At 40.4% G+C, this 125,199-nt stretch overlaps 5 protein-coding genes, 1 long non-coding RNA gene and 1 other non-coding gene across 12 annotated transcripts; 5 read left to right on the top strand and 2 right to left on the bottom strand.

Annotated features, from left to right (window-relative positions):
- Positions 1-19,574: 19,574 nt before the first annotated feature.
- On the bottom strand, positions 19,575-19,734 carry LOC131254668 (U1 spliceosomal RNA). Its single transcript, XR_009175790.1, has one exon. It is a non-coding gene; the product is annotated as a U1 spliceosomal RNA (small nuclear RNA).
- A 6,906-nt stretch (positions 19,735-26,640) lies between these two features.
- LOC131254119 (putative cyclin-D7-1) lies at positions 26,641-29,992 on the top strand. Its single transcript, XM_058255128.1, has 7 exons — positions 26,641-26,796; positions 26,917-27,003; positions 27,100-27,324; positions 27,379-27,435; positions 28,415-28,619; positions 29,511-29,644; positions 29,735-29,992. The coding sequence occupies exons 1-7, from the start codon at positions 26,641-26,643 to the stop codon at positions 29,990-29,992; spliced, it is 1,122 nt and encodes a 373-aa protein (XP_058111111.1).
- Positions 29,993-34,244: 4,252 nt separating this feature from the next.
- Positions 34,245-44,893, bottom strand: LOC131252825 (uncharacterized). 2 transcript variants are annotated; one of them, XM_058253553.1, is made up of 5 exons: positions 44,753-44,893; positions 39,662-39,907; positions 35,543-35,892; positions 35,365-35,440; positions 34,245-34,465 (listed from the first exon to the last, which is right to left on the bottom strand). In XM_058253553.1, exons 1-5 carry the CDS (start codon positions 44,781-44,783, stop codon positions 34,422-34,424), a joined length of 747 nt encoding a protein of 248 aa, XP_058109536.1. In that variant the 5' UTR covers positions 44,784-44,893; the 3' UTR covers positions 34,245-34,421. The 2 variants fall into 2 exon arrangements, with proteins under 2 accessions (XP_058109536.1, XP_058109535.1); XM_058253552.1 differs by having other exon boundaries at positions 35,365-35,892.
- A 2,272-nt stretch (positions 44,894-47,165) lies between these two features.
- Positions 47,166-61,899, top strand: LOC131252826 (uncharacterized). Of its 2 annotated transcripts, XM_058253555.1 has the most exons (12): positions 47,169-47,378; positions 47,470-47,596; positions 53,190-53,263; positions 56,663-56,709; positions 56,783-56,930; positions 57,440-57,499; positions 57,614-57,815; positions 58,089-58,150; positions 58,263-58,363; positions 58,783-58,837; positions 58,918-58,965; positions 61,542-61,899. In XM_058253555.1, exons 1-12 carry the CDS (start codon positions 47,216-47,218, stop codon positions 61,715-61,717), a joined length of 1,263 nt encoding a protein of 420 aa, XP_058109538.1. In that variant the 5' UTR covers positions 47,169-47,215; the 3' UTR covers positions 61,718-61,899. The 2 variants fall into 2 exon arrangements, with proteins under 2 accessions (XP_058109539.1, XP_058109538.1); XM_058253556.1 differs by lacking the exon at positions 57,440-57,499 and having other exon boundaries at positions 47,166-47,378.
- A 3,681-nt stretch (positions 61,900-65,580) lies between these two features.
- On the top strand, positions 65,581-87,171 carry LOC131252827 (protein TOC75-3, chloroplastic). The gene is made up of 7 exons (XM_058253557.1): positions 65,581-66,746; positions 76,074-76,295; positions 76,732-76,839; positions 80,620-80,811; positions 81,259-81,507; positions 86,017-86,271; positions 86,697-87,171. The coding sequence occupies exons 1-7, from the start codon at positions 65,613-65,615 to the stop codon at positions 86,934-86,936; spliced, it is 2,400 nt and encodes a 799-aa protein (XP_058109540.1). The 5' UTR covers positions 65,581-65,612; the 3' UTR covers positions 86,937-87,171.
- A 7,113-nt stretch (positions 87,172-94,284) lies between these two features.
- On the top strand, positions 94,285-102,402 carry LOC131252828 (protein FAR1-RELATED SEQUENCE 5-like). Of its 4 annotated transcripts, none has more exons than XM_058253559.1 (3): positions 94,285-94,381; positions 99,291-102,073; positions 102,225-102,402. In XM_058253559.1, exon 2 carries the CDS (start codon positions 99,303-99,305, stop codon positions 101,766-101,768), a length of 2,466 nt encoding a protein of 821 aa, XP_058109542.1. In that variant the 5' UTR covers positions 94,285-94,381; positions 99,291-99,302; the 3' UTR covers positions 101,769-102,073; positions 102,225-102,402. The 4 variants fall into 4 exon arrangements, with proteins under 4 accessions (XP_058109542.1, XP_058109541.1, XP_058109543.1 ...); XM_058253558.1 differs by having other exon boundaries at positions 99,291-102,009; XM_058253560.1 differs by having other exon boundaries at positions 99,291-102,006.
- Positions 102,403-102,852: 450 nt separating this feature from the next.
- On the top strand, positions 102,853-104,421 carry LOC131252829 (uncharacterized). Its single transcript, XR_009174697.1, has 2 exons — positions 102,853-103,033; positions 104,067-104,421. It is a non-coding gene; the product is annotated as an uncharacterized LOC131252829 (long non-coding RNA).
- The last annotated feature ends 20,778 nt before the right edge of the window (positions 104,422-125,199 follow it).

Genomic DNA, 125,199 nt, shown 5'->3' on the forward strand with positions numbered 1-125,199 from the left:
AAACATGTATTTAACATCTAATAATAAAAATTAATTAGACCTGAATCCATTGTAGTCAAGTCAAAGATGGTGGACATAATAAAAAGACTTTTAATTGGGTCTAAACCCAAGCTTATTTATAAATGCATTAAAAAATAGACTCAAACCCGTTAAAGTTGGGTCCATGGGTGCACACATGTAACATCCTGAATTTTTGCTAATTTAGATTGCTAAAAATCATTAATTTTTTTTTTATATATAACTAGCCCACGTCGTTACTTACTGACCCTTGATGCTCAAGGCGAGCTTATATGTAGGTGATACTAGCAAATAACCACACAAATTCGATTAACCAACCATATGAAGCTGATTGATCTTCCTAATCACTTATACCTCAAGTCTAGTTTTATAAATTATTCATCTAGGGCCCAAATCTAATGGACCTATCACTGACTAATCAAGACAATTGTAACTAAATTAAAGATCCACCCAAAGTCAAGCCAGCTATGGCCAGGATCTTAACTAATGGAACAAATCAAACCGGTCACTCATTTAGCTTAAAAACTAATGATCTAGAGTGATCATGACCAAATAATCATCTTCGCTAATTTCGAATAGGTCACATTATGAACTTAGTTAATCCAGACCCTAAAAACTGCGCCCAAGAAATATTCTTACCCAATTCATTCAAAAAATGCTTCGATTATCCGAACAAGATCTAGACCGCTCATTAGTGGGCCACTAGTTCCGAAATTATAGAATAATGTTCGTCTCACTGAGCTTGACGTCCATCGCGGACAGTGGGCTCAAACGATGCCTTAAACCGTACAACTTGGACCGTGAAGGTAGAGCTTGAAAGGCGCAACTCTCCAGGACTTGAAACTTGAAACTTAAGTGGGTTGGCCCCACCACTAAAACGATGAAGTTACGACTTTTCAACTGTTAGATTTCATTCAAACTCAGACCACAAATCAGGGATATTTTCTCACTCTTTTCAGCCAAGCAAGAGCCCTGATCGAATGATAATGACCGTTAATCTCAAATCGGGCCACTGTGATCAATGGACTTGTCCGTTTGCCACCCAACATGGAACAACCCTTCATCTGACCATGGGGCACCTGCTCCATGACACAGATGGACCAGGGGGCCACCGGGATAGCCCCAGGGACCAAAAATCCACCAACAAGGATTATATTATAACGCCCTAAAAATCGGGGGTCGCGCATACGCTCAACTCCCGAGTTTTCGAGAGTCACTTTTAACAGAGTTCATTAATATGCATTTAATCCGCTTTAGTTGCGCAGCCTGAAATTTTCTAGAACATGAAACATAATCACACAAGTCTACTGGAGAGAACGAGATTCAACGTATATCTATATACATGTCCAAAAGAATAAAAGGGTCGTACATGACGCTTCCCAACAAAATCACAAAAGAATCATAAGTCCAAAAGAACAGAACTGAGCCCCCCGCTCAGTGATCCAATCCCGCCTCTCAAGCTGGCGGAGAACCCTCCATCATCTAAAAGTAGGACAGCTCGTCCTTCTCCTCGAAGCTCGCCTCGCCAGGCTCCTCTAGCCCTGAGTCACCTGCATCTATGAACGGGTCTGGTTAGTGTTTTAAAACACCATCTTAGAGTGGGAGTGAGCGATCAACTCAGTGGGTGCTATTAATCTTAAGTTATCATAGGCATCAATTATAATATGATCTTAATGAAAAGCAGTTGATCATAAACATCTAACTAACCTTTTTAATGCGCATGCATGCTGGATGATATGATGCATGCCCTCGCCACGACGCTCCCTCAAGTGACACCATCTAACGATCACGCATGACAACACTCCCTCAGAGCTACCTCAACTGTCAGTCGCCACCCTAACTAATGCGATGCAATGCGATCGTGTTAGCCAAGTTATTAATTAAGTTCATTCATCCAGCAGGTTAGGAAAGCTGGTATACCCCACGTATCAATGCCTTAAAATGGTTGCGAGGCCAAGACCCCCCCAATGCGTGAGGCCGAGACCCCGCGGTCCGTGATCCTGTCGGATTCCTCATCCCCGACTTCAAGCACATGAGGAGTGCCGAGAAAAAGGGATCGCTCGCGGTCACTACGGGGAGGCGTGGTACCCCAACATAGGCCGACAGCTTGGACACAGTGTCCCATTCCACCATGCCCGGCTCACGAGACTGTAGACAAGTTTCAAGTGGGTTATTAATGGGCTACAACGGTTATATGGTGGATTAGCTTCCATACATATGTGAGCAAATATGATTAACAAATAAGGTTGGTCAGATAATAAGCTAGACCACACGAGTCAAGCGAGCGTGGGACGAGTGACATCAGGCACAAGGAACTCATGTAGTCGAACTACAGCCACCCGAACACACCCGTCCAAACCCATGGGTCTTGCCATAGTATAGTCCTACCGATGGGACTACCGTCTCTCATCCTATTCCTGACCAACCCAATAGTATGTTAGTGATCCATGACATACTGACAATCCAAGTTATCAACTAGCATTTCATATCATGTTTTCATGCATCTCAATCATACAAATCACATATTTTCAACGAGCAAGCTATCGCTATCATGAATAAGTGCATGTAAATTGTGTGGGCCTATGAGGAAGTTAAGCACTTCCCCCATACTACAAAATCATATGCACAAGCGAAATGACATCATATATACTATGAGGCACAATATATGAAGAAATTAAACAAGGCATAATCACATAATCATACATACACAAAATCATGTGAGAGGCAAGAACGACATCAAGAGAGCCAAACATGCAAATCCATACAATTTCACAAACATATACTTCTTAGGGTTTCTCTAGAATTTCAAATATTGCATCCAAACGATCAAAATAATTAAGCTTATACTAGAATTGGTGCTAGGCCACCTAATAATAATAGTCCGCACCTTCGGATTTGTTAAAGGCGTGGGATCGACCTAGGAGGGTGGATTTCGGGGGGGTTGATCGGCCGGAATCCTTATAATCTATTTGTATGTTAAAATCCAAGCAAATCCCTTCTCAATCTCATGGGTTTCAATGAAAATGGGTGATGGATCTTACTTAGATGATTAACGGAGTGAAAAGGGCGGCCGAGAATGTTGGGTTCTTGTTGGAGAAGACGTAAGGGGGGTTGTGGGGTTGATTTCGTTGGGCCCCACCTTGCTTTAGGGTCCACCTTGTTCTCCTTTCTTTACTCCCTCTCTCTCTCTCTCTCTCTCTCTCTCTCTCTCTCTCTCTCTCTTTATGGTGGTGGGAATTGTGAGATAAGAGAGGTTGGTGGTTGGTGGATGGTTGGAGTTTGTGAGGGGGATTTGTTGTTGGAGAAGGGAGGAGGAGGTGAGGGAGAGGGTTTGATGATTTGGGGAAGGTAGGAAGTTATGAGGGAGAGCTTGGTTGTTGGCAAAAAAAATGGAGGAAGTTATGGAGGAGAGAGCTAGGGTTTATTTCCTAGACTTGGGCCAAGTGGCCTTAAGTTTCCTTAAATCCCCAAAATAGCCTACTAGGACTCACTATTAGTGTTGGGGTAGCCCTAACACTCCTTTGGCCACCAAATTTGGTGGGCAGGTGCCCTATGGCCCAATGAGGGGCCATATAAAATTTAAGAACAAACGGATGAATGGTTGTGGGGTTTGAGTCAACGTTCCCGATCTTTAAATGGCCCTGTGGGGGCCATTCCGGTGATTGGAGCAGTTCTGGTGGCCCCCTGGCCATGAATTCATAGAATAGCTGCTCCATAGCCCGATGAAGGGCCATACGAAATTTGAGAACGATCGAATCTAGGGTTGGTAGTATGGGTCCGATTTGCGACCAACGGTCACCACTCCTCAATCGGGTCCCAGAATTTGGAGACGGGTGTAGAAAAATTCATTAGACCACCACCGTAAATGTAGAAGAGATCCGACAGTTGGATAGCTTAGTATCTCGGTTTCATTAGCAAGTGCCAGATTCTGATCCTGGCATTGGTGGGGTGCATTTAGCCAGTGTCAGATCCCACTTCTGGGTGTCTGATGAGTCTGTGGTCCACGATGGACCACAAGCCCAATGAGATCTATGGTTCCCTAAATTTTTATAATTTTTTGACCCTCTTGTGTCGCGGTATAGCCCATATGGGCTGAAGCTAAGTGTATCCGGCCATCTGGCTTGGTGGCCCGCCCTAGGTCCTATCATGACCTGTCTGGTCCACTCAATTTGGTTAATCCTTGATTAATTTTATTTGTGGTTCCTCACCACGAGTAGTATAATCGAACGGTCCTGCGACAAATCCTACGTGGACGCCTCAGGACACTGAGCTGGTTGGACGGGACGTTACAATCTACCCCCCTTACAAATAAATTTCGTCCCTGAAATTTGTACCTGTTCGTATTGTTGAAGCAGGGTTGGGTAATGCTTGCGGACTTCTGCTTCCGTCTCCCAAGTGGCCTCCTCTTCATCGTAATGGGTTCATAGTACCTTAACTAATGGGATAACCTTGTTGCGTAGGACCTGCTCCTTCCTATCCAGTATTCGAGTGGATCGGAGAATATATGTGGGATTTTTCTTGAATTCCACATGCTCCCACTTAATGATATGTGAAGGATCGGGGACCTACTTCTTCAACATTGATATGTGGAAGACATTATGCACTCCGGCTAGAGACGTGGGTAGGGCCAAGCGATAGGCAACTGCACCAACTCGGTTCAAAATCTGGAATGGCCCAATGAACCGTGGCGCGAGCTTCCCCTTCTTGCCGAAGTGTAAAACGCCCTTCATTGGGGAGATCTTAAGAAATACGTGGTCCCCCGCTTCAAATTCTAAGTCCCTCTGCCTTATGTCGGCATAGCTTTTCTTCCTGCTTTGAGCCGTCAAGAGGCGGCGCCGGATAATCCCAATCTTCTCAGTCGTGATCCGCACCAAATCCGGTCCTAGCAAACTCTTCTCGCCAATTTCTTCCCAACAATGCGGGGCTCGGCATGAACGCCCATACAAAGCCTAGTAAGGCGTCATACCGATGCTAGCCTGGAAGCTATTATTGTAGGCGAACTCGGCATATGAGAGACAATTGTCTCCACTCTCCTGAAAGTCCAGAACACAAGCCCGCAACATGTCTTCCAAAATCTGGTTCACCCGCTCGGTTTGCCCATCCGTTTGCGGGTGGAAGGAGGTGCTAAACTTCAACTTCACTCCCATGGCCTCCTGGATGCGGGTCCAGAAGATCGACGTGAATCTTATGTCCCGGTCCAACACAATTTCCAATGGGACACCATGGAGCAGCACGATTTCCTTGATATATAGCTTGGTCAAATCATCGGCGGACCTAGATGTCTTGATTGGCAGGAAATGGGCTGATTTGGTTAGCCTGTCCATAATCACCCATATTAAGTCATGCCCCTTCCTTGTCTTGGGCAAACCGGCAATGAAGTTCATAGATATGAAGTCCCACTTCCACTCCGCAATGAGCATGGGCTGCAATAGGCCCGGGGGTCGGCGGTGCTCAGCCTTGACTTGTTGACACGTGAGGCATCGGAACACATACTCTTCTATTTCCTTCTTCATGTTATCCCAACAATAATTTCACTTCAGATCCTGGTACATTTTGGTACTACCCGGATGCATCGCTAACCTGAAGTTGTGAGCGGCATTTAGGACTTCTTCTCGTAGTCCCTGAAGATTTGGAACACAGAGGCGGCCTCAATACCGCAATCCCCCATCGGTACCGATCCTTCAATCAAACTTCCTGTCCTTCTTTGCTCTTTCCCTCATCTTCTTCAATAACTCATTGTTTTCCTGGGCTTCAATGATTTTACTGTCAACCAGGGGCTGGGCCTGAATGTGGGATATGACCTCGTACGGCTCCTCCACGGTTAGCTTCGTGTCGAAGTCCCGAACGAATTTCACCATATCCCACTCTCTCACCATTAGCGGGGCCGCAAATTCGATTGTCTTTTTGCGACTCAAGGCGTCCGCCACCAGATTGGCCTTGCCAAGGTGATATGAGACATTGAACTTAAAGTCCTTTAACGTTTCCATCCAGCGACGCTGTCTCATGTTCAGGTCCTTCTGGGTGAAGATGTATTTGAGGCTCTTATTATCAGAAAAGAGCTCAAACTCCTCACCATAAAGATAGTGTCACCATATCTTTAATGCGAAAACTACCGCCGCAAGCTCGAGGTCATGTGTAGGGTAGTTCTCTTCGTGTTTCGTTAACTGCCGAGACGCATACGCAATCGCCCTATCCTTTTGCATGAGCACGTAACCCAAGCCCACACCAGAGGCGTCTGTATAAACAGTGTACTTGACCCCTTGCTCAGGTAGCACAAGCACAGGCACTGACGTCAGTTTGTCCTTCAACTCTTGGAAGGCTGCCTCTGCTTTTTCATTCCAGGCATTTTTGAGGTCCTTCCGAGTTAGCTGGGATAACGGTCGGGCTATCTTCGAGAAGTCTCTAATGAATCTACGGTAATAGCCTGCGAGACCAAGAAAACTTTACACTTCCGTAACCGACTTCGGTTGCTTCCAATCTTGTACCGCCGCCACCTTGGTAGATCCACAGATATCCCTTCCTTGGACACTACATGTCCGAGAAATTTGACCTCCTCCTTCCAGAAGGCACATTTTCTAAATTGTGCAAACAGTTTATTTTTCTCTAGGGTCTCAAAGACTGCCCTTAAATATTCTCCATGCTCTTCACAGCTCTTTAAATAAATCAATATGTTGTTGATGAACACGATGACGAATCTGTATAAGAATGGCCTAAAGATTCTGTTCATGAGGTCCGTGAAGACCGTTGGGGCATTGGTGAGCCCAAACGACATAACCAAGAACTCGTAATGGCCAAAACAGGTCCTGAAGGCCGTTTTCTGTACATCCTCGTCCCTAACTCATAGCTGATGGTACCCTGATTGTAGATCGATCTTTGAGAAATATTGAGCACCCCTCAACTGGTCGAATAAATCGTCGATTCTGGGCAACGGGTACTTGTTCCGAACCGTCACTTAGTTCAATCTCTTGTAATCCACACATAGTCGTAGAGAGCCATCCTTCTTCTTTACGAATAGGACGGGGGCTCCCCATGGCAATACACTGGGTCGGATGAAGCCTGACTCTAGCAAATTGTCGATTTGAGTCCGCAGTTCTTCCATCTCACAAGGGGGTATGCGGTAAGTAAGCAAGGAGATGGGCTTAGCACTGGAACCAAATCGATCGTGAAGTCTATCTCACGTCGAGGTGGAAGTCTAGGTATGGTCTTAAACACGTCCCAAAAATCTTGGACCACGGGTGTGTCCGTTATCGAGGGCCCATGATAACCCTCCTCCAATGAAGCATAACACAAAATTCTTTCTTGGTGGCTGACCTGAAATGGGAACTTGAAGAGAACTCCGTCGCCCTCGTATATTTTCAGTCCTTGTTTCACAATCGATTTTCTCCTTCATCGGTGTCAACCAGTCCATACCCAGGATGACGTCGTAATGGAAAATCTTAGTTGCGATCAAATCGACGAGTACCACCTTGCCCCCCAAGTCTATGGGGCAATCACAACACATCCTCATCGCTTCATAAATAGTTCCAGCGGCGGCAATGATTCTCACCCCTATGATAGGAGTGAGGCGTAGCCCTAAGCGCTTGACGGTTGCATGCGATACGAGGGAAACAGTAGCTCCAGTGTCCACTAGCAGAAATATGGGAGTACCTTGAACATTGGCCGTCACCTCGAAGGCTGTAGGGTTGGGAATAACTGCATCTTGGCCATCGGCCGCTAAAGCATGAACCCGATCCTGCTATGAAAAATTCAGTCGTTACATGGGCCGTTGTGGCGGTCTAAACTGAGGTGGGGGTGGACGGCGAAACTGTTGACTAGGCCCCATTGCCCTTAGGGGCAGAATCTGCAAAGCCTGTTGTAGGGGCCTATTGATGCGTTGTGGCGGCGTGAAGCTGAGTCTCTCATCCTCGTAAAGCAATACGGCTCGGAGTGCCCTGCCCTCTTGCAATAGCTACATGTCTGGGCAGGTCATGCAGAAGGGGGCCGGTGCAGCGGCCAATCGAGGCGGAGAGTTCGGGCGTGGCCTTTTTCCTGTAAAGGAAGAGGACGGTCCCTCCATCCTGTTTCGTGGCCCTAACTGTGAACGGGTCCGTGAGACTCGCTCATCATCCTGCTCTGCCCGAATCGACATCTCGATGAGCTTGGCATATGATCTGATACTGGCACAACACATCTTGGAGCGGATGCCGCTCCTTAACCCCGCCGCGAACCGTCTCATTTTGATCACCTCATTAACGATCATCTCAAAAGCGTAACGGGAGAGTTCCGTAAAGTGGTTCTCATATTAAGCCACACTCATCCCCCCTTGTTGGAGGTGGAGAAATTCATTCTCCCTCTCATGCTGATACGATTGAGGGATATACTTCTCATTAAAGTGGGCCTCGAACGCCGCCCACGTCCAAATGTGGTTCTCAGGAATGGATCGGAAGACACTCTCCCACCATAGGTCCGCCTCCTTCTCAAAGAGATATGAGATGAGCTCGACATTTTCCGCTTCAAAATAATGGAGAGGCCGCAGTAGCTTGATGACCCTGTTAAGCCAGTATTCCACTTCCTCTGGGCGGTGGGTGCAGGCAAAAGTAGGCGGCCTATGCCTCTAGAACCGCTCATATAGGTTGTTCGTGTCGGTCGCGGGCGTGGCTAAGCTGGGTGCTTCAGGTTGTGGCATGCCCAAATTCTGAGCCAAGGCTCCCATAACCGTAGCCATCATCTGTTGTTGTTATTGCATATTTGAGGCCATCATTTGTTGTTGTTACTCCATGAGAAGCAATATATGGCCCATTTGATTCATGGCCTGTTGCGGAGGAGGTACGGGTGTCGGGCTTGCGATGGGGGTGCATTCAGGGCCGCCTCTTGGGTAGTACTACCCATATTTTGGGAACTGCTAGCCCCAAGTGTGCCTTGTTGTTCCTCGGGGAGCTGGTCCCTATCAACCAGGTCATCATGGGGTAGGCGGACATATCGACCCTCCGGTCGTGGAGGCATTTCCTGGAAATAAATTCTTTAGAGCGTTAGTCGCTAGAGCATCGTGTACACTAGACATACAAGGCTTATAGCCTGTTATTCATGACTATAGTCATAACACAAGCAAGGCACACTCTAGCAAAGAGAACTTCAAGACAATCCATACATTAGCATTAATCTCAAAATGCCATTAACATGGCCAGTTACATGCTACAACATGGATTACATAGATTACTAGATATACTAATTGGAAAGAAAATATAAGCTAGATAAGTAAAAGTCTTACGCATCCGTCAGTACATAAGATTAGACCTAAACAACTTAAAACAGACTGTTAATCATCAGTTGAGTGGAGGTGCTACTCGTCTGAGTCGGGCGAAAGCGGGGGTGCCTCTTCCCCTTTGCTGCAACAGATCAGGGCCTTTATGGCTCGATACATCTTCTTGTTCCATTTCTCTTGCTTCGTTTAGTTCTTTGCTTGAGTTTTCTTGATCTTTGTCACCTCTGCCTTGAGCGCATCCAAGCGCTCACGTATGTCTGGGATGGTAAGTAGCTCCCTGCCAGCTTCTCCGATCTTGTCAGCTCCTCCCGCCCCTTCAACTTCTTCCTCATCCTCATCATCCTCGCTTCCGTCGCTATCCTCTTCTTCTTCGACCGGATCCCCATATCAATCGATGTGGGCCTGTCGCTGTTTTGTGCCTATCTTCATATTGTTCAATATATCGTCTCCTAAGATCAGCGTCGGTATATAATTTCCATCCGATCCTCCCACGTCATAATGCTGAGCCAGCCGACAGACTAGACGGCCAAAGGGGAGGCATATGTCCTTCCGGGTCGCCCTTGCGGCCCTCACGATCTGATGGAGCACCACACTGGGGAGGCATACGTCTGTTCCTTGGCCTATCTGGTATAAGAACTCCACCATATAGCGGGAACACTTGGTATGGTTCTTCAACCTCAGATAGACATTGTGGGTGCCAATGCGGTGAAGCACACGGTACTCTGGAGTCAAGTTGAATGCGTTCAAGCCGACTTCTCGCCTCCATTGGACAACCTGTCCGCACACAAAGCATGCCCGCTCGTCGCGGGCTCGACTCGTATCCAAGTTTCCCTCCTCAATCTGCACCTCCCCCAGTGGCACGCCAAGTACGTCTACAATGTCTGCCACCCTGAACGGGAACCTGTTGCTTCCCACCACAATATCAAAACCTAAGGGCTTGAATTGAGGGTTTCTGATCCGCACGTAGAAGGCCCTAACCCGTCCTTCATCCGCCTAGGAATCTCCATAGAATATTTGGCCCCATCCCTTTTTCATGAACAGACCGAGTAGGGCGATATCATCGAACAAGTGCTCCTCTACGGAGGCTTCGAAGGCGACGTTGCGTACGCAAAAATTCCCCAAGTCTTCAATGGGTGGTTGGGACGCTTGAATCGCGAGAGCCCTTGGAGAGTCATTCCTCCACTTGGATCGAACTTCCGCAATTTTCTTCCCCTTCGGATCAGTTTTTTACTTGCTTCGCCTTTCCCGGCTCGGTCCAAGCTCAACGGGAGCCGGCCTCTTCTTACCCATGAGTGATAGGATCACCGGGATGGAGAAGAGAGAGGCAACGGTTGCTAGAAAATCCATTCCCTTTGGCTAGGATGGATTTAGGTGTGGGAGATGTGAGTGGATCGTTGGAGGAATGGTCTTAGGAAAGACTTGAGGATAGACCTAGGAGTGGGTTTAATGTTGGGTTTGAGAATGGGTATAGGAGTGGATTTTGGAAATGATGGGTTGAAAAATCAGATGTGAGAGTTGTTTGGGTTTGTGAAGGGGCTTTGTAAAAGGTGTGCTTTGAGAGATGAGAATGGAAAGGGTTTTGAAGTAAGGGGATTTGGGGGATTGAGTTTGGAGTAGAGGGAATGGGATATATGGGAGAAGGAAATGGAAGTTGAGAATGGGAATGAGTTAAGGAATGGGGTTTGGAGAAGGAAGATGTGAAGGTGAAGAAGATGAGAAGGGAGAAGGGTGAAGGTGGGTTAAAAGTGAAGAAGAAGAGGTGGTAGTTGTTGAAAGAAGGGCCTTTGAAGATAGGTTTATAGAATGATGTTGGAGAATGGTGGGTTGAAAATGGGTTTGAGAGTGAAAAAGGGGAAGAATGAGGGGTTTTGGTCTTTTAGATTGCATTAGAAATGGGCCCCACTCGGATTTTTAATGGCCAAGGGGAAAAATCTCATTTTTGGGGTCTGGGCGGGGCCCACTCCGGTCAGGCGGGGTCCCGTGTGTACGCTGGACATCTGGGCAGGGCCCACGCCGGTCGGGCGAGGTCCCGCGGACGGTCTGGATCATCGGGCGGGGGCCACGCTGAGCGGGCGAGGTCCCGCGTGGTCACTGTGGTTCGGGCAGGGTAGCGCGAGGGCGGGGTGTGCGTGGTTGCAGTAGGTGGGCGGGCGGGGTGCGCGAGCCGGGCGTGCACGTGGGCGGAGTGCGGTCGGCGGGGTCCACTTGCGTCGCCGTTTTCCGAGCACCGATAAGGCCCCCGGGGAAGTTCTATATATGGATTTGGGGTAAGAGGAGCTGATCTATGCAGTGTGCCTATCCGTTTCGAGAAATTCTTCCTGGATAGTGTTTGAAACCCCATTTTTCTCCATTCTCTCTGTTTTCACTAAAATTTCGCTTGCCCCTACCTAATAACCCCCGAGCGGGTCAAAACTAACCTGTTCGGCCTAGTATTTGCTCATTTGGACTTGGATGAGGGCTCCTGCTGCCCAATCGTTCAGTGTATGACTCATCTCTATCAGTATACAGGGAAAGTTCGAAAATAGAGCAAGGACAGGTGAATATCTAAAAAGATATATTGGAAAAAGGGAATTTCAATCCTTGGCCTACTTAGCTAGCGGCATTAAGTTGTACTGATTAGGATTGCAAGGTTAATCCCAACTCAAGGTTGGGACTGCTGTGCCTGAAATGAGTGGGGTGGGATTTCCAAATTTATTTCATCGGCTTGCTAAACAAGCATTGTTTTGAAAAATGTAATATGGGATTTCCAATCCCATGATGGTGAATTTCTAGGTTTAACGAGAGAGGAAGACACAGAACTTTCTAGTTAATCGAATCGAGCCGCACCGTCAAGTTCTCTATTCCTTGTCCGGGAGTAGGGTGGTTCCTAGGATTTCGTAGTTTCTATTGCGTAACCTCTCAGGTCAGCGAATGCGTTAGTGGGTTCATAACCCATGGCCTAATTAATTCCAAACCATGCTCTGAAACCAACTTGTAACGCCCTGAAAATCGGGGATCACGCATACGCTTAACTCTCAAGTTCATTAATATGCATTTAATCCGCTTTAATTGCGTAACCTGGAATTTTCTGGAACATGAAACATAATCACACAAGTCTACTGGAGAGAACGAGATTCAACGTATATCTATATACATGTCCAAAAGAATAAAAGGGTCACACATGACGCTACCTAACAAAATCGCAAAAGAATCATAAGTCCAAAAGAACAGAACTGAGCCCCCTTCTCAGTGATCCAATCCCGCCTCTCAAGCTGGCGGAGAACCCTCCATCATCTGAAAGTATGACAGCTAGTCTCCTCCTCGAAGCTCGCCTCACCAGGCTCCTCTAGCCCTGAGTTACTTACATCTATGAACAGGTCTGGTTGGTGTTTTAAAACACCGTCCCAGAGTGGAAGTGAGTGATCAACTCAGTGGGTGCTATTAATCTTAAGTTATCACAGGCATCAATTATAATATGATCTTAATGAAAAGCAGTCAATTATAAACATCTAACTAATCTTTTTAATGCGCATGCATGCCGGATGATATGATGCATGCCCTCGCTACGACGCTCCCTCGAGCGACTCCATCTAACGATCGCGCATGACAACACTCCCTCAGAGCGACCTCGACTGCTGAGTCGCCACCTTAACTAATGCAATGCAATGCGATTGTGTTAGCCGAGTTATTAATTAGGTTCATTCATCTAGAAGGTTGGGAAAGCTGGTACACCCCACGTATCAATGCCCTAAACTGGTTGCGGGGCCAAGACCCCCCAATGTGTGAGGCCGAGACTTCACGGTCCATGATCCTGTCGGGTTCCTCATCCCTGACTTCAAGCACATGAGGAGTGCTGAGAGAAAGGGATCGCTTACAATCACTACGGGGAGGCGCGGTACCCCAGTATAGGCCGACAGCTCGGATACAGTGTCTCATTCCACCATGCCCGACTCACAAGACTGTGGACTAGTTTTAAGTGGGTTATTGATGAGCTACAACAGTTGTAGGGTGGATCAAGTTCCATACATATGTAAGCAAACTAGGTTAACAAATAAGGTTGGTCAGACAATAGGCTAGACCACGCGAGTCAGGCAAGCGTGGGACGAGTGACATCTGGCACAAGGGACCTTGTAGTCGAACTACAGCCACCCGAACACACCTGCCCAAACCCACGGGTCTTTCCATAGTATAGTCCTACCGATGGGACTACCGTCTCTCATTCTGTTCCTAACCAACCCAATAGTGTGTTGGTGATCCATGACATACTGACAATCCAAGTTATCAAATAGCATTTCACATCATGTTTTCATGCATCTCAATCATACAAATCACATATTCTCAACGAGCAAGATATCGCTATCATGTACAAGTGCATATGAGTTGTGTGGGCCTATGAGGAAGTTAAGAACTTTCCCCATACTACGAAATCATATGCACAAGCGAAATGACATCATATATCTATAAGGCACAATACATGAAGAAATCAAATAAGGCATAATCACGTAATCATACATACACAAAATCATGTGAGAGGTAAGAACGACATCAAGAGAGCCAAACATGCAAATCCATACAATTTCACAAACATATACTTCCTAGGGTTTCTCTAGAATTTCAAATATTACATCCAAACGATCAAAATTGTTAAGCTTATACTAGAATTGGTACTAGGACACCTAAGAATAATAGTCCGCACCTTTGGATTTGTTGAAGGCGTGGGATCGACCTAGGAGGGTGGATTTTGGGGGAGGGGGGGGTTAATCGGCCGGAATCCCTACAACCTATTTGTATGTTAGAATCCAAGAACATCCCTTCTCAATCTCATGGGTTTCAATAAAAATGGGTGATGGATCTTACCTAGAAGATTAACAAAGTGAAAAGGGCGGCCAAGGATGATGGGTTCTTATTGGAGAAGACGTAGGGGAGTTGTGGGGTTGATTTCGTTGGGCCCCACCTTGCTTTAAGGTCCACCTTGTTCTCCTTTCTTTGCTCCCTCTCTCTTTCTCTTTATGGTAGTGGGAATTGTGAGATAAGAGAGGTTGGTGGTTGGTGGATGGTGGGAGTTTGTGAGGGGGATTTGTTGTTGGAGAAGGGAGGAGGAGGTGAGGGAGAGGGTTTGATGATTTAGGAAAGGTAGGAAGTTATGAGGGAGAGCTTGGTTGTTGGGAAAAAAATGGAGGAAGTTATGGAAGAGAGAGCTAGGGTTTATTTCCTAGACTTGGTCCAACTGGTCTTAAGTTTTCTCAAATTCCCAAAATAGCCTACTATGACTCACTATTGGTGTTGGGGTGGCCCTAACACTCTTTTGGCCACTAAATTTGGTGGGCAGGTGCCCTATGGCCCAACGAGGGGCTATATAAAATTTGGAAACAAACGGATGAACGGTCGTGGGGTTTGAGTCAACGGTCTCGATCTTTAAATGGCCCTGTGGGGGCCATTCCAGTGATTGGAGCAGTTTTCGTAGCCCCCTGGCCATGAAATTCATAGAATAGCTGCTCCATGGCCCGATGAAGGGCCATGCAAAATTTGGAGACGATCGAATTGGGGTTTGGTAGTACGGGTTCGATTTGCGAACAACAATCACCACTCCTCGATCGGGTCCCAAAGTTTTGGGACGGGTGTAGGAAAATTCATTAGACCTCCACCGTAAATGTAGAAGAGATCCGACGATTAGATAGCCTGGTATCTCGATTTCATTAGCAAGTGCCAGATTCTGATCTTGGCATAGGTGGGGTGCATTTAGCCAGTGCCAGATCCCACTTCTGGGTGTCTAATGAGTCCGTGGTCAGCAATGGACCACAAGCCCAGTGAAATCTATGGTTCCTTAAATTTTTATAATTTTCCGACCCACCTGCTTTGCGATATAGCCCGTACGGGCTGAAGCTAAATGTATCTGGCCATCTGGCTTGGTGGCCTGCTCTAGGTCCTATCATGACCTGTCTGGTCCACTCAATTTGGCTAATCCTAGATTAATTTTATTTGTGGTTTCTCACTACGAGCAGTATAATCGAACGATCCTGCGGCAAATCCTACGTGGACGCCTCAGGACACTGAGCTGGTTGGACAGGACGTTACATATATACATTAGAACAAGTCTCCATAGGGCTAACTGAACTAATTTCCAGACTATATAAGTCCTTAAATATCTATCCCACACTTCCATATGAATTTCCTACAAGTGGGGGGGGGGGAGAGAGAGAGAGAGAGAGAGAGAGAGTAGAGAGGGAGTGGAGACTAAGGAAGAACTCAAGGAGGATGGAAGTTGAAAATTTTCTTCCCCTACCTCAGTCTCGCGCTGGAGCTTGCAACCCCACCACTGCGGGAGCACCCCGCCAGCAACTGGAAGGTATCCTTCCAACCCTCTTTCAGTTTTTAGTACATTAGGCCCCTTGCATGTATCCTAACATGCAAATCCTATTGGCATAGGGCTCCTACATACAAATTCGTGGGACCAGCACCTTGGAAGTGGCTCCACAGGCTGTCAAACCATTATCCTTGGGTGGCTGTTTATCAAACCTAGGCTGGAATTAGTATTTGTGATTGCAAATTTTACTTTGCATGTCTTTTTTTTTAGGAATATAAAAGTAGATACTATGTTTAACATTGATTAAACTTGTTTAAGGAAGAAGTGTTTAACTCCCAACCATCTTGATGTTTGCCTTGTTGATTTCCTTCTCACTATGAGAAATTTGTGTATAACATATCACCTATTATGAGGTTAAATGAGAAAATTATGTTGTATGTCTCCTATGCATGTAAATTGAGAAGATTAATTGTAAAATTCTTCCATGCATGTCCAAATTCTTTGCAATTAGGAATTGTACATAATCCCCTTCTAGTTTTAAGTAATTTGAAACTTATTTACATACTTGCTTAGATTTTCCTTGCAATTAAAGAAATTCATGATCTTTTATAATGTTAAATGGTTGAATCTTATGTTATGCATATCTAAATTTCTCACAACTAGAACTAGATCGTAATATTTTTTTTTGTTATATTTAGAAATTCAATCCCCTTTGGCCAACAAACACCGAAGCCCATAGCGGCAGCCCCATCAGTAGGGCTGTCCAATGACTAATTTGACCTATTTAGTTTGAGAACGGATAGCCGGCAGTAGTTAGACTACATGAGACTCTCATTCCCAATGTCATGTATTCTTTAACTCGCCTAAACGGGAAAATTTTACTCACTAGCTGACCAACCATGTGTGTTAACCATGTATAGTCGCGCCTGCCTAAATCTGAAACACCTCATACCTTTAAGAGACCTACTAATAACCATTAATGATTCGATCCCGCTAAAACTCATGAGCCGGGCATGGTGGAATGGGACACCGTGTCCGAGTTGTCAGCCTACGCTGGGGTGACGAGCCTCCTCATAGTGAACAGTAAGCAACCAAGTCTCGAAAGCCAGGCATGGTGAAATGGGACACTTTGTCCGTGCTGTCGGCCTATGCTTGGATGATGAGCCTCCCTGTAGTGACCAGCAAGCACAGGAGGTAACAAATTCTTATTCGAACGGCCCCATCAAATTAACCAGTCGATGGTTCCGTGCTAGAGTACCGTTCGAACGACCTGGGTATGAATGGGATTGGGCGACGAGCCCTTCCCTATGGTGAATTTGGTTGGTTACGTGACAAGTCCGCACCTCGAAACTGAGTGGTCATACTCGGTGTTTGGGTGACGACCCATATCGAGTTAATCCTCATACTTTTAGGTATGATGTCTTACCTTTAGATTTATTAATTTGTGAGACAAATGAATGATACTTAAATTTGTATCATGGATCGCAGACTTAGAGCCGCTACAGCCACCTTGGGCCAAGTGATCTGGATAAGGTCATTGATTAAATGAAGGTTTTTCAGCTTCTCCAATCTTCTGGATGAACAGACTTAATTAAATACTCGGCTAACATGAACGTTTATAACATTGCATTAGTTAGGTTTGCGACTCAGCAGTCAAGGTCGCCTTATGAGAGAGTGTTGGGCATTGCGAACATAAGATGGTGTCGCTCAAGAGAGTGTTGGATAGTAAGGGCATGCATCATATCATAATAATATGTATGTGCATTAATAAGAGTAGTTAGGAACTGGGTGTTGGTTGCTTTTCATTAATTGCGCCTATGGAATTGATAACATGTGTAATTTATTGTTAATAGAACCCACTGAGTGGATCACTCACTCCCACTTTGGAACGGTGTTTTAAAACACTAACCAAACACTTTTTGTAAATGCAGATACTATGGAGTCTGATGCGTCGGAGGAGGAGCTCTCATATTTTCAGCTCCTGGGCGGGCCATTATAGGTTACCTTAGGGCCAGCAATGAGACTTTAGGGCCAAGACATTTTATATTTTGGAATCGTATGTATTTTGTTGGGATACGGTCTCGTATACTCGATATATATATATATATATATATATATATATATATATATATATATATATATATATATATATATATATATATATATATATATATATATATATTCTTGCTTATCGTATTTTGAGTTTTAGTTACAATCATTTCAGTGTATGTTACATGATCCATTTTAATTCCTCAAATACTCAAATGCCATATGAAACGAATTATAAAATTCCGCTTCCATAAAACATAAGTGGCACCCAGGATGTTGGGAATGGAGTATCTACTCGGCCCCCGAAATCCGGGGCATTGCAACACACTTTTTAATACTTTTTCATAATGCCAATTCATTGTTTCCCATATAGGCTACTCCCCCCACCAGCTAATGGCTGGTAGTCGGTGCTCTGTGGGCCCCATCACGATGTATGTGTAATGTGTTTCATCCATGTTGTCCATCTATTTTTCTGGATTATTTTAAACTATGAGACAAAAAATGAAGTATATCCCAATCTCAAGTGGACCACATTACAAGAAACAGTGTTTAATGAACACTGACCATTAAAAACATTTTGGGGGCCATAAAAGTTTTGGATCAAGCTAATCTTTTTTTTTCCATTTCATTTAGGTTTGTATGACCTAATCAACTGATTGGATGTCAAATAAATAGTATAGTGGGCCTTAGGAGGATTTTAATGGTGTATATCCAATCAATATTGTTTTCCTGTGGTGTGGTCCACATGAGATTTATATCCCTCTCATTTTTGGGATCAAGCCATAAAATGATCCGTAAAAATGGGCATGGATGAAACACATACATCATGGTGGGCCAGCAGAGCAGAAACCACCAGCCACAGGGCTAGTGGCAGGGGAGTAGCCAATCCGTATCCGTTCATTGCCACACGATCCACAATGCCAAGTACTAATAAGCACGATTGAAATCAAATGAAAAAGATTTAAAAAAATAAAATAAAATGATCTTTCACATCAAAACCATGGATTGTCCACTCAGCCTAGTCGGATGTGACATGGTCAACTCGGATGAGTACCACCGAGTTCGTCACCACAGGTTATTTTTAGAATAGAGGGTGACCCTGGACTCAATCCAACTCACCAACAAAAAAAACAAAAAACAAAACATGAACCTAGGCTATGTCAAGTTGGCACCATTATTGAAGTCTTGTATCAGGTCAGACCTGAGTCAAAAAAGCATGAACCTAAGCTAAGCCAAGTTGGCACTGTGATCCAAGCCATGTATCAAGTCAGACCTCATCAGGAATAGAATAAACTAGTCAGTGATTCAGATTATGTTGGCCGCTAGCATAAAACTTTTTCTAAACATTTCATAATAAATCCTAACCATTGGAATATCTTGACTATTATAGCTGGACCCCAGTTAACAACAGGGACAAGGCTTTAATGTTGATGAGGATGCAGAAATTGATAAATCCTTCAAAGCCCATTCTCTATGGGCCTTAAAAATAGATAAGGGCCTCAAAGACAGATATGGCCCATCTTAGGAGGCCCTTAAAGTCCCAAACAAGGCACATATGTCTGACTAATCGTTGATATGGGATCATGTGGATGACAGATAATTTGTTTTCATCTTTATCTGGGCCCACGTATCCTGTGAACCTACACGGCATTAACATGTGCTAATAAAACCTATACCCAGACAATCCATGACCACCCATCTGGTTGGACCCACTCTTGCTAAGGATTTCTTCCAACTGAACGGATCAAAGTGCTCAAGTCGTGTAATTTGTGGGCCATATAGACATTAGCCTGATAGACAGTCCAGATAAAGATAAGGTTGCTTCAATGCCCAAATGTAACTTGGTGCTTCTGCAACCTTCCATGAAGTTCAACTCACAATATTACAAAGATGATCACATTCGTCTAAATCTCTAGCCCACACAACCAACGGCTCAGAACCATGATATGCTTACTGTTCAGAATAATTTACGATTAAGATTGGCAGGGGCCGCGCGAACGCGTACCCCCTCAACCACAAATTATGACGTGCACTCTCCTACTTGAGGAGATGCTAAACCAACGCCCCTCCAAAGTGCAATGGAGGCCGTTGATCTAGGCCATGGGCCTTCTTGTTCACCCAATAACCCCGCCCAGGTAAGTATGGAGAAATGGTGCGCCGCACCTTTATTTTATAGTCTACTTCTTCATTCAGCTACCGCTCCCTCTTCCGATGTGGGACTAAACATTGCAGATCCCTCTACTGAACGCTTAGGATGAACATAGTTAATGGTATCATTCGGCCAATCTGATGTTAGACATGACTAGAGTTGGTCCCACCATTTGGACGGTTTGATTTCTGTTTCGTGCAAGAGCACTTTTTACAGTTACCTCGAATTTGTGGGTTAGAGTGTGAAATTTACCAAACTACAGCCACTCATCGACGTTGCTGGTTGCATATTCAATCTAGACCGTCCAATCGTGGGTGCCACTATAGATGGAGAATCAGCCTTAAAGCACACTGATTGAACGATGTTAACCGTCTGATTTCGTTGTAGAATTTGTAATAATAACATTATCCTTTTCAGCCGTCCATTTAATGACCGGTAACAGGATGGGTAGGATTACCTAACCACTACGATTTTCCGACCATACTCCATCCGTAAAAGCCTGGCAATTGGATGGTCTGGATTGTGGTAGATGTATGCAATGTATAATGGATCAGTCTCCACCATCTAAACAATCAGGCCGCTAATCACCACTTTCAAAATGGTGGTCCCTGATCTAATGGACACACCGCGTGCATTTGTGGCGATCCAGACCCTCTAAACGGTCAGTTCCATTAGTGATGAAAAAGACCAAGAAAATTGTGTTTGTCTGACCATCTTAACCATCAGATCCTGCCTTTGGATTTGTACGGCTCACCATTGTAATTTTCAACCGTCGATTGACGATTGACCATCTTAAACTCTAGCCGTTGCTTTGTCCTTGGCATCAGGGACGAGTTTCCAAGGTTTGCTAAGCCCAAGCGCCTCGAGGAAGACGCGTCAACATGGCATACATGAGCGAGATCCAATTCGGAGCTTTCATCAGGTAGGCTACTGGTTAGATCTTATGGCTCAGAAAGAGAGCTGTGCAATAATTGAGTCAGCTAGGTTAGTTAGCTCAAATGGAAAAAGCTGATTCAACTCGGTTCAAGTCGAGTCGAATTGGATTTTTGAGCTTGAAAAAATTTCAAGCCAAGTTTAAGCTTGCTCGGGCTCAAATCAACTTGGATCGAGCCAGTTCAGTGACTTGGTTATTTTGACATTGATGTTGCTGAGCATGTGTTTGATGAAATGACTCATCATAGTGTCGATGGGTTGCAAGGTATGGACACGAAACAAATACCCTTATATCTTACCTTTTATGTTAGTACGTGTTTGATGAAATACATGTAAACCGATTTTACTGTTATATTCTATGAGAAATTGAAAGTGTACTTTATATGTTTGTGCTATAGAGGTTTGATCTTAGCTCAAATTATTTAGATGCTGATCAAACCAAGCCGGGCCTAATTCAAGCTAGGGTTAGCTAGTGGCCACGCCAAGTCAAGCTGTGTCAAGCTCGACCCGGTTTGACTGGTGTACACCTCCTCTCAGAAAACAGACCAGTTTTTAGGGGTCAATTTGTTTTATACATGGTGGCCCACCCGAGTAGTGAATGGTTGGATTATCGTGGCCCACCCGATGGAAAGCTCATGTCTCAACATGACTGCCTTGCGTAGATGGTGGTGACTAATTCACCGTACATGTGGAACACACCTACAATCCAGACCATCTAAATTATGGGCCCGATCGTGGATGGAGGATTAGGCGTGATATCATATTGATTGAACAATCTTCGGCATTTGCCTGTTGAATTCTGACCGGTAACCAATTAATATTTAACCCTTCATTTGAAAGCCACCAATCAAATCGGCACCATCCATCATGGGCCTCGTCATTTGAACACGTAGATTTTCAATATGTGTTGATGATCTGGTGGATCCGCTGGTCAGTTGACCCGACCCACTTTGCATGGCCACAAATGTGACCCGATCCACTTTTGGACAGTTTAATCGATCTGAACGGTCCATTTAGTCAGGAGGACTAACATGTGGAAACCAAATTGATCAGAAGATCCATCCCTGATCTGGCTTTTGTTTTTTTTTTAAGCCATCCTTCTTCCTATCTATGACGATGAATGAGATGGCTAAGATTGCCTAATCAAAGGAATCCTTTAAAACCACAGGGAATCCGGTGAGGATGGAATGACCACCATTGAAAACTTCTGAGGTGCACCATGATATTTGTATACCATCCAACCCGTTGACGAGATCGGAAAGACCAAATATACACCTGATCCAAAAATTCGGTGGGCCCCAAGAAATTTCAATGGTAGGTGTCTCCCTTCGAACTTTTCCTCTTCTTGTGGGCCACTTGAGTTTTGGATCGGCCCTATTTTTTGGTTCACCTCCTAATATGAACTGGCATAAATGAGGAACGGAGTGGATGTCACGTGGACATCACGGTGGGCCCCACAGTGATATTTGTTGATGTGGGAATTCCCTTCCATGATGAACGCTCCGAATTAAATGCCGAGATGCCAACCCCATTTAATACCCAAACGGGGAAGATACAAAAAAATCAAGAAACAGTAACGACGTGACGCTGAGTCAGGCGCATATGCACTTTCTCCTTAAAGTAGGCCCCACGCGTAGGATATCACGAACGACCCGCTCGAGTGCATTCTCACAACGAGACAGCCTACATCTACAAGATCAGAGCCGTTGATTGGGAAATCCCCACTGTAGAGACCATGCCCAAAAAATAAGATCCACATCATGGACCATTAGATGATCCACAAATGTAAAAAAATAAATAACCAGATACTAGAAATAGGCCAACGGTCCAAAACCTACGTGCACGTGCTGTCCATCTAATATCAGAAATCGTCACTTTCTTAGACATTGTATTTTCACAACCGAGATCCATGATGAGCGTCTCTGATCTTATACACGTATTCGTTGTGTCCTTGAGTGACGCGAGTACAATTTAAAACTGCACTCGAGCGAATACACATGTATTTGTATAAACCCGCCACGTTACCCGCCCAGTACGCTAAAGTGTCAATCCATCCTTTCCACTAACTCGCTGACCCACGACCTTGTGTCGCCATTTAATACCACACATTGCTAGTGTACGGTACCATATTTATGCATTTGTACCTTAATCACAGCCCTACAACTGATGTGGCTGAATCTGGCGACGGTTCGGTGGATCCCTGACTGTGGAGCCCACCTTGATGTACATGCTTTAAATCCAATCTACGCTGTTCATCCGTATTTACAGATCATTTTAGGACATGATTTAAAATAATAATAATAATAATAATAATTTAAAAAAACAAAAAAAACAAGAAGCAGATCTAAATATCAGGCGGACTACACCGGTGAAATGTGGTGATAGATCATTAAAAATTTACAGTGGGCCACAAAAGTTTTGGATCGAGCTGATATTGGTTTGCTTCCTTCCTCTATGTGTTTATGAGCTTATCAATGGGTTGGATGGCAAATGGAAGATGTTTTTTAATAGTGGGTATTTAATCATTTTTGGAATGGTGGCCTAAAATTAGCGGTCAAAATAGATGGACAGCATAGATATGACCCAAATAATCTAGGTGGACCCCACAGTTAGTGATCCACCCATGGTGGATTGGGGATCCACCAAGCCGCGCCTTGGCTAAATTGCTTTGATTGATCAGTTTTAATAAATAGATGACTAATAAACCTTTTTTCTTACTGATTTTGAACATCTGATTATTTTGTGCTATGTTTATCTCGTTCATTAGGTAGTAACAAAAGTTCTATCCCAAGTCGACCCACTCCAATCTTCTCCTAAATTAATGTCATCTTAGGGACCTCGCTATTGTTTACCGGAACTTGTTCAGAATGGCAAGAACAGGTGCATTTGTTGCTTGTTGAATCATATTTAGGTATTATATTTTTCTTCAAAACATTCAAAGCTCCATAAGGACCCATCATGCAATAAGAGTGAAATGCGCTTTTTCTACCAAACATCTCCTCTCATATCTACCTAACCAAGAATAAATAAATAAAAATCATCTAGTTACTAGGGCCATATAATAGGAAAATTTATTTAAAATCACAGGTAAGCCACTTAAAATAGTGTATGGCCCACCTGAGTTTTCAATAATCATAACATTCGGTATTTTCCTTAATCCTGATGGGAGGAACTTGATTAATTGGTTGGAATCAATATTTAGACAATTTTATAGGCCTTAAGCATGATGTAAGGTGTGTTAATTTTTTCATCCCACGGTTGCTCAGCTTGTAACTCATCCTTGCTAAAAATCAAGCTTCATTTTTTATTTTTAATCACAATTCTAATATAATTGAAAAATCACGATCCAAGTAAGATTGATTGATCTAATGTCATTACACATGGGCAACCAAAGAAAGTGAAAGAGAAAAGGGAATAGAAGGTTGTAGAAGCTTACCAGTATACTACTCTTAAAAGAGACAAGGATAACCCACTTAACTTTAAAAAATAATAATAATAAAACAAATTAATATTGTCCTTAGTATCTTGAGATCCTATCTAAGGTATCTCTGAAAGCAGTCCAAGCTCTAACTTTTTCTACAACGAAATTGCCCTTTGAAGATCACACAATGTTCAACATATAGGCCCAACCCGATTTTTATAAGTCTGGGTCTACAGTTCAGATCCATTCATAAATTACATCAAGCAAGACTGAATTAAAAGTTAGGATAGTTGAGTTTGGATCAAGCCTACCTTCATAAACTCAATTTACTCGTGTGCGTGAGAGAGAGAGAGAGAGAGAGAGAGAAAGTAATGCTCATATACAACTAGTTCTACATCCAATTAGTTGGTGTGTGGGGCCCACTATAGTGTTTGTACCACATCTTGCCTATGTTAAATAAATTGCAATGGACTTCTCAATCTTTTACCAGCATCAAATCTAGGGTATTAAAGTGTTTTGAATGCGGACCTTGATCGGCCATTGTGCTGGCTGTTGAGAACTATGGAGAAGATAGATTGCACGTTAATCTTCCGCTTACTCTATGCTCATGTCTATATGCTCTCCAATGTAAAGAGAAATGTGCGTTAGAATGTATGAAGTTGGAGATCAAATGCACCTTAAATAGATACAGAAGCTATGGTAAGAACCTTTTCATCATAAGATTTTTCTACTTGCTTATGTCTCCTTAATTTCATTCTTGAGAGGCAAATTATCTTTCAATACAACTTTATCCACAATTGTAAATAGTAAGTTATGTCTATAAAACCATGTAAACCCATTAATAGTATAAGTCACACCCTAATGATCATACAATTGATCTAAACTGATTATTACATACCATATGAAATTATGTCATATATGACCCACAATTCTAACAACCTATAATTAAAATTATCTCATTATGAAATAAGATGCTCCAAAAATTAGGTTGATCCAACTACTAGATGAGGTACACCATAAAAAACCAAGAAACATGTAAAACCTTCACATTCACACAGAGTATGCATTTTCATGGTTAGATTGTCCTGATTTTTGGTTTTTGGTGCATCCTATTTTTATAATGGGACAATCTCGCTAGCCTGGACAAGATGTCATACAAACACCATAGTATCCCTCACACATCTACTAATTAGGCGTACAACTAGCTACGTGTGAGCATTTATGTGCTGTGTATAATGAAACTACGTTTCCAATGCCACAAATCTGTAAGAGAGCCCATTTATACACCGCACACGTTTTAAAGGGACACATGTGTGCAACATGATCCATTCATTGACTGATCCCGATTATGTAAGTCGCATTCTTACACCCAGCATGTTCAACCCCTGCTCAGCTCTACATTTAAGGTCGTAAGACCCGATGGGCTTCTACATTTGATTGGATCCGGATCCATATCCTCAACAACCTAAATTGGGCAAGACCCAGGCAAAGTCAAACCCCCGGTACTATGGGACCCGAGCCGAACCCGACCAGTCAACAACCCCATTTTTCTAAATTAAATCTGACCGTAGACTACAGACAACTTTTAATCTCAACCATCCTTCTCCCAGCCACGAAAACAAGTCCTTGCACTGGTCTCATTTTTTGAGTAAGGGAATATCCACAGTGGTCCCCACATTACGGATGGCTAGGATTAATGTTCGTGTCCGTGACCATGATATGGCACTTTCTGACAGCATATGATATTCCTCCAATAATAATCCTCCACCCCCTATCCTCGTGTGCTCACGCAATTGGTTACAGTGGTCAAAATAAAAAAACTGTCACATTTACCTCCTCATGAGTCCCGGCCTCCGTATTTATAACCGATAAATGATATGATACTCACGCCGCCTATGACACTTGATACACTTGCACTTAAAAATGATACATCTGGCATATCTTAAATCAAATAAAATGACTACCAAATCACAGTCCCAAGATCAGATTGGTTGAAAAACTGTAACCTCTCATTTGTGGACACTTTTTTTATGAAATGAACGGTTAGATATATTTCATTTTTAACCGTCTGATAATTGTCTATAAATCTGATAATTGGATAATCCAATAAGCCTAATTTTTGGTTGATGATACATCTACACCCAATACCATAATTTGGACAGTTCAATTTCACTACCTATATGATACATTTAAATTTTTAAACTAATTTCTAAGTGTCTGTCTATCATCCATCACAGTCTGCCAGAGTATCAACTTTTTCTCTTTAAAACTCTAACCTCAACCACACCCCATGGTTAACTCAACCACCCACCATCTTCTCTCCTATAACTACCCTACGCCTCTCTCTCTCTCTCCTCTCTCTCTCTCTCTCTCTCTCGTTGGTACGTACTTCGTGAGAATTTTCATGTCAGACAACTCTCACTTCCTATAATAGAAAGGCCATAGCGCATGGTGCGCTGATGTGTGAAGAGCGCACCTCCATGTCACTAGAAATGGACCACAGCTTGTTATGTGATGAGGAATGGCTTACATGCTATCATACGCCAATGGAGCGTAGTTTAGACATGGATGCTGGTATTGGCTCGTTTTATACCACTAGGGAAGATCGTGACCAGGCTCTTCTGGTCTTCTTGCACAAGGAGGCTAGCTACTTGCCTGGTGATGTGTACGTGGAGCATCTCCAGTCGTTGGATTTGGCCCAGGCAAGATTTAGAGCCGTAGGATGGATCATCAAGGTTGGTGTGGACCAATAACACATATATTGTGTTCTTATAATGTTTTTTCTTTCTCATTGTTTTTTTTTTTTTTTATTGCTTTTGTAGACTCAATGCCGGTTGAATCTCTCGATTGGGTCGGTGTTTGATGCTGTGAATTATCTTGACCGATACATTTCCGTGAACCGATTCATGGTAAAGATTGTTGGGTTATTTTTATTTCTTATACATTTCTTCTTCTTTCTTTTTTTTTCTTCTATATGTTATTAAGATGATTGTATGATTATGCAGAAATGGAAATATTGGATGGTTGAATTACTCTCAGTTGCATGTTTGTCCATTGCTTCCAAATGCAATGAGGTCTCCATCCCTCCACTGCTTCAATTTCAGGTATGTGATTATTACTATATTGCTTTTCTTGCTGGTTGTTACTACAATTCTAGCTTCTATATTTCCTTGATGATTCTCTTCCACTCATCGTTGTTGTTGTCATTATTGTTAAAATTCGAATTTTTATATTTTCCTTAATGCATTTTTTCTCCACAACCTTCTTCTTTTTCTTGCTGCTAGCTTTCTTTGAAGAAGAAAAATGATGCTGTTGCTGCTGTTGTTTTGAATTTCTGTTTTGTATATTTACTTAATATATTCTCTTTCATTTATGTTGGATTTAAACGTTACTGACATATGTAGCCATAACATTCTCCTTTTTCTAACGTTACTAGCTAACTTTGTTTTAAAAAGATTAATGATTTTTTTCCCTTTACGTAACAGAATTTTATTAATGGGCATTCATGTAATTACGAGAATAATCATATAATTAATTATCATGCATACATCCACCTTACATGTGGCATACATGTATGCCAATCCAGAAGATCGAAGTTGTGGCCCACTATGGATAGTCACCGTATCTTAAAAATCAGAACCATCAAATAGATAATTAAAAATAGAAATGATCAATGGTCTAGATCAACATACGTAAATGTCTATTGATAGGATTGTTAGGGTTGACCATGAGATTTCTAGTCAATGGACAGTGGGACCCACGATTTGGAAGGTCTGAGTTTGGCATGGTTTGCATGACAAGATACCGCGGATGTGTGTGGGATACAGCATCATATGATTATTCTTTAATTAGTCACGAGAGTGGTATATGGACCACCTAAAGTTGTGATTCAGAGATCATATTTTAATGATCCAAACCGTTCGTATGATGGGCCTCGTTGGATTGGAAAAGATTAAAAATGAAATCTTTTGGATTAGGATATTTCGACGCTTTGTTCACTTTGCTCTTAATATGGACGGTCGAAACTTTGAATAATCAAATGATTGATAGATTTCAATCTGCAAGGTTTTTTCTTTGGTGTTGTTGCATCTCTCATCCACGGTGAGGCCCACCGTATAAACGGTTTGGATCATCGAAAAGGACCCAATCCAATGGCTAGCACCGTGACATATCCTAGTACACATGGGGATGTATTCTAGGAACATCTTTACGAGATGTTTGATATTTTCATTGATCATTCACGTGGGTATTTTCGTAAATTCAACAAACGAGGTCGCTAACTTGCTTTTGGCGCTAAACCTTTTGTTGCCGTTACTGAAGATGGAAGATCTCGACCATTCGTTCCTGCCGGACGCAATCCAGCGGATGGAAATAACGGTATTGAAGGCGTTGGGCTGGCGCCTCACCTGCGTAACTGCTTATTCCTACGTGGACTTGATGACGTGGCACCTACACTCCCTCCCACGTCATATCCACGTCGCCTTAACAGAACGCATGACCGAGCTTCTTCTCGGAGCTCTTTCAGGTATGCTGCAGCTCCACCACTAACGTGCGCGCATGGGTGCACGCTACCTTTCAATATGTAATATGGAGATGCGGGGATTATCTCATACGTCCGAATATGATTGGGACACAGCATGGTATTCGTGTTGAATCCAAACCGTTCATCAGATACTTCGCTCCATTTTTACTATCACCACAGGAAATTTATATAAAATCATGTTATTAAAAAAATAATAATAATAAAATAAAATTCATGTGATGTGGCCCACTTGAGTTATGATTAATGACTTTTGGTGTATGCCTTCGTGCTGGTGGAAAGCCTCTACTGGCTGGATCGGATGGCATTTAAACAGCACGTTACGCTCTACACTGAATCCAGAAGTTTCTACGGATTTGCTGGCCCCCTCCCATTGCTCAATGTTGTTCTCTATAGTGTGGCCCACCTGAATTTTAGATTAAGAATTTTTTTGGGTTTTGGGAATAGCATACGAGGCAACAGATGGACGGTTTGGATGGCACAGAAACATCACACTGGGCCCCACTCAGGTCGAACTACATGAAATGACTAATAACGTCCATGACTCTGAATAGAAAAATGCAAAATCTCTACTCACGAGCATAGGAACTCCGATCCTGCTCACCCCCACGTGTTGCATTGTGGTTCCAGTATGAGCTCTGGGCCATCCCTCAGGTGGGGCCTGAAAATGGCCCACACGTGTGCAAAAAAATGGACAGTTAAAAAGCAATTGACCAACAGTCCACATTCATGGTGCACGTTGGTCCATCTGCAAGCTGATTTCCGGGCCCACCTGATTAACAGCCTAAATTGCTCACACGCGTGGCAAGCACTTCCCCGCTTATGATACATGAAAATTCTCACAGTAATATACTGATTACAATGAAAACATTTCAGACCCGAAATTCATAGAGTTCAGGCCATCTACAGTGGCCGCATCGGCACTAAGATGTGGATTAGAAGAATTACTACCGTCCAAGTTGGATACTCATCTCTCTGATCTGGCCAGTCTCCTCCCCCATGATCGAACGGTAACGATGATCTCAATCCATCATGACTTCTTCTTGAATTTCAACAGACACCATTTTTCTTGAATTTTTCATGTTTGATGATCTAATTAGGATGAGATGGACAAGTGCCACAAGATAATGGAAGAGCGAGTCGTGGACCCGCAGTACAGTCTACTGACCATGGGTCCCACCTATGGCCTTTCGAGCCCTGTGTCTGTCATGGCACCGGAGAGAATCGACGGGTATGATTACTTCGTTGATTTCACTCTCATCAACGTAACTAATCCTAAGAAGCGGAAGAGAGAAGACATGGCGGGCCTCATGATGGATGATCATAGCCCCATTTTACAATCTCCTGTCCATGAGTGATGGTGCTCGTGAAATCTACGTTGCGCCCTGGCCTCGTGTCGATCATCTATTAATTATAATTTTGGATTTGTTTGTGATTTTAATGTTTATACGTGTCTATTTAATTAGAATTTCATGGAATTGAAAGCATATGTTCATAGCTTGTATTATTTACGTGGAATAAATAAAATCTAAGTATGAAAGTTTAAGCCTTAGGTTGTATTGCTTGTAGTTGATTTTGTTGACTGGGATTAGAGTGTGCTCATAATCTGGTCCGTCCATTTGAACAGCCACCTCTTAGATTGGCCATGTGTTGAAACCAACAGTGATTGGATGTGGTTTTAATATGCAAAGAAGCTATTAATCAATTGGACGGTCGATACAATTTTAACCTTAAAAGAGAATGTAGTAACCAAGGTATTCGAAATCCGTGTTATGTAACGGTGCAACGGCAGCTACGTAATGATAACAATCATAACTGTTATGTGTAAGGGCCCTAATGACCGTTTAAAAAACAATTTAAATTTAAAATTTTAAAAAAAATAAAAAATAAAGACCTTGCCAATTCCATAACGAAATGTAACGGCATGTAATGGACCATAACAACACCGTAATGGTCCCATAACAATTTTATAACAATCTTTTTAAAAAATAAAAAAGACCGTAATAGTCATTATTGACCGTATCATAATGTAATGTAGATCGTGTCACAGATACATTCCTAACATGGTTGGGTCAAAAGAAGGCGGACCATAAATTAACTGTAGCTTTTGATCCAAATATTGTTACGTTGTGCACAACTTATCAATCTTTATTGAAACGGGCCATCCAAGGTGAATCGACCCACTCTGTCTGTTTTGTTAGAAAACGCACCCTTTCAGTTAAAAACGAATTTTTAAGGAAAAATATTATTTCTAGTAATTCCAATTTTTTAAAAAGATATTTTTCTATTTTTAGAGTTTTAGATTTTATTTTTTTTTCTTTTTTCTAGAAATAACTTATAATTATGCTAGGAATCATCTAGCAAAATTTATTTAGAATTTTTATTTTTAAAAATTAGACTTTAAAAGAGTTTTAGTAGAATTGAAATTTTTATTAGAGTTAGAAATTTAATGTTTATGGTAATTACGAATTTTAGTTTTTTTTTTTTTTTATATTAATGATGTAACATGCTCATATACATTAGTCAATTATTAATTAAATTACAAATTTTGATAGAATTTATTCCTATTTTGCTTGTTTTCTTTTCATGAATTCGACCTCATGTCCTTCTGTCATAATGGTAACGGGTGGTAGCTGCCTGATTGATGGACCATCCAATCCGTGACTGAGTAATCATTACCCCAAACTTTATCGCCATCAAATTCATGATGGGGACCGTGATTGGATGTGGGCCACTTAATGGTTGAGTGATAATGGTTGTCCTTGATGTTCGGGGATGAACTGGGACCACTGAAAAAAGAAATCTTTTTAATAGTTTAGATCAAGTTCACAAATGAATGGTCAGGATCAGCTTTAAGTGTGATTATTGGAATACAGTCCATCTACCACAGATCCCATAAGAAGGGGCTCTTCTTATCAACAAAACATCTACTCATGTGGGCCCTATATGGAGACGCATGTGGGTCTGACAGTATCGCAATGCTAGCAAAACGGAATATCAATAGATCTGCGTGGGCCCACCTATGATATGTATATAAAATCCAAACCTTGATCTGGTCCTCACCTAAATTGGACGTACAAGATCATTTCTTCTTATTTTTCCTTCATCCCAGGTTTCAACTGATGAACGGTTAGATGACACATTAACAATACGGTGGACCCCACATTTCACCTGGAGAGCCTTCATTGTTCCCTTTTTGCGGCCTAACTGACAATTGGAGGATGCATTTATTTGACCGGTTGGATGGTAGTCAGACATTATCATGTTCCCCACACAGCTCGAATGTATGTAATTACCATACATTTTAACATATGAGACCGTTTTTTCATATTGTTCCTTCATTTTGGTGGGCCTCAACTAATGAATGGTTCATTTCTTCATATTGTTCCTCCATCCAGGTGGGGCCAACTGATGAACGGTTGGATGACATATTAACAGTACAGTGCACCCCATTTAATCTGGAAGTTTCTATAGGGGAAGCCCCCCTTGTTCTCTTTTTGCGGCCTACCTGAGCTGTGCCTCACTCAAATTTGGAGGATACATTTATATGATGGGTTGGATGGTAATCAAACAGCACCGTGGGCCTCACAATCAGGGATCTAATAGTCGGATGGGCCATATCAAAAGAAATTGGCTAGAAAGTTTGATCCAAATCTAGTATATGCACCATAGTTTCCGAATGCCATGACTTTATGACTAGTTATTTATTTCATGCATATAATATGTTGTTGGCAATCTTATGAATGGCCAAGATTGAAAGAAATTAACTAGAAAATTTAATACAGGATCTAATGCACGCAATAGTTTTTTGTCCGGTTTCTTATTGAACATGTATAATTTGTTAGAGAGCTATAAACAAGATTTATGACTCGCAGCAACCTTCCACACAGTGTGGGGGCTTTACTTTGGGTTTGATCAGGGCTTTGATTCGGCCTTGATTTTAGGCTTAACTATGTGAGTTGACTAGATTGTATGGATTGGATAGGTTAACTGAATAAGTTGATTGAGTGAGTTGACTTATCAAGTTGACTCAAGGATCTAGAGTTTTAGGGTTTTATGATTTAGGATTATATCAATTGGGTTGATTGGATTTGATTAGGGTTGTACACGAGTCAAGCTAGCTCGAAAAGCTCGCTCGACTTAGCTCGGATTGACTCGGCTTGAAAGGCCAACTTAAGGTGAGTCAAGGTTGTTTACTAAAGCTCGAGTTGAGATCAAGCCAAGTTCGACCATGGTGTATTTTAACTCGACTTGACTCGAAGCTCGAGCTCGACTCGGCTCGAGTAATATATTTTAATAATATATATTATATATATTATATTAATATTATATATATATATATATATAATATTTAAGTCACAAAAAAAAGTTAAAACTTAAAAGTTTTTACTAAAAAATTCTAGTCGACCCAATGCGTCCCCATTCCCTCTTTTTCTTTTTCTTACCCTATCAGGGTAAACTCGGTTCGACTCGAACCACTAGCTCGACTCGAACTTGACTCGAAAGCTTTGGCAAACAAGCCAAGCTTTAATGTTGAGCTCGATAGTGAGCTCGAGTTCGAGCTCGAACTCAAGTATAGCATAGACGAGTCAAGCCGAGCTTGGCCCACCTCGACTTTGACTTAGCTCGATGTACAACCCTAGATTTGATTTAGGATTAAGGTTCTAAAGGTTTAGGCTTCTAAGGTCAGGGTTTTGATTGGCCATTCATTAGTTCAAACTCATTTAACTTGGATCCTTACTCTTGCTCAGGTGGTAGACTCTCAAGAGTTTTAACACCAAAGGTTTGAGCATCCATAAGTGGTGAAATCTCACCATGGCGTGAGTGTGTTGGTGTGTGTATGTTAAAAAAATAAAAACTCATTTAACTCATCGGCATAGGGTGGAGTGTCTAGAAGCCCATCAAAATATCCATTGAACCACATCACAAGAAACAGTGGTGATCTGTCATGGATGGTCCTCGATCGGCTACAAGAACCCCACCATAATACATGTGTATTTACCATGTCGTCCATCCATTTCTTCAATTCATTTTATACCATGGCCTAAAAAATGAAATGCATACAAACATCCAATACACCATACCACAAGGATGGTATGGATCAGCAATGTAGGCCCTACCATGATGCATGACTATTATCCATGCCGTCCATCCATTTTACCAGCATATTTTATACCATGGGCCAAACACCGATTCATAGTTGAAATCTCCCTAAGGGCACCGTGATGATAAGGTCCCACAGGCCACAAATATCAGCTTGATCCAAAAATTCAGTAGCCTACATTACGTTTCCGATACTTCAATGGCTCCGGAAATTTTCCAATAAACGCATTCAATTCTTAATTTCCTATTATGCGGTAGACTTGAGCTTTGTCTTCTTTTGGCAGACACTCTACAATGAATTGGCAAAATGGATGAACGGTCAAGATCACATTAACAGTATCAGTGGACCCACCAAAGTTAGCTTCCACGAACGTGCTTGTCGTCAACGGTCAGAAGCTTAAAATCATCAGATTACACAAACCTCGAGAGCATTTTCAACTTTTTACCAAAGATGAGGACCAGTTCCGGCATTGTATTTTAAATACCAGAGGCACTAAAACTTAAATATCTCAAAAGCAAGCACTTCTTTTTGTTGATAGGCCAAAGGGTAGGCGCCCTCACAAGAACATCCCTTAAAAAAATACACAAAAATGTAATAGTAGTTACTGGTACTTAGACAATGTGTACACACTCAAATAATCACTGCAGCACTTTCTCCGGCTCTAGAGAAGGCTTTGAATGCACTCAGTTGGTTTGGAGTATCTTTTCATGTGGTCCTTCAATCTCCACTGCAAATATAAAACATCCAGACCGTCAAAATCCAAATGCAGATCATCCACACCTTTCCATACCCCTTCTCACATTTGAAGACATGGGCATCTGTACCATTGATCTAGACCGTCCATTCAGTTCAATCCTTCTTATATAGATGAATCACAACAAAGTATCCCAATCCAAAACTTAAGTGGAACACACTACTGGGAGTGATGTACAACCACCTAAGATCTATGTATTCACGTAGTGTGGCCCACCGGAGTTTTGGAATGGCTTGAGCTTTGGTGTCCCTCTATCCTGTTGAGGAGCATCTGATGAACGGGTAGACGTCATATATAGGCCATTTCGAGGGTTTTCTATTGTACGGTTGTTTATTGTTTCTATGACAGCGCAAGCCCACCATATCATATATAGGCCATTTGACCTATGCATTATGTGAGCCCATTGTTGCATTTGGACACCTCAAAAATCAGGCCCATATAATCATAGGTGCGCCACAGCAAGAGAAATAATAAACAATTACTCAACAACCTCCAAATTCACGTTGTAGCTAACATGATAGTAGGATGGGACTCAGCTCAAAAGGATGGGCACCCTATATAGAACGTGTAGGTCCACATTAAGCACTTGAAGAATAAGTTTATTCTACAAGGACTTATGGTGAAACCACTTAGAAACATGGTTTTAAGACTAGAGTGAGTCCCATGCAACTTGTCCAAATCGACTCGAACTCGATCAAACCCAACCTAGTTCGACACCACGAGTCATACCTGACTTGAACAAGTCAGGCTGATTCGAACCCAACTCGGGCGAGTCCTGGCTCAACTCAAGAAAGTCCATCCAAGTCGAGGAGTCCTTTAAACCATGTTTAGAACAAACACGACTATTTCGCCCAAGTGAATGAAAAACGTACCTTCACGAGGATTGGTTGAGACTGGAATTTTCGATTGTTCTTCAACACGGAGCAACGAAGAAACAACTCCTTTCACCTTATCAACCATGCCCATTTCGCCATTGGGGCCTACTGCAGTTGGACTAGGAATTTTCGATTGTTCTTCAACATGGAGCAACGAAGAAACAGCTCCTTTCACCTTATCAACCATACCCATTTCCCCATTGGGGCCCACTGTAGTTGGACTAATAGCCTCTGAAATCACCTGCGATAGCACCTTTTCATTCTCGCCGGGCTCTAACTTCTGCATAAGATATTCCTTCATGGTGACTGCCTCCTTATCGCATTTCTGCTCAGAACTTGACTCTGATCCAGTTGCTGCCGCAGCAACTGGCGGGCTTTGGATCTTCACTTTGGAAACCGTTGCATTTGCTGGTGCGAGCATTTTTTCTGGCACTAAAACATCCCTCTTAGGGATTACTAGAGGTGCGGCCTGGTTCCGCTTAGCTGTCACATTGTAAGCTTCTGGTGCAAGCTCAGATTCACGCACTGACAAGCAAATGTGTCTTAGGCAATGCTTCTAGCTAGTTTACTATGTTCGTTCACAATGAAATGGTTTAGTGTGAAACACCCAGAGTGAAAATTCAATATGGGTGAATGCAATCACGAAATCATATAGTGGTGATTAGAACGGGCCGCATTTAACCTGATGTCCAGCAAAAAAGTAAAATGAATGCAAGACTGAGTCAAGGATAATCTCATGGACAGCCAGGTGTTGGGAGAAGGATCCTTTTTCGACCATGCACACGACATAGAGATTTGCATTTGGTACGTCCACGGATTCATACTAATCCATTATGCTCAGAGGCAAAAAAAACAAGAAACAACTCTCAATACAATAACTTCTCTCTCTTTATCATGACAGAATATATTTTACCTCAAAACGAATTAGGGTTTATATAAATCACTGTGTGAAATTATGAAATTACCCTATGAGTTGGGTACTACACCTCTAGACCCCCAAGCAAGGGGCGTTCCCCTTTGTGACCACCAGCGAGCTCAGCACGGAGCTCAACTCACGACAATGCTAGTTGGATGAACAATACATATCTGATGATCAGGCTCCATATACCCTAACACTAGGATTGAAAGAAATTGACTAAAAAGTTTGATCCAGGGTCTAGTGTGCACCATAACTTTTGAAGGCCATAACTTTACGATCGGTTACATGTTTACCGCATATAATATTTTGTTCAAAAACTTTTAACAAACTTTATATCTTAACCAATGACAAAGTCCATTGGCCTCCAATTAATAAAGTTATTTTAGGAGTTAATTTTGAGTTTAAAACTAACATTTATTGTTTTTAGTTAGTTGCGATTTTTTTTAAAAAAAAATTTAAGATATGTTAGGGTTTGAAGAAGTATAATTATACTTGAAGTATTGTTTAAGTCATATGAAAGAGTTTAAATTAGTTTAAAAGTTTCTTTACTATTTTCATTAAAAGTTTACCATTTCGAGAAAAGTAATGAATTTAAAAATATATTAATTATTTTGTAAAGTTGGTTATATTCATTGGTCTAAAGAATGTTTTTTCTTTTAAAGATTTTTCCACCCTTTGGATTCAAAGGTTCAAATTTTTCTACCATTTGAATTCAAGGGTTGTTGGTAGATTCAAGATTTATCATAGAGAAAGAAGACAAACTCTTTCTCGATCCCCCTTTATTTTATCCACACGCCCACTACACCAAAAATGAATTAGGGCCGATCTCACATTATTGTTGGATCTAAATAGAATGGTGATAAGATTCAATATGAGTCATGGATTGTTACTCATGATAAGTCAGGATGAAACTCAACAAAGTCGACTCAGACTCGGCAAAGTCCAATCAGGTTTGGAACCACAAGTTAGAATTAAAAATAGGGGGTGACTCAGCTGACTCACTCCTGACTTGGCCGAGTCACAACATGCAACTAGACTCGAGTAAAAATGTCTGGGTTGCCGAGTCTGAAAACCTCATCACGAGTATTTTCCAGCAGGATGGAATAGAATGTAATGTAACTTACTAAATTGTAGAAAAACAACTTGCTAGAAAAACCATATTGATCTTATTATCTTAACAATCTGATTTCATATACTGGATTTCGATTGCCAAACTTTGTATATTTCATGATTTTACTGGACAGTAAAGACCATTAAGGAAGATAGAATGTTGAGACATCTAGTACTTTATACACAATCCATGCTGTAACCATGCCTTAGGTACATTAGCTTAAGATGTTGTGTGAGGACTGTTTCTTGGCCTGAGTTTAATGGTAATTACCAATTTTCGGACATCTTCACACATGTAATAGATGCAAGGACTAGCAACAAGACAGACAGGCATGAGCGAAATCTCGATGTATGTTTCCTACCAACTCGATGAAACGTGGTGGAGCTTGGAGTTATTTATACTCTGGCTATGTAGCATGCTTGATACGCAGCCATTTCAAAATTAACTCACATTCTGTTGTACTCGTTGTCACTTAGGTGTAGATAAAAAATCAGAAAGGTTGCTTAACCCTAACTTAGGTCATCCCCTAACCATTTCAGAGCCTTCTACTTGAACAAATTCATCCCTTCCAACTGTGAATTTCTTGGTCTATGTCGCACATTATCAAACCATTTAAGTTTGCTTTCACTCATCTTATTATCTATTAATGTTATTCCTAAAATTTCTTAAATGCATTTATTTTCAATTCTATCCTTCTTGTTTTGTGACTCATCCATCTCGAGATCTTCATTTTAGCTACACTCAAGGTTTTGTGACTCATCCATGGTCGGTTGTTCCTTAATTGCCCAACTTTCTATCCCATAAAACATAACCAGTCTAATAGTTAATGCAGAAGCATTTTCACACGGGATTCCAGTGGGGTTGCCTGTGGGATGCAAGGGCACACTCGGGGTGGGTAGCCCGTGTGAGGCGGGTGGCTCGTGTGAGGTGGGCCCCACCCGTATGTGGCGGGTGGCTCGTGTGAGGCGGTACCCATGTGAATTGGGGCCCACGAGGGGGTTCGACCGAGGTCCTAACTCATACGATGTGGAGCCTGGGTTATGAGATAAATGGATTAATTCACCATGCTTTATCAGTTCAAGCTTTTAGAGCAAGTAATTAATTGTCCTGTGTCAAATTGGTATCAGAGCAGGAGGTGGGCTCGAGTGAGGTTCCTTGTGGGATGCGGGGGCACACTCTAATTTGAGTATATATGACTAACAAATAAAACTCGAGAGGCACATCTCCATTTCTTTCACCCCACTTAAATTTTGTGGATAGAACTCTTCTCAATGTCTTCACTCTCATGAATTATCAACCCAAAGATATTAAAAGTGTTCATTTTAGAAAACTTCTTTGTTAAAAATCTCTATTGACTCACCATTCTTGCCACTGTTGTTATTAAAATGAATCTCATATACTTTATATTAGTGTGACTAAATTTAAATCCTTTGGATTCTAAAGTGCATCTCTATAAATTTGGCTTGTGTTTATGTGCTCTCTTGCCTTGTCAATCAAAACAATATTATCTACAAACAATATACATGGGATCTCTTTCTCCAAATCCCTCGTTAACCCGTTCATGACCGATGAAAAAATATACAAGCTCATTGCCAACTATGATGCAAGCCAGTAGTAAGTGGAAACTCACTTGTCTCTCCACTAGTAGCCATCATGCATGTTGTTAACACTCCATCATACATACCCTTAATCATGTCAAACCTTCTTCATATATATATATATATATATATATATATATATATATATTATTGTGTGATTAAGTGGACCACTTGGGAATAAAAAAGAACTAGCAATACTATCAGTACTAAAATAGGCAATATCAACCCAAACTGATTATATAGCAAGGCTTCCGCCATGGAAGCCATGGTACTGGGTTTTCTAGGTGCTCCCATGATGCTGAACATAGCATTACCTTAAATCAGAACTTAGTGGACCGCCTTAGATGGATTATAATTCAAAATTTATAGAAGTACTGTCTTTACTCACCATGAACGCCGTCTAATCGTCAGTAAAAAGAAAAGCATCAAGAAGTCCAACCTCAAGAAACAAATGTCCATTAATCTAATATCAAGATGGTCTAGTCAATTTGATTTTGGTGGCATCACCTTATGTGCAACTGTCCCACCATTTGGACACTTGAGGTATATGGTTTAGTCTATGGTATGTTTTTTTTTTTTTGTAAATTGTGAAGAGAGAAGACAATGATGCCAAAAAAAAAAAAAAAGGAAAGAAAGGAAAAGAAATTATGAAGGAAGGGGAGTTACTTGGAGCTTCATGGTACTCAGGATTTTCTTCTTCCTTCTCTTCCCGGCTAACACTCCCCGGCAATGTGACATCCTCGTGTTTCTTCTTACTTAGGGTGTTCCGCAACTTCCTTGCCTTCTCCTTCACCTTCATCAGAATGGATTTTTTCAATGGCTGGTTCTGATCTTCTTCCTGACTGGTGCTTCTTCCAATAGCTGGTGCGATGGGTGTGGGGTCTTGACCCAGAATCTCATCTCCACCTTCACCTGCATATCCACACATATGTTAATTAGTAAATATGGTCATTTCCATTTCTCACCAGTTCATACCATTTTTTTGGAACCTTGGTGAGTGACTCCGAACACGCACTGGGCGGGTTTGGACCGACTACGTACAACAGCCCATTATCCACGCCCGAGTCCAAGGCGATATGGACCAAAGACAATTTTGTAATATACACATTATGTAAAAATCCTCATTTCCTCATTTGTCCTGTTGCACAGCTCATATATATATATATATATATATATATATATATATATATATATGTGTGTGTGTGTGTGTGTGTGTGTGTGTGTGTGGGAAAAGGTACTATGTGCTTGACCTCACGATAAGCTTCCGTGAGGTCGAGCTGTGTGGGCGCCACCATGATGTGTGTCGACCATCAACACCGTGTATTTGATGGGTCCCCTCTAAATCATAGGATATCCCAAAAATCAGCCGTATACGGAACTCAGGTGGGCCATACCATCTAAAATCATGTGAAGACACCGTTAAAACATATAAAAGCACTTGGTGGGGCCCACCTGAGTTTTGAATGCTGCTGAAACTTGGTCTGAACCCTCACCCAAGTGGGACACACGTAATGGATGGGCTGGATTTGCAAACCACATCTCGGTGGGCCCAAAAAATGATTATGAATGTTTTAATGGTGCACGGCCCCTCTCCACTTTTGTATGTGGTGTGGCCCACACAAGTCACCGATTGACTTGATTTTTAAGACCTAGGCCCACGATGGAATGGTGCATCTGACTGATGGGGTAGATGTTCAAAACGCATCACGGTGGGGCCCACACAGCTCAACCTTATGGGATGGTCTCGTCAGCTCGAGCACACACAACCTTTTCCCTATATATATATATATATATATATATATATATATATATATATATATATATATATATATGGAAAAGGTTCTATACCGTCGAGCTCATGGGAACTTCCCATGAGGTCGAGCTGTGTGGGCCCCACCGTGATATGTGTTGAATATCAACACTGTGCATTTGATGGGTCCCCTTTAAATTATGGGATATTCCAAAAATCAGCCGTATACGGAACTCAGGTGGGCCATACCATCTAAAATCATGTGAAGACATGCCTAAAACATATAAAAGCACTTGGTGGGGCCCACCTGAAATTTGGATGCGTCTGAAACTTGGTCTGACCCCTCATCCAAGTGGGACACACATAATGGATGGTCTGGATTTGTGAACCACATCTCGGTGGGCCCAACAATTGATTGTGAATGTTTTAATGGAGGGTAGCTCCTCCCAACTCCTGTATGTGGTGTGGCCCACAAAAGTCATGGATTGACTTGATTTTTAAGCCCTCGGCTTACCATGGAATGGTGCATCTGACTGATGGGGTAGATGTTCGGCACGCATCACGGTGGGGCCCACACAGCTTGACCTCATGGGAAGTTCTTATGAGCTCGAGGCATAGAATCTTTTCTATATATATATATATATATATATATATATATATATATATATGTGTGTGTGTGTGTGTGTGTGTGCTCACCTGCCCACTGAGAACTTTTGCAGAACTCGTCATCCCATGTGATGCAGCACCCCATGGCCATATCTTAGTCAACCTACCTAAAACTTAGCCCATATAAACAAGTACATCCCCATGGGTCAATTGGCAGACTGAGTGGAGATACCTTGTTTCAACACTTGAGGTCTTGATATCGATCCCTAGTGGGGGTGGCTAACATGGAGTGTGTGTACTAACATGGGTGTGTACTAACAAGCTAATCCAAAAAAAAAAAAAGGCACATTCCCATGCAGTAAGATACATGGGATCTCTACCTACAGGATGTGGTTTATTTTCTTTTTTTTTTATAATGTCCCAAACTATTTTGTATGATAGGGCCCACATAGTCAAAAGGTTGAAATAGTCATACTAAGAGCTTGAAACATAAGATAAACAATTTAGATCATTAGATGATGACCCATATTCAAAAGCTAAGGTAGTTGTATCTTATCGCTATACATGGGGATGTATTCTGACAAACATGCTTTTTTTAGTAATGCTACTGTGATTCCCTTGGGGTGATATAGGGCCTACCAGCAACTCATTTTCCCTGGGCCCATCATAATATTTTTGTGAAATTCAATCTCTAGCTCATATAACGATGTAGGTCCAAATATTAGATTGATATAGAACTAAAGTGGGCCACATCAAAGGATAGCGGTAATGTAAATACTCACCATTGAAGCCTTCTTGAATGGTAATGTTTATATGCTATCCAACCTATTCATAAGGTGAGTATTGAAAAAATAAAAATAAAACCAAACAGTAAGCTGAGGCTCCAAAAAAAAAAAAAATCAATGGTGGACATCCCATCCCTATTGTTCCTTATGACGTGGTCCCCTTGAGTCTTGGATTGTATCTAACATGAGCTTGCCCAAATGGAGTAGATGTCACACACACATTATGGTGGGTCCCATAGATATTTTTGTTATATTGTGAGCTCATAAATATTTTTCTTGCATTGTTGGACGCATGACTCGTCCATTAAATGCAATGAGACAGAGACATAAGTTGCTAGTAGACCACGAACCACTCCGATAGGGGTGCGATGGCATTGCTATTATTTTTTTATTTTCAAAGGATTTCCAACATTTCTCAAAGACACGAGGGTTATCACCATGTGTGGAGCTATCAGCCTATGTGTCCGTGCAGGATCTACCTTACAGTGTATATGTCATCGAACCCAAGCATCAACTAAGTCCCACCATTATGATGGGGTACCTTAAAAATCAAATATAATTATTAGGTGGGCCAGTCCATTGAAAATAATGGGCATCTACCCAAGAAGCTAATAGAAGATATGGTGGCGCAGGTGATGGTTGGATTAGTCTTAATTTTTGGGGTGTCTCACTTTCTTGGTGGAGCGACCCTTTTAGATGTTTTCAATGACACAAAAAAAAAAAAAAAAAAAAAAACCAATAATGGGCATACAACCAAAGTGAAAGGAGCTTCTTCATTTAAAAAAAAAATTTATTTATAATACTAGCAAACGTTGTAGATAGGGCTGCCAGGATCGACCAGGCCTTGTAAGGCCAGTGCTTGGGCCCCTAAACTTGGCCCAAGGGTTGTTGAGCTTGGGCCAGCAGGCCAAAGGCCAGGCTTAGCCTATTGGCCCAATCCAGTCATTAAGCACACATCATTGTAATGGTCTAAACACACTTATTAATAGTTTCCATCTGATCCAATGTGTAGTTTAAAGGCAATTGTTGGATCTTTGATGGTCACATTTTAATAATCTAAATGGTATGCATGTTGAATCTATCAAGAGTATCCCAAACAAATTTTCAAAAAATACTTAAATTAGATGTATTTTAAGTGCACCATCACTAAACATTTTTGCCTTGCGAGGCTAGCCCTGGCTAAGGCCAAGGTTTTTTTTTTTCTTTTTTTCTTTTTTTAATTTATGTCCGAGGACTTTGAAAACCATGGCTAGGCTGGACAAGTGCTAGGGCTTAGGGGATGAAGGCCCGGCTAAGGATTGGATATCATCCCTCCTCAGCCAAGCACCCTCAAGCCCCGACATAGTAGGATTTGATGGAATAATATTAAGTGTAAACTTTACTAAATAACTTTCAAACATGTCTTATTAAGTCTCGTCTGTAATAGCAGTTTGCAGCAAATTATATCTCAATCTCAACTATGTCCAACAGGGTGATACCAAATTTGAAAAAGAAAATCTAGTCTCTGATCACCACCGTAGTTAAATTAACTCCAAGAAATTCTAGATTATAAGTAGGGCTGTTAATAGGTTGGGCTCAAGCTTGCCAAAATTAAAATTTTAAATAGGTTCGGTGTAATGGCATGGCCGAAACAGTTCAAAAATCAAGGCCAACCCCATCGTGGCCCATTGACAGCCCTAATTGCATAGTGACCTCACCACCACGGAAGCGGATTGGTTGGTGTATCCCACCCCGGCAATATAGCTGGTGTAGATGCGTGTCGGACTCCGCGAGCAACGGGTTGTAGGAACGTTCAGAGGAGATCAAAGTTACATGAGCCCCACAATGTACTTATTATATCCACACCGTTCATCAATTTTTTGATATCATTTTAGTTTATTACACAAAAAATGAATCTTTCACGTTGATCCAAAACTTCTGTGACTACGAAAGAGTTTCAATGGTAAACGTTCAATCCCCACCGCTTTTTGTAGTGTGGTCCACTTTATCATTAGATCTGTCTTATTTTTAGTCTCAAGCCTTAAGACAAGCTCTCCAAATAGATGGACGGTTTGGATATAACACATACCTCATGATGAGACCTACAGAACTTGCTGACCTAAATACATAGGCATATAGCTGATGTGTGTACACCAAGCCAATCCGCTTCCCACCACCATATAGCTAACTTTGATTGTGTTGAAGGATTGGGCCATGTGCTGCTGTGAGTGGTGAACGCTAAGTCCCCCCACGTCATACGTGTGAAAGATCCCGTCTGTTCAGCAGCAATGCCAACCATCCCATCAGGCATTAGCCACCGTTAGCATTCCCCATTCCAGAATTCTGGCCTGCCTACTCATCAGGCAGACCACAGTTTTACGTGAGAAATGGACGGTTATTGGGCCATATTCAACGTACGAGTGCATCCTACCTGATCATTGTTAAGATATGAGTTTTATTTTTGGCCACAGATGGATCACGGTAGGAGCTACTTGATGAATGGTGCAGATCTTTTGAGCGTGTGCCAAATCATTACCTATTCTGAAATGCGCACAACAATCTCACGCGCGCGAGCATACTTAGGTGTTCTTGAGAGAGCGATAAAGAGAGAGAGAGAGGGGAAGAAATTTCCAATACCTCCGGATTGGCTTCTAACCATTTGAGCCATGCTTTCTTCAGATTGCGTTTGTCACGTTCGATTTTACAATCTCTGCAAAATGCAATCCAAGGGAAGTTTAAAGCGATCGCTAATGCCGAAAAAGACATCTTCTAAAGAGGATGCATTGGCGCAACGCCCGGGCGTTTTGTTTGCAATGCGCCATACACAATTGCCACGTATCACAAACCCTCTATCTAAATGCCACGTGCGGCGCCAGGTCTATGAAGGGTTGTGGGCTCGGATTCTCCACTTGTCAACTTCATGTGGGTGCTTCTTGGTGGCCACCACATTGCGTTTTTCCCTCAGCCAATTGATAGGCTGGTTTATACGGCGCTTGGCGCATGGCATTAGATGGGAAAAGTTGGGATGGAATTGCATTTGGCCCCTTTTCAATTCTACTTTATGTCTGGGAAGAATGGAGTAGCTTGGAATTAGAGTAGATGGAATTGCATTGGTCCATGTCAATTCTACTCAATGTTAATAAGTTGTGTAGGTCACACTATGATGTCTGGGCTATATCCACACCATCCACCCATTTTTCAAGATCATTTTAGAGCATGGGCTAAAAAAATTAGGTAGATCTAAAGCTCAAGTGGATCCCATCATAGAAAGCAACGGGGATTGAATACCTACAGGAACAAGCAGGGGGCATTTTCAACCTTTGGCAAGCCTTCCGTATAGCTCGGGCGTATTCTCGCAAAGGAAAATGAGGTGAGCGTAGTTTCCTAAATGGGCCATAAATGGGTCGTACAGTTGCAAATTTCTCAAGCTTAACCCAAGGTACCAGGGAACAATCCCTGCCATGTGTATTAATTACGTTTTTTGAATCCCATCCCACCTAATCCTCCTCAATGCCATGAGCCAAACACTTCTCTTTGGAGCCCATCATGACTTCTGCATTATATTCATTTCTTTCATTAGTTTTCTCAGGTAATTTTAAAATAAAAATGAGCCATCGTATAAAAAATAATGGGCTACGGCATAATTTGCATCGAAGCTTTTTTATGCTATGCGTCTTTTACTATTCATTTGGGAGCTTGTATTTGGACTGCATTCAAATCCAAATTATGATTACAAAGGAAATAATGTGATTCTAAATCCTACCTTTGGCACTAAAATTTAGACCTTTCAATTACTAGCTTATATTTAAAATGTATTGGAATTTTTTAGCATATTTATAGGATTTAAATTTGATTACTTAAATTAATTTTAATATTTTAAATTAATAGACATACATGATATTTAATAATAGAAATGTAATTAGCATTTTAAATATATACTTATTCAAATTTGAGAAAATTACAAATAAATAAATATATTTTAGGCATCATTTTACACTGATCTCTAAGGTGTCTCATGTGGGTTTTAGATCTTGGGATGTGCATCCAATTGGCCTCCCATGGCTCAAAATGTGGAGTCAGATTTGTGGCCCCACCATTATGTTTGTGTTTTATCCACACCGTATATTCATTTTTAATATCATTTTAAGCTCTTACATCATACAAAATAATAGTGATTAAATATTAAATCTCCTAAGGCTTACCATAATATTTATTTGACATCCAACTTATTAATTAGGTTATACAGTACAGGATGAAGATAAAAACAAATATCATCTTGATCCAAAACCTTTGTAGTCTTGTGGAGTTTTTAACAATGAGTGTTCAATCAACATTGTTTTCAATGACATGGTCTACTTAAGATTAGGATCTACTTTATTTTTAAGCTCACATCATAAAATGTTCCGAAGAAGTAAATTATTGACTTGTAGATGAAACACATACATCATGGTGTGGCCCATATAACACTGACCACTAGCCACCAACCAATCCCATCTCGGCGCTGATGCTCAAAAGTTGCATGGGCCACCATGAGATATGTTTTATCCATCCATTCATTCATTCATTTTGCATTTCATTTTAAGGAATGATCAGAAAAATAACGGCAGATTCAAATATCCAGTGAACCACACCACAGGCTGACCATTAAAAACTTTCTAAAAACCTTTTTATATTCCTACCAATTAGTTAATTCGGTGAAATAGATGAGAAAAATAAAAATGTTATCTTGATCCAAAACTTTCGTTGACCGTGCGAAACTTTAACGGCAGGCTTTCAATTACTACTATTTCTGTGGTGCGGTCCACCTGAGAATCGTATCTGCTCCATTTTCGGGCCTGTGCAAAGTAGATGGACGGCTGGGACAAAACAAATAAATCGCGGTGGGTCACAGAGCTTTTGCCGCACCTATCTTTTGCCGCATACCCTATCCACGTGGCACACATGCAACAGACCAGTGATCTTGATTGACAGAATCCTGGGTCCCACCTGTCATTTCTTAAAAAATTAAAACAGTCCAAATCCTCGGGCCGCGTATATCCAACAATTCCTCTACCCTTTTGTGAGTGTTTTTCATTTCATTTGAAGAAGAAGAAAGAAAAGATGCTCCGCTTCGCCGCTAAAAGAGCAGTAACCGCAGCTCTAAAACACCCCCGAAAGCCCCTCCCAACCGTCAGATCCTACGCAACCGACGGCCGAGATGCCGACTCAGTTTCCCTCCAGATGATCAACTACGCTCTCAACCTCGCCAGATCCCAGAAATCAGGTCCGTTCCTTTCATCAAGATCCCCAAAATACCCTTCTTCCCCACACTCTTCTAATACTACTGCATGTATTATACTCCACTGCACTCGCAGGTGAGTCATACGCGCAGGCACTTCTGGTGCTAGAGCAGGGTCTCTCTAACTTACGCCGGGTAGACAGTGCGCACGAAGATGGTGTTGGGATGGTATTGCTTGCCATGTCTACCATCTTGGCAGAAAGGTTGTATCAGCAGAATGTCGTAATTTGCTTTTTAGGTTGCGTTTGGATGCTCAATTGAATTAGATTGCAATTCATTCTGCATCTTTTAGGGATTTTTACCGCCAAATTCCTCAAGAATTCGGATTTTACCAAACTAGGGCCCCGTTTGTTAAATCAGAAGTCTAAAGCCTGAATCTGAAATCTAAAGCTGAATTTGAAATCTGAAGCCTGAATCTGAAATCTAAAGTCAAAAAACTTGTTTGGTAATTATGAATGAAGTCTGAAAATTAAGTACTGAATTTGAAATAATTTGTTTGTTAACAAACATCTGAAATGTCCAAAATATGTTAATTTGACACATTTGCCCTTATCTCCTTTCGAAATGTTTTACATTATAAAGAAATTATTTTTTATTAAATAAAAATACAATTATTCTATTTAATTCAAATAAACTATAAAGTACTTAATATTATTTCCACCGTTGAAACCTTTCTAAGCCCCACAATGATGTTTATTTGTCATCCAACCTGTTCATTATATCATAAGGGCATGGATGAAGGGAAAACAAAAATATAGGCCCCCTATAACGTTTCTATACCACACACCAGCTATATAGCTGGTGTAAATATATGTCGTGCAAAAGACAAGCGCCGACGCTTCTCCATGTCCGAGGTGTACGAACGGTTCAAAGGAGATCAAAGTTACATGGCCCTACAATAATGTATTTATTATATCCACACTGTTCATCAAAAATTTTAGATCATTTTAAAGCATTATCCAAAAAATGAATCATATCCAAAACTCAAATGGACCACACCAAAAGGATAATGATTTTCACCGTTAAAAAATTCGTAGGCCCCACTATAATGTTTATTTTCCATCCAATCTATTCATAAGGTCAAAAAATATCTTGATGAAGAGGAAAAACAAATTTCATATTTATCTGAAACTTTTGTGACCCCAAAAGGGTTTCAATGATAGACGTTCAATCCTCTACTGCCTTTTGCAGTGTGGTCCAGTTTATCTTTAAATCTATCTTATTTTTCGGCTCATGCGTTGCAACGAGATCGCAAAATGGATGGACAGTTTGGATATAACAAATACATCATGATGGGACCCACAAAACTTACTTCCGTCAATACACCAACCAATCCGCTTCCCAATCGGAAAAGGATTGGCTACTCCCCAAGCCCCAGCCCCGGCCCCGGCCCCGTGGCTAGTGGTCGGTGCTCAGTGGGCCCCACCATGATGTATTTGTTTCATTCATTCCATTCATCCATTTTTAAGGATCATTTTAGGCTTGACAGTAAAATCGAAATGGATATAAATCTCAGGTGGACCACACCATAAGAAAACAATAGTGATTGGATATCCACCATTAAAATCCTCTTCAGGCCCACTCTACTGTTTATTTGACATCCAATCTGTTAATTAGCTCATACAGGCACAGCTGAAGGGAAAAAATAAATATCAGCTTGATCCAAAACTTTTATGGCCCCCAAAAGGTTTTTAATGGTCGACACTCATTCAACACTATTTCTGTAATGTGGTCCAATTGAGATTTATATATACTTCGGTTTTGGTCTCATACAATAAAATGATATGGAAAAACAGATGCACAGAATGGATGAAACACAAAAATCATGTTGGGGCCCACAGAGCCATTGGCTGGTGGCAGGGGGAGTAGCCAATCCGCGTCCTTCCCAATCCCGTCGCCAACGGATGCGGATTTCCTGCCAAAGCCTTCCGCAGGAAGATCCGCGCTGAGAACTCGGATGGGGCCACTGTGATATTTGTGAGAAATCCTTCTCTTCCATCAGTTTTGTGAGTTCATTTTAGGGCATGATACCAAAAATGAATTATATCCAAAACTCAAGCGGGTCGTGTTAAAGGAAAATGTGGTTAGGGAAATTCCTACCATTGAGACCTGTTTGGGTTCGATAGTGATGTTTACATGCTATCCATACCGTTAATAACTTCATTCCTATTGGGATGAACTGAAATCACAAATATTAGCATGATTCAAAACTTCTATGGCCCATGAATATTTCAACTGTGGACATTCAATTATCACGTTTTCAGCCCACTTGAGATTTGGAAACAGTTAATTTTTGGCATCATGTCCTAAAATAAACTCACAAAACATATGGACGGGTAGGATTTCTCACAAACATCACAGTAGGTCCCACCTGGGTTCTCAGTGTGGAAATCCGCGTCCGTCCCCAGCCCATCCGCTTCAAACGCGGATTGCATCCTACCCCCGCCCAGACAGATTACCGTCCGGTCAGGGCTCTATGGGGCCCACCGTGATGTAAGTGTTTTATATAAGCCGTTCATCATTTTTCTTATATTATTTTAATATATGATATAAAAGATGAAGCAGGTCCACAGCTTCAGTGAGCCACACCAAAGGATGCTGCAGTGATAATGACAGCCATCGTTGAAACCTTTCTAAGGGCTACTGTGATGTTTTGTTTTTTTACCATCCAACCTATTCATTAGGTCATGTAGACGTGGATGAAGTGAAAATACAAATATCAGCTTGATATGAAACTTCTCCCGCTCTCAAGAAGTTTTTAACGGTGGACATTCAATCCCCACCTTGTGGTTCAATTAATCATTGGACCTGCTTTTTTTTTGATTGGATCACACCTTAAATTATCTAAAAAAAAAGTTGATAGATGATGTGGATCAAACACATAAATCATGGTGGGGCATAAAAAAGTTTCCCAAGTTAAATGTTGATTTTGTATTGCGCGAACAACTTAAAAGAAAAAATTGATGTACTAACTTGAAAGGGGTACCTTTGGAAGTAAAAAAATTTTATTTAATGAAAAATCACATAGTGCATTTCGTGTTCACCATTAAGCGAGACTCTTATTATGGAAAGAATTCAGTGGAAAACTACGCGTTAACAACGCGTTAGCAAACACCACTTTTTAGGGATTTTTACCGCCAAATTCCTCAAGAATTCGGATTTTACCAAACTAGGTCTTGAGATTATTATAAGCACCGAAACGTTCTTTTCAGAAATGACGGAATTGCCCTCAGCTACTTTTTTACCCATAGAAATTGGGACGCGGTTTGGCTAGTGACACTGCCACTAGCCATGTGGCTAGTGGTCGGTGCTCTGTGGGCTCCACCATGATGTGTGTGTTTTATCCATGCCTTCCATCCATTTTTACAGATCAGTTTATGGCTTGAGCCCAAAATTGAGGCAGATCTGAATCTCAGGTGGACCACACCACGGGAAAACAGTAGTGATTGAATCTCCACAATTAAAAACCTCCTAGGGCCCATTGTAATGTTTATTTAACATCCAACCTGTTGATTATTAGGTCACACAAACCTGGATGAAGCGAAAAAACAAATATCAGCTTGATCCAAGACTTTTGTGGCCCCCAATAATTTTTTGATGGTGGGCGTTCAATCAACAGTGTGGTCCACTTGAGATTTTCATCTACCTCATTTTTTAGCCCATCCCATAAAATGATCAGGAAAAATGAATGGACGGCATGGATGAAATACACACATCATGGTGGGCCCCACAGCACCGGCCACTAGCCATTGGCTATTGGCACGGTTACTAGCCAAACCTTTTCCTAGAAATTGGTGGTTAGATCATTTTGGGGCCCACGTGTTGTGTTCATGACATCCAACCCGTACAACAGGTATACCTGATCATTATGATAATTGGAACTACAACTCACGGGGATCCAATCATCCAGGTGGGCCACAAATAAATTTGGAGGTTTTTGGGTGTTGTGTGTTGTTTTATGTTGTGGCCCACCTAGTGATTCTATCAACCTTATCTTTTGTTTGTCTAATTGATGTTGTGGGCTTGTACCTGTTGGAATGGTTGGATGTCGTACACACCAAGTGGGGCCCCCATAATGTTCAACTCTACACTTGGGAAAATGGTTGATGAGGGCATTTTGGTAATTTCAACACCATAAGCAGTTGTACTTCCGAAAATTACAGGATTTTTTTTTTTGGTAAAATCAGAATTATAGAGGCAAATCCCTTTTTATTATATAAGGATTTACCGAAGTGGGATTTGTACCCTTGAGGAACTATAGCCCATGCAACCTGAGGTGTTTGTGAAGTAAACGTGCATTTTTTGTTCTGACAAGTGGGTCCCATGGTTTAGCAATCTGGACTGCTGGTCTACTGTGGCTCATTTTGGATGGACCATGCTCCAAAAATCTCTTGGATTAGACGTCTTTAACATATCAATCTGTGGACCTAAAAATGTACGGTTGACAGTGCAGCAATAGTCCACATTCAAGTGAAAAGAGTTCAAAGGATTAGCAGGTAGGATCTTCCATTCTGCGATATTTTTGGACCATGGTCCATCTACATGGGACACAACGGAACAATGGTCTGAATTACCAAAGAGCAGGTGTCAGAATTGATAACTCACATGTACTGTGCAAAACCTCAGGTGCGTCCTGTAATATCTCACACCATTTTGATCCATACTGCAATTCAGTGTGCTTGAATGTAGTAATTGCAATTTGGGGACAGAGGAAAACTTTGATACTCTAGCAAAGTGTAATGGATGATATGCAGGCAGTGAGAAATTGTACATGTTGCACAAAATTTATTAACTGCCCAAATTATGGTCCCAGTTAGATGTATCACTGATCAAACTTGAACTTCTTTGATCATATAACTGATTGAGGACATTTAGGGCCCATTTGGATACCACCAAATAAGTTACTTTTTCTACTCACGGCAGTAGATAGGTAACTTATTTCAGATAAGTAAGTTTGGCTTATGATTAGTTATAAGTAACTTTTTTTTTACTTAAAATTACTTAATCACTTCAGTTTTTTTTTTATTTTTTTAGCTTTTCTACTTTTCATAAGTAGCTTAAGAGAGGCATCAAGAGAGACAACAAAAGAGAGGAGAAGCTAATAAGTATCTTGTTTACCAAACATACTTATTTGCTTAATAAGTAGAAATCAAGATAAGCTACTTGAGGCATAAGTAGCTTATCTTAAGTAATGTACAATCCAAACGCCCCCTTAGGGCCCGTTTGGATACTACTAAATAAGTTACTTTTTCTACTTACAGCAGTAGATAAGTAACTTATTTGAGATAAGTAAGTTTGGTTTAAGATCAATTATAACTTTTTAACTTAAAGGCACTTAATCACTTCAGCTTAATAAGTAGAAACTAAGATAAGCTACTTGAGGGATAAGTAGCTTATCTTAAGTAACTTACGATCCAAACGCCCCCTTACTGGACGGCTGAAAAGGAAATACCCGACAGTCTTATTACTGCAAATGAGCATCCATGAATCAGAGGTTAGATTTTTCAACCAATCTGATTCGGTATTGTGAGTTACTTAGGCCGTTTAGTTTGAGTTGCTGTATGCCTCGGGTACATTTTCATATTGCTTGCTTATCAAGCATCATACTCTGCCAGAGTATCAAATAATTCCCTTGGGGACTCATTATGAATGGATATGGGGCAACCCTGCTTTGGTCATCTACTCTTTACTGAATTGAACTATTGCATTTTGTATAAGTCAATCATCCAAATGCAGCCTTTCCGTCATTTGCTTCTTGCTTTTTTATCTTAAAATGATGTCGGTGGATATTGACAGAGGGGAATTTGGTGATGCCATCGAGAAGCTTCAGGAGGTTGTTGATTTAGAGCGATCTTCTCTGGTTGTAAAAGGTGAGTTTGCTTTTTATTTTATTATTTTTGGTGTTTTGGATGGACTCAAAATTTTGGAAATTATATGATGCCTTTAATGATTCGAAGTAGCTCTTTATTTTTTCACATTAGAAGCATTTGGATTTTCTTCATTTAATAATAAATGTATGTTATGGAGTTTGTGTTGGTATGGAAATTGGAATTCTTTCTGAATCCAACTTAATAAGTATGCCTCTGTCAAAAGGTGGTAATCAATCCGTGTGTAGGACATCCTGGCCTTGCATCAGAAGGGCCCTAACCCAAAATTCAACGAGCCCAATATGTAAATTGATTTTGGGGCCCACCAAAGGAGTTCATGGGCATATTGGGGCTTGATGCCACCTGATGCAAGGTTCAGGGATCCAACACATGCTGAGTTGGCATTTGGCATGCAAGGATGTGTGCCTGGGTGCATGTGGAGGGGCATGTGTGCCGTGTGAGGCTTAGCAAAGCCCAGCTATTTGTCCTGCGGACAGGCCACTTATCATATGCTCATGAGAATTCGGATACGTCACACAGTGGTCAGATGATCCAAACCATTCATCTTGGGGATTCCAGCCTGAATGGGTCTATAAAACTAAGACACTCCACTTTTCTAAATTGCGCTGTGTCATTACTTGACTATGCCACTCCTAGATGTGGCTCATATATAAGGGAGGAGTTTGTCAACCATTTGTTGATTCACTGTTGCTTCACTTGATCGGCTTGGAGTTCTATTCTCGCGAAATTTGGGATGCAAATGGGTCATGCCTAAATCTGTTAAAGATACATGTTCCGAATGGCAGTCAGGAGACGGGGGCTCGATTGGTAGACTCCTATGGCTTCTTGGAGCTTAACAACAGAACATTCTATAAGCAATATCTTGATTTATCATTGCTGTGGGGAAGCTGTCAAAAAGTTTAAAAGGAATTCCAGATGTTCTCTTCAGATCAAGGTGGAAGGAGGCGATCAGATGCAGCTGTCCCCCTCCTAAGGTCTCCAAAGCCTGCAATCGTCCTCCAGAGGGATGCTATAAGCTCCACGTCAATGGATGGCCCCTCGCTAATAGCAGTCCATCCAGTATTGGCAGCTTTATCAGGGATTGCAGAGGTAATGTTGTCACTGAATTTTTCAGGTCTGGTAGGCTGGGGTGACTTGTCGCTTGCAGAAGCCAAAGCTACCCTTATGGGAATTGAAGTAGCTGTGATCTGAAATCTTAAGCTGATCCTGATTGAAGGGGGACTTGTTGAACGTAATCTGCTGCTGGATGAATGAGGGTGCCTCCCCTTCACATCTGATGGCTATCTTAGAAGAAGCCAAATACCCGAGTTCGTCTCTCAAGCTGACATCCATCCACACTGAACAATCAGTGAAAGCAGATGGTTTAGCAAAGAGGGGGGTGGACATGGAGTGTTCTGTGGTTGTCCGACAGGTGGTTGTTTTCCAGTCATGGATTTCTTGCTGCCTTGCATTTTTGGCTGGTGTTTTGTTGGGGCTATTGTGTATCTTTAGCCAGGCTGGATTGCTCCTGGGTTGGGCCTGTTCCGTGGTGGGTCGGGTTCCCTTTTTAGCTGTTTGCAACTCTTGCAGTTGACTTGTAGTTTTGTATTTTTCTCTTTTCTTTTAATAGAAGCTCCATCCATTCATTAATAAATAAATAAATTATTGACTATTCAGATTTCTTTCTCCCACCCCCCCCCCCCCCCCCCCCCAAATAAAATAAAATAAAATAAAATAAAAAATAAAAAAATTCTGTATTTATTTTTAATTGAAAACAAGCAAACAGGGTTTTTGCCTCACATCTTGAGTCTTAAGCTTCTTGTATCTTGTGTCAAATTGCTCAACCTTGCCTCAGTTTCCTTTCCAAAATTCATCCTATCATTTTATTCCAATCAAATGATATGGTTGCTTCAGGGTGATGGACCTCTTCTTTATAGATAATGACAATTTTATTAGGCAAAGATAAGGATGCAGTAAAGGGGAGGCAATGCCAAAAGAAAAAACCGAAAAGAATTGCATCAAAGGAATGACCCAACACAAAATAATGGGAATGGCAAGATAGATCGCCTGTGATAATCTTCAAGAGAGAGGAAAACAAGATGTTTAAGCCTCAAAGCAATATGCCTAAGCTCATCAGACATAAAGTCAAGTCTCCATGGCTGTGGCCTTCCCTTCCTAATCCAATCTTGAAGAAACCTAGATCCACCTATCACCAGAAGAGAACCTGAACTTTTTTGTATTTTTTCCTGAGAGAGATAAGAAAGCCTTAATTCCAAATTCCCACTACATGGCAAATGGGATTAGAGACCAAACACGCCTTCCCCCTTGTTAAACAGCCCACCTCACCAACATCTATAAGATGTTGGACCCTAGGGTGCCCACTGGGATGTTGAAGAGCTTAAAGAATTCCAAACAAATGAAGCATGCTCTTGAGAAATAAAAAAGGATAGTTCCAAATAAACACTGGGAAGACAATGTTGCCTCCTTTTGAGGTGATAAAGAGTGAAGATCTTGTCCAATATTGCCATCCAACAATACACAGCAGCCCATGCTGGAACCAGCTTTCCATACACAAGGAAGAAGAGACTCATTTCCTTGTTTAAATAAAGCTTCACAAAAAGGCCTCAGCAGAAAAAGCCCAGTTAGCAGACCACTTCCATATCCTTACATCATTCCTATTTCTCACAAGGAAGGCCATGCCGAGAGTGTCAATAAGCTTGAGAAGTGCTCACCTTATCTTCTTTTTACTCAGCAAAATGTTACGTGCCGCACCAACTTCCTCCTGGTGAAACTCATAACAATCTGTGGCTTGAACATTCCTCTGGGTAGCCACCCTATAGAGGCACCCTAACCACTTCCCAACCAACCACCTTAAATTAAAACCTTTCTTCAGATATTTTCCCGCATATCTTGGAGACATTTTGGTGTTACGGACATTCTTCCAAATAGACATCCTGAAGGCTCTATCTCCCTTAATGCCCAACATCTAACCTCCTTCCTCTTCCCTGTGTTTCTTTTTAAATAAAAAATAAAAAAATCTAATTATCATTTCTCAAAAGAGCTCCGAGTTGACACCCCCTTCACTATTGAGGCCCCAATTCCTCTCCTTAAATGTGCTTCGCGAAGAGACTTTTGGACTTCCTACTTCCAAGTGATCGCAATTGCCTTTTTGTGTCTTCCTTCCCAACAAAAATCTGTTTGGATTTTCTCTAAGACTCTTAACCTCTTCCCCACCACCCTGGGGATCTTGAAAAGAGATACATAATTCACTGGAAGATTAGCAAAGGACAATTTGATGCACTAATTGTTCTAGAATGATGGAATTAAGAATCTTTTGAAAAAAAAAGAAGAAGAATGTTAGAACCAAGGCATAATTCGTGTATTCCGTTGAACATCTTGCAGTTGCTGCCTGGGAGGGTCTGGTAGGACTACACTTGGAGACAGGGCAGGTTTGTAATGACAATTAACTGCACTACTTTAGTTGCTTGGTTTCAAATTCATTCAAAGATCCTTTTTCTCTAGGATGTTACTTCATCAGTACCCGCAGATGAATGCTTGCAACTGTTGAAAAATACACCAAAAGATGAAAGCAGCACATTCAAGGCTCTACATTTGCGAGCTAATGCGGTTAAAGGATTGGCTGATCTTGTGACTGGGGATCTTACGTCTGGTAAAGAACTATCCTGGCTCTTCTCCCTCTTATTACTGCATTCAGGTGTTCTATTAGAAAAGGAGAAGTGCCATTTTGAATTTATGATGCCCACTTCATAGAAGTTTTACGAATTGTTCTTGTGCCCATCACGCAAGTGGCGAACATGCATGGCAATTGGGACCTTTTCTGTTGGGCGTCAAAATTTGGATGGTCTAAATCTCAAGAGCATAGTGATTTAACTACTCTTTCCACGTGATTGTTGTGAGTGCCCAGTGAATGTGGAATATTGCTTAACTGTTTTAACTAAAGATCCTTTTTTCAGAACAGTTCGGATGGTTACCTCAATTCAACTACCTTCTTTTGTGGTATGGCCCATCAACATCGGTCCCAAACCCTGATCACCATGCACAATTTCTGTGTCAAAAAGGGATGTTCTGGTAGTGCTTTTCATGGTAGTCCGTGAAGCGTGCTCATCATAGTAGCTTCTTTGGCTCGAAAATGACCGACTCTTAAGGTTATTTTATCAGGGAATTCATACTTTGGAGATAACACATCGTTCGAATCACAGGAGACTAGATGTTGCACTGGTAAGCTGGTACATAGCCTGAAAATGTATTGCTTTCATCACCCATCTTTACCACATCATTGTCAAATATCCATGATGTCCTGCTGGGACTCAAATTCCTATTCGCAATCTACAGGAAATGTTGCACTCTCACATGGAGAATTTTTACATGCCTCCGGAAAACTTTCCGCAGCAGAGGAGTTCTACCAGAAAGCACTCAAGGCATCCGAGACAAAAGATTTTTCTGATGCAACTGTTTTAGCGGCTGGCAATATGGTCTCGGAGAAGGTCTCATTGGGAGCCAGCTGTGCTTTAGGACAGCTTTTAACACATTTGGGGTAAGATCCTATTTGGTTGCAATTGCTAGCTCTTTTTTTTTGGTTTCCCTTCACCCTTCATAAGTTCCAGGCAGTTTGTGGCATCTCAATTTGTGGAATTCCAAATGGGTCCGTAATTGGTGGTTGCATCTTCTGAACTATTGGAAGCCCACTCATTCTCAGTGCCAATTGTAACTGAATGAATTCCTGTGGAACAAACAGTTAGATGTTTATTAGCTTTTTAAGTAGTGTGAGCAGCAGACTTGCATTTAGATTGATTCGTTTCCTTCTCAGTAATTTTCAGGAAGCAGAGGAGATACTGACAAAGGCATTGACAAAAGCTGAAACGCATTTTGGTTTGTTACTTTGGCTTGGACAGTAATGAGAATCACAATCTTTTCACATGTTTTCTGCGTGTCTCCTTACAGGAATGTGATGAGTATGTACTCCACTTTTTGACATTTTCAGGTTCATGTCATCCTAATGTGGGGGTCGTCTTAACTTGTATAGCTATGATGTTTGGGCATAAAGCAAGACTGGAGCGTTCGAGTTCTCTTTTGATTCAAGAGGTTCTAATTGTGTGCTTTAGCTATATTATAAAAACAATTTAAAGAAAAACAGCAAAGTAGGGAACTTGCTTTGGGATTCATCTGGGTTGATCAAGCAAATCGCCACTTGAATTTGCCTGGTTGGTACCTGGTTGACTTGGCTAACATGGCATCAACTGGGATTCAGCTTTTCCTCGGAAGCTTTTCATTCCCTCTTATCTTTTTATCATAGAATATTTCTTCCAGTACTTGGCTGAGTCAACTCACTGACACTTTTCAATATACTGAGCTCATCCAATTGTGAGTTGGAAGCCGAATTTGGGTATTAAATGTCGGCGATATGTATTAATTTTCAAAAAATAAAATAAAATAACTGTCATTTTTATTGATATGGGTTATTTATGTGACTGATTTTGTTCATTCAAAATATCAACTGGCAGGGACTTTATAGAAGGGCCTTAGATTTACTAAAAGCTCCATCGTTGGACACCGAAGGTATACATCTTATGACACGTCCTTGCTTTTTGTACATTCAATGCAATGAACAACTGGTTTACCATTTGTATTTGATGCAGTCACGGACATGCATGTGGATAAGAGAGATATTGTAGCCCTTGCAAGAGGTATGATCAAGTATCTCATTATTTTAATTCATGTATGATGAACCAATAACCTGAGTATCTTCCAAATGAGTATATCAGCAGATGCCTTGGGGAATTACATTGTCCTGATGGATCAGCTCATGAATTATGTTATGATTTGTCCATATCCAAGTGGGACCCACAGTTCATTGATCCAGACCATTGATGTTATGGGACTCATCTTCAATGACGAATGACTCAACTTGTAATTCCTTGTGACTTTGATGATTATAAGGCTGACTCGTATATTTGGATGATACTGTGCAGTCCTTTCTATGTATTCAAACTCATTTTGATTGATAAAAATCTAATTACATTTGAGGAAATGTAGAGAAAAGTAACATGAAAGGCAAGGCTTGTCACTGCATGAGAAGTGCTTCTAAGAAAAGCATATGCATAAGCATTTAATATTTATTAGCAACATGAATGCAACTCCACTTTACCACATGTAGAATAATATTAAATTTAATACAGTATAAAAAATATTTACAGGAGTCATTATGTAGTTCAATTTCAGTGATAATCTCAGTATCTTTAACATTTCGACATTGGAAGATTTTATCATTGCCAACCTACACTTACCCGTTGGATTTTTTTTTAAATATTCATGAAAGCTAGTATATTCCACAGAGTATGGAAAGCTAGTGTGTGTGTGTGTGTGTGTGTGTGTGTGTAGACCACCATTTAATGATGATTGGGGGGGAAAACACCATTTATGTATCATCACAACCTGATTTGCACATTATAAGAAAGGCACCCATCTGAAACAACACTTTGGGGCTTGGCATTGTTGGAAATTCATGTACGTCAAGGACCTGTTTGGATGTGTGAAAAGTTTTTGTATAAATGGAAACCATTTTCCTTGAAAAGAAGAAAATAAATGGAAAGTATTTTAGAAATAGGAAAGAAATGATAAATACAGAAATGGGAACATTTAGAAATGTGATGTAATGATGACCAAGAAATGTGATGTCATGATGACCAATCATGATGTCATTTCCAATGCCTGGAAGATATTACGGAAAAGGTAAAGTGGAAATGCAATTTGATCATTTCATTTTCAAAGAGACTGGCTTGCTTCACGATAAGAAACAGTGAGGGACAAAGGCTGGGATCGCTTCAGCAGAAGCAGCAACGCAAGATAAACACTTTGCTCACTTCATATTTCAATGTTGCTCTCTTCCTCCTAGTTAAAAGTCCTGATCAGAAAATAACTAGTGTCCTATGCACTGTGTCTTTACGAATGGGGTCTATGGTTCATTGATATACCATTGATTTAAGGATCGAGTACCCTACTATGAATGTGGGATTGTTCCTAACCTGTCCACAGTGGCCCACAAATATATTGTTTACCACGCCCGCGCGCACACACACACACACACACAAAATCTAGAAAATACCAATAGTTTGATGGCTATGATCTTCCAATTCGGAAGATTTTTGGGTCTGTGGGTCCCATAGGATCAAGTCTGGATCAATGAACCATGGATCCTGCTTGCACAAGATGGGTGAATCACATATCTAATATTCTCATGCATCAAGGCTATAAGCCTATAACACCTCTCTTTATGCATGAGTGCATGGCTTGAAGAAGAACCCTGCATGGTTTGATACAGCTGATGTACCGATGATCTGTAACAACAACTGCAATGGGCCGTTGAACAGTGCGTGCATTGCTTTATAAGTGTTGCAGGGTATGTGCATTAGAGGAATCATAGGATCCTCAGCCCAAGGCTTCACACCATATACTCAGGTATCCTGTTCTAAAGTGGGCCAATGTTGCAGTAATCTTGACAGTTGGTCTGTTGCATCCCTCCATGGATGGACCATGTCGTCAAATCACATGCTATTATTCCGATTCAGGCATGTGAACAGATGTTTAAGAAGAAATAACATCCGCATTCAACTGAAATGAGCCCCAAGATTGGTGGAAAGGATTATCCTATCTGGGAGATTTTTTGGGCATGGCCCATCGATGGCAGGATGCAATGGATCAATGGTCTGGATGATTGAACCATGGGAACCACTTGTAAGTGCTAAAAATCCGTGCCTACTGTGCAAAGCCTTGGATGAAGCTCTTGCATATTCCCATGTATTTGAATTAATCTGCAAAAATATGATCTATAATGTTTATTGATAGATTTAATGAGGTACTATCTTTCGGCAACCCAAGCCAGTGATCTGGCGAACCCATCATTTGATTGACCATGTTATTAGAATATCCCTTATGACCCCAGCCATCTGAAAATGGACAACTACAACCAGTGGTCCACATTAAGTAAAGAGGGGTCCAATCGGACGTTTAGATTCTCTCACATGGGAGATATTTGGTTTCTCTCCCACACACTGGGGGACCCACCATATGAATGATTTGGATCACCGGGTGGGCCCCGCATGTACAATTTGTTGAGCGAGCAATCTTGAAATCTGACATTGTATATCCTCAAAAACTTTCATATGGTGTTGATCTATACTTCCTATACCACTATTTTCCTTTTTCTTGTTTCAATTATAGTAAAAACATGTACTGATACAGCCGCTCAATGGTCTGCATGCAGGAGGATATGCACAAACACTAAGTGTTCAACAGTACAGAAAGGAAGAAGGAGAGAGAATGAGGAAGTGGGCGGAGAGCATATGGAGGAACTGCCGTCTGTCACTGGCTGAAGCGCTCGAAATCTCTGAACCTTCTAAAGTTACAGTTATAGATGCTCGGATCAACAGGGTCATATAATTTCCATCAGATCCAATAGAAAGAGCCACGAGGCACATTTGCATCGGCATCTTGATTTCACGACATGTTTAATTAAGACAACACATGAGGAATAACATAAACACCCGTTTGAGATGTCTTGTTAAGCAATCTGTCCAATATATCCTCTACATTGCATGGATATGTAGCATGTTTGGTGTTCATGCAATTGTGGGTAAGCTTTCAAATTTCCGGAAAAATCCCTACTCCAGCGTTTGGTCCGATTCTGACTTTATAGACCTCTGGACCGAAGGGTCTGTTCTGAGCTACAGGCCTGCGGGTTGGGTTTGGCCTTGGTTACAGGTCTGAAACTAAAGAGCAAGGCTTGGGCACTGCTAGTCCACTTGATACCTTTGAATCTGCACCCATGTGCTGTGCTATCTCATACCCATTTAGCTTGATTGGTTGGGCTGGGTCTGAGCTTGGGATCTTTAAGGTCATCAGTTGGCCATGGACATGGTTCGGGCCTTCAAGCAAATGAAGGAATGGTCGCCGACTGACTCTAGTGGGCATAAGAATTCTGGTCTAGAACTGGTCTAGTGAGCATGATAGCTGATCATGGTCGACAAATTCAAGAGGACATTATAGGCTTGATCTAGGATCATGGTTTAGAACATGCCCCATACAATTTTGTTTATTGGATTCGGGAGTTTGTTGATACTCTGGCTGTGTATGACGCTTGATATGCATGCACTTGGAAATGGTACACATGGCATGTTTATCTCTAGGTAAACTCACTAAATTGTGGAGCCTATACCCTCTGAATTACAGTCCAAATTTCACATTGGTTGAACAATTATAACCTCTGATTCATAGATGCTTTTCTCTTTTCCTTTCTTGAAATAAGACCATTTTGGGTGTTTTTCATTTTTAACCATCCAGCAAGTGTCCACCAATCTGATAGATTATCAAATGAATGTATTTTTGGTTCATAATACATCTAATTGGTGCACATAATTTGGATGGTTTAGTTTGAATTATGATGCAACATGGAGTAGAATCCTTTAGTAATTTCTAACTAGCCTGCTTATCATCCATCATGATCTGCCAGAGTATCAAACGGTTTTCTCTATTTAGATTTGGATGCACAATTGAATTGAATTGAATTGCAGTAATTAGTTCAGTAAAGTAAAAACAACCAAGTTATAGTTACCTTTCAAATAAAAAAACACCAAAGTTACAGTTACCTTAACCCAACAGTGCATCCAAACGTGGCCTAAATTGAATAATTTTGTGTCAGTGCTATTAACATGGTTGTCTGCTGTTCGTTGATTTGGATAGGCAACTTGATCCCAAATCCAACGGCTGTGGGTCCAGCAGTATTCCAGCAAACCTCTACCAACAACTACAGACAACATTCCCACACAAATCGCTTTCCTGTAACACAAGGCCCTGTGGAGCTCACTACAATGTGACTATGAAATCCACCCCGCACGTTAATGTTGCTGGCTAGTGTTATTGTGAGAGTTCAAGTGGGCCACACCACAAGAAACAGTGGGGACTGACCACCTGCCATTGAAACGTATTGGGGCCCACAGCTGATATTTAAGTTTGCCCATCATCGATCATGTGGGCCAGGCCATGGATGCACCCTGGCCCAAAATCAGGTCGATGGGATGATCCTAACCGGCTCACTTCTTCATTGCAAGGGGACCATTGACCCATTTGAATTGTTGGCCACACCACTAACTAATTAGCAGTCCAGATCTTTTGCATGTGCGATACTGCTATTTGCACTTGTGCACGGAGGAGATTGTGCGAGTATGTTTGGGAATTATAGGTAACTCGCACCTTGAATCCCACGCCTTTCGGATGGTTCAAGACCTATACGCTCAAGAGAACGGATTACCAAATCTCATACCTCCTCCGCATTAATTTATTAGATCTAAAGAGTGTTGATATGGTGGTCCGGCGGATACTGGCTGGGATTCGGCTCTATGGTCTTATTTCTCTTCCATTCTCTTGGTTCATTTACTCCCTAACCAATCAATGGGTAGCCGAGTCTTGCAATGGTGGACTATTGCGAAAGATTTGTCCCCACTGGGTCTGCTTAGAGGGATCATTTTGGCCCTCATCCTCTGGGAAATATGGATAGCGAGGAACAAAAAGCGCTTTGACAACTGTTAGATCAGGATTCAGCACTCCATCAATCAGGTTCATTCGTAGCTCACCTGTCATTGCAACTTTTAAGCATGTCATGAGTCTAACAACTTTCAAACATGCTTTCTAACAATGAGTACATGCTTATGCTCTCAGCTCTCAAATAATAATGGTTGGATTGAATAGGGTTATGTAGACAAGATTGCAACCTGTTATTTAATGTAAAGCAAATTAGAAATTTGGACACACAGAAATAATGTAATCAAGTCTAATAAAATTTGACGAGTATAACCTAAATAAGCTATTCATACTATACTTTAGCTATTATGAAATAAGGGTTGAGCAAGTTTGTAGACCATCAAGTTAATAAAATCTACAATAAGGATCACCTCCTTTGTAATTTTTTACTCAAAAAAAATTTGATGAAAAAAGAAAAGGAAAAAGAAGATCTGCTCACTAGCTAAGCCATGCTTGTGAATCCAACAGTCCATTGTCCATTAATTACGATGATGTTGGACCATGTACAACAAGACTCTTTATTTATTTATTTATTTTAATTTCCTTAAGGTAGAGTGGGGCATTTCTATGATTCTAATAAAAATTGGACAAGCATAACCTAGAACCTAGATAAGCTGTTCAAAACTAAATTTTTGCTACCATGAAACAACTGCTGAGCAAATTTGTTAACTAGCAAGTTAATAAAACCTACAATAAGGATCGCATTTGTTAAAAATAAAAAAGATTGAAACAAAAATAAAAAATAAAAAATGCTCATTAGGTAAGCAACGCTTGTGAATCTGACAATCCATTGTCCATTAATTACAATGATGTTGGACAAAAAATGAAGCCCGTACGAACCTCAGGTGGAACCCACCACAAGAAATGATTATCAGTGAACGCCCACCACTAAAAACTTACTAAGGCCCACCATCCAACCTGTTGATAAAGTCAGAAAGAACATATGAAGATAAAACACACAAATTGCGTTTGCTCCAAAACTTTTGCGGACTCAAGAAACTTTAGTTGGTGAGAATTCAATCCAATATGATCCACCTGAGATTTGCATCAGCTTCATTTTTGGGACGGTTTTCTAGAATAAACTGGTAAAACGATTTGACAAGGAGCAGATGTAGTGCATGCATTAAGGTGGGCCCATGGTCAGGGTCACACCCAATTGGCAGGATCCAGAGCAGCAGCTGACCCGTGGTGAATCCTTTTGAACCTTTAACATGGGCCATAGAAAATGATCAGTTCCTAAGCTGATGGTGCTAGGGATGTAGCTGATCAAACAGTCTCATTTTCTCAGTGTAACTTAGGTCACCAACTGTTTATTGTGGCCCCAACACCTATAAATGAGCCTTTAGTCCAGTTGATCAATGGGCCATTGCCAACCCTGCCAATGACCCATCCTTCCGTACACTTTGGCGTGATGGGCATTGATCTAGACCATCCAAATCTTAGACAAGCCTATGATGGAAACCATAGGGCATTGGCCTTGGTCCGGACTGGTCTAGTCATTAGGTAAGATTTCAACCTTCAGTCCAAGTTTAAAGGCGCAGGCCTTGGCCCTACAAAGCCGGCTAGCCACCACCCCTAGTTCTATCGTAGATGGACGCTCTGGATTTACTCGCATGCATTCCACGCTTGCACCACCAAACTAGTGTCTATAGTATCGTGTGGTCCGGCGAACCAGCAAATTGTTCCTACCCAACGGGAAGGAGTAAAACCCTTAAAATCTCTCTCTCACTCTCTCTATCTCTCTTATCCTGCTTCTGCAATGGCCCTCTGCCATCACAGTCAACTCCTCGGCCCCAGCCTCCCTAAACCCCATCATCCCACCTCCCAGCGCAAGTTAGCCCCAACCCCTACGACGCTCTCCCTCTCTTCCCCCAATCCCAAACCATCCTCTTCCCAAAACCCCAACCCCAACCCTCCTACAATTCCCTCTTCCCAAAATGCCCTCAATTCCCTCACAAAATCCCTAGCTGTATCCTCCGCCACTGCCCTTCTCTTCCACCTCACTCTCTCCAACGGCAACGGCGATGGGTTTTTCGGCGGCAGTGGCGGAGGCGGCGGTGCTGGCGATGGCGGTAATTTCTGGTCAAAATTCTTCTCGCCTCTTGCCTTCGCTAAAGACGAGGGCTCTGAATCCTCTCAGGACTGGGACTCTCACGGCCTTCCCGGCAACATCGTCGTCCAGCTCAACAAGCTCAGTGCCTTCAAGCGCTACCGTGTTTCGGAGATCCTCTTCTTCGATCAGCGCCGCAGGACCACCGTCGGCACCGAGGATTCCTTCTTCGAGATGGTTTCTCTTCGCCCAGGTGGGGTCTACACGAAGGCCCACCTCCAGAAGGAGCTCGAGACCCTTGCCACATGTGGCATGTTTGAGAAGGTCGACCTTGACGGCCGGACCAAGCCTGATGGGACCCTCGCCGTCACCATCTCCTTCACCGAGTCCACTTGGCAGTCTGCTGATGCCTTCCGCTGCATCAACGTCGGCCTTTTGCCCCAGTCCAAGCCAATTGAGATGGACCCTGACATGACGGATAGAGAGAAGATGGAGTACTTCAGGAGCCAGGAGAAGGACTACCGACGCAGGATTGAGCGGGCCCGGCCTTGCCTGCTGCCGATACCGGTGCAGCGGGAGGTGCTGCAGATGCTGAGGGAGCAGGGGAAGGTGAGTGCACGGCTGCTGCAGAGGATACGGGACCGGGTGCAGAAGTGGTACCACGATGAGGGTTATGCGTGCGCGCAGGTCGTGAATTTTGGGAACTTGAATACGCGGGAGGTTGTGTGTGAGGTGGTTGAAGGAGATATCACACAGCTGGCCGTGCAGTTTCAGGATAAGTTGGGGAATGTGTGCGAGGGAAACACGCAACTTCCTGTTGTGTATAAAGAGCTTCCGAAGCAGGTAATGCCAGTATTTTATGATGCTCAATTGGAAGAAATTACATTTTCTTGCTCGATCAAGAAATGGTAGGGGTGGGGGCCATATTGAGGTGGGCCATGCCTGAATATATCTCCTGTCGGATTATCCTAGCCGTCTTACTAGGCGTCATGTGAATGGATGGTTATAGACAGTGGTCCCCTTACTCAATGGTTAGGATGATTTATTATTATTAGGGGTTTGCTAATACACAACTGAGTCCACTTTATGAATGTTTGGCAACAAAAGGTGGGCCCCACCCCACGTGTGGATGGTGGGTCTTTGTTTCCCCTTTTTATATTTAGTATCTATCGATTACTAGATTTGTTTTGTGGAGTTTGCAGGTTCATTTGTATAGTTCATGATTAGTTTGATAGAGCTCATGATTAGTCTATTAAACAAGAGTAATTGGGTGGATGACCTTTATGGTGTTTAGTTAAAATGAGTGTCAAAGGCTAGGAATGATATGGTTGAACATCTGCTGTGAATGGATGATTATAGATAGTGGTCCCCTTACTCAGTGGTTAGGATGATTATTAATGTAGGGGCATTTTCAAACCGGGCTCGAGTGGGGTTGCCTGTGAGATGCAGGGGCACACTCAGGGTGGGTGGCCTGTGAGGCAAGCCTCACCTGTGTGAGGCGGTACCCATGTGATTTAGGGCCTATGAGGGGGGTTCGGCCGAAGTCCTAACCCATGAGATGTGGGGCTTGGGCTATGAGATAAATGGATTGATTTGCTATGCTCTAACAGTTCGAACTTTTAAAGCAAGTGGTTAATTGTTATACATCAAATTAGTATCAGAGTGGGAGGTCTCGTGTTCGAGACTCCTCACCGAGGGTGATTAATGCAGGGGCATTTTCACACCAGGCTCGAGTGGGGTTGCCTGTGAGATGCAGGGGCACACTCAAGTTGAGTGGCCTGTGTGAGGCGGTACCCATGTGATTTGGGGCCCACGAGGGGGGTTCAGCCGAGGTCCTAACCCATGAGATGTGGGGTCTGGGCTATAAGGTAAATGGATTGATTCGCCATGCTCTAACAGTTCGAACTTTTAGGGCAAGTGGTTAATTGTCTTGCATTAATTATTATTATTATTATCATTTTGTGTGTGTGTGTGTGTAAAGGGGGGGGGGGGGGGGGTCTTTATGAATTTTTGGCACCAAAGGGTGGGCCCCACCCCACATGTGGATGGTGGGTCTTTGTTTCCCCTTTTTATATTTAGTATTTGACGATTTCTAGATTTATTTTGTGGAGTTTGCAGGTTCATTTGTATAGTTCATGATTAGTTTGATAGAGCTCATGATTAGTCTATTAAACAAGAGTAATTGGGCGGATGACCTGTATGGTGTTTAGTTAAAATGAGTGTCAAAGGCTAGGAATGATATGTTTGAACATCTGCTGTATGAGAAAACATTTAGCCCATGTTTGGATGCACTATCGCACTGAATTGCGGTCATTAGATTTTTTTTTTTCTTTTGATAGGTAACACCACCGGGGATTGAACCCTAGATCACTCACACACGCTCCACTGTCTCTGCAAGCTCACCTAACAAGCGGGAGATATTTTGATAGGACTCGGTTCCAAATTGAGACTTTGTTTCTTCCGGGTTTGCCTTTTAATGAATGCAAATGCGATTTAAGGGAAACTTCCTAATTATTAATTCTAGCAAATGTCATTGCAGTTTCTCTTGATTGAGCTGAATGTTTGCAACTTGATTTTGCTGTGCATGCTAACTTGGACTTACACTTTGGAAATTGTAGCAACTACAATAGCGAACACATTTGAAATTCTAGGATGCATCGGGGTGCACTATAGAATTTCATTGAAAATGTGAATCTAATAAAGTGAAAAAAATAAAATCAGACTGATATTTCCTTCCCTGGCATTCGTGTTTAGGTTTTGATCAGTGGGCTCCATATTGCAATCACCTTACTTTTGAGTTGGATTTGATGGAAACATTGTTGCAATTTGAAGGCTGCTTACTTATCTCTACTATATTATAGTGCTAGCAGTTATGAACGTTTTTACCCATGCAATTGTTATCTGGAACAGTTGTAAACTTTGGATTTTAAAATGCCTCTGCGTTTTCAACTACGAGCATTTCTGTGATTTAACTTTTGTATGTGAGTAGCCTACTACTTTTCGTATGGCCTCCACTCACCATGTTTCGGATGCAAAATCTTAGGAAGCCTGTGCAACTATTTGCTTTGCAAGCCCCCATGGTGTATGTGTGACATCCACTTTGTTGCCAGCTTATACTACGAGTTAGGACATGAGCCCAACAATGAGGCATATCCAAAACTCAAACGTGCTATGTCAAAGGAAACAGTGGTGAGGAGGATGCCCACCATTCAGACCTTCATGGGGCACATAGTGATTTTTATATACCATCCAACCCATTTGTAAGGTGGGTCCCAACTCCCAACAGGATGAAGGGAAAATAAAATTATCAGCCTGATCAAAAGTGCAGTGGGCTAGGTTTCATTGGTGGGCATCCCTATCTCCACTTTTTACTATGGTCTGAACCACTTGAGTTTTATATATACTTGATTTGGGAGCATCCTAACATGATTTGACCCAACTGATGGGCATAGTGGATGTCACACTGACATCAAGGTGGACTCCACTAAGATTTTCACCTCCCACTATGTTTAGCCCTCTTCCTCCGTGTAGCCTGTAGCCTGCACCTTGCCCCAACTCTCTCTCTCTCTCTCTCTCTCTCTCTCTCTCTCCTAACATGATTTGACCCAACTGATGGGCATAGTGGATGTCACACTGACATCAAGGTGGACTCCACTAAGATTTTCACCTTTCACTATGTTTAGCCCTCTTCCTCCGCGTAGCCTGTAGCCTGCAGCCTGCACTTTGCCCCAACTCTCTCTACCCCCAGTTAGGAATAATATGAAACATCATTGTTGTTATTGCTAGTGCTATTTATTGTTATTATTGTTGTTACTATTTCACAATTCTTCTTGATTAAGTTGAAACTTTGTAATTCATTTCACTTTTGCATCCAAACATATCCTTTAGATGATTCCTTGAGCCAGGCTTTTGATGTAGGATGGATGAGAAGGAAGAAAAGAAGAGAAGAATTTTTTTTAATTTTTTTTTGCACCACCCACACGATTCAAAGATGTTGGCTTTTATGGTTTTCTTGCTCTGCAAGAGAATGTTTTCTCCCTAATCTCACACTGTGTTTTATGCCAACCTCATTTCATCAACTCTTCGCTTACATATTGTTGTAGAGATCTTTTAGAGACCAAATACAATAATAAAGATCTAAGGAGATCTTACAAATATGTACTTTTACCAATTTAGATGTAAATCATTTTGTAAAGATTGCCATCTAAATTTCAAATCCAAACATGAGAAACAACAATTATTAAATAGATTCTAAATCTTAAAAGAGTTTCCCAAAATAGAAAATTACTAATGGCTTAATGATGCATAAGATCCTATAAAAAATCCTCCAAAATCTTTTTTAAACAAAGATTCCAAATAATCAAAATAACTTCATGTGTGGGTCCCACTGAATGGGGTGTAGGACCTACAAATTGGCTTCATGGGAACCATGTCTTCATCCAACATTTTTTGCAATCATTATCGCTTGCATGATTGCCCTTGGCTTCGAAAAACTTGCCCTCGAGTTGATTACTGATATTTATCCATCACCAACATCCCACCCATTTGTCGTTCTTTTGCAGGCTTTTGATAAGAGTTGATGATGGAGGCCCATGTGCGTGCCGCAAACTTGTTGCATCGATTGGATTGGTAGAGCATGGCTCTTCCTCCACTTGTGATGCAGATGTTGTCTAAGTGGATATGAGGAAAATTGTTAGATGTGTTGAAGGTGTATCAGGTTGGAAGGTTAATATCTAGAGAAGTAAGATCATGGGGATTAGAATATCTTTAAAGGAAGTGACACAACCAAGTTGTCTTGTCGTGGTAACGGTGGGCGTAATGGTGCCCACCGTTACCGATATGGTGTAACGGCATAGCAACCAACCTGCATCGGTTGAATTTTTTTTCTTGTTAAAGGAATCCAAAAAAATATCCATTAATCTGTACAAAGCACATAGATATGTTCAACCATGAATACCACATCATATTCAGCCATCAAACCATAAAAAAACATTGAAAATTTTGATTTTTCCTAATTTAAAAAAATCCGCTGAAAATACTCTGAAAATAAAAAATACAAAAAATATGAAATCGCATGCATAATCTGTACAAAACACATGGATATGTTTTACTATAAATACCACGTCATATTCAACCATCAAATTAAAAAAACATTAAAAATTTTGATTTTTTCTAATTTTAAAAATTCGGTTGAAAATACTTTGAAAATAAAAATACAGCAAAATACAAAATCACATGCATAATTTGTACAGAGCACATGAATATGTTCTACTATAAATACCATATCATATTCAACCATCAAACCAGAAAAACATTAAAAAATTGATTTTTCTTAATTTTAAAAAATCGGCCAAAAATATTTCAAAAATAAGAAAATATAAAAAAGTATGAAATCATATGCATAATCTGTACAAAGCACAGATACGTTCTACTATGAATACCACATCATATCCAACTATCAAACCGAATTATTTTTTTTTTGAATTTTCCTAATTTTAGAAAACTGGCCAAAAATATTTGGAAAATAAAAAAAATCCAAAAATAAGTACGAAGTCACATGCATAATCTGTAACAAAGCACACAGATACATTCTACTATGAATATCACATTATATTCAACCATCAAACTAGAAAGAAAATGAAAAAAAAGAGAAGATTTTTCCTAATTAAAAAAATCAGCTAAAAATACTATGAAAATAAAAAATATGAAATTGCATACATAATTTGTATAAAGCACATGGATATGTTCTAATACCACATCATATTCAACCATCAAAACAAAAAAACATGAAAAAAAATTGATTTTCCTTAATTTTAAAACACAGCTGAAAATACTTTGAAAAGCACATGGATATGTTCTATTATGAATACCACATCAAATTCAACTATTAAAACAATGATTACAAAAATGGGAATAAATACCGAATTTTGAAATTCCGAAAAATTGGCCAACGGAGCTTCGATTCACTCATATCTCTTTGAAATAGTATTTTGATTCTAAAATCTAAATTAGGAGTGGTCAAAATTAGTATTAGAGTTGTGTAGGAATGATTTTGGAAGCTTAAAAGTGGAAAAAAAAAAATGCAAAATAAATAGGCAAAAAATGTAGCCATTTTATGGCCATTACGATTTGGATTGTTATGGGCTGTAACCGTCATTACGGTTATTTTTCCGAGGTTCTCCCATTTCAACCTCGAATTAGGTAACAATCTCGACCGTTACCATTACGCGGCCAATGCATAACTGATTTGGGAGCCTTGGATGCAACTAGCAGTAGCATTTGGTTGCAAATTAGGCCATCTCCCATTGACATGCATAGGCCTTCTGCTATTTATTGGCAAAATCGGCATATCATTTATGGGATAATGTCATTGAAACAAAACAAGTTATCTAGTTGGAGCAGGCGACATCAGCTGATTAAGGCAGCATTATTCAATATGTGCCCACATATTATATGTCCCATTTCCAATGCCCTGGGAAAAATGCTGAATAAAATTGATAGAATTCTGTGGCAAGGTTGGAAGACGAGTGAAAATTCCATCTTATGAATGGAATGATGTACGTAAATCAACCAGGGAAAAGGTCATGAATATGGCTCTTTTGGGCAGATGGGTGCGGAGATTTGGATTGGAGGGGACCTTTGGAAATTATGATAGCAGCAAAATGTGGGGAAGAGCTGGGAGGATGGTTCACTAACAATTGTGTAGGTATAGAGCATCAGTGGTTTTGAAAGTGATATTTGGATTGATTGACGAATTTAAAAAAAAGTATCTCATTCTCGTAATCTCGTTAGGTACCGGAACTCTAGTAAAATTTGGTCGAACACTTGGTGCTCAAATAGACCTCTTGTTACTTTGTTCCCTAGATTAGTCACCGTTGCCAAAGATAAGGAAGCTTGTGTTGTAGAGTATGCTGACGCGGTGGGTGGTCATGGGGTCTAGATTCTGTTATGTTATGGGAATTTTGTAGAAGAATTAGAGGAATGACGACACTGTTGGAGCTTCTCTAAGCCAGGAAGCCTGCTCCAAGTGAGCAAGATTCATGGTTGTGGAAATGGGAGAAGAATGGGAGGTTCTTGGTTAGATTGTTCCATGCCCCAAATCAGTTACATGTTGGCTGTAACGACTGATACATAATGGTAACAGCGTAGACCGTTACCCGATTTGGAGTTGAAACGGGGGACTTTGGAAACGACAACATTCTTTGCCTATTTATTTTGCAATTTTTTTTTTCATTTTTCTTACTTTTAAGCTTCCAAAAACCTTACTACACTACTCTAATACTAATTTTAACTACACTATCTTATAATCAAAACACTATATTGAAGGGATTTGGGTGAATCGAAGCTCCGTGGGCTATTTTTCAGAAAAACAATAGACAATAGGTATTTATATCTAATTTTCTGTTAATCTTTGTTTTGATGGTTGAATCTGATGTGATTTTCATAGCAGAACATATCTATGTGCTTTGTACAGATTATGCATGTGATTTTGTATTTTTTATTTCGGAGTATTTTCAGTCTTTTTTAAAATTAGGAAAAATAATTTTTTTTAATGTTTTTTCTGGTTTGATGATTAAATATGATGTGATATCCATAATAGAACATATCCATGTGTTTTGTACAAATTATGTAGGCGATTTTGTATTTTTTATTTTTTGAGTATTTTGACAAATCGTTTAAAATTAAGAAAAATAAAATAAAAATTAATTTTTTTCTGGTTTGATGGTTTAATATAATGTGGTATTCATAGTAAAACGTATCTATATGCTTTATGCAGATTATGCATGAGACTTCATTATATTTTTTTTCAAAGTATTTTCGGTGATTTTTTAAAATTGGGCGAAATAAAAAAATTTATAATGTTTTTTTTTTTTGGTTTGATGGTTGAATAGGATTTTGTATTCATAGTAGAACATATCCATATGCTTCGTACAGATTATACATGCGATTTCATATTTTTTTGCAATTTTTTTTTTTATTGGCCGATTTTTTAAAATTAGGAAAAATAAAAAGTTTCAATGTTTTCATAGTTTGATGGTTGAATATGATATGGTATTCATAGCAGAACGTATCCATGTGATTTGTACAGATTATACACGTGATTTTGTATTTTTTTGTAATTTTTTTTATTGGCTGATTTTTTAAAATTAGGAAAAATAAAAAATTTCAATGTTTTCCTAGTTTGACGGTTGAATATGATATGGTTTCATAGCAAAACGTATCCATGTGCTTTGTACAGATTATGCATGCGTTTTTTTTTTTTTTTTTTTTTAAAGTATTTTTGGCCGATTTTTTAAAGTGAGGAAAAATCTTTTTTTTTTTTCAATATTTTTCTAGTTTGATGGTTGAATATGATGTGGTATTCATGGTAGAACATATCCATGTGCTTTGTACAGATTATGCATGTGATTTTGTATTTTTTTTAAGAGTATTTTAGGCCGATTTTTTAAAATTAGTAAATATATATATATATATATTTCTAGTTTGATGATTGAATATGTTGTGAAATTAATATAGGATTATATTGATTTGCTTGAATGTGATTATTGATTCATTTTTTTTTTAATATAATTTTTTATTTTTATATTAGTGAGTTTATATTTATAAATTATTAAATAGCGTGATATAACTTTCTCACCAAAGAGTGGACCGTTACACTACCATAAACATGTTCAAAATTATAAATGAATGCATATTTGGCATATTTTGATTTTTTTAGATTTAATGGATTTTTTGACAAAAAAAAAATTTGACCGATTGTTTGTTACTCCGTATTGGTAGCAGTGAGCACCGTTGAGCCCACTGTTACCGCAATGGGAGACCTTGTCTATGATGCAATCTTCTCCCAAGGTAGGAAGAGAGATGGGGACCCGGCTGAGGAGGTAGGGCAATATAAAGACACACCTGGATTGGCCTTTGCATGGCTAATAGCGAAGAGAAGTGTGCTCTCTGTGGATAACTTCCAAAAAGTGTCACATGAACATTCCCAAAGTGTGTATCATGTGGATGCGGGAGACGGAAACAATGAAGCATTTATTTATTCACTGCCCTTTCTCAAGTGAGATTCCACTAGCTCTTTTAGTGTTGTTGGGTGATGCTGGGATCCATTGATGCTCTTTTTCCATCTTGGCATGGTGGTGGGATCAGCCCTAAAGGGAGAATTCTATGGAGACTTATTTTTGGCGGTATTATGTTTGATATGGCTGGAGCGCAATGAGAGATGCTTCTGCAGTTGCCAGAAATCGCGTTTGAAAGTTTTCACGAAAGCTAAAAGGGGTGTTATTCTTTGGGCTGTCTCTTAAATCCTTTGTTTTTGTCCTTGCTGTCCTTTTTTACTCCTCTTTCTCAGATCACCCTGTGTTTGGGGGTGGGCGTGTTAGGAGTAGGATGTTAGTATACATATGTTTGCAAATCATAGTTGCAGGATTCTTCTAAGTAGGCACTTCTCCCTCTTCGAATTGTGGTTCTGACTTTCTTGCTCTGATTCAGGAGCAATACCAAAGTGTTTCAAAGAAGGGCTACCTTGATGTAGGTCTGCCTCCGGCCTAGATCGATCTGACATTAAATGGAGTCTCTATTGCTCCGCTTCAGGAGTTTATGATACTTCATACACCTTAAAGTTCATAGGACAAAGAGAGGTTATTTTGAGGTCCTTATATTCATAATGCCTAGCATTGAATGGTCAGGATATCACCTTATTATTAAACTCACGCTCCCTTGTCTGCTTCTACCTAGTTCTACTTGTTCACGTTTTGGAACAAACGCATCCACACTCTTGCACCGGAATTTTTTCCCGCTCCGCTTCACACTTTGTTCAACTATATACAGATGTACATATGTCTATACAATTCCACTAGTGGAGTTCCGTGCTCTCATTGCTGGTCCCAGGCGTGGGTAAAGTAGGAGGGTTGCGCCAAGTTGGCTGCTGGCATCAAACTTTGCCACAACTTTTTCTCATACCTGATCTCAAGTTGAGATGATGGACCTCCTTACACATGCTATTGAATGTTTTCTCAATCTTATTCTTGTTTGTCATGGATGATGTGAAAAGTCTAGCTGTTATTCTTAAACATTGCTTGACTGATAGTTACAACATGTTCGTCTATTATCTTACTCATGTAAAATTATCAACTTATGCACTTATTCATGATGACATTGGACTGATTGCAGCTTCGACAAGGCCATGTCTTTAATATAGAAGCAGGGAAACAAGCTCTGAGGAATATAAACTCGCTTGCATTATTTTCAAACATTGAAGTGAACCCAAGACCTGATGAAAAGAATGAGGGAGGAATTATTGTTGAGATAAAGCTTAAAGAACTTGAACAAAAAAGTGCTGAGGTCAGCACAGAGTGGAGTATTGTGCCTGGACGCCAAGGACGGCCAACACTGGTACATTTAACTGTTGGTTTAAACTATTTAATATTTGTGGTTTTGAAGCATTCTACTTGTCTGTATTCTTTGCAACTCAGTTGAAAATTGATACACTTGCACTTTTATCTGTGTTTGGTGTAGTATTGAATTAAACTACAGTAATTTGTCCAATAAAGTGGAAATGAATCGAATGACCTGGGATCCCTAAACGCAATTTTTTTACTTTCAAGTTGGACTTGCATGTAAGGTAACTGCAATATGAGGTGTGCTTCCTCATTATGACAACAAAGGGAGATCATTATAACTTAGTCATTTCCTCTTATTGATCCGTTATTGCATACAATTTGACAGTGCATCAAATAACAGCTTAAAGGTTGTACCATGCCACCGCTTTGCAATTTGCAGTGGTTTCATTTTTGCTTGTTATGGTTATTGACTGAGCATACCTTTTCAGGCTTCAATTCAGCCTGGTGGAACTGTTTCATTTGAGCATCGGAACCTCAAAGGGCTAAACAGGTCCATACTTGGGTCTGTAACCTCCAGCAACCTCCTTAATCCTCAGGTATTATGGTATTTCATTTTCATCAGTCTTCTATTTTTACATCCCTCAAATGAAAAAAATAAATAAATCAATTTTCTATTTTTACCTGAAGGTTGCACCTAAGCTCTCGACTGATTTCTTCCTAACAACAATCTAAGCTGTTGATTTTCCTCTCTTGTTGCGCATTTAATTTGTTGTACGAAAAGCAATCAATCATGTGTGTTTAAATCCATGTGACATATATCCATTTTTTGGGATTGTAGTGGGCCTTAATTTCTCATCATATCATCTATTATTCTTACATGGATCTTTGCATAACTGAACCAGTCAGACCACCTTTTTCTGTCTATTAGATTGGAATCTTGCTCAGATCTGAGTATGCTTTATTTGAAAATTTACCTATCTTTCTTTCGAACTTAGCATATGATCTTTGTGCTAGAAAGTATGAAATCCATATTTGGAGATACTTAGAGGCACATCAATCAATATTTGGTGGATAAATACAAGAATTATATGTTTAAACTCAGCTGCTTGAAGGGAACTACTTTTTTGGTGCATTTCTGAATGATGCCCACTTGGAGGGAACTATTTTTGGTGAATTTCGTAATTATACCTGCTTGGAAGGAACTTCAAGTATTTGAAATGATACCTGCAATACATGGTATGGGACGAGAAGCCTGGCAAACCAAGGGGAGATTATGGGCGGGCAATCTGACAGCTTGCTTGTTCTGCTATTTTAAATACTAAACACTGACTAGTACACTGATCTCATGAGCAAAAACTAGGCAATAAAAGCAGGTCTAACGTGCACATAACCCTAGATTAATGTTTCTAGAAAAGAAGTGATCATCATAGCTCTGAGTTTATCTTTTCTTAGATAGCTCGACTACTAGGATAGTTGATCACCAATTCTTAAAGTGAGTGACCTCACACGTTGTAAATGTGGAATATTGATGCAAAGATTGTCCGTGGTCACCCAAATCCTGAGACAGTTACTAGATTCATCATGATCATCATCATCTAAGCCTTATCCCAACACAAAAAGGAAATATTCACCGCTCCAAATCAATCTTGTCAGCATCAGATGGTTAAGATCATGTGATCAAGTGAACCTGGGGCTATCCCTCCCTCTCTCTAGTAAAATTCTGGCACCAATGTAGTTTAGCGGACAGAAAATGGAACGACAAAACGAAAATATTCAACAGTCCAAATCCAGCTGCCAGCATTAGATGGTTAAGATCATCCGATCAAGTGCCCAAGCTCACTTGATTGGATGATCTTAACCATTTGATGCTGGCAGCTGGATTTGGACTGGTGAATATTTTTGTTTTTGTCCTTCCCTTTTATGTCCACTAGACTAGATTGACTAGATTGCTGCCATAATTTTACTAGAGAGAGGGAGGGATAGCCCCAAGTTCACCTGATCAGATGATCTTACGCAATTCTGATGCTGGCAGCTGGATTTGGACTGGTGAATATTTTCTTTTTGTCCTTCTATTTTATGTCCACCAATGTGTGGTTAATCTATAGTAGTAACCGGTCTATGCTCCATCCACCATGGACTCTGTGATTTGCAAAGTCTTAGTTCACACGTATTGGTGTATCTATGCCACAACAGCCACATATACATGGACGACCCACCCCTTACAAAGTGGTGGTGAATCATCCTATCAAATAATCAAAATTTCAGCGAAGACTTACAGGGAGAATATGTTCAACCCACCCGTTACAAAGCGGTGGTGAATCATCCTATCAAATAATCAAAATTTCAGCGAAGACCTACAGGTAGAATATATTCATTTGTTGGGGGATTTGGTGCCCTTTTTCTTTCTTTTTTTTTTGAAGGGCAAGATTCGGTGCCATTAACTGCTACAGCACATCTTTCTTGCTCCTGTTTTTGGTTATGATTTTTTTAATGGCTGTTCTTAGTCGTCATTATTGTTCAAAAAGGAAAAAAAAAAGTGAGCATGTCACTTTTTGTGTGGTTTCTTTTTCTTTTTTCGGCAAGTAATATTACACTGACTGAGAATGAGGAAAAAAAAAAGGTAGAGAAGGGACATTTTAGAGGCGATTCGGTGGCATACTTAGAGCGATTGAGAGGAAATCTTTTGGCCTTACAACCTCAATGCTTATAAAAGATTTGTGGTCCCCTAAGTCTTTGACATGAAAAACTGATGAGGACATCCGAGCACCATACTAGAGGAGGGATGAGTCGGTCTCCTTATGGCTAGACAACCATTACATGAGGCCCACTTGGCCCAATTCACATTCCTAGGCACGTTGAAGACCCCATGTACATGTTCATGCATCTTTGACGACCCCACACTGGGAAAATACACGTGGGCTACATATAGGAGCTTGATGGACACATCGAACTATTGGATTTGGTGGACACGATGATTGGACGGTCGGATCATCATCGGACATCTTGATCGTGGACCCCCATGGGTCACGAAATAGTTTAGTTGTTTAGATTGTTTACATGCTTCGTTATTTTTTGTATACCTTATATTTGTGTTGAGATTAGGGAGTTAGGAACAACTTTTTATTTATTAAGTGTCTTTATGTTGAGAATATTATATGAGAGCGTCTTTTTGTAAAAGGTTTTTTATAAAAGAGAGATGAGTTTGTGAAGCCCTAATGCCATTATTTTGGAAAAAAAAAGCTGTGTTTTCTCTTCTTCATGTGATTTGAAGAATACTCTGTGATTTGGAGCTTGGGTGTTGTGTGATTCCATTTTCCATTCAATGGAGGTGTGAGGTTTGCATCAATGGAGGTGTGAGGTTTGCATCTATCATCTTTCTTCTCTCTTCCTTTCTATCCAATGAGGTATTTTTTCCAAAAAAACTTCATGTCTCTTCTTCCATTCCTATCAAAGACCATCCAAATCATCTTTTTCTCCAACTTTTCTTTATTTAACTTCAACCCCAACCGAAATCAACTTTTGAGGACCCAAAAACCCTAGCCAACGACCCACACATGTGAGCCCCTAAGCTAACTGTATGGACAACTGCTCAATCATTTGATTTCCCCTTGCTTTCCTCATCAAAACTGCTTGATTCCCCATCCATAACCCTACCCTAAATCCTAGATCTCCAATTTTCTATTTTACCCAATTTCTAAAAACCCTAATTCCAAATTCCACAATTCCTATGAACCCTAATTTTCCAACCTTCATATTTTTCCATTCCTAACCTTAATCATAAAACCTACAAATATGTCCCTTGAGTGTAGAACGTGCCTATGCTAAATTGGAAGTTCTATCCTTCCATTGGGCCTAATTTTAATTGATTTATGTGATTTCTTAGCATGCGGGCATGTGATTTAGGGTAAATTAGATTTTATTTTCTACTGTTTACTCTTAATTACTTGGTAGGTTAACATCTTTTGTTAATTGAATTACTTTATGGACTCTTTCATAATTTTCACGTTGCATGCTAGCATTAAATCATGTGTCCTGCATCAAAAACTCAACGAAGATGAGATTTTAGTCAACAGATGCTCCTTGCATCATCTCCTATTAACAATGGTGATGCAACTAAATTGACAAACTTGAATTTAGGGTCAAGTTCATACCTGTTTACTGATCAAAACCTCCAAAGATAAGCCATATGTTAGATTCACAATCATATTGACAGGAGAGAAAGTGCTTGTTTGATCTTCTTCATGTTCTGATTTCAGAACTTGGTCTATCTAATTGTTATGTTTGGCCATGTTAGTTTAAAGAATGATTTATTGGTAAATACTACCTTGGCATGAAGAACATGTTTCCTGATTATGTTTGTATAATCCTTTGTTCAGGATGATCTCTCTTTCAAGCTTGAATATGTTCATCCATATCTCGATGGTGTATACAATCCTCGCAACCGGACCTTCCGTACAAGCTGCTTCAATAGCCGAAAACTGAGTCCTGTATTCACAGGTGGCCCAGGGGTGGATGAAGTTCCAGCAATATGGGTTGATAGAGTGGGCTTCAAAGCCAATATCACAGAGGCAGGTGATACCTTCCCTTCTCTTTTTCTATTCAAGGGCGATCTGTCTGCTGCTCACAAGAGATGGTTTTGAAACCTACTCTACATGGGTGTGCAATGTGGCGCGTGTGCAGGATCTAGGTCATTAGTGTGGCGTGTCGTACCGTGTCAGTGCTACTGCTCAAAATCAGGCCAGTTTAGCCATTAGTTGGGCGACACAATTATGAAAAAATGGATGGTTAAAATTAATGAGCATTCCACATTCGACATGTCTTCAAATGAGGCCACATGGCACATCAGCCGGGGCACTCCTGATGAATGGCCCACATATCAGATGTGTCACCTTGACACGTGGGGAGAGTCAGATTGGGTATTGAGTGCCCACGGTAGGATTGTCGATTCCAATAAACTTGGTGGTTTCGATGTAATGAAGCTCACTGCTACTTTTGTCTTTATTTTGAACTTACAGAGCTTCACCCGACAAAGCAAATTTACTTATGGTCTAGTGATGGAAGAAATCACAACACGTGATGAAACCAGTAGCATTTGCACTAATGGTTCCCGGGCACTACCAAGTGGTGGATTAAGCATGGATGGGCCTCCAACAACTCTCAGTGGTACCGGCATCGACCGTATGGCATTCGCGCAGGCAAATATTACACGTGATAACACAAAGTTCGTAAATGGAACAATTGTTGGTGAGAGGAATGTTTTCCAGGTGAATCTTCTTTGTTCACATCTTTTTTTTTTTTTTTTTTAATCATGAGAAATTATCATTTATTTCAGTTTCATATTATATATTAAGAAATGAGGGAAACGGCCCGAAATTCTATTGAACATGGCTGCACCCTGCTTTTCACACTAACCTATTGGAATGAAATTTAAAAAAAACAAAAAAAAACAAAAAAAGAAAGAAAAGAAAAGAAAAATGTTGAGGTGTAGTAATTGCACAATTTGCAGTTTCCCATTGGGACATTTGGCAGGTGTACAAGATCTGGATCCAGGTTATGAATACCAGTTATGCTTAAAGTTATGCACCTTAGAGAATGAGAAATTTCATTGGAAATATTGGGAAGTGTTCTGATATGGAGTAAATTTTGTAGTTTGAGGCAAACTTTAGGAAAATGTTGGAATTTTTCAGCGAAATTTCAGATATTAAAAACAAATATGATGATTACCCACTTGAAACATCACAAGGATAAACCATGCATACTAATTTCCCATTGTTTAGGGGACAAATCCATGCATTGTCAGCCATAAATGACACAATTATATAAGTAAGTTCATAAATCAAATGGAAACAAAGATTGAGACAGACTTGGCTTAAAGAAGGGGATAAAATACAAAGTTCTTTCATGCAATGGCTATTGCTAGGAAGAGAACCAATAAGATATCTAGTTTTGTAGTAGATGGTAAAAGGGTGGAGAAAAAGTCTCAGATTTGTGAGTTGATTGTGAATTTTTACAAAAGTCTCCTATCGTCAGAAGGGTGGAAGAGGCCAAAAACTCAATAATTTACAGTTTGGTCAGATATCCAGTAAGGAGGTCGAGGCTTTGGAAAATCCGATTCTTAAGGAAGAAATCAAGGCGGCAGGGTCTAGCAACAGAATTAGGTGCTACCTTCATCATGCTAATCTCGAAAAGGGGAGATGCAAAACGTTTGAGGGACTTTAGGCCGATTAGCTTATTAGGAAGCCTATACAAGATGCTAGCAAAAAATTTGGTCTCCAGATTTCAAAAGGTTTTGGGAGGAGCGATTTAAAAAATTCAAGGGGCGTTTATAGCTGGTAGGCAAGGGATAGCATTTTGATTGCGCATGAATGTATAATTTCTTGGCACAGGGAAAGAAAGGAATAGTTTGCAAACTTGAAGTAGAAAAAGGCTTACAATCATGTGGATTGGAAATATTTAGATTACATGTTAGATTGGTTGGGATGTGGTCAAAAGTGGAGGAGGTGGGTGTAGATGTGCTTAGAATCAGCCAAGTTCTCGGTACTAGTTAATGGTTACTTTGCATGTTCCAGAAGTTTGTGACAAAGGGATCTAATATCGACATATCTATTTGTGGTGGTGGCTGAGGCATTGGCTAAGATGCTTGATAGGGGTGTGGAATCAGGTCCCATTGAAGGTTTTAGGGTGGACAAGTCAGAATTCCAGGTTTCTCATCTTCAATACACAGATGATACGATTCTGTTTTGTGAGGCGGAAGAGAGTAAAGTGGATAATTTAACATAGATCATTCCTTGTTTCGAGGCGATTTCTGGTTTGAAGGTTAACATGAACAAAAGTGAAATTCTTGGTGTGCGGATTTCTAAGGAAGAAATTAGCAGGTCAGTGGGTATTTTTGGTTGTCATGTAGGTTCTTTTCCGTCAATATATCTTGGGCTGCCTCTTACATTTGGAAACAGGCAAAACGATTGTGGGATGAAATTATTGAAAGGTTCGAAGGGAAGCACTTTAGATTGAAAAGCATCTTTCAATAGGAGGAAGGTTGACATTGATTAGATCGGCTATGTCTAATCTGCAGGTCTATTACACGTCTCTTTTTAGACGTCCAAAATCAGTGTTGGATAGGTTGGAAAAATTGAGGTGGAATTTATTATGGAATGACTCGGAAGAAAAATATAAGTTTCATTTGATTATATGGGATGAAGTATGCAAGCGTTGTGAAGGAGGTGGAGGTGTGCGGAATTTAGATCATATGAATCAAGTGCTTCTAGGAAAATGGATTTGGAGGTTCGGTGTGGAAAAAAGAAATCTCTGGCCAGAACTTCAAAGGAAGTATGGATCTCAAGTTGGGGGTTGGTGGACAAAGGATTCATCATTCATCTCTATACAGAGCTTTCGTGGTGTGGAAGTCTGTAGAGACACACATGAGGCGGAAATTTATGGAGTATATTATTTTTTCACTGGATGATGGGATGGATATTTGTTTTTGGAAAGATATTTTCGTTGGGGGATAAGGCACTTTGTGAAGTCTTTCCTAGGATACCAAGGCTATCTGTGGGATTTCAATATATCAGTGGCTTGTTGCTTCTCATTTTTAGGAGATGTTCCAATATGGGCTCCCCCATGCCATAGGAATTTGTCGGATGAAGGGTTGGTAGAATTGGTCAGTCTTCTAGAATTTCTTCGTATTGCAAATCCGGTTTTGGCGGTAAGGGATGAGATGGTATGGAGTTGTGAGAAAAATCTGGGCATTTCTCAGTAAAATCTTGGTATAGAGTTTTAAGTGGGTCATCCAAGGGGGGGTGTGTCTAGGTCTTCAACTTTGATTTGGCGCTATCCTGTATGATGGTTTTTGGGTGGCTTGTATAGAGTAAGGTTCTCACGGTGGATAATCTTTGCAAGAGAGGTGTGGCGCTTCCAAATGTGTGTTTTGTGCTTCTGAGATGAAAAATTGATAGGTCATCTCTTTATCCATTGCCCTATTGCGAAAGAGGTTTTGGATAGCTTCTTAAATCTATCCAGGATATCGTGGACAATGTCAAGTTCAATGGTGGGTTTTTCTTCTAGGGTGGCATGGTGTGGGAGTGGGTGTAGTAGGCAAGGCAGTTCGGAGAATGGTGTTGTTGGCAGGCCTATGGTTTATGTGGCGGGGCAAGGAATAGTTGGTGCTTCAGAAGTAGAAGAGGGAGGGTGTCAGAGGTATTCAATAGGGCAAAATTAAATGTAATGGAATGGGCTTGGGCGTTTGATGTATTAGGTAAAGGTTTTATGTTTCCATTTTCTCGGTCCATGTTATAATTCTTTAGGCTTCAGCCTTCCATCAATAAAATTATCACCTATCAAAAAAAAAAAAAAAATCATTCAAATGTCATACAATGCAAGCAATGGAACCAAACAATACAAAACAAAAAATACCTTGGTCCCAGATCCAAATGGAGTTATGAGACAGCTCAAAGTCATCCCTACCCTTACTAGAGTTTTAAAAAAGTGGGAGGCCTTTTATCGTGAAAGAAAATATCAGCTTATGCTAAATTATTATTGTTCAAAAAATAAACCTTGGTCTCTTATGCATATGGGGATTAAAAGAATTAACCAATTTGTAGATTGGCCTATGCTCATCTACATATATTTTTTCTACCAATATGTCACAATTAAGGTTAAAAACAGAAGAAATTTGGATTTCCCCAATTTCTGTTTTTCATCTTAGAAATCTGAAGTTCTTGCCCTTCAAAAGAAAAGAGAATCAATTTTCTTGGTTGAGATCCATTTAAATGCATCAAAGTCATGCATGCTCATGAATTTCAACTTGTTTCATTGCTAATTTGTTGAAAGAAAATGAATTCGAACAAAAATAAATAAATAAATAAAATCAGATTTCTCTCACCTTTGGTGTTCCTGGCTGAAATCCCTCTCCAATAGCAATTTCTCCATCAAATCCGTCTTTTAATGCGAAATTACTTGGGTTGTTAAAACAGAACTATAAAGGGAAACAAAGAATTTGGTGCGAAGAATGACTTTCATTTTTGGATTTTTTTTTTTTTTTTTTCTATTTATGTTAGTTTCAGTCGAATGAAACAATGCAATCTTATAATATATCTGCATATTTCAATGATATTTTTTGTCGAAATAATGTAAACATTTAATACAAATTTTTATTTCCCCAAGGTGCGAAACCCCATATATCGCAGATATTTTGGTCGATATTTGTTAAACCAAAACATTGATCCTGGCCCCATATATGATAGGCCACACCATATGTAGACCATCCCTGAAAAATCTGGCTGATCGCATAATCCTAACCCGCCTGATTGGAGCAGGGACAGACAAGAAGACAGTGGTCAACCAGCCTGATTTACTGGCCATGGCCACATACACAGTGCCCACTGGATGATTATTTCATATCTTGTAGAATTGTACACATCTGCCACATGATGGGAATTGTTAAGTGAAACATGTGCAATAATGCTCCTTAAATCTGTGGGAGCTTTCTTCAGTCAGTGTCATTGAAGATCCTCTCTTTTACCATATTTCATGAAAATCAGATGGTGTGTCCCAAATGTAGTTTTCATTCTGTTTTCAATCTAGAAAAATGTTGGTAAACTGCATCTGAGCTTTTTTCATGAATTGTTTGAAGTCTGCCCATTCTCAATATTAAGTGCATTTTCCCATATATATATATATATATATATATATATATATATATTCCTAAAAAAAAGGATTCGTTGAGGCTCTGGTGATTTCATATGTATTATTAACTATGTTTCTGAATCTGATTGCAGTTAGACCAGGGCCTTGGCATCGGCAGCAACTTCCCATTTTTCAATCGCCACCAGCTAATTGTAACCCGCTTCATTCAATTGAAGCCTGTAGAGGAGGGCGCTGGTAAACCTCCCCCGCCTGTATTGGTCCTTCACGGGCATTATGGTGGTTGCGTGGGAGACCTCCCAAGCTATGATGCTTTTACTCTTGGTGGGCCGTACTCGGTGAGAGGTTATAACATGGGTGAACTGGGTGCCTGCCGGAATATACTAGAGGTAATCATGACTAAGAAAAACTCACCATCTCCTCATGCACTGATACATGCATCATTTGAGAAATCATCTGATATGACTCGTTATGATCCGAGTCTTATCGGTTTCGGTCCAAAAAGGAGTCATCACACCGTTGTGGGATTGAAATGAACCAACTTGGTTGGGGCAAGTCGTACTGGTTTCATAGCAGAAAAAAGAGATCAAATGTAAATATGATGGGGAATAGGGTGGTCCCCAAAGCTCCCATGAGTGGACCCCACCCATTTTTTTTGGGGACCTACCTGTGTATTGCATGGTCCTCATCTGAACACCTGAGGGTCCCATCATTTTTATGAGTTGGCACGGTGAGTTATGCTTTCAATTTTTCATGATCTAAGGATCAAGTTCATATGGATATAACCCTTCTCTTCTTGCCATTGCTGACTCAGCTTGCAGCAGAGCTGCGGGTGCCGATTAGAAACACGCATGTATATGCGTTTGCAGAACATGGAAATGACTTGGGAAGCTCCAAGGATGTAAAAGGCAACCCAACGGAGTTCTTCCGGCGAGTGGGCCAGGGCTCATCTTACGGTGTCGGCGTCAAGCTGGGTCTTGTACGAGCTGAGTATGCCGTTGATCATAATGCAGGGACGGGGGCGGTATTCTTCCGGTTCGGAGAGAGATTTTGAGGTGCATTTTTTTAATATGATTTACATGCATGTTATGATTTTTTTTAGACCGATTCGGTTTAGCGAGGTTGTGAAGAAATATCGGGCTCTTTTAGCGCCCACGGATTCGAGTGAGATATTTGGAAAACCGGCATTAGATTGTCAAGGAAATTGAGCTTTGATCTCTGGTATAAATCAACGTTGTGTGTGCAGTGCACCCTCTGATCGTAGCTGATAAGATGTCCATATTTCATGATGATTGATGTTCCTGTTGATAGATGTCTTAAATCTGTAATTCATGTCTGTCGATAATAGGTTCGATGCCATCGAGCGGGCTTCGATGTCATCGAAGTTGGCTCGATGCCATTGAGATTTTTTGAAATAAATCGATTTGGTTGATAGACACTTTGGTGCCCTTTTACAATGCCATTGAAGACTGTTCGATGTCATCGAAGGCCTAGTTGATGTCATTAGTAATATTCAGATTTTCGTGTTTCGTCGCTGGAACATCTTGGTATTATTTTGATGTCATCAAAGTCGGAGGTTAAGTTTCGATGACATCGAAGTGTGTTCGATGTCATCGAACGATTCCGGGCAGATTTTCACAAATTTATGGGATTTATTTTCGATTTTGATTGAGATTCTCCTACAGGCCATATATTTGGGTGTAATCAGGATTGGGAGGTATCTAAGGTTTTCTAATTCGTTCTTAGGGTTTCAAGGGCTTGTAAAGAGAGATTTGAGTCTTGTTCGAATCGAGTACTTTCATAGTGATTTATATTGCTTTGTGCCATGTTTTTTCCCGTAAGGGTTTTTCCACATTAAATTCGAAGTGTTTATGTTGTGTTTGTTTGTTGTGATTGGATTACTTCACTTGATTCATCTCTGTGTGCTTCTGTGGTCCCCCAACAAGTGATATCAGAGCAAAACGTTGATGCGCATTATTGAATATGAAAGTAAGTAACAATGACTGCTAATCCTAAGTTCGATGTTGAGAAATACTCTGAGAAAAGTAATTTTGAATTATAGAATGTCAAGATGATTGGCCTATTGATTCAATAAGGATTGGATGAGGTCCTTAAGAAGCAACTAAAATCTATGAAAGAAGAATGAAAGAAACTGGATAAGAAAGTAAAATCCTCAATTCAATTGTGCTTAACGGATGAGGTTCTCTACAATGTCTTGAGGGAGAAGATCATAGCGGATTTGTGGGCGAAGTTAAGAGGACTTCTACAGGAAGAAGTCTATTGAAAATCGTCTACAGTTGTTCAACTTCAAGATGACAGAGGAAGGAGATATTGATGCTCATATTAGCAATTTTATAAGATGATCTGCAAATTGCTGGATGTGGAGGTAGTGGTCGACGATGAAGATCAAGCGTGTATCTTGTTGAATTCACTTCATACTTCGTATGAGTCTTTTAAAGACACCTGTGCACTGGTAACACGATCCTTAGTGTAGGTCACTGATGCATTGTTTATGAAGGGTTGGAATTCTACATTGTCCATATTTGCATCCTATACCGTCAAGGTCTATTTTGAGTTTGACAATTTTAATTTAACCAACATGGGCTACACCATACCATAAGGAAGGAACGATGTAAAAATCTAACAATTTAAGCGGTGTGATGAATAGATTGGATGACCTATATATCTCATGGTGGACCCCACATAATTTAGATGTTCCCAATACAGGAGCAGATCAGGTGTTACCTGACCGTGGCCCCACCTTCATGTATGTATTGTATTACCTGACCGTGGCCCCACCTTGATGTATGTGTTGTATATAAACGTTGGCCATCAGTTTTCCGGCTCATTTTAGGGTGGTGGCTCGGGCCTAAAAATTCAAATTTTTGAGTAGGCCTAGCTCGAAAAAGTTCAAAATCCAGGCTGAGACATACTCAGGCCCGGCTATTGACAGCCCTATTTTAAGGCATGATCTAAAAAATGAAAAATATACAAATCTCAATTAGACCACACCACAAGAAATAATGTTCATTGGCCATTAAAAACTTCTCTTGGGCTACCAAACTTTTGGATCAAGCTAATGTTTGTGTTTTCCTTTCATCCAGGTATGTGTAACCATATCACTAGGTTGGAAGTTCAATGGCCACTGTTTCTTGTGGTGTGGTGTGGTCTACTTGAGATCTCGATCTACTTCATTTCTTGGACCATACCCTAAAATGAGCTGGAAAAAAAATGATTGATAGAGTGGATATACAACACAAAGATCAAGGTGGGCTCCACGATCAGATAACTGCCCAGGTAACACCTGATCCGCTCCCTACCATGATGTGGCTTACATGAGAAATGCATCGCCCTGTTTTTTATCAAAAAGTAAGCAAGGGATTTTTATCATTGGACGAAGAGACTCTCAAGTCAAAAGGTGAAAACATGAGATACGAGGAGGAGAAAAAGAGGCAGTAGCAGACTGAAGAAAGGTCAAAAGTGCAAAGAAAGCAAAGGAAGAAGAAAAGGCCAACGTAGAAAATCTTATTTGATTTGGAGAGAGAGAGAGAGAGAGAGAGAGAGAGAGAGAGGACGGTTGCTTGGAAGAAATGCTTCAAAGTCAAGCCAGCCTCAGGATTTTCTTCTTAGATGGATATCCAAGTTGGCTACTTGAGAAGAAACTCGATTATCCAACATGCATTAGGGCTGAAAGTTGAGCGGGTTCAACCCGACCGACCCGAATCGGGTCCGGTCTTGGGCTTGGGCTTGGGCTATACAAACACCAACCTGATAAAACTTGGGTCAAGCTCGGATTGAGGTTAGGGGTGCGCATCGAACCGATAGAACCGTGGAACTAGACTGGAACCGACCAAATGGTCCAGTTTGGTATGGTTCTAGAGTGCACCGGTTCCGGTTCCAAGAATCAAATAACCAATTACAATGGTTCGGTTCTCAGTTTGGAGGTATGTAGAATCGATCCGTAGAACCGAACCATGGATCTGAACCGCGGAATGAACCGTGGAACTGAACCTAGAACCGAACTCGAAACTGAACCAGGAACCCTTTAATTGTTTCCATATTTGACTCATGATTTATGGTTTACAATGCACTATTTAATTGTTTCCAAAAATGTATTTTTACACACCTTATACAATATCTAAATCATTCATCAAATGGATCACAACATAAATAGACATGGGCTAGATTATAAAATAAAACATGTAATTGAGCTAGATTATAAAAAGCCTAGAACCGTGGAACCGAACCGGTTTTAACGGTCTGGTTCCGATTCAGTTCTAGGGTACTAACGGTCTGATTCCGGTTCCGAATATCCTAGAACCGTTAGGAACGGTTCGGTCTGGTTTCACCCCATAATTGGACCGAACCGACCCGTGTACACCCTTAGTTGAGGTCTCGGGTTGCCCGACCCAACCTGAACCCGATCGATATATAAGTTATTTATAAATTATGATTGAGTGTGCATCGTCTGTGTTGAAGGTATAAGAAATTCCAATGCCGTCAGGTCTCATTGGTCCACATTATTTTCGATGACTCAAGCTAACAAGATACGCTGGATTTCTCTCTCCCAAATAGATTGCGTGCTACACAACAAGACTTTTAGAGTAGTTGCCCTATATTTTAGCTTTGTTTGTTTAGAAAAAATGAAGTTCTTTACAATAAATAATTACATATATAATTAATAAAATTATAGGTACAAAAAATAAGACGTATTGAAATATAATAAACTAATGTAATAACGAAAATATTAGCATGTATCCACCCAACCGAGCCCGCTTGGATTGGGCTTGGGTTAAGAATTCCCAACTCGAAGTTGGGTTGGGTTAGGGTTGAGGTATAGGAACCTTGGGTTGGGCTAGGGTTGAACACCAACCTGACCCGACCCAACCCAACCCAACCCAACCCACTCGACTTTCAGCCCTAACATGCATGCCCAACTGAAATTATTTTCAATCTCCAATCTCATATTTTTTCACACCCAATCTCTAAACTGGTGCCAGAACAGCAGCCTGCCTGCTCTGACAATCACCTCACTTTAACTATTGGGCCCCATCTAAACACTAGGTGGTGCACCTGATTGACTGGGTGGATCTCATCGACATTAGCCCAGGTCACACCTCTGTTTGCACGCATGTGCTCTAGTGGACTTGTGCCTTTTGTTTTATATTTCATTTGAACATGGATTGGATGTGCCTCGACCAAGTTTCTTTCCACTCCTTATATGACAGAATTTGATTGGACGATAGACTGTTGTATGACATAATTATATGTTTGAAAGTTGTGAGTGAAGTATGTACTCAATTAGCCTCATTTTTCCACAACTGTATACAATCCAATCAAATGCCATAAGATTTTATTTAGAAACATAGTTTTATTGGATCAATGAAAATTGAGTGGCGGTATGATGTGACTTGCCGTCAAGGAAATGATGGATGGTATGCAACCATGGAAATTATTTAGAAATTGCAAACGCTTTGTTTAAGTGAATCAAATTAAGCTTTTCAAATTATTAGTCCAATTATACATATTCTTGAACAGAAAAAATGGCTCTTATTTTAAGGGGTGTTTGGATTGTAAGCTACTTTAAATAAACTAATTATGCCACAAGTAGCTTATTTTGTTTTCTACTTATTAAGTAAATAAACTTGTTTAATAATCAATAATACTTATCAGCGAAAAAGTAGAAAAGCACGTTTTGTTTCCAACATCACATAAATATTTATTTGTTAAGCTTGCTTGGTCCTCATATTCAGCGTCATCATATGGGCCCCACCTTTAATGTGGACTGTCATTGTGTGGGCCCATCATGCAAGGCCGACCTTTAATGTATACCGTCCATTATGCAGGTCCCACCTTTGGTATTGGTCATCCATCATGTGAGGCCCACCATCAATGCTTTTGTCCACCATGTGGGGTTTGCATCATGGGGACCCGGCTTGGATGTGGGCCACTCATCATTAGGGCCGACCTTTGATGTGGACTGTCCATCCTGTGGGGCCCACTTTGATGTGGGTCATCCATCCTATGAAGCCCACCTTTGATGTGGACCGTCCATCATGTGGACCCCACCTTCAATGTGGATTATCCATCATGTGGGTCATGCCTTCAATGTGGGCTGTCCATCATGTGGGGCTCGCCTTGGATGTAGGCCATTCATCATTAAGCGCCAACCTTTATTGTGGACTGTCCACTGCCCATTATGTAGAGCCCACCTTTACGTTGGAAGTGGGTTGTCCATTATACCTACAGGTGTCAATGGGCTAGGCTCGTGCCTAACAAAATCAGAATTTTGAATAGGCTTAGCTAACAACTTGGCTCAAAACATTCAAAATCCGGGCGGGGACCTACCCTAGGGTCACTTCGGATGTGGGTTATTTATCATTATTGGCCTAACTTTAATGTGAACCATCAATTATGTGGGCCCACATTAATACGTGATCATCCATCATATAGCGCCACCTTTGATATGAAGTATCCATCATGCGGGCCCCACCTTTGGTGGGGACAACCCATCATCTGGAGCTTTCTTTGATTGACTTGACAGAAATACAGAGAAGTAATAAGTAAAAAGCTATAAAAAGTTTTTTATTGAAATAAGTGACTTTTATGGTTAAGTTACTTGTATAATAATGCTTATCAATTTAATTTTGGATTTAAAAAAAAAGTAATTTAATGACTTAAAATCAGTTAAAAAGTAATTTATTTGGTGGTATCCAAGCAGGCCTTTGTTATCTGATTATAGTATTAATGGACTTTTATTCGATGGTTAAAAATGACAAATATACAAATGGTCAAAGTGTCAGAATCAGAGGTTCGGATTCTTCAAACGAACTGGAATTGAGAAGGTGACTTAGCAACAATATATTACGCAATTTAATCGGTTTAATTCGTGTTAAGCGCCAGTCTATCAACCATCACACTGTACCAGAACATCAAATAACTCCCGCCACCTGTCTCATGACTCCGCCAAGGTGGGTGGATCCTTAACCTTAATGTATGTTACTTAAATCCGTGCCGTCCATCCGTTTTGACAACTCATTTTAGCTCAGATCCAAATCTTAGGTGGATCACACCATAGCAAATAGAATACCCACTATTAAAATATTCTTGGGTCCTACCGGAATGTTTATTTATCATCAAACCTGTTAATAAGATTACAAAGACATGGATGAAGGGACCACACAAATATTAGATTGATCCAAAACTTTTGTGGCCCACAAAAAGTTTTTAATTGTTAATCAATACTGTTTTATCTGGTGTGGTCCATCTATTAAATGTACTGCTTCATGTTCGGTATCATGCCTAAAATAATATGTGGAAACGGATGGACGGTGTGGATGTAAGTAAAATACATCAATATGGGCCCCACAGTCAGGAATCCACCAGCCTCGCCAGACTCCGCAAGTCACGCAGTCGTTTTCTTTCCCATTTAAAAACGAAAACGCTTGCGTGGATGGATGGGGTAATCTTTCGCGGAGCATGGGCCACGTGATGAAGGGGACTCGGGGTGAGTTGCGATGTACTCCAACGATGGTGATGACTCTTCAAACGGACATATATTGCATTTATGAGGGAATCCGGACCGTCCAATCATTTGAACCGACTGTGGATCTACCATAGCCAAAAACTGCACTGAGAAAACACCATTAACCATCTGATTTTTCAGACCATTCACAATCTTACTTGTAACCATCCATTCGATAGTGACAAATGAATTGTTAGGATTGATTTATCATAGTGATTTTAAATATAGCCACAATCCTCAATGGGACCCGCAATTTGGATGGCCTGGATAACTGTTCTACGCTGCCACATGTGAAGGGATGAGTACCATCATTTTTCTGGCAATGTATAGAAGTGGGGCCCACGTGATGTATTCAAGACATCCAACCTGTCCATAAGATCCATCACGTGACGTTAGACCCAAATCTCAAAAGGTAGCCTAAAAGGATACTCAGGTGGGCCACAGGACAGGAGGTAGGTTGAGATGGGACGCTTTCCTTGGTTTCCATTGGACCTATCATGTTGTAGAGACGGAATCCAGACCGTCCAGACGCTTCATATTCCCTGGATGAAGGATCATAACAGAAATCAGTATGTTCTGAAACAAAAGTAGCCCCGATTAGAATCAAGGGTGAGGGTCCCCTCCCAACTCGTTCCCTGTCATGTGGTCTTCCATAGTCTTGAATCTAACTTATTTTCATCAAATAAAGATAAAATAATGCGACGCATCCGATGAACGGACTAGATTTAATACATACACCATGTGGGCCCCACATCTTCCCTGTAGAACCGTAAGGTCGCGTTGTACCTGTACCGCTGGATCGCAGGTAGTCACGTATCCCACGTGGCGCTCGGTAAGCGCGAGTCACGCTGTCTGTATACTTACGCGAGGTACGCTAGCGCGTTTCGTGAAACGAACCTCTCCGTCTCTCTCTCTGCAAACGAGAAGCGAAAATCGAAGAGGAAAACTTCCCTTCATTCGATTGAATTTCAGGAGTAAGTCGACCACTCTTCGAATTTATTTTTTTCCCTTGTTGAATTCGTCTTGGAATTTGAGGATTTGGGTCTTTGATTTTGTTGAAAATGGCGATTGTTTTTGGGTCTTTTGAGCTTCAACAAGCTTTTTCGAAAGCGGAGGGAATTTTCGACAGTTTCTGGGGTTTTTGGGTGTATCAGATTGATTGAAATTTCGAGCAAGCTGATGGATTTATCTGGATATTGTACGTTCCAAAACTGCTTAAAAGCAAATTGCTACTGTTCCTCGAATATCAGAAAGAAATGAGTTTTTTTTTTTTTTAAAAAGTTTATGAGATTGCTTAAATCTCAGGAAAATTGTTGGTTTTTTGAGTTTATTAGAGTGCTTAAAATCTCAAGAGAATGGTTTGTGTCTGTGGTCTTTTGATTTTATTAGAGTGTCCAAAAGTCTAAGAAAATGGTAAGTATTTTCGGGTGTTTTGAGTTTAATTAGATTGCTTAAAAGCTCAAGTTGTTAGTTTCTGTGGGTATTTTAATTTCATTAGAGTGCTTGAAGCAAAAAAAGAAAAAAAAGAAAAAAAAAAAGGAGTGTTTTGGGGCCTTTTTAAATGATTAGATTGCTTAAAGGTGTAGTTGCTTGCAAATGACATAGTTTTGGTTGACGAGGTGAGGGTGTAAGTCCAAGCTAGAACTATGGAGGGATGATTTAGAATCTAAAGGTTTTAAAGTTCGTCGAAGCAAAGGAGTATAAGGAATGCAATGCTAGTAACAATAGGAGTGGGAATGAGGAATTTGTTAATATTGCTGACTAAGAGGTTCCAAAATGACCTCAAAAATGACCTATCTTGGGTTGATAGTTCACGAGAGCAGAGAGATCGAGAAGGATGTTGTTTATGGAATTAGAGTTAGGTGGATGAAGTGGAGATGTGCCTCGGGAGTTTTATGTGATCACCACATACCAATGAAACTGAAATGGAAATTTTATAGGATGGTTGTATGACCATCTATGCTTTATGGGACAAAACATTGGGTAATCAAGGAACAACATGTTCATAGGATGAGCATAGCTGAAGGATGTTGAATGGGCAAGTGGCAAAATGAAGAAGGATAGAATTAGAAATAAATGCATTAAAGGGAACCTAGAAGGCATTGATAGGTAATGAGATGAGGGAAAGTAGACTTGGATAGTTTGGCCATGTGCTCCCCAAAGCAAGAACTGCACCAGTAAGGAGTGAGTTAGTTCAAGTTGAAGGCTCTAAAAGGATGAGGGAATGCCTAAAAGGACATGGGTGGATGACCTAGGATGGATTAAGCACGTTCTTAACACAAATGGACCGGAAGTAGCCCAAAGGGAAATCAACAAAATTCAGCACAGTTCGATCGATCGACCGACCGATCGGGTCGACAGATCGGTCAATCAATCGAAACTCACATAACTTTTTAGTTTTTAGTCTTTTGGACATTTTTGAGTCATTCTAATCAATTGACAGACAACAGAAACTTGCGCGTTTTTCAAATTTTATTTCCTTATTTGTTTAGGTCTCTTCTAATTGCGTCTTAGGGTTTGTTTAGGGTTATTTAAGCTTGCAAACTCGTTTTATTTTAGGAAGCTATCAATAAAATTCTTTAAAAAAAAAACTATTTTATTTCTCTTGTGGATTCAAGAGGGCCTTGTGGATTCAAGGTGTTATCAATCGAGGAAGATAGTGATTGACCCCATCATGCCCTTCCTTGTGTCAGTGGAGGTGGTAAGAAAAGCCATGATGATCAGTGGTTTAACAGGGGATATGGTCCTTGATAGAGTTGAGTGGTGGAACAAGATTTGTGTAGCCAATTAGCTAGGATAAGGCGTTGATGACGATGGATGATGATGAAATTGCTTAAAAGCTCAAGGTATATATATATATATATATATTTTTTGAGGGGCGGGGATGGGGGTCTTTTTTAGTTCCAAGGCTACTCAAAAGCTTAAGATTGTATCATTAAAAATAAATAAATAAATTTAAAGAAGAAGAAGAAGAAGAAGATTAAAAAAGCCTCAAGATTGTTGCAATCAATGTTATAAATATCAGCGATATTATCGATAATAACGTTGTTATTTTTGGTGTCGTCGGGTCAACGTACCAAAACCCTAAGTAATATAGTAAATTCCAAATATCATTGATAATTTCGATATTATCGTCGTATTTGGCGATACCAGCGATACCCACAATATTTTGGTGTCTTGACAGTGTAAAAGATCCCTCGTATACTTTCGTAAAATGCCAAAAATTCATGAGAAAATTGGGAAAAATCCCAATAGTCGAAAAAATCATCATTTTTGGTGGGATTTTAATTCTTAGTTGATTTCAATCACTCATTTTTATGAATCAATCACTCCCTTGGGGGAGAAATCTCGTCTGAAAGTGAGGATGGGGCAAAACTCAAAAGGTGACAAAAAATCCACGGATACTTTATTTTTCTTAAAATGTCAGCATGGATTGCGGTGTCTATGCATGATTCTCATGATCTACGTGGATTTGTAGCACATAAATCAACATTTGAGTAGGTGAATGGGGGAAATTGTAATTTCCTCCATTTTACCCCTCAAATTGAGAATGAATGTTTTATTACTTGTATTGTATGGTATTTGAATGATATGAACTTATTTTGGATATTATCCTGTGTCTTCTTTTTTCTTCCTGACGGCACATGGTTTAGCCCCTATAAAATGAACTTACTATGATAGGTTTTTTTTTTTTTCTTTTTTTCTTTTTTTTTTTCTTTTTGCATTATTTTGATTTTTAAATATGTAAACATGTGCGTTCAACGTCTCCGGAGGTTTCACTATAAAAAAAAAATCCACCTTTTCCCCAATGTTTCCCTCAATCAACGATATTTTCTAAGTATCCATATCCCCGGTCAGCACTACATGTAACGATACCAATATTCTGAACACTGCTTGTAGTTGATTTTTGGTCTTTTGAGTTTCAAAGGCTACTTAAAAACTCGAACTTTGTGGTTATTTCTAGGTCTTTTGAGATTCTAAGGCCACTTAAAAACTCAAATGTTGCAAGTGTTTTGGGTCTTTTGAGTTTCCAAGTCCACTTAAAAGGCCTGAGAGAATTGCAAGTGTTTATGGGTCTTTTGAATTTCTGAGATTGATAAAAAGGCCTAGAAACTTGCAAATGTCTCTGGGTCACTTCAGTTTCTAGAGATGCTTAAGAGTCCAAGGGACTTGCAGGTGTTTCTGGTTCTTTCGAGTTCCTGAGACTGATAAAGGGCTAATTCTTTATGAGTGATTTGGATCATTTGAGTTTCAAAAGCTGCTTAAAAGCTCAAGAGAATTGCATATGTCTATGGGTCTTATAGACTGCTTAAAAGCTCATGAAGATTGGAAGTTTTTCTGGGTCCTTTTCAGTTTATGTCTGCTCAGAAGCCCCAATAAATTCTAAGCGCTTGTGGTTTCAAGGGCTGCTTAAAACACTAGTCAATTGCAAATGTTTCTGAATTTTTAGAGTTTCATAGACATCTTAGAAGCCAAAGAAATCTGCAAGTGTCTTTGGAGAGTTTGTAAGGCTGCTCAAAAGGACAATAATTCTTGCGGTTTGAGTTTCTAAAGCTGCTTTTAAAAGTTCAAATCATTCTTAAACTTGGCATTTCAGCACAAGAGATGACGAAGTTTTGGGGGGTTTAGTAATCCAAAACCTGTATAGCCCCTCCCCTATGCATGATCCACATGCGCCAAAGTGGCACATTTTGTCGGACACCCAAGTTGTCCACCAGGTGGCCCAACTGTTTATATGTCCATGTACATAGTCAAGTCTTCCCACTTGTTGGAGGGACTGCTGTGTATGAGAAATGGATCGCTAGGAAAACATGGTTTGGCTGTTCATTTTGTTTTTAAAACTGTGTCCTACCCAGTGTTTCAAATAGCGCCCGTAGCATAGTGGTAGTGTACGCTACGTAGCGTAGCGTGGCCGTAGCGCTACGTAGCATCCCAAATAGCGTAAATCCCCTGTAGTGTAGGCTACAAGGGTTGTAGCGTACGCTACAACTGCGTAGCACGTAGCGTCCATAGTGTTAAGCTAAAATGTATTTTTTTACTATTTTATTTTATTATTATTTTTTTCACGTTTTCTTTGTTCTAATGTTGAGGAATGTGACACTTGTATTCTACTTGATACTTTTAACCTATGGGATTTTTATTTCTTTTCATAATTGTGACTTATGGTTTCAATTAGACATTATTAATTAAAGTGGTTGGCTTTGAAAGTTGTTGATGTGATAATTATTTGATTTGGCTTATATATGTAGATTGGCTTTTGATAAATGATAACTAATAACTTTTTTGAACATGCTCATAATTGACAAAATGAATAATCTTTTAGGCATTTTTATATTTTTTTCCTTTTTTTTTCACTATTTATTATATTTATCCTATTTTTAAATTAAAAAATAAAAGTATCGGGTAGCTTATGCTACACGCTACGTATTTACACTACACACTATAGAGGGTTGAGCGCTACGCATCATGCTACTGCTATTTAAAACACTGGTCCTACCTGATGGACAGCTAGGATGTTCCACATGTTCCACTTTTGTACACATGGAAGCATGTACAAAGGTTGGGCTATACATGTGTGAGATTAGTTATCTACTTCTTTTTTACAGTGCCTTCTGTTGAATGACTTCTATTTCTTATTTTTTGTATATTCTAGTCTTTTATCAGAGTTTGCAGTTTCAGTTCATTCTAATGTCAATTGTTTGCATTTTGACCTTGATTCTGTTGAAATTTTGATTACATTGTTTGCAATGTGGCCGGTGAGATATGTTATTATTGGTCCCTTTTTCAAGAATCTCCCAAGGAAGAATGCTATGCGTACATCTTTCAAAAAAGAAAAGAAAAAGAGAATGCTATGCATACTAATTTTCTACTTGTTTTATGCAGTTTGCTTTTAGTATGGCTGAAGCAGAAAGAGCTATGGAATTTAAAATGCATGTGGAAAGCAACAGAACAAACACGGCAGTGGACATTGGACAACGTATGGGTGAGAATGAAATTGGAGAAAGTATGGCCTTAAAGGAGTTTAATGCATGCACCGTAGATGCAAATCTCGAACCATATATGGGCATGGAGTTCGAATCTGAAGAGGCTGCATTCTCATTCTATAATGAATATGCTAGGTGTGTGGGATTTGGTGTTCGTAAAAGATCCACCCGTTATTCAAAGCGGGACAACAGATTAATTGCTACTCAGTATGTATGTTTCAAGGAGGGTTTCAAACAGCAGAGGGAAACAGTCAAGAACCCACGACCGATTATAAGGGAAGGTTGCCCGGCAACGATTAAAGTAAAGAAAGCAGACTCTAAGAAATGGGTTGTTCATTTTGTTGAAAAGGACCATAACCATGCGCTACTTAGTCCAACCGATGTGCATAACCTTCGATCACACAGGAAGAAATTGGATTTCGAAACCTGTGTGGTTAGTGACAAATTGGATGAAAGTTCTGCTCTGATTACATTCGAAGGAGATGCAAATGTAGAGCCATCTGTGGGTATGGAGTTCGAATCTCTAGGGACTGTTTATTCATTCTATAATGCATATGCTAGGCATATGGGCTTTGGCATCCGTAAAACATCCACTCGTTACTCGAAGCGTGACAGATCATTAATTGCCATCCGCTTTGTATGTTCTATAGAGGGTTTTAAGCAGAGTAATGGGAAAGTGGAGAATACACGGATAATCACAACGGAATGCAAGGCAATGATTAGTGTAAAGAAAACAAATTCTGGGAAATGGTTTATTCATGCTGTTGAGAAGGACCATAACCATGAACTTTGTCCCAACAAAGTGCATTGCTTTCGATCACATAGGAAACTGCAAAAAAATGCAAAGTGCTCTAACAACACTTCTCATGCTTCAGGATTAAGACTGAAGAAGCTGACTCCTGTCTCTGGCAAACAATCCAACACAAAGATTACTAATTCTGAGTTCGCCAATGATGCCGGTAAAAACCGTATTGAGCAGATGTGGCCGTTGACCTTTCCAAGAGGAGACATTAAGGCTCTCATTGATTATTTCAAGCATATGCAGGCCGAGAATGCGTCCTTCTTTTACGCAATAGAAATTGATGAAGAAGAGCATATAAGAAATATCTTTTGGGCTGATTCTAAGTCGAGGATGGCTTCTAATTACTTCAGCGATGTAGTCACCTTTGACACTATGTATTTGGAGAAAAAATATCACGTGCCATTTGCTCCATTTGTAGGAGTGAACCACCATGGGCAGTCTGTGTTACTTGGTTGCGCACTGCTTGCAGATAAGACCATATCGTCATTTATTTGGATTTTCCAAACATGGGTTGCATCAATGAATGGGCGGTATCCAATATCTGTAATTACTGAACATGATAGGACCATACAAGCAGCAGTGGCGGAGGTGTTCCCAGAAACCCATCATCGTTTATGCATGTTTCACATCCAAAGAAACATTACCAAAAGATGGGGTCATGTATGCAAAGAACATTGGAATTTTAAAGCTGAATTTGATAAATGCGTCTACCAGACCGAGACAGTTGATGAATTTGAAACAAGATGGGGGTTGCTTCTTGATACGTTTAATCTTAGGGAAGATGAGTGGCTGAAGATTTTATATGAAGATCGCCAACAGTGGGTCCCAGTATACTTGAAAGGTAAATTTTTTGCAGGATTATCTACTAGCCAGGGAAGTGAAGGTATTAACTCTTTCTTTGATGGGTACGTGAATGCAGAGTCCACTTTAAAAGAGTTTCTTGAACAGTATGATACTGCCCTGCAGAGTCGGTATGATAAGGAATCTCTGGCTGATTTTGAGATGATGCAAACCAAACCCAATTTGAGGACAACAACTCCTTTTGAGAAACAAGCGGCAAATGTCTATACAGCAGAAATTTTCAAGGTATTTCAAGTCGAGATTTGTGAAGCTATTGGTTACTATGAAAGGAAAATCAAGGAGAATGACACAGTCATAACTTATATGGTGGCCAAATTTGGTGAAGAGAAGACTTACACTGTCACATTAAATGCTCCTGAAATGAGAGTTGCTTGTAGCTGCTGTATGTTTGAATTTGTAGGCATTCTTTGTAGACATGCATTAAGAGTCCTCAGTGCAAGAGGCGTCTTATTAATCCCACCCCATTACATTTTGAAACGTTGGACAAAGGATGCCAAGAGCAGGCTTGGATTGAATGAGCACGCTGTTAGAGCACAAAGAGATTACTCTCAATCTATGATCTTGCGGTACAACGATCTATGCCAGTTATCTGTTAAACTCGCTGAGGAAGGGGCGTTGTCTATTGAAAGTTACAATGTGGCCTTGCATGCTTTTCAAGAAGCATTAGAGAAAATTGTCTCTGCGAACAACTCCTACGGAGCTTGCACATCCTGACCTTCATGCTGGTAATCATCAATACAGAATCGTGGAAGTCACTGGAGCATGTAATATTTCTGACCAATCAACTTAGCAGGATCCCCAGCACTTGATGTCAAAAGGTTGCCTTCCGTCTAAGAGAGTAAAGCCTGGATTGGAGAAATCATCATCTAAGGTGAAGGTCAGGTTTTGTAGTAAATGCAAGAAGACCGGTCACAATACTTGCACCTGCAAGGATCCTCTTCACGATGTTCAGGTGGTATGACCCATGCTCGCTCCCTCTCTCTCTCTTGTTAGTGGTCATGTAGACAAGGCGTGAAATGGTGTGTTTGTTTTCTTAATTTTCTGATTTCAGTACTTATTCCAACTAATTGTTATGTTTAGCTATGTTGGTTTCAAGAATGCTCTTTTGGTAAACACATCTTCGCACTAAGAACATGTTTCCTGATTATGTTTGTATAATCCTTTGTTCAGGATGATCTCTCTTTCAAGCTTGAATATGTTCATCCATATCTCAATGACATCCACAATCATCGCAACCGGACCTTCCATGCAAGCAGAAGAAACCGAGTCCCATATTCACAGGTGGACCAGGGTGGATGAAGTTCCAGCAATATGGGTTGATAGAGTGGGCTTCAAAGCCAATATCAAAGAGGCAAGTGATACCTCCCTTTTTTCCCTATTCGAGTTGGCTGCTCTTAAGAGAGGGTTTTAATCCTATTCTACACATGCCACGTGCATTCAATGTGGGACTTCTGCGAGATATGGGTCATTAATGTGCTGTCTCAGCTTGTTTGTGTTGCTGCTCAAAATCAGGCTAGTCCATTCATCAATTGTCGCACAATTATGAAAAATAAATGGATGGTTAAAAATTGATGAGTGGTTCACATAGGATGTACACTTCGTCTGAAATCAGACCACGATATATCAGTTGGGGCACTACTGATAAATGGCCCAAATATCGCACATATGCTGCATTGACGCATTGGAAGAGTTGGGTATCAAGTGGCCATAGCAGGATTGTCTATCCCAAGAAACTTGATATGTTTCGAGCTGATGAAGCTCACTGCTCCTTTTGACTAATTATTTTAAACTTGCAGTGCTTCACCTGACAATGCAAATTTACTTATGATCTAGTGATGGAGGAAATCACAATGTGCGATGAAACCGGTAGCATTTGCACTAACTGGCATTGACTGCATGGCAATCGCGCAGACAAACACTACAAGTGATAACACAAAGTTCGTAAATGGAAAATTGTTGGTGAGCAGAATGCCTTCCAGGTAAATCTACTTTGATTACATCTTCTAGGTGATTGAATTATGTATATAATTTAATGCATGACAAAATGCCATTTATTTCAGTTTCATATTGTATTTTAAGGAATGATGGGAACAGCCTTTAATTCTATTGAGTATGTCATTGTTCTAAAACTCTCTAACTTGACACAAAACTCGCCCGAGTCAACTCGATCCGACGAGATTTCGAGCCAAGTCTCTGAGAAACTGGGACACAATCTTGACTCAGTCTGAACTCAATAAGACTCATTGTGTCAGCTTGACAACTTGGCCAACTCGATATGGCTTGACAACTCGTCGAGCTAACTCATCATTCTAAAACACACTAACTGGACATCGAGTCTGAGTTTTCAGGTTTTGAACTATGGAATATGGCATTACACTGCATTTTGCACTAACCTATTGGATTGAAAAAAAAAAACCGTTGAGAAATGGCAATTTCACACTTACTGCACATGAGTTCCCATCTGGACATGTGGCGGATGTGTATGAGACACGAACCGGTCATAGGCCATGGGCAATGGCCCAAAAGAAATCCTAACTGCCTGACCAGAGTAGGGACCAAAAACAGGCCATCGTCATTATGTTCCTGACCAGCCTAATTTATGGATCATGTCTATATACAGGTTGGCCTGCCAGATGACTGTTTCATATATTGCAGACATACAGGTCCACCACGTACTGATTGGAACTTTGATGTGAAAACACGTGGAATAATTCCACCGTTCCTCAAATTTGTGAAACCTTTTCTCTTGCATTTGAGATCTTTTCTTTTACCTTATTTCATGAGAATTTGTCGTTGTTTGAAAAATGTATTTTTCTTTCCATCTTCTTTCTAAAAACAAAAGGAGGAGAATTGGCAATTTTTTTTCTGATAGGTAAACTGCATCTAAACTTTCATGAATTGTTTGATATCTGTGCTTCTCAAGAGTGGAGTTTTCTATAAATTTTTTAAAAGAATTTTTTGAGGTTCTAATTATTATACATGTATTCACCTTGTATCAAAATACAATTGCAGTGATAGAGGATGGTAAGAAGAGGAAAGGCATTTGGCAGCTCTGTTTATTGGTGGGTCTTGGGTGATTTGGGAAGAAAGAAATGGAAGGTGTTTTAGGAACTTAGTCATTCTTTGGGTTGGGTTAAGATGCAAGCAAGGTGCCTGGTTTTTTAGTGGGCTTCATGTTTGGGTGGGGATATTGATTGTTGTTTTTTGTAACTTCTGGTGGGGACTTCAGTTGAGTATTTTTTTTTGTAAATTTGGGTGACTGGCTTCGGCTTATTGTTATATAGTACTTGCGCTTTTTGTGCTCTGGTTATATAAAAAATTGTTACCTCTGAAAAATAATAATAAATAAAATCCCATTGCAATTAGACAAGGGTCTTGGTGTCAGCAGCAACTTTGATTTTTAATCGTTGCCAGCTAACCATAACCCGCTTCATTCAGTTGAAGACTGTAGAGGAAGTGCGCTGGTGAACCTCCCCCATATGTATTGGTCCTACATGGACATTATGCTGGTTGTGTAAGAGACGTCCCAAGCTACGATGGTTTTACTCTTGGTGGGCAGTACACCATGAGAGGCTATGGCAGGGGCGAGTTGGACGTCTGCCTGGATATACTAGAGGTAATCACTATCAATAAAAACTCACTATTTCGACTTCGAGCTTTGCTAAACCCACATGCATATACAATTCAGCTAATGCAAATGCCACCACATATGCCAACATGGCAGTCAGGTGACCCTTCTTATATATAGATTCTATTCCTAATCCTATCTACCCCCACCCCAAAGGAGAGAGTGCCCATCTTCTCCGTCTTCTGATGATCATCCTCTCTCCCCCCAACCCAAAGGAGAGAGTGTCTCTCTTCTCCTTCTGTCTTTTCTCCTCTTCTCCCATCACACATGTGATCATCCTATCTCCCCCAACCCCGAAGGAGAGAGTGCCTCTCTTCTCCTTCTGTCTTTTCTTCCTCCTCCCATCACACATGTGATCATCCAATCTCCCCCAACCCCGAAGGAGAGAGTGTCTCTCTTCTCCTTCCATCCTTTCTTCCTCTTCTCCCATCACACATGTGATCATATATGGTCTATATCATATGATAAAAATAATAGACAGATCAGATCTCTTATGCATATTATCAAGGCCCCAAACCTATCCTCATGTGTATGAACCATTGCATGATGCTTGAGTTTTTTTTTTTTTTTTTTTTATATTATATATAATTACTTGCCTTTAAGGCTATTGACCAAAAAACACCGCTTAACCCGCCTCATCTTTACAAATACGTTAAAAAAAAAGTGCTTATTTGACTTTGACTTAGTATCAACACTGGAAAAGCACTATGTCAAGAAGTCAAAGTTGCCGTCCTGTCCTTTCATTTTTCATATTTATACCCCATTTGAAGGGGTGGGTGTGTGGAAAATTCGATGGAGCCCACCCTTATGTATGTGTGTGATTGACGTTGTCCATCCATTTTATCATCTCATTTCAGGCCATGAGCCTAAAAATTAGGCAGATCTAAATCGCAAGTGTGTCCTACAAGGTTTCAATGGTAAACATCAATATCCCCAATGTTTAGTTTGCTCTGCTTCTTTTTTGGCTCATGGCTTAAAATAAGCTGGCAAAATAGATGGACAAGTTAGTTAGAGATATGCATCTTTTTTGGCTTATGGCTTAAAATAAGCTATGGACAGGTCAATTAGAGATGTGTATCTTTTTTGGCTCATGGCCTAAAATAAGCTAGTAAAACAGATGGACAGGTTAGACATATGCATCTTTTTTTGGCTCATGGCCTAAACTAAGCTAGTAAAACAGATGGGCATGTTAATTAGGCATATGCATCTTTTTTAGCTCATAGTCCAAAATAAGCTTGCAAAACAGATGGACAGGTCAATTGGACATATGCATCACAGTGGGACATAGGCAGTCTTTTTATTATTATTATTATTATTATTACACATGCACCCGATGCACACCCACGTGGCCACGCACACCATAGTGGGATTTCACCACCTATGACTCTCGAACCCTAGACCCTGTGTTGAAGCTCCTCAGAGTCTACCACCGAGGCAAGGACTCGGACTCAGTAGTGGGACATGGGCAGTTAATATCCCACTTGCACCTGAGATGATATGTCTCATTTTTTGGCTCATGGCTTAATATGAGTTGGCAAAATGGATGGATGATGTCAATCACCCACATACATCAAAATGGGTTGTAGGAAGTTTTCAATAGTGGGCGTGGATATAAAATAAGTGGGCCCCACAACGCCCAACACCACTTAGCTGGATGGTCCTAGCCTGATGGTGCTGGGTTCACCACCCAATCCGTTTCTGTGTCCGAACCCCGATCCATTCTCCATTGGTGTGAAAGGGTGCCTATTTGTGGGGCGATCTATGTGAAAATGTGGCAGCCTGTGTGAGATCCTAAGTCAATGCCCTTTGCCAAAACTAGAGGCAATCCACTTATCAGGTGAGCTAAAGTTTTTAAAACAAACGAATGGATTGAAAAACTTAAGGAAAGGGTTCCTAAGCCATCTTTTGAATTCTGATGTTGTGGCCCATTTAATGAGTGGAGTAGCTGGCCCTTCGTTGAAGGGCATCTACATATGGGGCCCATCTTATCGACCAGATGGATCTTACACAGATCTGTCACAGGTGGGGCACGTGAGGTGGTCGGTAGAGGGCGCGGATTAGATACTGAAGTGACGTCACCAAGCTCTGTGGACCCCACCATGATGCATGTGTTGTATCCATACCGTCCAACCATTTGTAGAGATCGTTTTATGGCATTACAAAGAGAATGAGATAGATCTAAATTTCAAGTGGACCCACCACAGAAAACCGTGGGAGCCGTCACACCCACCCACCGTTGAAACATTTATAGGGCCCACGGTGATGTATTTTTGAGATCCATCCTATTCATAAGTTAACATAGAGATAGATGAAGTGAAAACAAAAATATCAGCTTCATCGGAAACTACTGTGGCCCCTAAGAAGTTTTGAACGGTGGATGTCACTGTCCCCACTATTTTCTATGGTGGGGTCCACTTGAACTTTAGATCTATCTCATTCTCTTTGTAATGCCATAAAACGATCTCTAAAAATGGTTGGACGGTATGGATACAACACATGCATCATGGTGGGGTCCACAGAGCTTGGTGACGTCACTTCAGTAGCGATTTGGCTACTGACCTTGTCAGTATCCAATCCGAGCCAGTCCGTAGAGGGGCTCTCAGGGATAGGCAGACCTCATTATAGAGTAGTTGGAGTAATAATTCAACGGCCATACATGGTGGTGCGTGCCTATCTTAATGTTTGTGAGAAATTCATTTCAATCATCCATTTTGTTCTCTCATTTAAGAGCATGAGCTCAAAAATGAGACTGATCCAAAGCTTAGGTGGCCCACATGAAAGGAAACGATAGGATTTTGGATAACACTGTTAAAACATCTTGAAACTATCATAAGGCCCACTTTGAGCATTGGATCTGCCTCATTTGTGGGGCCCATTTTTTAAAATGAGCTGGGAAGATATATGGATGAAGTGGATTTTTCACAAACTTTAAGATAGGCCATATGTACGGTCAGGGTTTGGTCCACGTGAATTCATTCATTTCATTGCAGTTTCGAGCGACAACACGGTAGTTATGTTTTAAATGAAAGGCATTTTGACATGTGAACCCAGTAGAGAGATATATCTATGCCTGGAGCTGTGTGGGCTCATAGAGATATCCGTGACAAATCCACTCTGTTGGATGGGCGAATAACGCTTTAAGAAAAGCATGATTACACTCGCTTCAACCTATCCTTAACTTTTCAATTTCTTATTATTTTAAAGAAATTGTAATTCTATAATTTGACGAATATTTTACATGAGCATTATGGCACGCCCACCAAAGCCACCTATCCATTTACTTTCAAGGCTGCCCTTACGTGAGAGACTGGAATGACACTTGAACCGATTAATGAAGTAGCTTTTCATAAACTACCATGAAAACGGTACCCAACGTAAATCTCATATTAATTGGATAGTTTTTTGAAAAATTCCACACAAACACTAGCAACCTACTCTAATAACAATTGAGAATTGACTACAACCTACTCACCGTCTAAAAAATGAAATCGGATTGCGTACTGAGTTAGTCGGTATGCTTTTATCGGACTGAGTAAACTCAGTTGGGCCCACTGTTAATGCATGTGGTTTATCCACACCGTCCATCCATTTTTACTAATAATTTTAGGGTTGATACCAAAATTGAAGTGAATCCAAAGCTCAAGTGGACCATTACATAGGAAACAATGTGGAATAATGATTTCCACCGTTGAAATCTTCCTAGGGTCCAAATTAATTTTTATTTGTCATCCAACCTGTTCATAAGATAAAAAAAGATATGGATGAAGAGAAACCACAAACATCAACTTGATCCAAAACTTCTTTGGCCTCCAAAAAATTTTCAATGGTAGAGGTTCAATCACCGCTGTTTCTGTAGTGTGGTCCACTTGAGATTTTAATTTGCTTCATTTTTGAGATATAGTCCTAAATTATCTTAATATGAATTAAAGGAGTGGATAAAATAAATAAATAACGTTTGAGCGACAACATAGTAGTTATGTTTTAAATGAAAGGCATTTTGGCATGTGAACCCGGTAGAGAGATATATCTATGGCTGGAGCTGTGTGGGCCCATCGAGATGTCCGTGACAAATCCACTCTGTTCATTTGTTTTGAAAGACTACAATAGGATAGGATTATAAATATTAGGCAGACACAAAACCCAGGTAAGCCACACCAACAAAACAGTGGAAGCAACAAGGTCCACTGTTGAAACCTTTCTAGAGCTGAACATGATATTTATATGCCATCCAAACCATTCATGGAATTATTACCACTCAGATAAACTGTAGGAACAAATATCATTGTAATACAAAACTTCTATCACTGCTACGCGTTCAATCACTACCGTTTCGTGTGTTATGGCCCACATGAGTTTTGGTTCTGCTTGATTTTTAGAATAATGTATTACTGTGGTCTTTCAAAATAGATGGGCAAAGTAGATTTGTCACCTACATTTTTATGGCCCAACACAGCTTATGATACCCACTTAGACCTCCTCGTACAAAGTCGGAATTTCAGGACAAAAATACCCCAGCTTATGACAAAAACAGCTTTTCCTCTCCATTTCCTCTCTTTGCTTTTACTCTTCCTTTCTACTGCTACTTTCACTGCCGTTGCTTTCACCCCCCTTCCCTCACCGCATTTCCAGTAGAAAGACCAAAAAATACCCTTTTTGTCGGCCCCCTTATCAACATTTTATCTTCTTTTAAAAATGGTCGATCCAGCAAAAAAAAAACACACAGGACAGGTAAATATATTTTTTAATTTATTATTACACATGGACACACACCCCACACACTCACGCTGGTGGAATTTCACCACCTATGGTACTCGAACCCTTGATTGGGAGTTGAAACTCCCGAGAGTTTACCACCCGAGCAAGAGTGAGGACCCCAGTACAGGTATATTTTAAACTCAGTTAGGCCCACATTGAATGTATGTAGTATATCCACTCTGTCCATCCATTTTTTCATCTATTTTAAGGGGTTGAGCCCCAAATTGATACCACGGGAAACAGTGGGCATAATGATTTCCACCGCTGAAACCATAGTCGGCCCAACAGTGATGTTTGTTTATTATCAAACTTATTCATAAGATCATACAGATATGGATTAATAGAAAACACAATATAAGCTTGATCCAAAACTTCTGTGGCCCCTAAGAAATGATCAACATTAGAAGTTCAATTCAAAATTTCATGTGGTGTGGTTCATTTGAACATTGGATATGTTTAGATTTTCTGGCTCAAGCCATGAAATTATTTGTTAAGTTTGCCCTGCTGAATTTCATGTTTGCCCTGCTCATTTTCATGTTTGCCCCACTGATTTTCTAATTTGCCCCGCTAATTTTTCGGTTTGCCCCACCGATTTTCTAGTTTTCCCGTTGATTTTCTAGTTTGCTCTCTTGATTTTCCGGTTTGTCCTCGATTTCCTAGTTTGCCCGTTGATCTTCTAGTTTCCCTGCGATTTTCCGGTTTGCCCCTCGAATTTAATGATTTGCCTGCTGAATCTCATGTTTCCCTCAGTTGAATATCAAGTTTGCCCCGATCAATTTCATGTTTTCCCCATGAATTTCATGTTTTCCCAACTGAATTTAATGTCTTCCCCATTGAGTTTACTTATTTGTTAAGTTTGCCCCACTGAATTTCATGTTTGCCGCTGATTTTTCATTTGCCCCTGATTTTGTAATTTCCCCGCTGATTTTTCGGTTTGCCCCGATTTTCTAGTTTCCCAGTTGATTTTCGGTTTGCCCTGATTTTAACAATTTGCCCTGCTTGAATCAGTAGTTTGCCCATTGATTATCTAGTTTGCCCTCCTCAATTTCATGTTTTTCCCACAATTTCATGTTTTCCCCCGACTTTAATGTCTCCCCATTGAATGTCATGTTTGCCCGTTCGATTTCATGTTTATCCGCTGAATGTCTAGGTTTCCTCCCTCAATGTCTACGTTCCCTTCCACATATGGGGTTTTGGTGTATACATATTGTGATGAAAACGGATGGGTATTATATAATCCAATGAACATGGTGTATTACAAATAAAACACCATTATGGGGTGTAGCAAGCGTAATCGGATTGCGGAGTGAGTTAGTCAGTACGTTCCCATTGTACTATGTAAACTCAGTTGGGCCCACAATGAATGTATGTAATATATCCACACCGTCCATCCGTTTTTTCATTTATTTTAAGGGGTTTAGCCCCCAAATTAAAGCATATCAAAAGATCAAGTGGATCATACCACGGGAAACAATGGGCATAGTGATTTCTACCGCCGAAACCATAGTCGGCCCAACAGTGATGTTTGTTTGTTATCAAACCTATTCATAAGATCACACATATATGGATTAATAAAAAACACAATTATAAGCTTGAACCAAAACTTCTGTGGCCCCTAAGAAATGATCAACATTAGAAGTTCAATTCAAAATTTCATGTGGTGTGGTCCATTTGAATATTGGATATGTTTAGATTTTTCAACTCAAGCTACGAAATTATTTGTTAAGCTTACCCCCGCTAATTTTCATGTTTGCCACTGTTAATTTTTCGGTTTGCCCGATCTTCGATTTGCCCCGCTGATTTTGATTTGCCGTTGATTTTCGGTTTGCCTGCTTGATTTCCTAGTTTGCCCATTGATCTTCTAGTTTCCCCCGTGATTTTACTGAGTCATGCCATTGTTTGCCCATTGATTTTAATGATTTGCCCTGTTGAATCTAGTTTGCCCCATTGATTATCTAGTTTGCCCTCCTCGATTTCATGTTTTTCCCACTGAATTTCATGTTTTCCCATGACTTTAATGTCTCCCCATTTGAATGTCATATTTGTCCGTTGATTTCATGTTTGTCATTGAATGTCTAGGTTTCCTCCCTTAATGTCTAGGTTCCCTTCCACATATGGGGTTTTGGTGTATACATATTGCAATGAAAACGGATGGGTATTACATAACCCGATGAACATGATGTATTACAAATAAAATATCATTATGGGGCGTAGCAAGCATAATCGGATTGCGTACTAAGTTAGTCAGTACGTTCCCATTGTACTATGTAAACTCAGTTGGGCCCGCAATGAATGTATGTAATATATCCACACCATCCATCCGTTTTTTCATTTATTTTAAGGGGTTCAGGCCCCAAATTGAAGCATATCAAAAGATCAAGTGGATCATACCACGGGAAATAGTGGGCATAATGATTTCTACCGCCGAAACCATAGTTGGCCCAACAGTGATGTTTGTTTGTTATCAAATCTATTCATAAGATCATACAGATATGGATTAATAGAAAACACAATTATAAGCTTGAACTAAAACTTCTGTGGCCCCTAAGAAATGATCAACATTAGAAATTCAATTCAAAATTTCATGTGGTGTGGTCCATTTGAACATTGGATATGTTTAGATTTTTCGGCTCAAGCTACGAAATTATTTGTTAAGTTTATCCTGCTCATTTTCATGTTTGCCCCGCTAATTTTTCAGTTTGCCCCGCTGATTTTCTAGTTTGCCCCGCTGATTTTTCAGTTTCCCCCGCTGATTTTTCAGTTTGCCCCGCTAATTTCCTAGTTTGCCCTGCTGATCTTCTAGTTTCCCCCGCTGATTTTCCAGCTTGCCCCGCTGATTTTAATGATTTGTCCTGCTGAATCTGTAGTTTGTCCTGCTGATTATCTAGTTTACCCTCCTCAATTTCATGTTACCCCCGCTGAAATTCAAGTTTGTCCCGCTGAATATTATGTTTTCGTAACAAGGTTTAGGCGTGCTTCTTTGAAGATGACAACTCTCTTCAAGAAGAAAATATGACCAATTAACCAACTATAAAACTAGTTGCAAATAACATCTTCTTGTTGATACTACCACTATAAATGTTCACTAATCTGGCCAACGTTGAACTTGGTAAAATGTCCAGCTTGCCCTGTTCAATTTCCAATTTCTTGTTAGCTCCGATCAATGTATAGCTTATGTTGATGGTTTGTCTCTGTACAATTTTTGGTATTTCCTTGCTCATTTTCTATTTATATTTCATATGAAGCTTGTTCAAATTAATGAAATGCTACATTGTTTTCAGAAATGATTCCAATTTTGTACACTATGTTTATCTTGTGAATTTTATGTTTGATATGTTTTTCAATTCATTTCTGCAGGCGACGAATATTCTGTCGTAATCTCCAACCCAACATCTAGGTGTACACTGACATGGTGGTTTGACAAGGTGAAGGGTGGAGTGGAAAAGCACAATAGTCGCCTAAATCTGTTTAGGCAATCCCCCTTCTCGTTTCTATTGCATGTTACATCCTTTAGATTTATAGGGGCTATATTTCACGTTCTTTTATTAAGATACAAAGGTGATTCAGTATTTGAGATCAGGGGGAGGCGATTGCAGTTTTCGGAGATGGACTTCGCCCTCATTACCGGTCTTAAGATTGGAGATCTTACTGTACCGAAGAATCGTTGCACTACGAGTACACTAAGAGATAAATACTTCAAAGAATATCCAGTCTTAAAGAAGCACCTAATGGATGTGTTTGAGAGATTAGTTGACACCAATAAGCATGAGGACGTCGTGAAGGTTGCCCTACTTCTAGTTGTAGAGTGCTTTCTTAGGGGAACCGAACCGAAAACCATGTGCAACTTGGATTATATTCACCTGGTGGACTCGTTAGATGATTTCTATATGTATCCCTGGGGTAGTTTGGGATACTATACAATGTTGCAAGGAATCGAATCTGCTGTTGCCGCATCAAGGTCCCCTCGGTACACTGTATGTGGTTGCGTCCTTCCCCTACAAGTAAGAACACCTTTTATTTTCTATATGTTTTCCTTCTATATTCAATTATGGATTTTTAACCATATACAATTTCATTCTAACAGGTATGGGCAGTAGAGACATTTCCGGCCCTACAAGTGTGTATTGTTTCATATGTTCCCCATCAAATTCCACGGTTCATTCAATACCGAGGCTGGAAATGTTGGAGGTACAACAGAATAAATGCTATTTTCGAGAGTAAAGCTGTAAGTTTATATATCTCCGGCATTTACTTTACTTAAGTTGACGTATACGCTTAATTATTTAACATTACTCTTTGTTCTTTTCCAGACATTAGTAGTAATAAAATTAGAATAAACTTTACGAGAATGGGAAACGGATGCCGTTCGCTCGGTGCGTGACAGTTTCCAGGTGAGATGTCACGAAAAATGAACTATAATTTTCTGTCATTGTAAAGTTATCCTTACTCTTACATATCCATCTATACATCTTGTAGCTTACCGAGACCCAAGAAGATATTGATGATGAGGGTAATGAGACTGTTCATGAGGAGGATGAGTCAGATGATAACGATGAGAAAGGCGTTGAAGAAGGAGAGAGAGGAATTGAAGAAGGAGAGGGACGATTTGAGAAAAAAAAAAAGGGAAGAGATGAGAAGGAAAGAACAATGTTTGCTGAGAGGGAGAGGTTGCTGAATGAGAAAGAACAATTGAAAAGGGAGAAGGATTTATTTTTTGAGGACAAGAAAAAGTTAGCGAATGAGAGGGAGGAGTTTAGTAAGGAGAAAGAATGTAATCATACACAAAGGGAATATTTTGTAAAGGAGGAGGAGGGCGAGGAGTTGAGGAAGAGATGGGAAGTAAATGATATTGAAGATAAAAAACTTGGACATGGGGATCTAGACGTGCAATCGTATAGTAATGTCAAAGGTAATGTATTGAATGCATCTACTTCTCATCCCATTTATCAAAGGAGAACCAAAAGGATACCGAAGCCGTCATATTACAAGATTTCTCCGTACTTGTCCCTGTCTGCATTCGATACAACCCCTGCGGCGGTTCCCGAACCCGAGCAAGTAACAGCTTTTGCAACTTCTCTGATACCATTTCCTCTACAGATGGATCCTTTCAGGATACTATCCGCACATGAGGTAAAAGAGGCAGAGGACTAGTATGAAGCAAACAAGGCCATGGCAGCGGGAAAATGGTTCAGTACGATATGGCTGAAGGATGCGTGGGTTGATAGCGAGGTAAGCATTACTAATTTATTCTCGATATGCATTGATTGACATATAATTATGTGTTATATTAATCTATGACTAAATCATACTATCCTATTGGTTAGGCTATTGACACATACATCGAGTTCCTTGAGAAAAGGCATAACGACCTTACAATAGCATATCCTCAAGATTACAAATTTTGTCCTACATATTTTACGGTAACTGTTTATTGCACTAATCCGTAATCTGTTTGAAAATTTGATTTTCTTACATGACGTGAACTTTCATCATGTTTGTAACCGCAAAGCCTTCAGGGGTGTTTGCCTGTTTTGATTGCATACCAGGCCTCTAAATCGGCGTCAGAACGGGCCGAGCTGTTAGGTCAGATGGGTACGGCCTACGCAATTGCCAAGCAGCGTGATAAACCATACGCCAAAGCAATTTGTTGTTATGAACGGGTAACGCACTTGTCGCAGAACATTATCTCTTACTGTTATGTCTTCTATCATGTTTGACTAATATATTATTTTGTGAATCATGAACAAGTCTGTGCGCCCATAAATCACGAAAATTCACATTGGTTTCTGCTAGTCATTTATCCTAGAGCAAGAGAAATTGTTGTTGTGGATAGCTTGTGCACCAATTTATTGTCGAAGTACAAGTAAAAGATGAAGAAGATGACTAATGCACTCCCCATCCTCTTCCATGCCACTAGAGACAGCACTGCGCTTGAAGGGAAGAAGTGGACCGTCAGAGTCGATGAATATGCGCCGAAGCAGGGCAATGGTTATGACTGTGGTATATTCATAATGAAATACATCGACATTTTGTGTAGCGGTCTCACCTTGGCGGGAATAAACATGCAAAAATTCACCGCCGATTGGAAGAAGTCAATAGCATATGATTGCTTGTCTCTAGTTTGTAGATGATATTTGTCCAGGGCATGGGATGAATTTTGGAAATATGTTGTATACATTGTATTATAGACATCGTTGAATGTACATTGTAAGTTATGATGTATAGCATACTTTGAAAATTTTTTGTATATTCGCCAGAATTGTAAGTTATATGTATAGCATACTTTGTAATTTTGGTGGATGATGAAATGAACTTTATACTTTGTCCCACTATATTTTCCGTTTGCCTCGCTATGCTCGTCGATCAAGTTCAATGTTGCCGTGACTCAGTGCTTGAGATTGGCTGCTCATTCTCATGCTTGACTTGCTCATTTTCATGCTTGCCCGCTCATTTTCATGCTTGCCTCGATTTTCTAGTTTGCCCCACGGATTTTATTTTTCCCATTGATTTTCTAGTTTGGCCTGATTTTCATGTCAGGTAATTTTCTAGTTTGGCCCATTGATTTTCTAGTTTGCCCATTGATTTTCATGTTTCCCTTGATTTTCATGTTTGCCCCTGATTTTCTAGTTTGCCCTGATGTTTTTTTCCTCCTGGTGATTTTCTAGTTTGCCCGTGATTTTCTAGTTTGCCACGCGATTTTCTAGTTTGCCCCGATTATACACCTCCCTATTTGATTTTCTAGTTTGCCCTGATGTTTTATTTTTCCCATTGATTTTCTAGTTTGCCCCGATTATATTTCAGCCTGATTTTCTAGTTTGCCCGCTAATTTTCTAGTTGCCCTGCTGATTTTTAGTTTGCCCTGCTCATTTCATATTTTTCCCATTGATTTTCTAGTATCCCCCGCTGATTTCTACTTTGCCCCGCTCATTTCCTAGTTTCCCCCGTTGATATTTGAAAGTGATGATGGATGAATGAGATGGAAGGATTGGGGCTAAAGCATAAACGTAGGTAAGAGCCACGATGATTGGTTGAGTTTATTAGAGATTAGGCAATGGAGAGACATTGGAGTTGACTCAACTCTGTTAGTTCCATTAAACCAAAACCAAACACATTTCACCAGCCAACCCTATGACCGAAGTAAATAACATCCATTTGATCACTTGATTAGTACTCTATGGAGTATGGAGGTCCAATTGGGTAATGTAGGATAATGAAGTTTCCATGAGTGTCAAGCTAGCACATCATGAGATTGCTGCTTCAAATGATAAAGAAGGATTTCTGACTTCTGAGCAAGGTTTTAAATAGTCTAATATGCAATATTTGACCCTCAACACTGGGCGTATCCGATTATAAGATCCATATCGGCCAAAATTGTCTCTTTACACACACACACACATCAAGAAAACAGTAAATTAAAACAATGGAACATGCACAACAGAAAATAGGATACAATAAACGTCGTGATGCATCAGAAAATTATATTTCTATCATCATCATTAGAAGTTCCACAATTTCTGGATAGGCTCCGCAAAGCAGTATAAGTGGATTGCTATGGCAAATTGCTATTAATCTGGAATCTGCCTTTTGTATTGATTGGGGATTGAGGATATGTGGTAATCCAAACCGTTGACCTGATGAGCCCCAATGTGGGCATTGGATGCCCGAAACATTTTCCAGTCGGTAGATCCTGACCATCTCCAAATTGTTAATCTTTATCCTCTTTCTGGATTGTTCTCTTTTTACCGTATATCTCCAGGCCAGTGATTGAAGGGTTTGGATCTTCCGATCTGGGAGATTTTTGAACAATTTTGTCCCAGATTGTACCAATCAGATTAGCACCATGGGTCACCAATCAATAGGGCCCATTTGTACAGACTTGTACATAAGGACACAATGTTCATGTCATGATGCATTAAGGCCCCATATTCATCTTTAACATCAGTCATTTGTATCATATATCCACTTTTTAAAAAATCATATTTTCCAAAATTTTATTTCTTAACATGGTAACTTACTGACGAAGCTGAACATGAAATTATGAGCAATGGGCCGAGTAAATGTTGGTGCAGCCCCAACCATGAACTAGAAAACCAAGCTAATACATTTAACGTCACAGGCAACGTTGTCAAATCGTAGAAGTGATTATGTGATTTTCCATCATGTGTGATTACATAATTGGCAAAAGTGATCTTACATCTTCCTTTTTTAAAAAAAAATTTAAAAAATAAAAAATTGAAAAGAAAGGGAAAAATCTGAAAATTTTGTAGAAAAGACTATAACCACTCCAAATTAGTATAGCCTAACACATGTGCATTGATTATGGGGCCCACCAAAATTGTATTTCAGAGTGTGAGGCCCATTGAAATTATTAAATACACTTGAAATGTGGGACCCACTGAAAATTTTTTAAAAAAAAAGAGGGGGGCGGGCGGCACTACCGCTCGGACCTCCAGACAGCAGTGGCACTACCGCCGGTTCGGCGGTGCCACCGGACCGGTGGTAGTGCCATCCATCTCCTTTTTTTTTTTAATTTTCAAGTGGGTCCCACATTTCAAGTGCATTTAACCCCCCACACTCCCAAACCCTCATATTCCATACCCCTTTCCTCATTTTGCTTCACACAAACCCTCTCTTCTTCTTAATCTCTCAACTTCCCTAAACCTTTCTTCATCTCCATTCCCCTTTCTTCATCTTCCTTCACCCTCTTTTTTTTTTCAATCCTTCTACCATCTCTTCAAGTTCCAAACTCCCTCTCCACATCTTCCACAATCCCCATTTCCATCTTTCAAACTCTCTTAACTTCCAAACCCACTATCCCCATTTCTATCTTTCAAACCATCATTTCCTTAAACCTTTCTTCATCTCCATTCCCCTTTCTGCATCTTCCTTCACACTCTTTTTTTTGCTAATCCTTCTACCATCTCCTCAATTTCCAAACCCCCTCTCCACATCTTCCACAATCATCTCTTCATCTTTCTAACACCTTTCTAAACCCATCATCCTCATGGGGAAGAAGAGGGTGGTTCTAGCAAGTCCATCATCTCCGTCTCAACAAAGAAGCACGAGGCGGGCCGCTGTGGTTGTCGCGAGTCCATCATCACCACTCGAGAGTGAAAATATAGAGACGGTCAATATTGGTGCAACGAGTTCTTCACCACCACCTCGTGAAAGGAGGTCGAAGAGGGGCCACAATCGAAACTTCCGAACATTGGATGCAGGCCCATATCACGATAGGGAAGTGGTTTTCGAAATCACAGTGGGGGACCGACTGTTTGCCGAAAATGACGTGCTAGATCGGCTCTTGCATCAAGGTTGGGGACCTATTTTTGAAGGTAATTTTCCAGCCAATGAGCATGATGTACGGTTTTTCTATTCTCGAATTATTAATGCAGGTGTCAACCCACTCGGATTTGACATTTCATTTGGAGACGTGCTGATTCCCATCAGGGTAGAAAACATTGCGAACATACTTGGCGTGTCACTAGGAACGGTCCATATCCCTATAGACACTAGGAACTTGAACACATCGCAGCACAGGAGTGAACTGAGCAGGAGATTTTGTGGCCACCTCGTGGAGTGAAGGAGAGATAGTAGCTTTAGAAACAAAGAAATGATTCCAATTTACAAACTGTTGCACTACATCTTCACATATAATTTATATCTAAGAAGGGGAAATAGCACGGAGGTTTCTGTCTACCATGCAGAGATAATGTACCAGATAGGGCGTGGGGAGAATGTATGCCTGCCCTCCATTATCGTTTACCATATAGTGAAGTCCGTGAAGACAAGAAGATGTAATCTCTCCCTCCCATTTGGCCGCCTAATTTGCAAGCTAGCCCGACAAAATGGGTTCAGGGCATCCATCAGCCCTTCACATCCAGAAAGAGTGATAACCGAAGACACCTTAAATCGCATGCAATGTGGCCCTAGACAAGAGGCAAGGTGGTTGGAAGAAATGAGTGACGAGATAGCTGAAGATGAAGAAGAAGATGAAGAAGGTAGCAAAGAGGATGAGGCTGAAGAAGAAGGAGAGGGTGATGATACAGGTGAGGTGCCCAATGCACATTAAGGTTTAGATGAGTGTGTAGGGGCGATCGAGGTGAAACTATCTGAAGCGTAAGATGAAGAGTATGCAGCGAACGATAAAGGCGGTGTTGTGTTGTGTACAGAAGGAGGGAGTACCCCCTCCCTCGCCGGACTAGGTATCACAGTAGGGAGTTGTGATGCATATGGACTCCTTCACTTCTGTTTAGCCGTGTTAGTGGTTATGTGCTTTGTGTTTAATATATAGTAAGAAGTGGATCATTTCCACCTAGTACTGTAATAGTTAGTAGTTGGCATCATTTACTTTTTTTACGTGGTTAGTTATGTATGGGAACAATGTACTAACTCAGATTATCAATGAAAGCGTTTTCGCTTTGGTTTATGATGTGCAGTAGTGTATGGATGTTCTCATTTTATCACTCTCAATCTCCTTCATCATGCATCTCAGATTGATTCTATCATTTCTCATCCCAAGCATGAAATTGAGTTAGGCAAGCATGAAAATGAGCAGGGCAAACTAGAAAATTAGCGGGCAAACTAGAAAATCAGCGGGGGAAAGTAGAAAATAAGTGGGGCGAACTAGAAAATTAGCGGGGCAAACTAGAATATCAGTGGGGCAAACTGAAATATGAGCAGGGCAAACTAGAAAAACGGTGAGGCAAACTGCAATATGAGTGGGGCAAACTGAATTTTGAGCAAGGCAAACTAGAAAAATAGCAAGGCAAATTGACATATGAGCGAGGCAAACATGAAAATGAGTGGGCCAAGGGGTTTCCCTTCTATGCCTGTGAAGTTCTTGTCTATCAGACATGTTTTGCTTTTGCTCATTCTAGTATCTGTGCAATTGCCTTGCATTGATTTCCATGAGCATTTTCCTTTTTGACAAGCATAGCGGGACAAACTGAAAATACTGTGGGACAAGGTAGAAAGTTCATTCATCATCCACTAAGATTACAAAGTATGTTATACATCAAAACACTAAATAAATTACAAAGTATGTTATTTTTCAGGTATGGGAAACTTGCACTTCCAACGATTATGCCCAGTTTGTTTGCATTGCCCAAACTTTAATATTTTCGATTCCTCTCCACGCGATAGAATTCTCAACTTTTTAGGTCTTTCAACTGACCTCCTTTGTCCTGGAGGTTTAATTTGCGCACAGTACTCCTTAAAGCCCACCGAAATTTCTTCCCACTCACTCTTGTCACGTACTGGGTACACCGATTCGCTATACGTAGCTATGTAATTTTGCACCGTGTAGAATGGGGAGCAATATGAGTAATGAGGGAGATTATAGTTTATACATGCTGACAGGACATGTACACAAGGGTACCCCTTCACGCTAAACTCGTGACATGTACACGAAAACTCACTGAGCTTGACTGTATCATTATAATCTCCTACAACATAGTACTCATCTCGTGAAATAGGATGATATCGAACATCTCACGCCTTCTGCACAAGATCCTTTAACTATTACTCTGCCCATGGTGTCAACGGCCCTAAAAATGATGCCGCAGATTCTCCTCTTATAAAACCATTCTTGTATCTTAAATCTAACCCCTTCTATCAATTTCATAATGGAGTATTCACGTGCTTCTTTGAAGAGGGCATTAACACACTAGGAAATGTTTGTAGTAACTAAGTTGAATCTTTTTCCTGGAAAGTGTGAAGATGCCCATCTGTCATATCCGATTTCTGTCAGCCATGCATGTATTGTGGGGTTGACCATTTCGATATCATGCATTAATTTCTCAAATTCAGCCCTCCTACATGTCTTCACTGCCCGCCAGAAGTACATCTCCAATGACTTATCTTTAAAAGTGTGTACTAAGTTTCTGTAGATATGATATGCACAGTAACCGTGAATTGCACGTGGGAAGACATGGGGTACCTCTTTCAGTAAACCTTTATGTCTATCGGATATAATCACAAGATCCTCCAGAGACCCTATCGCATCGCTAAGGTAAGTAAGGAACCAATTCCAACTGCTACCGTTCTCCGATTCCCCGATGCCAAACGCAACTGGAAATATATGATTGTCCCCATCTAAGGCCGTGGCGATGAATAGAACACCCTTGTATTTTTCCTTTAAGTGTGTCCCGTCAATGGCTAATACCCTCCGCAATGATTTTTGAAAACTTCTAACGCATTGTCCGAGCGCAACAAAACATCTTTCGAACCTGAAAGTCTCTTTGTTAACATGCAGGGCAGTCACTGTCCCTGGGTTGACCGTCCTCAATTCATGTAAATACAAGGGGAGTTGATTGTAGGAGTCTTCATAAGACCCCATCACCTGATTGATTGCAAGCTCCTTGGCTGCCCATGCCTTCCTATAACTGATAACAATATTATACTTCTCTTGCATGGCGAAGATAATATCACGTGGCCTCAACCCTAGGCGTTGCTCTATGCGGCTAACAACCAAATCACATGCTAACTTACTGCTTGCTTGCCGGTGATCGCTCCTCATCTATGACATGCCACACGTGTGATTTGACGTATAAGTCCGTATCTTAAAAATTCCCGAATCACTCACGCGTGATGCATGAACCCTCCATTCGCATCTATCTTCGAAGCATACAACCGTAAATCTCCTAGAATTTGAGTACAGTACCCTGTACTGAAATTTATTTTGAAGGGCAAATTGGCTCAAAACATGCTGGCACCGACTCTTGTCCTTAAATGTTTGCTCAACGGCTATCTCGATCGATTCACTCAACGAATCCGTATATTCCAGCATTGCTGCATTAGTGAATGCAGCATCATCAAACGGCACAGGAACTTGACGGGTGTTGAAGTTTGATGTTTCGGGAAGGTCTGGATGCGGGCTGTCGCTTTCAGGATTGATGTATCTTCAGGCTGTGGATGATGACGGCAGATCTGTTGTTGTTGCTAGAGGCGGTGCCATGTAATCACAAATGAGGTCAAGGTCACGTGCACCGCAGACTTGGGTACTCACAAATTTTGATGTTTGGGGCGGCTCGGACAGTTGATCATTTGTTCCTACTACTTGTAATGGATTTGGCTTATATTCAAATTCCACGCCATGCTCTTCTGCCACACTGTCAACGTGTGTTGTCATATTAATGTGTTGGATTGTCTCGATGACTAAAGGGATGAACTTTTTCGAATGCTCCAACTGTGTTGCCAGGAACACTTTGACGTCATCGTCGTCCTCAAGTACGGTTGGAGGGATTGATTTATTGGAGCAGGGATACAAAACTTTCATCTGAATATCACAATCTGTTGGTGTTCTCTTAATAATCCTGTACATTCTGGATAGAAGTTCCTCGTACGTAGTATCAACATCTAGCGAAATAGTTTTCGTACTTCCACTCGTGTACGTCCATTGCTTGTTTTCACATTCTAACTCCCCGCCATAGCAACAGATGATTCTCGTAGCCATTATCTGCAAAATTCAATACAATGACAAATTATCAATAAATCGTTAAACAACGGAAGCTTGCCATAAGACAAAACTCAATTAAATAATAGAAGACCGAAAACTCGCTTTCCCTTATAGATGAGAATGATACAAAGCTTAAGGAAATAAAGAGTAAGCAACGCGTTAAATTTTCACGTAAACAACCAGAGCTTATATGGATTAGGCCTTCTACGAATGATTTCATATCATATTTTATTAAATTAAGTAAGGCAATCTAACATGACATTGAGCGGGGCAAACTGGAAAAATGAGCGAGACAACGTACAAATTGAGCAGGGCAAATATGAAATTCAGCGGGGGGTAAGCATGAGATTCAGTAGGGCAAACATGAAATTGAGCGAAATGGAATTCAACGTGCATAGCATGAAATTAAGTGGGGCAAACTATAAATTAAGCTATGCAAGCAAACATTAAATCGAGTGTATGTAATCCCCATCAACGCATAAAATTCAATAAGCCTAACGCATGAAATTGATTAAGCCTAACACATGCGCATCAACTTGCATTAAATTGACCGTAGCTAGCATCAAATAAGTCCATCAGTAAATTCATTGAGCTAGCATCAAATAAACAACCAGAGCTTATACATTGAAAATATGAACAGGGCAAACTAGAAATTGAGCTGGGGAAACATGGAATTGAGCAGGACAAACTATAAATTCAGCTATGCAAGCAAACATTAAATCGAGCGAGCGTAGCATGATATTGAGCTGGGCAAACGATATTTCGAGCGAGCATAGCATGATATTGAGCTAGGCAAACATTAAATCGAGCGAGCATAGTATGATATTCAGTGGGGCAAACATTAAATCGAGCGAGCATAACATCATATTCAGCGGGGCAAACATTGAATCGAGCGGGCATAGCATGATATTGAGCGGGGCAAAAATTAAATCGAGCGAGCATAGCATGATATTGAGCTAGGCAAACATTAAATTGAGCAATCCTAGCATGAAATTTATCGAGGCAAACATTAAATTGACCTTATCTATCATGAAATTGAGCTGGGCAAATATTAAATTGAGCGATACTAGCATGAAATTTATCGAGGCAAACATTAAATTGAACTTATCTTATCTACCATGAAATTAAGCTGGGCAAACATTAAATTGAGTGATCCTAGCATGAAATTTATCGAGGCAAACATTAAATTGACCTTATCTTATCTACCATGAAATTAAGTTGGGCAAACATTAAATTGAGCGATCCTAGCATGAAATTGAGCAGGGTAAACATGAAATTCAGCGAGCATAGCATGAGATCGAGTGAGCTCTAACATGGAATTGAGTGAGCTTCAAATGGAATTGAGCGAGTTCCACATGGATTGGACCGATCAACGCATAAAATTAAGCCTAACATATGAAATTGAGTAAGCCTAAACATGGAATTGACCGAACTTCACATGCAATGCAATTGCATGAGCCGAGCATTTTTTTAAAATATCTGTACCACCAACTACCGTAGTACAGGTCAAATGTAGGTTGAAGAGAGGTGCTTTGGAGTGAGGAAATATTTTCAACCTTTTTAAGGATTGCAAATGCAGCCACTTCGTGGAATTTCACATAACCCTAGCCAAGAAAGAAAATGGCAAATGTAGAATGATGATATCTACATGATTTACTGAGATTCGATGAGGAAAATGAGAAGAATAACCTCCATGCGTCGGTTTATCGTTGAAAAGGAGTGAAAGGCTGTTATTTTGAGAAGGGACTGAAAGCGACAGGAGTGAAAGAATGGAGTAACATATAAAGGAAAGGAAACGGATTAGCTACGCACCCTGCCACCAGCCAATGGCTGTGGTCGGTGGTCTGTGAGCCACACCATGATGTATGTGTTTCATCCATTCCGTTCATCCATTTTTTCAGTTCATTTTAGTCCTTGTTCCAAAAAATGAGAGTGATATAAATCTCAGGTGGACCACATAACAAGAAGATAATATTGATTGGATATTGACAATTAAATTTCTCCTAAAGCCCAATGAACTGTTTAATTGACATCTAATCTGTTAATTAGTTCATACAGGCATAAATGAAGGGAAAAAACAAAAATCAAGTTCATCCAAAACTTCTATGGCCCTCTAATGGTTTCTGGTTGACGCTAATTCAACACTGTTTCCTATAACGTGGTACACTTGAGATTTGGATATACCTCATTTTTGGTCTCATACCATAAAATGATGTGGAAAATATATATGGACGGCATGGATGAAAAGCATACATCATGGTGGGGCTCACAGAACACCGACCGTCCGCCATTAGCTGGTGGCAGGG

Source organism: Magnolia sinica, chromosome 8, assembly GCF_029962835.1.
Source record: "Magnolia sinica isolate HGM2019 chromosome 8, MsV1, whole genome shotgun sequence".
NCBI lineage: Eukaryota > Viridiplantae > Streptophyta > Magnoliopsida > Magnoliales > Magnoliaceae > Magnolia > Magnolia sinica.

Coding starts and splice junctions, on each gene's coding strand:
- LOC131252826 (XM_058253555.1), top strand. CDS start 47,216: ATGCTCCGCTTCGCCGCTAAAAGAGCAGTAACCGCAGCTCTAAAACAC. Junction 47,379..47,469: donor CGCCAGATCCCAGAAATCAG/GTCCGTTCCTTT, acceptor CTGCACTCGCAG/GTGAGTCATACGCGCAGGCA. Junction 57,816..58,088: donor CAGCTTTTAACACATTTGGG/GTAAGATCCTAT, acceptor TTTCCTTCTCAG/TAATTTTCAGGAAGCAGAGG.
- LOC131252828 (XM_058253559.1), top strand. CDS start 99,303: ATGGCTGAAGCAGAAAGAGCTATGGAATTTAAAATGCATGTGGAAAGC.
- LOC131254119 (XM_058255128.1), top strand. CDS start 26,641: ATGGAGCGTAGTTTAGACATGGATGCTGGTATTGGCTCGTTTTATACC. Junction 26,797..26,916: donor AGTCGTTGGATTTGGCCCAG/GCAAGATTTAGA, acceptor TTGCTTTTGTAG/ACTCAATGCCGGTTGAATCT. Junction 27,325..27,378: donor TGTTAAAATTCGAATTTTTA/TATTTTCCTTAA, acceptor TCTTGCTGCTAG/CTTTCTTTGAAGAAGAAAAA.
- LOC131252825 (XM_058253552.1), bottom strand. CDS start 44,783: ATGGCTCAAATGGTTAGAAGCCAATCCGGAG. Junction 39,908..44,752: donor GGTTAGAAGCCAATCCGGAG/GTATTGGAAATT, acceptor GTGGATATGCAG/GTGAAGGTGGAGATGAGATT. Junction 35,893..39,661: donor TGAGTACCATGAAGCTCCAA/GTAACTCCCCTT, acceptor TTTGCTTGTCAG/TGCGTGAATCTGAGCTTGCA.
- LOC131252827 (XM_058253557.1), top strand. CDS start 65,613: ATGGCCCTCTGCCATCACAGTCAACTCCTCGGCCCCAGCCTCCCTAAA. Junction 66,747..76,073: donor ATAAAGAGCTTCCGAAGCAG/GTAATGCCAGTA, acceptor GACTGATTGCAG/CTTCGACAAGGCCATGTCTT. Junction 81,508..86,016: donor GTGAGAGGAATGTTTTCCAG/GTGAATCTTCTT, acceptor ATCTGATTGCAG/TTAGACCAGGGCCTTGGCAT.